This window comes from Bos taurus, chromosome 3, assembly GCF_002263795.3.
Source record: "Bos taurus isolate L1 Dominette 01449 registration number 42190680 breed Hereford chromosome 3, ARS-UCD2.0, whole genome shotgun sequence".
Taxonomy (NCBI): domain Eukaryota; kingdom Metazoa; phylum Chordata; class Mammalia; order Artiodactyla; family Bovidae; genus Bos; species Bos taurus.
In genome coordinates, this window is record NC_037330.1 from 53,659,242 (window position 1) to 53,803,420 (window position 144,179).

Genomic DNA, 144,179 nt, shown 5'->3' on the forward strand with positions numbered 1-144,179 from the left:
CATCTCTCTACTCTCTTCCAAATTCCATCAGTCTTTAAATGTCCTATTCAAATTCTCTCTCCATAGAGTTTTTTTTTAAAACACTCTTTTTTATAAATGCTTATAGTAATGAATCTTTCGCTGTGTGAAATTGGATAAGTTGCTTAACTTCTGAGCTTCAGTTTCTCCGTAGTTTAATGGGGATAAATTATAGTATTAATATCTACTTTACAGTGTGATTGTGATGATTAGCACAGTACCTGACACATTGTAAACATGCAGTAAATGTTAATTTTTAATAATATTCAACAGCTAATTACATCTTCTTTTTTTGACACTTTAGATTTTTTTCTGTTTCCCACCTAGTTGAGGTTCAAAAACTACTTGTTCACTTAATTATTTTAATATAATGTCAAAGAAGTCTTTTCTCCAGATTTTTTTAAGCATACTGACAAACATGAAGAGTTGCCAGTTGCCAATTTTCTTAAAAGTCAACGTCTAATAGCTTATATATAATTTAAAAATTTTAAAGTAAACATTAGGACTGCAAGGAGATCAAACTAGTCAATCTTAAAGGAGATCAACCCTGAATATTCATTGGAAGGACTAATGCTAAAGCTCCAACACTTTGCCAACCTGAAGTGAAGAGCCAACTCACTGGAAAAGACCCTCATGATGGGAAAGACTGAGGGCGAAAGGAGAAGGAGGAGGCAGAGGATGAGATGGTTAGATAGCATCACCGACTCAATGGACATGAATCTGAGCAAAATCAGGGAGATAGTAAAGGACAGGGGAGCCTGGTGTGCTGCAGTCCATGTGGTCTCAAAGAGTTGGACATGACTTAGCAACTGAAAAATAACAACAAAATGAATGCGTATTGCCTGAGCAAACTGTATATAATTTTTATTATTTCATTTCTATTTCTATACATTAAAATAATCATTTCTCTTTGCCCCTAAATTTAAATCTGTTAAATTACTTTATTTGAAAAATTCTTATCTAAAATATCTGTCATATTCCAGAACTTCTACGGATATGAGTAATTCACTATTTTAATAATTAGTGTGAGGAAAACATACAGAATTCTGAAATATCACTTTTATTGTCTACTGACATCTGTGTGCAGGAAGAAATAGCTAGTTTTTAATGTAACAATATTACAGGTTCTCTTTTATACATAATTTATTCAGGGATGCATCATGAATCTTTGATCTAAAGGAGGGAAAGGATCTTGAACTTAGAAGTGAAGAAATTTCAAAAGGCTGTTTGAAAGATGAAAACTGACAATATTCATTTTAAAACATAAATAAGTCTTTCATTTGAAGACAAGGGGAGTCCCTATTTTTTGTTCAGAAGAATGAATGGGAATATGGCATTAATGATGAGGACAGGGTTCCTGAAATTTATTCAAGAGGTAAAGCATTAAGATCTCTAATGTTAGTTGAATTTTTCAATGTTTAGAATACAAAGTTCTGTTAATCACAGAGGAGCCACTTTGTCAATATTACTTGGATATCTTTAGAAGGTAGTTTAACTCTTCAAGTAGTTCTAATTTCTCAGTCCATTGTGTAGTCTCTTGTAATGGAAAACACATTTTAAATGGTCAGTTGAAAGCTTCCTTCAAAATCTCTCTCAGTGTCTCCCTTTGCATTTCCACTTCTGCTCCCCTAGTTTAGCTCTCACCACCTTGTGGCTACACGGCAGCCACTGCCTCTCTCAGTCTTCCCCATTTTAGCTTCAGCCAGACCACCCTCCACGTAGTTGCCCAATTTATTGTCCAAATACTACTCTCAGCACATATTGTTAATGACTGGCCATAGTCGTTTCTCAATACATGATGACTTCAACTTATTTCAAATATCTCTCCACCGCCCCAAGGAGAAACCTTAAACTCAAAACCCCGATGGTTTGTAAATATTAAGAGACTGTGATATAATGAAGAATATATCTGATGTTTGTCCATTCCTGGGACAGAGGTCCTAAAACCTTTGGAATCTCCTGAATGATGAAGTGTCTTTGTTAAGTTAAAGAATTGACTCACCTGGGCCTCTTGATAGTTTCAGGATGAGGGATGGACATCAGCAGGAACAACCATGTGATTAGTGTTGGACCCTTAGGCCAGCCTGACCTCTGGGATTGGGGTAGTTGGAGATTGAGTTCAATCGTGAGGCCAATTAGTTAATCAACTGTGCCTATGTAGTGAAACCCCAGTGAAAACCATGGACACTGGGGCTCAGTGGAGCTTCCTGGTTAATGAACTCATAGATGTGCCTGGAGAGTAACATGCCCTGACTCCATGGGGGGAGGGCACTGAAGCTCTGGCCTCTCTCCTCTCTCTCATTTCATGCATCTCATTTGGCTGCTCTTGGTTGTATCCAATAAAGTTGTAACTCTAGTACTTGAGCTCTGTGAGTCATTCTAGAGAATTTTTCAAGTTGTTATATTGTTTATTGTGCTCATGCTCAGTCATGTCTGACTCTTTGCAACCCTGTGGACTGTAGCCCACCAGGCTACTCTGTCCAAGGGATTTTTAGGGCAAGAATACTGGAGTGGGTTGCCATTTCCTCCTCCAGGGATCAAAGTCACATCTCTTGTGTCTCCTGCATTACAGTTGGATTCTTGACCCACTGAGCCATTGGGAAAGTCATGGAACCCCCAAATTTGTAGCTAGTTGGGGAGAAGAGTGGGTGGTCTGGGAACCTCCCAAGACTCATGTCTAGCATCTGAAGTGAATACAGTCATGTGGAGGACTTTGCCTTTAACCTGTGGAGCCTGTGTCAACTCTGGGTAGTCAGTATTAGAACTGGGTTAGGGGTAGAAACAGATCTGGCAGCATTGAGAAGCTATTACAGGAAATCTGTAGAAATAGATCAACTCACCAGAGCATGATATGCATAGCAGAGCTGTGATGGAAAGATTGATTTACTGAAAGCCCCACCAGGACCACAAAATGATAACACTGCATGTGTCCTCTAATCTTGATTACGTGGAACCTGTAAGGATGGCCTCATGGTAAGGAATCACACCTGTGAGTCATTTAAAGACAAGAGGAGTTAATATTTTGACCAGCCTAGGGGAAGGCACTTGGAATGCATTGTGATCTATGGTCTTAATTCCACAAGGACCTACCAGAGGTTTATTTTGGCAGAAGATGACACACTGTCCTTTTCCACTTAGTGTCTCTGAGAAACATTCCACCTAGGCAAGACAACCAAGCCTGGCTGATGTGTTGCCAGTGGGATAATACGTACAAGGATTTGGAATCCTGTGTACTATCTGCATCGCCAGTAGTAATTCTGAGAATAATTGAACTGCTAGTGCTGGTAATAATGGTTATGGGAGTAGTAAGGGAATTGCTTACTTATTGCTCACCAAGCTATCTGTTTCCAGTTTTGGCAATAAGACATAGCAACAGAGGGAAAGAAGAGAGAAGCCACAGGCACTGAGCACCTATTGCCTACCAGGCTCAGTATGAGAGTTTTTACTTAAGTTAGTTTATTTCATTCTGATAACCTCACTGAGGAAGAGGTATTGTCATCACCACTTTAGAGACACTCAATCTATGACTCTGAGTTCCTTGAGGTCTCCCAGATAGTAAGATAGTAAGTCTCCCAAATTTAAACTCTACTCTCAACTTACTGCCGAGTTTCCAGCTTTGGGCCTCACCCTGGCATGCCTGAATTACATTACGGGTTAGGAAAGCAGAAAAAAAGTTATTTTTTTTTTCACCCTCAGCTTGTCTGGTGGTTGAGGGAGAGTGGTGGTGTGGTTTGATCAATCCTGAACTTCAGCTACGGCTTTCCAGGTGGGCTCAGTGGTAAAGAACCCACCTGCCAGTACTTCCTGATCTGTGGGTCGAGAAGATCCTTTGGAGAAAGACATGGCAACACACTGCAGTTTTCTTGCATGGAAAATCCCATGGATAGAGGAACCTGGCAGGCTAAAGTCCACGGGGTCACAAAGAGTTGGATATGATTTATCAACTAAACAGCAACTTAGGCTAAGGTAAGCACCTGAGCCAGTTTTCCCAAAGAAGATAAAATATGGCCACTGGCAAGACAACACTGAAATCTTTTTGCAGCCTTTTCTCTGAACATTCTCTCTTTTAGGCAAATTGGTGCTAATTCTGGGGCAGGCAGGAGCAAGCAATCATCACAGCCTTCTAGAGACATCCTTGGTATAGCTGCCCAGGGCCCCCTTGCTGTTTTGAGGCCACTCCTCCCACTTCCCCAAATTACCACTGCCTACTTGTGAGTAGCCAGCAGTGAGTCTGCAAACAAGAATCCTGGAGGGGGCATCCCCTGGTCCACCAGAAGACCTGCTAGCGGGCTCAACACTCGCCAAAACCATGCTGGAAGGATGAGGCCAGAGGCTCGGCCCTGTTCAGTGTCTATTTGTCATTAGTAAGAGGCCCTTCCTGTGTGGTGGGCCTGGGATCCAGCACTGAAGGGCCTGGAGTAGAGCGTCCGGTCCCCTGGAGGCAGGAGGCTCATAGGAGTTGGATAAGACACACGGGCTTTTCATGGTGGTGTCACTTGGCTGCCAGCAGGGTGGGCCACCTAGGACTACACCCCCACCCCACCCCCCGCCTGTCCAAAATGTTGAACAGACTGGAGGGAAACAGGCAGGAGGCAGAGTGCAGCCACTCCGAGACAGCACCTTGAGCTGAACAGTCTCCCTCCCTCCCAGTTTCCTAAGGTTTTGGAGCAGTTGATTTCCCATGGAAACAAGCAGAAATCTGTTTTAATCATCGGGCATTTTTAGTTTCCTAATTTGTATGGGAACCTGGAGATACTGACATATGGTACATTCATCGTCCTGGAAAGCTACAGCTGAAAGAAAAATAGTTAAAGCCAGTCTTAAAACTGGAACGCTTCTTCATATGCCTTCAAATGACTTTCCTTAATCAGAGTCTGTCAACAGCGCTGCCAAAAGACTTGCTTCTGCTTCAGCTCAGCCCTTCTAGCAGGATTTGCATTTGAACCCTGGTGAGTGCCTCCCGCACAGTATAGCCCAGCCAGCCAGCTCTTATGGTTGGATGGGGAGTCCCCCCTCTCAGCTGCTAAACCAGATTTTTTAAAATATAATTTTATGCATTTAATTTTTGGCTGTGCAGGGTCTTCCTTGCTTCTGGGTTTTTCTCTAGTGGCCAGCAGGGGCAACTCTCCTGTGGTGCATGGGCTTTTCGTGGTGGTGGCTTGTCTTGTTGGCCGAGCATGGGCTCTCGGGCACATGGGCTTCACTAGCTGTGACTCATGGGCTTTGTTGCCCCACGGCATGTGGGATCTTCCTGGATCAGGGATTGAACCTGTGTCTCCTGCATTGGCAGGCAGATTCTTTGCCACTGAGTCACCAGGGAAGCCCCGAACAAGGTTGAGAGAGTGCCATGAGCTCTGACTGAGTTCTAATCCTGAACCTTGCACACACTAGTCCTGTGGTCTTGGGCTAAAACTGAGCTTCTCTCTGCTTCATTATCCTCCTCTGAGGATTTCATTCAATCATTTAACAAATATTTATGGAACATCTACTTTGTGGCAGGCATTGTTCTAAGAACTGGGAAGATAACAGTGAATAAAATAAGGTCTCCACCTTTGTGGAGTTTAGATTCTCTTGAAAGGATATAAACACTAAAGCAAATGAGTAGAAGGTAAAATATGCTGGTGATAAAGGTTATGGAGCAAAATAAAGCAGGGGAAGGGAGTAATTGGGATGGGCAATTACAAATTTAAAATATGTGGGTCATGGAAGAGCTCACTGAAAAGGAGGCAGCTGAGGAAAGGCTTGAGGGAGGTGTGAGAATGAGCCACATGGATATCCAGTATCTGAGGAAGAGCATTTGGGTTGAGGCCTTGAAACAGAAGATTACCTGCTGCTGTTGAGGAATAGCAAGAAGTCCGGTCCCTGCCCCTCCACCTCCCCAAGCCCCCAGTGCTTTGTTAGAGCAGCTCAAATAGGCTACAGTTCTGGTGGGAGGATAAAGCAGTTCTGGTGGCAAAAGGAAGGGATTTTCCTCTCTTGCTTTGTATTTTTGTGAGCCTGGCATGCGACTGCAGAAACATGGTGTCAGTCAGGCTCAGATATTGCTTGTTCTTTTGCTTTATATAGCAAGCAGTTATGCAGTTGCTATTCCCGTACATGTTGAAAATAGGATCTCAAACTGTCTTTATGACTTAACCACTTGGAACAGCAAACTGCCCTGTAAGTCTCCTGCTTCACCTGTTCTCAGCTCCCACAGGTAGAAACACAGCCCAATCAGAACCACCAAGGAAGATCCAAACACAAAGCTTCCACTTGTGTGGGTGGTCATCCTAATAGCTATACCTTAAAATATTATCTTCTCTGATTTTATGTTAAAAATTTCTATGGTGGGGGAGTTCCCTAGTCGTTCAGTGGTTAGGACACCAAACTTCCACTGCAGGGGGCATGGGTTCCAGTCCTGGTTGGGGAACTAAGATCCTGCAAGCCATATGGCAGGACCCAAAAAAAAAAAAAAAAAAAAAAATCTGTAATGAAAAAGCATAAAATGCTGGGGGAGGAGGAGTGGCACAAAAACTTCATGGCAGGAGACCTAGGAAGATCTAGGAAATGGCATAGGAAATAAAAACAAGGAAAACTATCTTGAAAAACATAGGACTCTTAAGTCACAGAATAAATGGGACCTTAACATATTTCAGTTTATAAAAATGACTTCCTGTACTTTTGCTGACTTGCACTTATTTCTAACTTACCAAATTCCTCCCTGACTCCAAATGTTTGTATTTAATGAGAATGAATACTTATAAGAAATTCTGTTCTAAGCAATTAAATATATTAATTAATTTAATCCTTATAATAGTCCAATGCCCCTTGTCACAACCTACAACAGGTTTGACCTATGAAAACAAATAAAAATACCAGAATAAAATGCTGGTTACCAGAGGACTATTGGTAGGGGTATAAGACTGATAGTGTTTAAGGGTACCAACTTGTAATGAGTAATTATAAGTAATTAAGATCTAATGTTCAGTATAATATAGATGATAATACTAAAAGTATGTAATGTGATAAATATCACCTTAAATTTACACAATGTTACCTGTCAAATTTATCCAATAAAAAAGAAACATTGAAAAACCTTTAGTAGGTTTGAATCTCAGCTCTGTCACTTGCTAATTAGGAAACTGGGAGACTCAACTCTCTACTATGTAAAATATGAGTAATAATGACTCAGCTCACAAGAATGTTGTGAAAATGAACTTGATGTAGTGTGTGAAAATATGCACATAACAGTGCCTGACAAAGTGAGCTCTCCATTAACATTACTCCTATTACTGGTGACAAATGGTTTCTTTGTACACCTTGAGGTGAGAGGTTATAGATGTTCTACAGCAAAGAGGCCACAGAATTAAAATCTCTTCTTATAGCCTTTAATAGGCTATTATGAGACAGTAGTTTTTAGCTTAAAAAACCACAATTTCCCCTATCCATATATTAGAAAGTTTTGTAGTGTATGCTAACCTTCAGGGCATTGGAGACTCTTTCTAGAATATCCAAATCAAGAACATATTCCCATATCACTGACATTTTTTAAGTAATTTAAAAATAGTTATTATATGCACATGATGCAAAATTAAAAGAAAATACAAAAAGATATGCAGAGAAAAGGGTCTACAGTGTTACCTTTTTTTGTGTATATATCCACCAGAGACATTGTGAATATCCAAGCCTACACACTCTCTCTTTCAAATATTCAATCAGCATATATATTTAATAAAGTCTATTGTTTTTACTGAGATACAGTATTGATTAATATTTCCCTGAGAATACTTTCTTCCAGGCTTACAATAGCTGCTGACTCTGTTGGTGATCATCTCACCAAAAGCCCTGGAGAGGTGTCAATAATCAGGTAAAAAAAGCAAGCAGGGATAATCCAAGAGCTCCAGGAAGGAGGGTGAAGCTGGTGAGTGACCCTGGCTGAAGGATGTGGCTCTCAAAATTTTAAAAGTACTGTCTTATTGACTTTTCCCAACCAGGTAGTCTCTCCCATTTTGCATATGAGAAAATAGAGGTGTGGAAAGGTTAAGTGAGTTGACCAAGGTAACACAGAAAGTCTGGGAAGCAGGCTTCAAACTTAAGTTTGGCTGGTTTTAAAGCCCTAAGCCCAAGGACTTCCACCCTATGGGCAGGACAGATGGATCAGGTTCCCAGGAAAATAGGAGGAGCTGGATTGCCAGTTGTTTTAAATGTGGTGGGGGTGGGGACGGGGAGGAGGTGAGATATGAAAAACCCAACAATTAAACAGAAAAACAACACACGATAGGCTGAGGCCATAGTCAACAACCCTTTTCTGCCTCAGCATCTCTTCAGACATATGAATATTAAATGCTTACAGAGGTCAGCACTGACTCACACTGAGTGGAAATCAGTTATCATCACTTGAGCACATAATCAAGACTTTTGTAAATGAAAACTTCTGAAAAAAAAACTAGATGGTGGTGGTGTTGTCTTAGTCTGTTTGGACTGCTGTCACAAAATAGCACAGATTGGGTAGCTTAAACAACAGCCATGTCTTTCTCACAGTTTCAGAGGCTGGAAGTCCAAGGTCAACATTCAGTTCTTGGTGAGGGCCCTCTTCCTGGCTTGTAAACAGATGAATTAAGACGTGGAGGGGAGGATACAAAATCAATACACAGAAATCACTTGCATTCCTATATACCAACAATGAAAAATCACAAAGAGGAAATTAAGGAATCAATCCCATTCACTATTGCAACAAAAAAGAATAAAATATCTAGGAATAAATCTACCTAAGGAGACAATATCTAGGAATAAATCTACCTAAGGAGACAAAAGAATTGTATAGAGAAAATTATAAGAATCTGATAAAAGAAATCAAAGATGACATAAACAGATGGAGAGATATTCCATGCTTCTGGGTAGGAAGAATCAATATTGTGAAAACGATTATCCTACCAAATGTAATCTACAGATTCAGTGCAATCCCTATCAAATTACCAATGATACTTTTTACAGAACTAGACCAAAAAATTTCACAATTCATATGGAAACACAAAAGACCTTGAATAGCCAAAGCAGTCTTGAGAAAGAAGAATGGAGCTGGTCCTTCATTCTTCAGGAAGGATATTCTCCTAAAGGACATCCTTCAGGAAGTCAACCTTCCTGACTTCAGATTATACTACAAAGCTACAGTCATCAAGACAGTATGGTACTGGCACAAAAACAGAAATATAGACCAATGGAACAAGATAGAAAGCCCAGAAACCTTATTTTTTACAAAAGAGGCAAGAATATACAATGGAGCAAAGACAGCCTCTTCAATAAATGGTGCTGGGAAAACTGGACAGCTACATCAGTCTTTTGGACTCTGTGGGAGAGGGAGAGGGTGGGATGATTTGGGAGAATGGCATTGAAACATGTATAATAGCATATATGAAATCAGTCTCCAGTCCAGGTTCGATGCACGATACTGGATGCTTGGGGCTGGTGCAATGGGATGACCCAGAGGGATGGTATGGGGAGGGAGGAGGAAGGAGGGTTCAGGAAGGGGAACACATGTAAACCTGTGGAGGATTCATTTTGATATATGGCAAAACCAATACAATATTGTAAAGTTAAAAAATAAAATATAATTTAAAAAAAAAGAATGAAATTAGAACACTTCCTAACACCATACACAAAGGTAAGCTCAAAATTTTCAAGACCTAAATGTAAGACCAGAAACTATAAAATTCTTAGAGAAAAACATAGGCAGAATTCTCGATGACTCAAAGCAAGATCCTCTATGACCCACCACCTAGAGTAATAGAAATAAAAACAAAAGTAAACAAGTGGGACCTGATTAAACTTAAAAGCTTTCGCACAGCAAAGGAAACTATAAGCAAGATGAAAAGACAGCCCCAAATGAAACAACTGACAAATGATAAATTTCAAAATATACAAGCAGCTCATACAACTCAATACCAGAAAAATAACCCTATCAAAAAGTGGGAAAAAGACCTCAACAGACATTTCTTCAAAGAAGACATACAGATGGCTAACAAGCACATGAAAAGATGCTCAACATTGCTCACTCTTCAGTTCAGTTCAGTTCAGTCACTCAGTTGTGTCCGACTCTTTGTGACCCCATGAATCGCAGCATGCCAGGCCTCCATGTCCATCACCAACTCCCGGAGTTCACTCAGACTCACGTCCATCGAGTCAGTGATGCCATCCAGCCATCTCATCCTCTGTCGTCCCCTTCTCCTCCTGCCCTTAATCCCTCCCAGCATCAGAGTCTTTTCCAATGAGTCAGCTCTTCGCATGAGGTGGCCAAAGGACTGGAGTTTCAGTTTTAGCATCGTTCCTTCCAAAGAAATCTCAGGGCTGCTCTCCTTCAGAATGGACTGGTTGGATCTCCTTGCAGTCCAAGGGACTCTCAAGAGTCTTCTCCAACACCACAGTTCAAAAGCATCAATTCTTTGGCGCTCAGCCTTCTTCACAGTCCAACTTTCACATCCATATGTGACCACAGGAAAAACCATAGCCTTGACTAGACGGACCTTTGTTGGCAAAGTAATGTCTCTGCTTTTGAATATGCTATCTAGGTTGATCATAACTTTTCTTCCAAGGAGTAAGGGTCTTTTAATTTCATGGCTGCAATCACCATCTGCAGTGATTTTGGAACCCCCAAAAATAAAGTCTGACACTGTTGCCACTGTTTCCCCATCTATTTCCCATGAAGTGATGGGACCAGATGCCATGATCTTCGTTTTCTGAATTTTGAGCTTTAAGCCAACTTTTTCACTCTCCACTTTCACTTTCATCAAGAGGCTTTTGAGTTCCTCTTCACTTTCTGCCATAAGGGTGGTGTCATCTGCATATCTGAGGTTACTGATATTTCTCCTGGCAATCTTGATTCCAGATTGTGCTTCTTCCAGCCCAGCATTTCTCATGATGTACTTTGCATAGAAGTTAATAAGCAGGGTGACAATATACAGCCTTGACGTACTCCTTTTCCTATTTGGAACCAGTCTGTTGTTCCATGTCCAGTTCTAACTGTTGCTTTCTGACCTACATACAGGTTTCTCAAGAGGGAGGTCAGGTGGTCTGGTAGTCCCATCTCTTTCAGAATTTTCCACAGTTTATTGTGATCCACACAGTCAAAGGCTTTGGCATAGTCAACAAAGCAGAAATAGATGTTTTTCTGGAACTCTCTTGCTTTTTCCATGATCCAGCAAATGTTGGCAATTTGATCTCTGGTTCCTCTGCCTTTTCTAAAACCAGCTTGAACATCTGGAAGTTCACAGTTCACGTATTGCTGAAGCCTGGCTTGGAGAATTTTAAGCATTACTTTACTAGCATGTGAGATGAGTGCAACTGTGTGGTAGTTTGAGCATTCTTTGGCATTGCCTTTCTTTGGGATTGGAATGAAAACTGATCTTTTCCAGTCCTGTGGCCACTGCTGAGTTTTCCAAATTTGCTGGCATATTGAGTGCAGCACTTTCACAGCATCATCTTTCAGGATTTGAAAGAGCTCAACTGGAATTCCATCACCTCCACTAGCTTTGTTCGTAGTGATGCTTTCTAAGACCCACTTGACTTCACATTCCAGGATGTCTGCCGGCTGCAACCAGTGCACTTAGCGCGGCGGAGAGGAGCTACCCCACGTCCGAGGTCAGGGGCAGAAGCCTGGAGGACCCCATGCCTGAGGGGCGGTGGCCAAGAGGAGTTACCCCACGTCCGAGGTCAGGGGCAGCGGCTGAGAGTGCCAGGCTGCGACAGCACAGGAATGGCCGAGAGGAGCAACCCCAGTCCGACATCAGGGGTGGCGGCCAGGAGGAGCTACTCCACGTCCAAGGAGCGGTGGCTGTGCGGGTGCAGGAGGGCCTAGAGGAGCTATTCCACTTTCAAGGTCAGGAGGGGTGGCAGTGAGGAGATACCCCTCGTCCAAGGTAAGGAGCAGCGGCTGCTCACTATTAGAGAAATGCAAATCAAAACTACAATGAGATATCACCTCACACCAGTCAGAATGGCCCTCATCAAAAAGTCTACAAACAATAAATGCTGGAGAGGGTGTGGAGAAAAGGGAATGCTCTTGCACTATTGGTGGGAATGTAAATTAATACAGCCACTATGGAAGATGACATGGAGATTTTTTTTAAAAACTAGGTATAAAACCACCATATGACCCAGCAATCCCACTCCTAGGCATACACCCTTAGGAAAGTAAAATTGAAAGACACACGTACCCCAGTGTTCATTGCAGAAATGTTTACCATAGCTAGAACATGGAAGCAACCTAGATGTCCATTGACAGATGAATGGATAAAGAAGTTGTGGTACATATACACAATGGAATATTACTTAGCCATATAAAGGAACACATTTGTCAGTTCTAATGAGGTGGATAAACATAGAGCCTATTATACAGAGTGAAGTAAGTCAGAAAGAGAAAGATAAATATTGTATACTAATACATATATATGGAATCTAGAAAGATGGTACCAAAGAATTTATTTGCAGGGCAGCAATGGAGAAACCAGAGAAGGCAATGGCAACCCACTCCAGTACTCTTGCCTGGAAAATCCCATGGGTGGAGGAGCCTGGTGGGCTGCAGTCCATGGGATGGCTAAGAGTCGGACACGACTGAGCGACTTCACTTTCATGCATTGGAAAAGGAAATGGCAACCCACTCCAGTGTTCTTGTCTGGAGAATCCCAGGGATGGGGGAGCCTGGTGGGCTGCCGTCTATGGGGTCGCACAGAGTTGGACACGACTGAAGCGACTTAGTAGCAGCAGCAGCAGCAATGGAGAAACAGACTTATGGACATGGGGAGAGGGAAGAAGAGGGTGAGATGTATGGAGAGAGTAACATGGAAACTTACATTACCATATATAAAATAGATAGCCAATGGGAATTTGCTGTATGTCACTGGGAACTCAAACAGGGGCTCTGTATCAACCTAGAGGAGTGGGATGGGAGGGAGATGGGAAGGAGGTTCAAGAGGGAGGGGACATATGTATACCTGTGGCTGATTCATGTTGAGGTTTGACAGGAAACAACAAAATTCTGTAAAGCAATTACACATCAGTTAAAAAATTAATTTAAAAAAAGAGATGGGGAGTGGGAGAGAAGAGAGTGCTCCAGGCTCTCTCTTCTTATAAGGACACTAATCCTATCCTATAGGCTTCACCCTCATGACCTCACCTAAATCTAATTATTACCCAAGGCCACACCTCCTCCTAACAGGATCACATTGGGAGTTAGGGTTTCAACATATGCATTTTTGGGGGACATTTACATTCAGCCCATAATATTAACAGTGACAAAATAATGCTAATGCTAAACGCTTAGAGTTTGACAGTTGGCAAATATATTTCACATAAACCAGCTCATTTGCACCTCACAAGTTAGTTTTGATACCAAACAGGGTGCTTCCGGGGGCTCCTGGACACAAAGCCTTTCTGTGTCCCCCATTTCTTTGATTATAGGAAATAACTTTTATTCAGCCCCCATGACCTTCCTGAGTCCCAGTGGGCAGATTCAAGCCATTATTAATTAGGGAAGGGAGGGTAGTCAAGACTAGGGATAAACAGTCAAGAGAAACAAGGTCCTGTTTCCCCATCAAAGGATACACACAACAATGTCTGAGCTGTTTTGCAGATACCGAAACCCCCTCCAGGTGGAAGAAGTTACAATTAACCGTGGTATGCTGCCCACAAGCATGTAGACCCCAGACCAATTGAAACCTGAAGGTTGATGATACAGACTCCTGCTTACCTCACCACCAACACATCAGAAGAGCATCCACGAGCTGATCACAGGCCCTCTTTGAAGCATTACTATAAAACTTCTCACTGTCCTTTCCATGTGGGGGGACACATAGTTTTCTGAGGCAGGCACCTGCTGTATTCCCCTGTGCCTGGCAAAGTAATAAAACTATCCTTCTCTACTTCACTCTTGTCTCTGAGATTTGAATCGGCACCGGTGTGCAGAGAGGTTGAGCTTTTGGCATCAGTTTTTATATTCCTTTTATGGTGAGGAAGCTGAGCTGAGGATGCAGTAATTTCCCCAAGGCCACACAACTAGTAAGCGGCAGTGGCAGGGTGCAAATTCAGGTCTAATTCCAAATCCTGTGTTCTTTCAGCTGCTGAGAAATCAGCCCAGTCTGCCCCGAGGATTAACAATAGCAACAATGAAGTAGGAACAACAACTGATGTTTATTTAGTGCCCGACTAAGTGTCACTCCGGCTTCTCTGGTGGTTCTGATGGTAGAGTCTGCCTGCAATACAGGAGAACTGGTTTGATCCCTAGGTCGGGAAGATCTCCTGGAGAAGGGAATGGCTACCCACTCCAGTTTTCTTTCCTGGGATATCCCATGGACAGAGGAGCCTGGCGGGCTACAGTCCACAGGGTTGCAAAGAGTCAGACATGACTGAGCAACTAACACACACACACACACACACACACACACACACATGTCATTCTCTTTGACAACCTTATCTCCCAGGGCAGGTACAATTATTCTATTTTACATCCCTGAGAAAATCTAAAATTATAAGGATTGAGTCACTTTCCAGGAGCACACAGCTACTACATGGCAGAAAAAGTATTTGAACCAGGTCTGGTTGAACCTAAAGATTATGTTCTTATTAAATGCTCTGCACTAGTGGCCTTTGAAATGCTCTTTGAAAAACAGTATGTAAGAGGAAAATATTCTGTTAGACATATTTATGGAGATTTTAGTCAAAAATGGATTTCTTGCCCTTTAAAGGCATTAGAGTCCTACAATGTACTCTATTGAAAGTCCTATTTTTTAGGCACTGCAGATGGAGGACAGATGTTTCTTTATGCTCTGAAAGGTCCACTCTATGTCACTGACCATAATGAGATTGTATCTTGTTCTGAATGTTTCAGAAAAATGGCAATGGACAGATCACTCCAAATGAAAGCCAAGTCAAAGGAGGGACTGCATAGATTTGATGAAAACAACAACAGGATGTTAGTCAGTGGTTTGGGTGGAAACTTTTCACTGTGAAGTTCATCCTGAACCACACAGACATTTTCAGAGGCGCTCTACCCTAAGATTCAGCCTGAAGGCAGAGAAATGCGTTTGTGTCTGAAGGAGACTTACGGGAATGGGGTGGGGGGAGGTGCCACGGGTCAGAGCAGTGCAACGCTGAACTTCCCTTCACTATGATACAGAATTACAGGTAGAATAAAGGCCCTAAGGCTGTAGAGAGCAAGTGAAAGCTTTGCTGTGACTTGAGTATGACTATTTAGATAAACAGATGATCTCTGTGAATTCAACAGTCATGCTTTAGTGCCTGAGCATATTTTAACTGCCCATTTGGGAAGAATGACTAGACCTTTAAGATAATACTTAAGATCGTATTTCATAGTCTTTGTTGTGTTTTGGAGTCACGATTGCAACCTGTGAAAGTTTTTCAGGGCCAATACACAAGTACACTTATGTTTTGACCACACTGATCCCCAGATTAGGAAACCATTTGCATTGCAGAGAGAATCAGAGCCTGAAACTGCCTTTATAGTCACATACCTCAATGCTCCTTGTTTTACTGAAGAGGAAACTGAAGTAGGCATAGTCAGGGTTAGTGACATGCTGGAGTCACTTAACAAGCTAGGAGAATGTTCCCTGAAGACCTAAAGGATGTTAGTTCAAGATGGTGTTTGCAGATTTGGTTGAGTTTCTGCATAGTATCTAAGAATACAAACTTTGAAATCAGATCTGGATTCTAAGCCAGATTTGTTTACCAGCAGTATGAGTTTTTACAGAAACATTTAACCTTCTCAAGCTTCAGTTCTCTCATCTGTAGGATGAGCATAAGATTTTCATACCATAACCTCATCATTCCCATTATACCCTCAAAGTCTGCACCCAAAGTTCTACTTCCTTATGTTGTTCACGTGCCCACAAGCCTTCGAAGGCTTATCATATTCACAGTCTGTCCACAAAAAGTACCCACGAGCAGTTTCTGGCACGTGTACTTCTCCTTGGGCTTTCTGGCTGACCCCCTGGTCCTGCAATGAGGTTTGCCAATGCCTAAACTTCTGCTTTTCATTCATTCTGTACCTACAATGTGCTAGGCACTCTACTAGTTGAAAGGGAAAGAAAGATTAACAAGATTTGATTTCTGTTGTCAGTTTAGTGAGGAGGGAATCTATAAATAACTTCACTGCATTTTTATAAAGTTTAAGAATAAAAGCACTGAACTGTAACTTGAGGGAAGGAAGGTGGTCAGAGACAAAATATTTTGTCTTAGTCTTGAAAAATAAATGCCGGTTTGAGAAGTTGATCGCTAGGTAGATAAAGAGGTAGGGAGATAGATCAGTTGGTCAGTTGTGTCCCACTGTTTGCGACCCCATGGACTGTAGCACGCCAGGCTTCCCTGTCCATCACCGACTCCCAGAGCTTGCTCAAACTCATGTCAATCGAGTCGGTGATGCCGTCAAACCATCTCATACTCTGTCATCCCCTTCTCCTGCCTTCAATCTTTCCCAGCATCAGGGTCTTTTCCAATGAGTCAGTTCTTCACATCAGGTGGCCAAAGTACTAGAGTTTCAGCTTCAACATCAGTCCTTCCAATGAATATTCAGGACTGATTTCCTTTAGGATTGACTGGTTTGATCTCCTTGCAGTCCAAGAGACTCTCAAGAGTCTTCAACACCACAGTTCAAAAGCATGAATTCTTTGGTGCTCAGCTTTCTTTAAGGTCCAACTCTCACATCCATACGTGACAACTGGAAAAACCATAGCTTTGACTCTATGGACCTTTCTTGGCAAAGTATTGTCTCTGCTTTTTAATATGCTGTCTATGTTTGTCATAGCTTTACTTCCAAGGAACAAGCGTCTTTTAATTTCATGGCTGCAGTCAATATCTGCAGTGATTTTGGAGCCCAGGAAAATAAAGTCTCTCACTGTTTCCGTTGTTTCCCCATCTATTTGCGATGAAGTGATGGGACCGGATGCCATGATCTTAGTTTTCTGAATGTTGAGCTTTAAGCCAACTTTTTCACTCTCCTCTTTCACTTTCATCAAGAGGCTCTTTTGTTCCTCTTTGCTTTCTGCCATAAGGATTGTGTCATCTGCATATCTGAGGTTGTTGATATTTCTCCCAGCAATCTTGATTCCAGCTTGTGCTTTATCCAGCCTGGCATTTTGCATGGTGTATTCTGCGTATAAGTTAAATAAGCAGGGTGACGATGTACAGCCTTGATGTACTCCTTTCCTGATTTCGAACCAGTACATTGTTCCATGTCCAGTTCTACCTGTTGCTTCTTGACCTGCATACAGATTTCTCAAGGGGCAGGTAAGGTGGTCTGATATTCCCATCTATTTAAATAGTAGATAGATGATAGATAAGCTTCCAAATTTATATTGAAGGCAGGGGCCTCTGAGTGAGAGAACAGGGTGGGCAAAGGCAGGGAGGTTTGGGAAGGCCTGGCCCATGGACTGCCATCCCGTTCCCTGCCATTCCTGTGGTGGGCCTATAGGAATGCATGTGGGAATTCCAGCACTGCCCTGAGGGTTTGGGTGCTGGCCAGAAGCAAATCACTGGGGTCAGGTCACAGTTCTGCTTTGTTAAATCTCACAGTGTACTAGAGGGCAAGAATATGAACACTTCCAGTGAGTCACATGTAAATGTGTCTCTTTCTCAAGGTACTGAGGTGGGAGGTTGGAGGAGGCGGCTCCTGTCATTCTGGGTGACAGAGTGAAAAGTCAACATGGTTATCTTTCTGCTGCTAATGTCATTCCAGACATGTGGAGTCGAATTTCATTTTCTCAACCCTCTTCTCTCTATAGCTACAAGAGACAAGACTTCTTCCTTTAATCACACAATCTGACTGAGGAAGAACAGACAAGTGTGACTGTGGTACATGGTTTCACAGAAGGCTCTGCCTGCCCTGTTCTCAGCAGTGCCCTGCGTGGTGGTGGGTACATGCTTGGTACCAACAGGGAACCCTTCTTGCCTTCCTTTGCATCGTAATATGGTTACCTGATTGATTCCTGATATCAGGTAACCGATACCTTCCTGGTTACCTGATTGCTCCCAGGGAGATGTGGGTGCTGTCCAGGGCACGGCTGGTTTTCTCAACCATCTCTTGGCTGTCTGTCCTCTTCATATGAGCAGAGAGAAAAGAGGGAGGAAAGAAAGGGGCCATGTGCTCCTAATGGATCAGGTTCTCCGTTTTCTGGTCTGACGTACTTTTCTCTTTCAGAGGAGAACATCCCCTCCACGTGCAGGCCAGTCCAATCGGCAGACATTCACAGAGAATCTCAAAGTCCCGTGCTGACGCTTCAGGCAGCCATGGGTGCTGTCCACACCAGATTTACAGTCTAGTCAGGAACACAGACGTTAAATAAGTAGTAGTTACCAAGGGGATGGCTACCTCAAAGTAGAGTGCCAGTCGCCATGGGAACGCACAACAGGGGAGCCTGAAGGTGGACTTGGTCAGGCAGCTGCTATGCTGGGGAAGTGACCACTAAACCCAAGAAATGGAAGAACTCAAGTTAGTTAGACAAATGGAACATGAAGGAGAAAAACATGTGTAAAGATAAAGATGAGAAAGAATACATTTTAAAAGATTTTCTACCATCTGTCTTTGGCAGGAAAACTCATGACCACTAACATGTAGTGAACACTTACTGGGGTTGAACTTGATGCTAAGCATTGTACTTAATCTCCTGGAATCCTCCTGAGACCAAGGGAGGTCTATTTTCATGAGGCTGCTTGTCTTGTCATTGATCCCACTGTATCCTCAATACCTAAGGTAGCCCCTGTGTGGGAGCAGGTGCTAAATATTTGTAGGATAGAGTCTACACTTTACAGATGAGGAAACTGAGGCTTAGAGAGGTAAGGTTACCCAGATCTCACTGATAGAGGTAAGACTCCAACCCAGGGTGCAGCTGGCTGACAGCCCAGCTCTAAGACAAGGGGCTTGCTTTCTCCTCTTCTAAACACAGCAGAGTTCACACCTAGGCCTGGAGCAGTCTTCAGCTGTACCAGGGCACAGACTAGGTGCACAACACACAGCTCCAGGGCGGCCAATCATGGGTCAGAATAGCCAGACGAGTCTGCCCTTGGCGTTGGCAAGGGAGGAGCTGACACCTCTCAGCGCACCCAAGCCTGGAAGCATGTCTCTGCAGCTGGAGCCTGTTAGCTGATGGAACACTTAGGCCCAGAGCCCCATGAAACAGAAACCAAAGAACTGAAAACTTGGAGGCAGCAGTTGGTCTCAGGTTAGACTGTGGGCTGGACATCAGTGGTGATGGATCAGCCTTGGATTTCATGCTTTGGTGTTAAAAGCCCAAGAGGGTCAAGTACCTCCCAGGTCACTTTTTTACCCATGCCACTTACAGGGAACTGTAACCTGAGATGACATAGGACCTCCTGGGAATGCGCCTATCTGCCCTGCCCTCCATGGCTCCTTTTCACCGCACATCTGGTTCTCTTGATGGGAGGCTTGGCAGAACAACCCTTTAAAACCATCCCAGCCTCCCTCACCTGCTGTTATGCAGTAGGTTCTTAAGTGAATAAAAGAGTTGTTCACATGCCATAAAAATGAGTCATTTATAAAGCTAAAAATTAAATGTATGACATGCTCGAGCTCTTAGGAAAATTACTCAATAATAACCCTGATCAACACTTCCCACTTACTGAGCATCTTATGTAGATCAGAATACTGGAATTGGAAGGCACCCTAGGGAACACCTAAGCTCACCCTCTCATTAGGCTCTGTTAGATGGGGACCCTAGCACACAGGCACCCACAGATCACACTGGAAATGGCAGTTGCAAGGGCCAATGCCAAATCCTAAAAGTCACAAGGATCCCACATTCTCTCTCACTACAAGATGGCCCCTGGCATCCTCAGCCTGTCCAAACTCCTGAGCCACAGCTCATGCCAAGAAGGGGATTCCCTATAGCCACTCTGGCCAGGGGCTCAGTTGGGGCCCCTGCCAGTTATCTGAGGCAGCACCTGAGCCATTTGGCTCATTTTCAATCTTGGGAAAAAAAAATCTCCGTGGGTGCTTTTTCTAAGCTGGGGGAATTAGACTCATCATCATAAAGAAAAAGGGAGGCAGGTCAATTTCTTTCATCTTCTAGAAGACTAAAAAAGCAGCTAATGTGATGTTGCAAAGTCACTTGGTAAGCCGTCTTCTGTTCCTGAGCTGAGCTCGGTGGCTGGGGTGCAAGCTCATCTGGGAGCTGCAGTTCCACTGTGTGAAGGGCCTTGGAGGTGGTTGATCGGGCTCACAGTGGGTCTAATGTGCCCTTGTCTTGAAGGGCAGGCGTTCTGAAGAAACCAAGGGGAAATGCCAAGTGAACCAAGGCTTCAAGGAGTGGGTTCTTGGAGCCTGAGGTGAGGCTTTCTCCATGTTTAGGGGTATGTTCAGCAAATATGCAGAGCCAGGGAGGGACACATCACCAGCTTGGGGTGAGGAACACACCTCCTTATCCAGAGCACAGCAGGAATTCAATAAGGACAGCATCACCTACCCCTCCTCCGCACTCTCCAAAAGTCCACATCAGCAGAACGAATTTAGAATCAATTTAGCCTGAACTGTGATTGATAGTCATTTTGCAAGTCTAAAATGTCTGCCAGCATCTCTGTATAATAAACCAAGATTCTCAGGGAGTTAAACTGTAACAGCAATTCTGTATTAAACCCAAACTGACTGGGAGCCCCATGTGCACCTTGAAGCAAGGACCAAAATATTGACAACTCTTTTTCTAACAGGATAAGGTTTTCATCCGTCTTCTCCCACAGGGTCTGAAACTCAGAATGGCACTCTGTTTCTCTGATGAGAGCACATGTGCTCATAATTTAGGTTAGGACATTGAAAGAAAAACTCTGCAGTTTCAAAAATAACCACAAGTTTAAAATTACATTAGTCGTTTGGATGAAATTGTTGTATTTATACTAAAGGGTGTTTGAAGCGATATGTTTGTGTATATGGATATATCTGTGTGCATATCAATCCTTTCCCAGCATGTCTGCACAGTCTAAAGGACAGAATACTGGATCAGATGCCGAAATCCTAGGCTGTTTTCACACCACCATCACTTGCTTGTCACTTGATCCTGGCAGTGTGCACTATACAAAAAGCAGTGCTTTGATGCTAGAGTCTCCAGTTCAAAACCTGGGTCTGCCACATACTAGCTATATAATCTAACATGTCACCTCATGTCATTTAACCATCCTGGATTGACTTCTCTTTTCTATAAATGGAGACCATGCCTATCTTAACACATTTTAAACACATTTATAAAGTCTATGGCCATTGAACTCCAAAGTTCTCAATAATGATTAATTATTGATGGCTGCTTTCAGAGCCTAGCTGATAAGTGAAGTGGGGATAGGAGCCTCAAGTGCTTTGGGCCCAGCACTGCACTTTGCACAGAAAGTGTTATTATCAGGATACAGGACATAGCTAAAATGAACGCAGCTTGTTAGAGAAGGCACAGGGCTTGCAGTTAGGGAGGAAGTTTGGGTGCTAGTCTTGGCTCTTCCACTGGGCTTTGGTTTTAGACTAGCAGAGCTTCCCAAGTGGCACTAGCGGCAAAGAACTTGCCTGCTAATGCAGGAGGTGGGTTTGATCCCTGGGACGGGAAGATCCCCTGGAGGAGGAAATGGCAACCCATTCCAGTATTCTTGCCTGGAGAATCCCATGGATAGAGGAGCCTGGTGGCTACAGTCCTTAGGATTGCAAAGAGTTGGACACGACTGAAGCGACCTAAGCACAGCACACTCCAACCTTTTTGGCACCAGGGACTGGTTTCATGGAAGACGATTTTCCCATGAATCAGAAGGATGCAAGCAATGGGAAGTGAAGCTTCACTCACTTGCCCACCACTCACATCCTGCTGGGTGGCCTGGTTCCTAATGTGCCACAGATGGGTACTGCTTCATGGCCTGGGGGTTGGAGACCCCTATTATAGACTCCTGTGCTCCTGAGAAGAGCACAAACAGGGGGATGTGCAGATTTCGGTGCCACCTCTCTCAGGCAGTGGGCTTGTGAGCTTAGACAAGTCACCTAGGTTTTCCTTGTCTAAAAAGTCTCCATGGTTTCTTCTGCTGGAAAGTTCTGTGATCCTAGGAGAGGATGGGGGAAATAGTATGGACAGGAAGTGACTCATTGGCTCAGGAGAAGACAAACTAAGATAGATATGGAACAGAAGGAAGCAACAGGCTTAAAGCTACCAAGAGGAGACCAGTGAACTCTGAAAAGCAGAGCATGATCTGTGAGTCTTCAAATACTCAGGTGGGTGAGAGGGTGAAGTGCTCATCCTGGGTGCTGTTTACCTAAATCTCTGTAGAAAGAGCTTTGCAGACCTGTAAGTTACATTGGATTCCTCTTCTGAACAGTCACAAGGTATTGGGGAAATTCTCATTTTTAAGTTTGTTTTCTTATCTGTGAATTGGGAATAACACACCAAATAAGGTTGCTCGATGGACTGAGACAGCACACAGGAAGAACCCACTACAGTACTCAGCCGGTTGCAGGAGGTACGTGCTCAGTCACGTCCAACTCTTTGTGACCCATGGACTGTAGCCTGCCAGGCTCCTCCTGTCCATGGAATTTTCCAGGCAATAATACTGGAGCAGGTTGCCATTTCCTTCTCCAGGGGATCTTCCTGACCCAGGGATCGAATCTATGTCTCCTGCATTGGCAGGTGAATTCTTTACCACTGCAGAAGGTAAATGATGTTATTGGTGTATCCCAATACGATGCTTCCCCCAAGGTGGCAGACTCCAAGCTGTAGGAGCAGGGATGAAATGATTAGATTTTTATCTTTCCTCAGTTTGAAGCCATTAATGAGGTCTGTAATATATTGTTCTGCCCAGGAATCACCGGGCCAGCAAATTTCCCTCAGGCCTCAGAATGCAGATTGAATCAATGTTTTTTCACTTGGCTCCTTCTTCTTCTGGATTTCCTTTTTCACAGAGCAGTTACCCAAGACTGGTTCAGTCTATTATGAAAAGGGTGACAGAACCGCTCTTTTCTCAAACCCAAAATGACCTGTGGAGTTTTTTTAGGATGTGGCATAGAAGCACGTTTGGAGAAGGAAATGGCAACCCACTCCAGTGTTCTTGCCTGGAGAATCCCAGGGACGGGGGAGCCTGGTGGGCTGCTGTCTATGGAGTCGCAGACTGAAGTGACTTAGCATAGCATAGAAGCACGTTAAGACACAGGCACATGAGACAAGGAAACCCAGTTTAGGGAAAGACTAGAGGGAAACTCCCTTCAGACAGGTGGCATTTGGTCCCCCCAATGTTCCAACATTTGCCTCGGTACTAACTTACAAAGAACACCAAATATTATTGGAATAATTGATAATAGGTAAGGACCAATTAACTTGAGTTTTCATATGCAATTCATTAGGTTACCAGCCTAAGGACTGCAAATTGGTCCTACTTCCATCCAGCACAGCGAATAAGTCTATCATTTGGAATCTGAAATTGTGACAGGAAACCACTTTGTAGGAAGGGAGAATCCTGATAACTGAAAGACACTTTTTTTCAAATGCATCCTATTTTATTCAGCATGTTATATTCAATGGTCCAAATCTATTACTCCTCTTCTGGTAAACCTACAACCTGAGGAACCTGGGAAACCATCCTGTCCTTTAGTATAATCCCATTTGCCTCCAGTTCCTAGGCTTGCAAGCACGTCGAGCCAGCTGACAGTCATACTTCTCTGGACACTGTGATTTCAAAGACATTTATTTTGACGACTACAAAGTAAAACATCTCCCTTGATATGATGGGTATTTAATACTCTCAAAGTTGGGATTTAGTAAAGGGTGATTTATATAAGCTTGGAATATGTGGTTAGGACAACGCTAAACGGCCCAGAGACAGAGATACTGAAGGGTATAGCACCTGAAATCTGGGAAGGAAAAGAGTTGGGTCAAAAGAGAAGGATGCTCTGGGGAGAAAAAAGAGAGGGGAGACCCGGCAGCTGATGGGCCTGCTCATGAGGCCTGGGAGAGGAGACTGTCTGTTGGGGTGTTTGATAGAAATACTATGAGGACTTATTTACACTATCTCCCCAATCCCCACCTCTCTCTGCTCAGTCATCTTTAAGCTCTACCTCACTTTTCTGTGAGTATTGCTTTTGGAGAAGGAAATAATTAGCCTATTTAAGCTTCATGATTTTTACTAGTAGAAAACCAGCTCCCCCATCTTTACCAAATACCTAATAAATGAACATTCAAAGCACGTTTCAAGGTTGCTGAATTGTTTCCTGCCCAGGCACCCAACATGTCCTGTCTGATCCTGGTGCTGGGCATTGCATAGGGCTTTCTACGTGCATCTCATTTGAGATGGAGTCTCTGAGATTAAGTGAGGGCCACCGAATTCTAAAGATCTTCCCTCGGGAGGCAGGCAAGGAGAAACTGAATAAAAGGGGGAGAAATAGGAACTAGGCAAGCTTCTGTTTGATTTATTCTCTTCTCAGCGGCAGAGGGAGGCAGAGAGTAAAACAATGATGTGCCTGAAGCCCTACACAAACCAACAACAGGCCTGTGTAAAAAGGCACACAAAACATAAGGTATTTGCTATATAAGAAGTAATCTGAAAAGCTCAGTGGCACACAGGCTGTTCTATGGAAGTACTGTATTTAGGAGGCAGGACTTAGAACTCTCATATGGAGCCTAATGAGACAACACAGGGTCAAGAGAAACTTATATTTTCCAAAGAGACTACACATGTTGAAAGATGACTTTTTTCTGATCCTTCCTTGGCATATAGATATTTTTCTGTAAATATGGGGCTGAGTTCAAGCTCTGGCTTTGTGCCTTTGGATAAACTGCTTTTCTCTGGATCTCAGAGATGAGGGGGACACAGAAAACAAGCTAGGAACCTGAATTTCAGAGAATCCAAACAAGGGGCAGAAACCCAACCATGAGCTGCAGCTCCAGAGCATCAGGCTGTGGCCTCAACAGCATGGCCACAACCTCTGCCTGCACAGCCAGGCTCCCTTCACAGCATGTTTGAAAAGTGATTTGCAAAGTGGAAAGGAGTGAAGAACGCGGAGTCACCCTTGTTGCCATGATTGTGGGGGTCGGTGACTGCCTTCTGGGCTTTTAGGACAGGACTCAGCCAAAGCACCTCGCAGTGATGCCTTAGGTCAGGCACTGGTTTCATCTCCTCCACATATTCCCATTCCCAAGGCATTTAGAGGTGAGAGAAAGCCTTGCTTAAAGTACATTTCCAGGGAAAAATAGTGCCATCTAGTTTCCTTCATAACCTGCTTCAGTCTATATCAGGTTCTGCCCTCCAGCAGAGAAAAGTTCTTGGTATCTGCTTCCTAATGTGCTCCTTAAACTCTGTGTGTGATTGAGAGAGGGGAGAGTCTTCTATCCCAAAGTTCAAACTATTATGTACCTGGTTTACCAGATAATTCCATCTCTTCTCCCTACCTAAACTTCAACATCTCCTGTCTTAGTTTTTTACTTTTTATTTCATCTGGTCCACTAGTCAATGTTAGTGCTAAACCAACAGCAAACGGAGAAACAGGAGCCAAGAAGAAAGGGAGAGAGATGGATTGGTTTGTGAATGAGTCCCAAGGGACAAACACTGCTGGACAGATGAATCAGGAGAGTGACAGACTGCATACCCTCCCACAGTGCATTCTAGGATCAGTCCAACAGTTTTCAGAGCCTTGTGGCCATTGTAGCATAGTTTAAAAACTCATATTACTGTTATGATAGTCATACCACCATTCCTTGGTGGCTTGGTGGTAAAGAATCTGCCTGCCAATGCGGAAGCCACAGGAGACGTGGGTTCCATCCCTGGGTTAGAAAGATCCTCTGCAGGAGGAAATGGCAACCGACTCTAGTATTCTTGCCTCGGAAATCCCTTGGACAGAGGAGCTTGGTGGGCTATACAGTCCATGGGGTCGCAAAGAGTCAGACACAACTTAGCAACTGGAAGACAGCTACATAAATCTGAAATTTTTCATTTGGTGAACAACATAACAACACAACTGCACAGGGAACCCTGGGAAGAGGAGGGACTCACTTCTGGAACTTGGGCACTGATAAATGTATACAGGTAAAATTAGTCCAGTCAACTTCTTCCAACACTGAATCTGTTTTTATTTGCTATTTATTATAAAAATTGAATCTGTATGTTACATAAAAGTTATTTTAAAAACAATAAAGTTCACTCAAAAGTACTAAATCTCAGGCAGAGGGATTTCACACCAAAATCCAGATTTACATGGTAAACCTGAGGGCCAAAAGCATTCAGCTCACAACAAAATCTTACATTTTCTAATAATTCATTACCAGAAGCAAAAACCAATTATGTACATGCTTCAAAATATATGACAAAAACAAAATAACAAATGCGAGCATTCCCTGTGAAGCTAACTACACAAAATGTTTCTTCTCAGAATTGGCCCTTTATTTTGTTGAGAGTGAAACATTTGAAGAGCTTGAAAAATATTTAAGCATGAATATTTAGGTTTATACACAATACATATATGTACAAACACACCCATTCTGATTCTATGCCCCTTTGAATTTTTTAAATTGCACCATCTCTGTTAAGAGATAACATGTAACATGCAGGAGGCATTCCTAATTGTTTTTCTCAGCCGTAGTGTATTATACAAGTCAAATGCAAAATTTAAATATGAATTCAGTTCAATCGGAAGCCATCTCAACTCAGTACTTTGGCTCTTATATTCTATGCTAATACTTTAGGTTTTGATGGAATTGTTCATGTATTTAAAAAGGTGAAGAAAATGTAGTTCATTACCAGAAGGTACTTAGTAGATAGGTCTCAGTGGACGTAGAAGTGATGGACCAGAGGCAGGAAGAAACCAGTTAAACTGGTTTCTTTTCACTGCTTCAGCTTTCAGTTACAGCTGAAGAAATTATCATATCCAGGGCATTTTGCAACAGTTATTAGTTTAGGCCATTTCATGTATATAATGTCTTCATAATTCAAACCAGGGTACAAAATAACTCCTCCCCAGACCAGACTTCCTCGTTTCTACAAAGAAATAAACACAGATTCTGATGCAATATACAGTTCCTGAAAACAAAGTGGATTTACAGTTATATTCTCATTCTCTCTGTTATATTGGTATGGATGAAGAATCACTGGATCAGCTCTGAACACTGCAAGGATGGGTTGAGTAGAACAATTCAATTAGGCGTAATTATAGGCTTTGGCTTCCCCCCAAATAAATACATGCTCCAGTAGTATTTCAAGTTCTCTAGCACAAATATATTCTGTTACTATATCAATTTAAGGAGGTGGGTGAGCAGAGAGGGAAAACAAAATAGCTTATGTGGATGGGACGTTATAAGAAAGTGAAGATGGAAAGAGTATTTGATTGAAAATACAAGGAAATAAAACTAAACCCACAGAATAATTGTTTGATTATTTTAATGGTTTTGAACCCATCAATATTATGCAATATTTTAATTCAACATACAAAATTTAAATCATGAGACACCTGAAGAACAGAAACAAATATTTCCACTATTAAACAATAATTTTATACAGATAACAGCTCCCCACAGCACATACACTGGCGCTATGCCACAACGATGAGATCTTGGCATCTCTATTTACCCTGTTTAACACAAACATTTGCTAAGTGACAGTGAAACATGGTGGTATCAGGAGAAAATGAAGACGAAGGATGAAGAATGAAAACACCTCATCTGTGTGCCACAGAGATGGACCTTAATGTACATTAGGGTCAAAACCACTTAGGTTGCTGACCAAGTCTGAGCATTTGGTTTTCTTTTAAAGTATTCTTGGGCTTCCCTGGCGACTCTGCTGGTAAAGAATCTGCCTGCAATTGGGAGATCTGGGTTTGATCCCTGGGTTGGGAAGATCCCTTAGAGAAGGGAATGGCTACCTGCTTCAGTTTTCTGGCCTGGAGAATTCCATGACTGTATAGTCCATGGGGTTGCAAAGAGTCAGATACGACTGAGTGACTTTCATTTTCATTTCTTTTTACTTTAATATTATAGCTAAGAGAATAGAGCACTCCATGATTACAAGTAAGGAATAAAAAAGAATTAATATTTTAGCATTAACCTACAACCACTTGCAACTTTGGAAAAATATTACATATATTCAAAACGAATAAATTTTGTACACATAGGGATGTGCATGCAGGCTCATCATTGTGTATCTGTGTGTGTCTATGTAAATAAATGCATCTAGTCTAGCATAAGCCGTCAACTTTGTTCTGAATAACATCCATATTTATTTTTTGGAAAGTTCAGTACACATTCTTGGAAAGCAAGTGTCAACTGGTCTCAAAATTATAATTGAATAAACTTCATTTGCTTCTTTGAAAACTCTCTTTCAAAATGAAATTCTGCTCCAATATTGCATTAAAGTTGGCAAATACCACAGTTTTACATGTTAAGTGGTGGTCTCAGAGTTCATGGCATCTGTGTTACATCATTCCCAAAGCTACCTAAACACTGGTGTGTAGGACTGAAATAAAAATGTATAATATTATATATGAAACGAGTCGCCAGTCCAGGTTCGATGCATGATACTGGATGTTTGGGGCTGGTGCACTGGGATGACCCACAGGGATGGTACGGGGAGGGAGGAGGGAGGAGGGTTCAGGATGGGGAACACGTGTATACCTGTGGTGGATTCAGGTTGATATATGGCAAAACCAATACAATAAAGTTAAAAAAAAAATGTTAACTTGAAAGGAGTTTGCACTAGTAACCAAATTCTTGTGTTTGGAAAGCAGCTTACAAAACTCATTATGATAGTAACTTGCTTCCAGAAATGTAGACAGGTGATAAGGAAGATTTAGTTAGTGCCTTTTGCAGGTGAACAGAACCTGGTGACTAGCCAGGAGGGGCTGTAGACTGTCAGGGGAATGGTGTGTACGTGCTCAGCCGCTCAGTCATGTCCGACTTTTTGCGACCCTATGGACTGTAGCCTGCTAGGCTCCTCTGTCCATGGGATTCTCCAGGCAAGAATACTGGAGTGGGTTGCCATCTCCTCTAGGGCATCTTCCCAACCCAGGGATCGAACCCACGGCTCCTGCATTGACAGGCGATTCTTTACCACTGTGCCACCTGGGAAACCCCAGGGAAATGGTAGTAAATCTGAAATTTGTTTTGAAAACTTTTCCTTATCAAAAGGGATAGGATTTTTCATGCACATTATGAGTAATTATATGACCCAAAACGAACATATTTCCATGTATCATATTCATGTTCCAAACACTGGAATTGGTACACATGACAATTCTACTGTGCAACACAGATGGGAAACATTAAAATGACAATGATCTCACATTAAAAAGATTGAAAATAACAAAAAACCTAGATAGAGTCAGAATCTGTTTTCTGAAGTCTAGAAGAAAGTTTCATCAGTTATGCTTGGGTCCCTGAGAGCTTGAATGTTCTGACTAAAGGCAAGTTTTGGTAAAAATTGCATTTTTACATTGTTCTTCCTCATTTAGAATAAACAGCAGTGTTTTAGGCAGCTTTTGGTGTTTTATGTTTTTCATAGCTATTACTCAAATTTTATTTGATGTGAACAGTTGTTTTCTCTGAATGTAAGATCAAAGGTGTGTGGCAGGTGAGGGAAGCTACATTTGGCCATAATTTAAAAACTCATTTTCATCCTTCTGGAAGGGACAAAGCAAGGGGAAAAACATACCATACATCACAATTCCATGTTTACAGTACTCTTTACCCATAGTGTTTTCCAGTTTTGTCGAGGTGCAGTTAATAGATTATTTCATAGTTTGAAATGGCATCACAATGCCTAGACACAGAGAAAAACACATCAAAAATGTATATTTCCCCAAAATGAGTCAGTCAGCTTTATTCATTTTACAATATGCATGATAATAAAAAGCCAAACACAAAACTCTTTATTGAAAAAAAAGAGCAAAATGTATTCCAGAGAAGTTAGACAAAGACATGAGATGAATTTCAGTTAATTAGATCTATTTCTTTGTGAGCTTTGAGAACCCATATTAAGCAATGAATAGAGGCAGAGTGTTTCACATTATAATCCTATCTAGAGATCATGCAGATGGAGAAGAAAGTATTTTGTTTAACTTTTACTTAATTTCTACAGAGTGTTTAAAAATCAGTTTTATAGATCCAAATCTGTACCTCTCCCCTCCATCACAGTTTTTGAAGTAATTAAGAATGGTTACCCGTACAATAGCACAGCAACTAGGGAAGAGAGAGGTAGATGATGTGGCCATCCTCTTGGAAGGAAACCCCCAAATATTTTAGGGCATGAAAACACAAGGCTTTTGTTATCCAGAAATAATTAGCTGCAGACTACAAAAACATTTTGGAGCCAAGTGCACACAAAAGTGAGACTCGTAAGCAGCCGAAACCAAGTACATTAATAGTAAGTTCTTAAAGAAAAGGATGTGTCCTCTGTACCTTACAAAAACTATTCTCACAGATTTTGAATCCAAGATTATACAATAGAAAACATTTATATGTTTTACATTTGATATAAAAATTAGTAGCAAATAAAAAAGGCTCTGATGATATACAAGAAGAAATTGCAGAGGATACATTAAAATTTCAGGATGGCCCAAGGATGACTTATCCTAAATACCCTGCTCCTGTTCTGTGCAAAGGCCACAGGCAGGCACTTTCTCAGGGTTCATCACTGTTGCTAAGAGAAAATCAGATGAAGGAAGACGCAAACAAGCTGGGGCAGGAAGTAAAAATTAAGCCAAGGAGGAACTCTGCCAAGCGCAATGCATCCTGCCTAAAAGTATTTAAGAACATAAATCAAAGACAGTGCTGAGTGTACCTCAAGGGAATTTATGTTGATGAGTTTATGCCCTAGGTGATAAATATCAAAACAGGAAGTCAGTTAAAACAAGTATGCAAGTAAGTTATATCTCATCTTCAAAAGATAAAAACTGCAGTGTAGAGATTCAATAACTTCATGGCCCTATTCTACCCTCCAAGTGTACACTTCTTATATCTCCATAAGTTAAAGATCAATTATTCACAAAACTTTGTTTCAGTGTTAATACTTTTTACCTGTTTAATTTAGACACTGAGTTGCCTTATTATAATAAGACATTTGGTTATAGTTAGTGATAATTATCCATTGTTCATCTTTATAACCTAGGGAATTTTAGTTCTCATTTAAAGCCCTGGAATGTACTTTTAAAAATTATTCTCTCTTTAGGTCAACATTTATCCAGGCATGTCTGCAAACGTTCTGTTACAGGGGGAGGAAGAGTATTGAGCAAATTCTCCTCGACAATCAGACAGCTCCGTTTTAGGGACTGACACCCTTCCAGTTCAGGAGGAAGTGTTTCCAGGTAATTACCGATGAGCTCCAGATGAGTAAGGTTCGACAGCTCACCCACGTGAGGCGACAAGCTCATCAGGCTATTTTTCCCCAAGAGTAAACACTGCAGCTTTTTGCACTGAAACAGCCCATCTGGAAGCATCTCAATCTGGAAAGGGAAAAAAAAAGAAGCCCGTAAAACTGGGTTTTGAGGGCCTATTATACTACAAGTATTTATTTATACCCCTTCCTTTCCCCCAAAACATTTTCAGACATTTTACAGAGGTACATATAACAATGATGATACATTTGAAGTAGATGGGAAACTTACAGGAAAAATAAGGATGTTCTGGAGTCAGGATTGAGGCCACTAAGAACTTCGAAACCCCTGCTGTATATGGGTGGGCAACAGACTAGCTCTAACAAAGCAATTCTCAACTCTCAAAGGAAATCTATCAGTTACATACTCATTTACAAACCAGTAACTCAGGAGAAGCAAATCAATCTCAACAGTCCTCAAGAAGAGTTTTACTGTGTGAGGTAATGAGCTATACCCTCAAAAACAGACACAAGGCTATTTCTTAGGGTTTCACAATATAGACTGAAAACTTCCTTCTGGTTTAAAGAAAATGCTGACAGAAGCAGAGGCAAGAAGATGTGATCGTATAAACATGTAGGTTTCATTCTCCTCTACATGCACACTCACGAGTATGAACTCTTTTTCTACCTGCTCCTGAATTTTAAGTCATCTGAAACAGAGAAATCATTTGGAATATGATAAACAGCCTGTGGCTAGGTCAACGCCTAGAAATGTTCAACTGAATTGCTCCTCTATCTGGTGGGAAGGTTGCATGTGAGTTTCTAAGGGAACCACAGTGTGCATATGAAATGGGCTTATTGGGGAAAGACACCCAGAGAAAGGGTTAGCATACTCAACGTGCTCAGCTCTCATCCTGCCACTGAACTAAAAGTTTGCTCCAGGCCAAGCTGGACTGCACATACTCCACCCTCTTAATGGTTAACAAATTTATACAAGCCTGGACCAGGCAACTCTGCAACTATAAAACAATGCAGGCTCCCTAGTTCAAGTCATTGCTTTGTTAGAAAGAGGGATGAAAGGGGCGCTCCAGAGTTCAACTTGCTCCTCTGATGACCTAGTACAACCCCACTGAGCCAGTTCTCCACAGGAACTTCCAGAAATATCTCTTTAAAAAGATAAACTTTCCTTATACAGTGTAAAAGATGGTCAGACTGCATTAAAAAAAAGGCTTATTATGATGGAATCTGCTCCCTCCTCTATCACTCATACAATCATTTGGTACTGGATATCCTTGAAAATAAATCCAATGATCACTGCTTCTAAGACTATCATGCAATATAACTCATTCTACATCAAAATACTAGGTGGTATAAGCAAAGGAAAATATCTACCCTTTTATTTCATTCCTTAAGAATGCAGATACAAAACCACAGATATATCAATTTCGGTATAGATACGGCAGAGAAATGAAAGAAAAAAACGTAACTTCCTTCTGATCAGACATTATCTGCAGCTCAAAAATAGGGTCAGTGACGTACAAGTAGAGGGAATGATCAGTCCTGTGCAATGAATGTGCTCAGGGCTGAGAGTGCCTACTGGCACAAGAGGAATGACTTAGGCAAACAGGCTGAAAGGAGGGCAGACTTATCTCACCTGTATGCAGTGGATGCCTGCTGAGAGCCTTGTTTTGTGCCAGGCTCCCAACCAGGTGCTGGGGATAAAATGCTGAGCAAGACAGATGGGTCTTTAAGACCCATGCAGGGTCTCTCCACCTTGGCACTGTGGACATTTGGGGTGGGATAATTCTTTGTGTGTGGGGTGCCCTGTGCATTCAGCAGCATCCCTGACTTCTACCTGCTAGATGCCAGTGCCACTGCCCTCTCTAGTTGTGACAACTAAACATGTCTCCAAACAAATGTCTTCTGCAGGGTAAAACTGCCCCCCTTTGACAAGCACTGGTGTACTAGGAAAGAGAAGTATTAAACAATTATGGAGATCATTAGTCTACAATGGCTGCTATGAAGAAGCCTGTCTTAACCAGGGCTGCATCAAAGAATCCCAATCTGTCTTCTTCAGTCAAGTTTCCAGACTCCAGCAGGTATCTTGCTTAATTGCACTGATTTTTTTTTTTAATTGGGTGAAGACCCTGAGCCATTGTCCTCTATGGCTACCAGCACTACCATGTCTCACTCATCTCCTTTCAAATCTCTGAATTTGTGATTTTAGCTTCTTCTCAGCCCCCAGTACAGGTGAGGAATTTCACCAGACAACGAGAGTGAGCCTCTGGAGTTGGCCCCTCAGTAGTGTCTGTTGGGAAAGTGAGTGAAAGGCGTGGACAATGCACACTTCCTGAGCGCTAAGTGTCCATCTCAGCCAAATGTACTGAAGCCCTCAGAACATCCAAGGAAGGATGGTTCTCTTCCTATGTTCATGGCTGACACTGACAATTAAATATTTCACTGTTTCCCAGAGGCTGGGACCTCATTTCAGAATTCTTCTCAATGTCAGCTTTCCTATTTCTCTGGCCATTGACACATGCTATTTCAGAACACACCAACCTAAATCCATAAAGTCCAATCATTTCAAGAGACAAAGCTGAATATTTCCATATCTAAGTGATAATGTCAAAACCAACATGGAACATTGCCACATAAATGATCTTTAGAGGGGATTTCTACACTATTCACCTTTGGGCTAAATGTCTGTGAGTTAATAAAATGCATTTAAATGCAGAAAGAGAAATTGGAAGACTGAGGTATAAGTTGGAGTCATTTTTAAGATTTGAGCAAAGCCATTAAATCCTCCTCCTTTCCTGTGCTTCTTGGTTACATCCAACACCATCATAATCCAACTACAATTTGGCACTGGAGAGAGCTGGAGGTTGCCTCTTCCTACCCCATCACCCACACACACCACTGCTTCCCACGGAGCATCATTTGGACTGATGCATCTGAGCTGCAGGAGAAAGAGCACTGGAGGAGGAGCTGAACAGAGGTTCCAACCCAGATCCATCAACTGGGAAACTTTGGACCCCAGGCAAATTGCTCTGAGCCTCAGTTTCAGCATCAATAAAGTGAGGGCAGTGGATTAGAACAGAGGTTGGCAAAGATTTTCTTAAAAGGAGCAAGAGGGACCTCCCTGGGGGTCCAGTGGTTTAGACTTTACCTTTCAATGCAGGGGAGCTAAGACCCCATATGTCTTTGAGAACTAAGATCTCAAAAACCCAAAACAAAAAAATAGAAGGAATATTGTAACAAATTCAATAAAGACTTTAAAATGGTCCACATCAAAAAAAAAAAAAAAGAAAAGAAAGGAGCAGGATAGTAAATATCTTGAAGGTTCTGCAGGCCAAATGGCAAAACTGAAAATACTACGTAGGTAATTATAATAATAAAAGAAAAAAATTTCATATGTTTCTAAGTGATGTAATAAAAAATATAATAACAAGTATAATTTTTTTTGTAATATAGGCCCACTAGGGAGAACAATGGAATTTATTTATGGACACTAAAATTTGGATTTCCTATAATTTTCAAATATGAGGAAGTATTATTATTTGATTTTCTTCCCCCAATCACTTAAAAATTTAAAAACCATTCTTAGGTCAGGCTGTGAGTAGATTTGGCTCCGAGGCTGTACTTTGCTGACCTCAGGACCAATGATCCATAGTATTCCTTTCATACATGAGTCTCTTTTTAATCTATATTCCTACTTCTAAATCATAACTGATTAAACCTTCCCATGGGGTTCTGTTTCTTGACTGTCCTCTTCTAACCTCTGAGTATGCCACAACCAGCGCCTCCTCGCACTGTCAGGCTCAAGCCTCACCTTAGTTACCACCCAATGACTCAAACTAGACTGGCAGAATTCAAGGCAGTCTCCATTCGGACCCCCCGTCTAAAGGCTCTCATCTCTTATTACACCTGGCATGCCAGTGACAATCTTCTGGGTATGACTTCTATCCTTCCACATTTCCCCAATCAGTGTTCTCAGAACACTCCTCTCAAGAGTTATCATAAAAAAGAACGCCTTGCTCAAATAAGTGTGCCAAATGTTGCACACCCTATCATCCTCTTGGAGAAGCACAATGCATGTTCATATGATAAAGGCTCTGAGGAATCCTGCCACAAAAACATGCTAAAAACTTTTCCATGTTTTTTGTGAGAAGACCTATCACTATCCCATGGAGTAAAGTCTGGAGTGTCCTCTCAGTGACTGTCTTTCATTTGGGGGCTGCCCAACATCTTCAAAGTCTAGAGAATTCTCTACCTTATCTTCATGGGGCTCTTGGTGGGAAGCAGCATCCACTTCCTACTAGAGGACTGACAACACCAGATTCTTCTGTTCCAGATCTCCTGTAGCTTGAGTGTGAGCATTCACGAGCATGGGCGTGTGCGTTTGCTCGGTTGTGTCTGACTCTGTCCTACCCCATGGACCGTAGCCTGCCAGTCTCCTTTGTCCATGGGATTCTTCAGATAAGAATACTGGAGTGGGTTACCATTTCCTTCTCTAGGGGATCTTCCTGACTCAGGAATAAAACCAGTGTCTCTGGCATCTTCTGCATTGGCAGGCGGATGCTTCACCACTGAGCCACATGGGAAGCCTGTGAGCATTCACAAGCTCTATCAGTTGCTTAGATGCGGGGCTCAAGGCATGGTTTCAAGCAGAAACCATGAGGAACCGATTCTGTGGCAGAGCAAGGGCCACAGTGACAGCAGCATCGTTTTCAGGGCAGCACCGGTGCTCAGTGCTGGGATGGTCAGTGTCGGGGTACCTCTTAATTTTACTTTTGTACTATGATTCTGGCTGCTTTTCTCTTGCTATCTAACTTTGTCCGTTTCCCCAGCCTGATTTTGTAGCCTTTTCATTACTGAGACACATGACGTCTTTTCAATAAGTGTCTTTTCTGCTTAACCCCAGGGTTAGCATTTGTTGCCTCCATCTTATGAACCTGACACACTGCCCAAGTCTTTAAAAGAGTGTCCTTTCTGCGATCTTTACCAACCTCCACTCCAGAGAGGAATCAACTCACATTTCTGAGTATAAGCATATCTAAATATTTACGCAGCAGGTTTGATGCTTTATTTTCTAAGTTTTATAAATATTTTGGTCTACCTTATACAGTCATGAGAACCTTAAGGTTTCAAGAAGAAACCTTCAAGTTAGTTAAATTCCTACATAAAACATGAATCCTCAGTTCCCTTTACCAATATTCCCACCAAGCGGCTGATGATATCTGGACAGTTTAATTAAGAAAATCACTTCTCCCTTCTCAGATGTTCATTCAGTCTCTGGACAGCTTTCTTGGGAAAGATGAGAACTCTTCTCTTGCTTGTCTGAGCTCTAACACTAACAACAACTCCCAACAGGCTTTCCTTCCTAAGTAGGGCTTCCGAATATTTGAAGACCAATAGTGTGGACTACTCTCTTTCCCTTCCCTTTCCAGTGCTTCCCATCACTAGGCTACACTGTCCCACCAGAGAGGAATCTTTCATCTCTCTGGCTGCTGTCTTCCAATTTCACCACATCCTTAGCAGGTAAGTCTCTTCACAGTTCTGAGAAGAGTGTTTCTCACCCAGTCCAAGATTTGCAGTCATTACAATGGTTCTGAGGATGCTCACAACTGCTGGTTATGACTTCTGAGACAACACAACCCAAGACAGCATTGTTCTTGGTCCATAAATTATCTTAAGCATAAGAATTTTCATATGCTACCAAGTACCCTTTCCTTATTCAAGACAAAATATGTCTGATACTAACATCTAGTCTCCCTTTCAGCCACAAAAGAAGTCAATAAACTTAGTGTCAACAGTACCAACAATCTCACAGTTTCATGACATTAAACTAGAGAAAATAATCAACTTGCTTATACACTTAGATAATTATGGTTAGATGACAATTTAATCAGCTGTGGCTTTCAAAACTCCATGGAGTGATTTAATTGGACAACTTAGTAAAACCAATACCTTTCAAAATAATTATTTATATTTTTTAGTACAGGTTTAACAATGGAAAAACTGTGACCAAAATGCTAATATTAAGCAACTTTATAATTAGGCAACACTAATGCTAAATCTCTAGATCTGTAGTTTTCAAAGTGTGGTCATTAGACCAGCAGCACCAGCTTCACCTGAGATTTTCAGTGCTATAAACTCCTGGATCCTACACCAGACCTGCTTACTGAATGAAAAACCCTGGGAGTGGAGCCAAGAAATCTGTGTTTCAACAAGCCTTCCAGGTAATTCTAAGGTACATTGCTAACTTTTAAAGGAGTTTTAAAACCTCATAATCTTATAATGGGTTCTACCCTTCTACATATAGTGAAGCCACAGAGTTCTAAAAGTCAGCATAAATTCTGTTCTTTCCCCAACTCTGGTATTTTTCCAACAATCTATGGTTTCTAAAAACACTGTCTGGTGATCAATATGTTTATTGGCCAACTCCATGCTCACAGATATATTTAGCATGAAATATAAACTACTAAAAAGTCTAGGAGTACATCTATGGCTAATTCATGTTGATATATGGCAGAAATCAAATTAATATTGTAAAGCAATTATCTTTCAATTAAAAATAAACAAATAAAAAAGTCTAGGAGATAATACCTTTTTGGGTGGGGTAGAAGAAAGTAGTTCCCATTTTAACTAAAGGGGAATCACTTTCATCTTTTGGCAGACCTGATTTCTGCAGGTTTTTTCTTCTTCCCATATGGATATTACCATCACTCTCTTGCCCTTTCAGCCAACATGATTTTTGTCTTTTTCTTCCTTCTTCACATTTTAACCTAGGAAACTACTCATTTATTCTGTTTTTTCTTGTTTCAGCTAAGTTAAGTTCTCCTTAATTTGGCTTTACTGTTGCAAATTATGGTTCATTTTTAAAGCATGGATGCTGGAAAAAGCTTCTAAGAAGCCCTAGTGCTGCATTATAGAACCAGGCCTTTCATTTTGAATTGTCTTTCTAGACGTGCATGGAGATTTCAAGTCTTTCTTACCGAATTACAGAAAGAACTTATGAATAATTCACAATCCCAGAATTTTTTACAAGAAGTTGTCCTATGTCAGACTTGGAAAGCTGAAAAATTTTATGAAACTTTATAAATATTGTACTTAAGCCTTTTCTGAAACGAAAGCAAGCTCTGCCATAACTTTTGTGATGTTTATGTTAAAAAACAGGGAAAGAGGATAAAGAGAATATTTGAATACCTACTACATGCCAGAAACTGTGCCAAATGCTTATATATACTTTTTTCATAAAATCTCCATGACAACTTGTAAATTACATTAAAAACTGACTCTCAGTGTTTTGATAATTCGTCCACGGTCACATGTCTAATAAGTGGTAGTCAGGCCAAGCTCAAGATGCTATGACTTAAAGTCCACTATCTTTAGTGACATCACACACTGCAACAGCAGATGCTCAAATGACTGGCCAAAAAAGGGGAAGAATGGATTTACTTACGTTGTTATTGGTCACAGCAAAGTACTGCAAATTACTCAGATACTGGATTTCTTCTGGAATGAAGGTCAGGTGGTTATAGCTTAGATCCAAATAATGTAGTTTGGTGCATAGGAAAAGCTGCAGGGGCAGGTTCTCAATGTTATTATGGTCCAAAGAGAGCTGCTCTAGATTAGACAATGCCCCGATCTGGGCTGGAATATAAGCAATGTTATTGTGCCACAACTTTAAGCAGGAAAGATTCTGGAGGTGCTGAAAGCTAATGATCTCTTCCACAGTTTTAAGGTTATTTTCTCTGAGGTCTAACTCATGCAAATTGTTCAGACTGAAAATGGAGTGTGGAATACGTTCCAGGTCGCAGCTGATCAGCTCCAGGCTTTTCAGATTGACCATCTTTTTCAGGTTGTTCAATACAACCAGCTTGCTCCCCTCGTTATCGAGGGACAACTTCTGCAGTGAAGGCAGGAGATCCGTGATAACTTGTGGGATCCGGGAGAGGCTGCTCTTCAAGTAGAGGGTCCTCAGGTTTTTCAGGTCCTGAAAGCCCTCCAGCTGCATGGTGCTTACCTGTTCAGGCAGCACACAGCCTGACAGGTAAAGCTCCTTGAGATTCTTCAGGTGAAACACCCAGCGTGGGATTTTCCCCATTTCAGTAAATTTCAGGCGGAGGATTTTTAAATTCTCCTCTAGAAAGGCCAGGGCAGGGTGGTCGACCACCAGGGATGAGTGGTACACATGGAGCTCCTTAAGGCTGACCAGCTGTGAGATCGCAGAGGGGAGCTTGACCTCAGGGATCAGCTCCAGGCTTAGCACTTCGATTTCCGTCAGCTCGAAGACATTGTCAGGAAGACCATTTAGCATGAAAAGGTGCAGTTCTACCTTGTCCTGGGCATTTTTCACAAGCTTGCTTTTTAGTTTCTCGACCGTCCATTCATTGTTGAGGTTGATCTGTTTCAGTTTGTTCTCACTGACCTCTGACAGGAATATGGAGAAGCGTTTGGAGTAAAGCGGGTCATATTGATCAGCCAGATGGAGGATAAAGGCGAAGTCGTTCTTGACATCTGGAATGTCGCTATAGTTGCTTTTTTCTCTCAGTGCCTCAAAGGAATATTGCTTCAGAGAGCTCCGCAGCATCCACCACAAGCTGTAAGACGAGGTGAGACCATAAAGTATAACCAAGATGACGTAAAACGAAGCCAGGACCTTGAATATTTCTGCCAAGGAGTACACACACTGGTAGCGCTTGTATCCAGTAAAAGCCTGCACATCCACTGAACAGTCAATTTCCAGAGTGATGTAGGTTAAAAAATACGGAACATAAGTTATGATGAGGACAAACAAAATGACTTTGACTATGATCTGTTTCAGGTACACTCTGTAGATGATGTCCTTCTGCTCCACGTGCAGGCGGAACCTTTTCACTTTTTCAAAGATGGCTTTGGCCTGTTCGCCCTCCTTTTTGTCCAGGACACTAGAGGTCGGGCTTTCTATGCCAGCTGACTCTAAGCCAGGCTGTGGGTAGGGCAATGACTGCTTGTTGGAATCCACGTCGCCGGCTGAGCACCCTGAGGATGAGAGCAGAACCTTGGATTTGGAGAGGGTCAGGGGCCTCACTGACTGCTCAGCCACCGTCTCTGACAGGGCGCGGGTGGTCCACGGAGAATCGAAGCACTTGTGCAGGATGGCCACAAAATGCTCGAGCCTGGAACTGGTGCTGGGGTAGTGAAGCCAGAAGTTGCTGCAGGCTGCAAAGATGAGTGTATGCAAGAGCACCAAGTAGGGGAAGAACTTGGCAAACCAGTGGAGCTGCTTCTCGTAACAGACGGCGTCAATGTAGGAGTACTGCTGTCGGTGGAGGTCGTTCTGGATTCTGAGGGGCAGCGGAAGTGGCATCCCGGCATCGGAGGATGCGTTCACGCTGGCTTTCAGGATGTCCCAAGGCACGGCGCAGTGATTGTCAAATTCCACCTTACAGGGAAGACAGCACAGAACCCTGCTCTGTGTCAGCTGGAGGGCTCCAGCCAGCACGGCCACCAGCAGCATGATCAGGGTGATGTAATACCAAAAGACGTCCCACCACGGCTTCAGGATGTGATAACATGACTGGGCGTCTGCTAGACATTTTAGCTCTGTTAGTGTAATCATGGCTTTCCCTTGTAGGAGGACAGAAACTGGAAGAGGAAGATAAAAGAAAAACCACTGAAGCAAGTACCCCAAGTAAGCTTAAACTCTAATGTCTGTACATATCCAAGTAGGATTTAGCTCAGGGGCAAAACCTGGCAGGCAGGGGTGATGATCAAAAAGTATCAAAGTCTCCTGGCTTCATGTGAAACCTTAGGCTATGCCAACTGAGAACTATAAAGTCCCTTAGATGAGAGACTATTTGGTGACCGCCAGACTGGATCTCTGCAAAGGTATTTGGGGTAGGACGTGAAGCAACTATCTAGCTGCCTCCTGCATCTCCACTTCATGCTAATCTATTAAAAACCAGAAACTGAATTTTCTTCAATCAACACTAGGAAAATCTGTTCCTATGCTACTGATTTCTAACAACCACATGTTGTACCTTCTAAATGGTCTGAATAAGCTTTATTTCATATCCAATGGAGCATCGGTTACAGCCTAGGAGCTGTGTTTCAACCACTACAGGAACTTCCTTTGAGCGAACACTATTTTATAAAATTTTCCCTTAGGATTAGCAGGATCTACCAATCCTATCTATGTTCAGAAAAATTATGATTTAATATATTATCTCCTTTTCCCCTAAGCTCTAACTTTGTAACTTAAATTCACATCCAACTTAGAATACTTAAAAGCTGACACACAATGGTAATGGCTTAAAAAAATGGATGGGGAAGAAAGCCCTAGTTACAACACCCTACTATGGGGACTCTCTTGTATTTAGTGTTTTGACAGCAAAGTACTAACAGTACAAATGACTAAGGGCATATGCTATTATTATTTTTGCCTTCAGAAACAACAAGGTGGGTTTTTCATTTTCATATTGAAAAGTATTCAGAGAATGCTCCTTACAGAAATGACTTACATGGTGTTCAGCCTTACATAGACCAATTGTTTAAAAATTGCTAACTGGTAAAATCCAGACCACATATATGATGGCACAGAGTAAAGACAGATAAAAGGAAATATGTGGATCTAATAACAACTCTGGTTAAAAACAATCACAGTAGTATGGTCATCCTTGCTAGGGGTCCAGCTACAACCTTCACCCAAGGACTTCTCTTGCACTTTTTTGAGTCTAAAGTCTTACCGTCTTCCCTGGGTCTGAGTTTCTCTCTCTAGATACCCTAGTCCTGGTAGCATCACCAATAAAAACTTTTTTGCTCTCATTAGTCTTCCTCTGAGGGACTGGTATCCTGCCTTGAACCCTAAAATCCCATTACAGAGGCTCTAGTACCTGTGAATAAGCGTCTTTTCTTTTGCTGGTCAGCCTTAACATATAATGGGCCATCTGACTCTGAACCCTATGCCTTCATGCTCTCCCCCCTTGCTAGGGCGTCCCAGGGTCTGATTTTAACTACTGGCCTGCAGCACGAGTTTCCACCTGCATCCTTTCTAGGCAACATCATACTATATGGGTTCAACTTCCTCTTAGGACTCACGACTTGATTAAATAACTCTCCAGGGCTTCCCTCCTTTACTCTGGTTTAGTGGGTCTCTTTCTAACTCTCAACTTCTCCCTTTCTGCCTCACTCAACTGCAGTTAATTATAATTGTGTCAAGACATGACAAAAACCCAAAACAAGAGGAATATAGGCAACAGAGAGAAAGTCTGGACTCGGACCCCAAAATACCATAAATATGATGGGAGGGAAGGATGGCAGAAGACACTGCTGGGTGAACATGGGAAAAATACTTAAGGATTTTAGTTGACATGAATGCATGCTTTAAGCTAACTGTGTCATAGCTATTATGCTCCATATAGCTATAACATGACGGTAATCTGTGGCCATATTAATTCATGAACTCAGATAAAGGGGCAACAGTCCTTCTGTGCCTGCCTGGTGAGATCACACCTGGAACCCAACATTGAGTCACAGGTTAAAGACTAACTGGACAGTGAAATAATCAGGAGCTACTTGTCTACGAACCATTTCTCTTGGAGGAAGACAGGAAATTGATGCTATTCAGCTGAGATAAAAGATGACTAGGGGAATCTAAGAATTCATCCTTACCTTTTTGAAGGATTACCTCTTGGATTAAAGAATAAGTGGATTTCTTCCCGAGGCAGAACTAAGAGGGTGCACATTTTAGAAAGTGGTATTTTGATTTAATTTGTATCGGGACGCCCACAGAAATAGTTCTGTGAAATAGTTTAGGCCCTTCTCCCTACCAGGACTGAGCTAAATAAGATGACCATCTGTCAAGGATGTTGTGAAGGAATTTCTTGTAATGGATAAAGAAAGTGAAAGAGATCATCTCTAAGGGCTCTGCCAGCTCAAAGTCTATAGCTTTATTTGTCCTTTCAAAGATCCTCAGAGTTAAATTCATTAAAGCTACACAATAAACTACAGAATAATAGAAACAGCTTTAACAATAAGGGTATTTGACAGAGAGCAAATATTTATTCAACAAAGAATACAAGTCAACATTGGCCAAAACAATGTACTTTAAATGTTTATACTTACTATAATGAAAAAAAAGGAATCCAGTAAGTTGACTGTACTTCAATCAGGAGGCCTACACCTTTTGAAATTTCTTAGATACACCATCTCTGTGATTGTCTTCATTCTAAGAGAAAGTATAGGTATCTTGAAATAGCTGTGATCATTCAAACAAACAAAATTGGAGATACTGTCTTTAGAGACCCTCTCCATCATAAGACATGGCAAGTGGATTTTCATAGTTCAGTTTACTTTTCACACTGGAGGACATTCTGGCAAAGCTACTTATAAAAGACCCCATCCACAGACCAGATCACATATGGCCTCTGACCTTAATTTATAGAGATGTTTCTACAGAAATTTACATGTTATTAATAACATATTTTAAAGTGCCATAGCTATAACACTTGGGTGAACACTCAGCTTTTTCCAGGCAATCTACATACTCTAATTTTGCTCATTCAGTTGGTCTTATTTGCATTCATCAGATGGCCTGTCAAATCATATAATTTCTGCACTTTATCACACATCTATCCAAATGAGACTCAGTGCTCTTAAAATTCAGCCTACTGATTCATTAAATATAGTTACAAGTTAATAACTTACACAGCTCAGAAAAAAGACTGAAATTCTCTGAAATTATATTATTAAATGTAGCTATCCTTTACATTAATAGGTTTTTGTTTTGTACACAGTAAGTTAATAAAAGCCATTCTTAGCATCTATTTCAATCATTTTTAATAATTTAAATTATACATATACTGATTCATTTGAAATGTAACATTTTAAAACATACAAAATTTTTTTTAGTTGGGTGTGAAAACTGTATTTTTTAGTGCCGATGTATCCTCTGAAAAGTTGCTGAGAAGGCTTATATATTTGCCTGGAATATACAATCCTTTTTCTGGTTTATTAAATACTCGAAATCCAGCTCAGAGTACTGACCCCAAATTATACTTAAGTACTTTTAGCAATACTCTTGTAACCTTGTCATTTTCAAAGATCAAAAAGTTAGCGTGTCTGAAATTTACTTTGGATTTACCAATCCATGTGTAAAAGCTTCTTTATAACTACTACCCAGGACCAAATTATTTTTCAGGCCAGAAAGTACAGTTAGTGTGTGACAACCCAACTGTGTATTAACTCATACTTAGCACCACTGGAGTATGAGTTTCTTATTCACAATTCATTTTTAAAAGTCTGACAACATATAACAGACAACTGCATTTATGTGTAGTAAGCACGATAAAGACATTTGATGTGTTAAACATTTTACATATTGTTCCACTGCATTGCAGCTGTAATGTGCCAGGAGAGAATTTATTGCGTAATTCTAAAATGCTGCCCAGACATCACGATACTCACTATACAACACAATTTCCCTAAAGACTGCAAAAACATTTTCTACTTTCGATATAAGAAGAAAAAAACAGAATCACAAACTTCCAACTACAGTAATGGTTTTAAAATAATCAGAATGAGAGATTACTATAACTAACTTGTTAGAGGACCACAATTCACTACAAATTTGTGACATTTATTCTAAATTATTTGTAAATCATTTTTCCTGTTCATCTTTTTAAGAATTATAAACTTTTCCTCTAATCATCTAATGTAGCCTTCCTTGGATAAGTTCCTCATCAATAAGAGAACAAATAAATATCTGTTATTAATAATCTAATATCAGTTTTCTTACTGTCAAAGCACTTTCACTTACATTAGTTTTACACCTACAATAAACCATTATAATAAGTATGATTCGTTACATTTTACAAACATGGAAAATAAGGCAGGCTCACAATGGTGTGATCACTGACCTAGAGCCAGACATCCTGGAATGTGAAGTCCAGTGGGCCTTAGAAAGCATCACTACGAACGAAGCTAGTGGAGGTGATGGAATTCCAGTTGAGCTCTTTCAAATCCTGAAAGATGATGCTGTGAAAGTGCTGCACTCAATATGCCAGCAAATTTGGAAAACTCAGCAGTGGCCACAGGAATGGAAAAGGTCAGTTTTCATTTCAATCTCAAAGAAAGGCAATGCCAAAGAATGCTCAAACTACCACACTACTGCACTCATCTCACATGCTAGTAAAGTAATGCTCAAAATTCTCCAAGCCAGGCTTCAGCAATACATGAACCCTGAACTTCCTGATGTTCAAGCTGGTTTTAGAAAAGGAAGAGGAACCAGAGATCAAATTGCCAACATCGGCTGGAAAAAGCAAGAGAGTTCCAGAAAAACATCTATTTCTGCTTTATTGACTATGCCAAAGCCTTTGACTGTGTGGATCACAATAAACTGTGGAAAATTCTGAAAGAGATGGGAATACCAGACCACCTGATCTGCCTCTTGAGAAATCTGTATGTAGGTCAGGAAGCAACAGTTAGAACTGGACATGGAACAACAGACTGGTTCCAAATAGGAAAAGGAGTATGTCAAGGCTGTATATTGTCACCCTGCTTACTTAACTTCTATGCAGAGTACATCATGAGAAACGCTGGACTGGAAGAAACACAAGCTGGAATCAAGATTGCTGGGAGAAATATCAATAACCTCAGATATGCAGATGACACCACCCTTATGGCAGAAAGCGAGGAGGAACTAAAAAGCCTCTTGATGAAAGTCAAAGTGGAGAATGTAAAAGTTGGCTTAAAGCTCAACATTCAGAAAATGAAGATCATGGCATCCAGTCCCACCACTTCATGGGAAATAGATGGGGAAACAGTGGAAACAGTGTCAGACTTTATTTTTTTGGGCTCCAAAATCGCTGCAGATGGTGATTGCAGCCATGAAATTAAAAGACGCTTACTCCTTGGAAGGAAAGTTATGACCAACCTAGATAGCGTATTCAAAAGCAGAGACATTACTTTGCCAACAAAGGTCCGTCTAGTCAAGGCTATGGTTTTTCCTGTGGCCATGTATGGATGTGAGAGTTGGACTGTGAAGAAGGCTGAGTGCCGAAGAATTGATGCTTTTGAACTGTGGTGTTGGAGAAGACTCTTGAGAGTCCCTTGGACTGCAAGGAGATCCAACCAGTCCATTCTGAAGGAGATCAGCCCTGGGATTTCTTTGGAGGGAATGATGCTGAAGCTGAAACTCCAGTACTTTGGCTACCTCATATGAAGAGCTGACTCATTGGAAAAGACTCTGATGCTGGGAGGGATTGGGGTCAGGAGGAGAAGGGGATGCCAGAAGATGAGATGGCTGGATGGCATCACTGACTCGATGGATGTGAGTCTGAGTGAACTCCGGAGTTGGTGATGGACAGGGAGGCCTGGCGTGCTGCGATTCATGGGGTCGCAAAGAGTCGGACATGACTGAGCGACTGAACTGAACTGAAAGGTGTTATCCAAGGTGTTATCCAATGGACTGTCCAAGGTGACAACAGCAAGAAATAGTTACAACTAGAACCTAGGTTCTCAGGATAAAATCTCAAGGCTCATCCACACCAGACCACATTGTCTAGGCCACTCAATCCACTTAACTATGCCAATCTCAGTTCTTTCAAAAGCTAAGAAAAAGTTGAATATTTAACTCTTTCCATTTAACTACAATGGACTGAATATTGTGTCCCTGAAAAATATGTATTTTGAAATCCTAATGCTCCAACATGATAGGATTAGGAGGTGGGACCTTGGCGGGTAGGTCACAAGGATGCTGCTGTAATGAATGGGATTGGTGCCCTTATAGAGGGTCCCCAGAGAGCTCTCTTGCCCCCTCCACTTTGTGAGGAAACAGAAAGAATGTGGCTATCTACCGACTAGGAAGTGAGCTCTCATCAGACACTGAGTCTGCTGATCTTACACTTCCCAGCCTCCAGAAACTTTGAGAAATAAATGTTTGTTGCGGTAGTTTGCTGTATAGCAGCCTGAAGGGACTAAGACATCAACTTCAACCAACATTTGCACTGTAAGTGGGCTCCATTTTAATCTTTGGAAAGACCAGGCTATAAATGTATAGCTTTCTGCAATGTCTCCAGTTACATACTATATAATCTGCTTTCTCAGCTAAACTTTTTCTACTAAACACGTTCCACTGAACTATTTAAGAGTTTATATAAATATATAGCATCTGCATTTAATGCTGTATGAAGTCTCAAGCATTCCTATATATTAAATGATGTTAATTTTTCTAATTGAAGTGCTTAAGTGGAGAGTTAGAACATAGCTGTCCTTTGTCATTACAAAGTTGAATACTGTTTGTGTGTCCAGGAAATTTTTTCCAGACCATATTTTTGCAAACAATGAGGATTCAATCCAAATCAGATCTCTATTTCTAATATACAAATGCACTAAATCAATTCAAAGAAACAATGTTAAAAGTAAAGGATTTTATGGTCTTAATCCCATTCCTTTAGCTTTTAAACCTCATTAAAAAATCATAAAAGCTTTTCAAAGCACATGAATTCATTTGACAATCTCACCCCGAAGTCTCTAAGACTGGAACAACAACATTCAAGTTAGACAGTCTTTACTTCCCACTAGTCCTAATTTTACTTTGAAAGCATTTCCAAAATAACCAGTGAAAAAATAAACAAATGATGATCAGATGGTATTTAGAGTCATTCTATGCTGAGAACTGGACGCTACTTCAAAGATCTCTGTCTCTGGCTCCAGGCAGGGACATAGCCAAACAAATCAAAATGGGGTTTCTGTACACTACTCTCACTGATTATTAACTTAAAAAATCACTTTATAGTCTTTCAAAATACTTAGTCCTACTCTTCTCATCAAGATGTTTCTTGGGTCTAACGTATCTTCAGCTGAAATGTAAATTCACCCTGGGAAACAATGCATTAGTGTCCAGGACTCACTTGCTCCTTTGCTTTATACTAAATAATCCTCTGAACCACTCTTCAGAGGTCTGATGACAATTATTTAGCATTTCTCAAGCACTTGAAGAATCACTAGCCAGACACTAGTTTTGTGATCTAGAAGGGAACTACAGGATTCATCTAGTAAAGTGTTTCTCTAATACTAATGCTCATAAATCACTGGAGAGCTTGTTAAATCACATGATAAACCCCACTCTCGGAGTTTCTGATTCATTAGGTCTGCAGTAGGCCCCAGGAATGTGTATTTTTAACAAATTCCTAAGTAATGTTGATGCTACTGGTATAAGACTACTTTTTGAGAATCACCAATCTAAGACAGTGGTTCTCAACTTTGGTTTCACATTAGAACCACCTGGAGCACTTTTATAAGAAACTTAAACCCAGATGCCACTCTTAAAGTTGGTGGAAGTGAGGTCAGAGGAGAGAGCTCACAAGATAGACTGGCAACAAAATAACTGGGGACATTCCCTATCTTTTAAGTCTTCCTGGAAGTTTCAGATGTCTAGAGTGCTCCCTCTCCCCAAAGACTACAAAGTAACAGCTACCATCAACCACAGGAACCTTCAGGTGAGAGGGGGGAACAATGAGTCACTGAGCTACAGAGATCTGCAGTATGGATTTAAGGTCGAGGGGTTAGAAACAGGGGGGCAGCTGAACAATTATTTCAATCATGTGGGCCAGAAATAATACTGAAAACCTTTGCAATATATTTGAAAAGAAGCAGTGAATAAAATAGTCACTGTATATGAAAATTCAACACCGCTTAGCAACATCAAATATCCTAAAAGAGGACCATGGACAAGCAGGGTCAAAAGAATTCTGATTCTGATCCTACGGCATTATAGGATCTTCCACAGTTTCTAGCACATGGTGTACAGTAAGTATTTGTACAATAAATAACTGAATGTACAAAAATGCATAGGGCAGAAGAGTATAATGTTCACATGTTAGGCAGGATGTATCTAAGGGATTAAGCCTCTCCTTGGAGAAGCAAGATCTTGGAAGCATATAGATGGGAAGGAATTTGGCTAGTTAGTCTGTACATTCCAAACCTTAGTGGCTTAAAAATAAGTTTATTTCTTGTGATTCTGTGGGTGGTTCTTTCACTTCCTGGAGTTGGCTGGCACAGAGATGGCTGGAAGGTTCAAAATGTCCTTATTCATCAGGCTGGTACTTGGTGCTGACTGGAACTTCATGTGAGACTTCCTGTGGTTGTTCGAGTGTCCTCACTCAGCATGGTGCCTGGGTTCTATGATGGTGCTTTCCAAACAGAGAGGTGAAAACTGCAGTTCTTTTATGGCATAGCTCTCAAATCACGGTGTCATGCCCAGCATACACTATTGGCCAAAGGAGTCAAGTACCAGCCCAGATTTATTCGGGAATAAATGCCTCCTCTCAGTGGAAGAACGGCAAAGAATGTGCAGCCATCAGTCTACTCTCTACCCACAAATGATTTACATTCCTCTCACATGAAAGCCTCACCCTCTCCCTAGTCCTGCCCTCCGCCCAAAGTTTTATTCCACTATGGCATCAAGTTCAGGCTTAAAGTCCAGGATCTTGTCATCTAAATTATGTTCGGAATACTATGGGACAACACCCTTAAGATTCTTAGAAGCCTTGCTACCTAGCTGAGAAGAGGTACTGCCTTAAATCTTTCTAAAGTCTTAGTACAGGGCCCTATCCCTGTGCCCTGGCCTTAAGATTCCTACCTTAAGACCAAGTTTTACTGCACTAGCACTGCTCTGGATCTCATCTTTGAGTACCTTTTGCTTGGAAGAGAAGCTATGAATTAAGAAACAGTTTTATTCATGACCCCAGAAAATTCTGAATTGGAAATATGTCCTCTAAAAGTCTACTTAAAATCTGAACTGTTTCTTCTATAATTAATCTCTCTCTTACTTTAGTCATAAACGTTTTTAAGAAGTCAATTAGTACTTCCAACATTCTGAAGGAAAATCTAAGCTAGATATACAAATCGATTAGGTTCATTTTCTATATTCCATATTACTGTGTCAGTCTCGTCAAGTTTTCTGCCAATACATAACAAGGGTACTGTTTTATACCCTCCAGTAGAAATTTCCTTTCTGCCCTTCCAGCCACCATTAATAATCTTCTTACTTCCCCTTCAGGTTCACTGCTACCTGGTCTCAAAGCCAATGCCAGATGTTTTGTTGTGGCAACACCTCGCTTCTAGGTACCAATTTTTATTTTGGTTCTTTATTGCTATGTAACAAACCAGCCCAAAACTTAGCAGCTGAAATAACCATTCATCATTTCAGATGATTCTTTAGGATGAAGAGGCAGTTCTGTTTTGCATGGTGTTGGCTCGAACATTGGGATGGCTGGAAGGTCCAAGCTGCCTCAGTCACAGGGCTGGTGTTCTGGCTGGCTGCTTGGCCTGGACCTCAGCTTCAGCTACTGACCAGGGGCCTTGCCACTCCTTCACATGGCTGTTTAGACTTTCTCACAGCAAGGTGGCTGAGTTCTAACTAAGAAAATTATAAGCACACAAAAGCAGAAGTCACAAAGCCCTTTAAGGCCCAGCCTTACCCCATATGATTTCTGCCACATGTGACAGGTCAGAAAAAATAACAGGGCCAGCCCAGATTTAAAAGGACAGGAAATAGACTCCATCTCTTGATGGGAAAAAAAATCACAAAGTATTTGCAGCCATCTTTAACCCACCACGGGAAGTCCTGAGCATTTAAGTAGCAGATAGTGCCAAAGAAATGAATTCATTGGAAGAATTTGGTGAAATAAGACTAGAATCTCTCTCTCCTTTGTAACATATCAGATGAGGAAGGGCCAAGAGTAAAGGTGGATAGAGAAGCAGGTGAAAGAGCAGCATAGTGTTTCTGGAGCACAGAAATCAAAGGATCTGACGTCATAGTCAAAACAGAGAAACCAAAGGAGAATAGTAACGGGTAACTGTCATTCTGCAGCTCCTTATCCAAAGCTGTAGAGTGGTAAGGGATCTGTGAAACAATCAAATCATATGCTAAATACTAGAAAAATTACCCTAATCATCTGAAGCCCCAAGAGAAAGTTACTGAATATGACAATTGACAGCATGTGACCATCTCTGGAAATCCTAATTAAATCAGAGTTGTGGAAATTTAAGGAACATTGCTTCACTTCTTGTTTCTCATGGTTATGAAATACATCATGTATTTAATTTACATCGTAATTGTGCTTTCAGAAAAAGACCTCTCAATTCTTTGATGCTTTACGTAAGCTACCAAATCATCTAGAATAAAATGAAGAGAAGCTGCAGCCCTATTACTATCTCATTAACAGTAGAGCATAAGCCGCCAGTGGCTACACAATTCCTAGAATGTGTAAATAGACAGCAACCTCAAACCCTTCTCTACCATCTTCATTGTTTATAAAACTGTTTTCCTGACCCCCTCTCATCATCCCAGGGTCAGCAAACCACAAAGCTGAGCCAAACTCAGTCCCTGTGCAGTCCCTCGGGAATCACACATGCTCTCCTTTTAAATGACAACAGCAGGCATCAGTCCATTTCCTTCTAATTCTTGCACAGGTGACCTACCTTTCACAGGAGCAGAATCATACGGACTATTTAACCCAAGAAGAAACCATAGAGATCAGAGTCTAACTCTTTACAAATAAAGAAACTAAATTTCAGAGGTGTTTAAGTAGCTTCTCTAGGGTCACAGAGTAGTACAACATGGGTTTATTGCCTAACGTGAAAAGAACTGAAGTTGAGAGCATTGCTTCTAGTCACCTAGCCTAAGTAATAATAGGCTTTCTTAAACAGTTTTAGAACATGAAGCTGAAAAAATAGTCCAGAATATTTCTATGTTATAAATATTTTAAACCATAAATCAAAATGAGTTCCCCCCCCCCCCACTCTAGGACACACAAACCAGAATTATGTTTTGGTCTTAACCCTTTCTCTAAAGTTAACATTTACATGCATTCAATCATGGAGTTTAGGACTTTACAAAGGTATACCAAGGAAACACGAGGCCTTGTTTCTGCTCTCATGGGATTTAAAATCCTATTGTGGAGAGATGACATGCATAGTTGAAAGTTAGCAACACCATCTTATACTGTCATTTCAGTGCCAAAATGAGTAGGATGGTGGCCAAAAATAAGCAGTGCATTTGGTTCTACACAAACAAAATACCCAAAGAGAATGGGTGAAACATTACAGAGAATAGTAAAGCAGTGCTTGTCAAAGAGAGGTCAGGATTTTAGTCTGTTATGCAACAAATATTTAGAACATCTACTACGCGCCAGACAGAGTTCTAAGTGTTAGGGAAATACAGAAATGTGCAAGATGGACAAGATCCTGGCTCCCAGGGACCTTACTGTGTAGTAAGGAGAGACAGATTAGATACATGTACATGATAAAATCAGAAAAGCTACGAAGAAGACATAGCTACTTTAGACCAGGGAGTCAGGGCAGGCCTCTCTCTTTAGAGGGACTACCACTAAAATGTAGATGAGAATGGAGCCAACCATGTGATGATATTGGGGGAGATCATCTAAGTAGAAGGCGCAAGAAGCTTAGGATGTGTGCAGATCAGAAGGGAGGACACTTGGCCTCAGTGTCAGAAGCCTGGGGAAAGTTAAGAGTAACAGAGACCTGCAGGCAAGATAAACAGTTCAGATAACAAGTAGTATAGGAGTGGTAGAAAAGCCACTGAAGAGTCACAAGAAGAGAAGTGGCTGATCTGTTATTAGCTTTTCAGAATTCATACTGACCTCGATAATTCAACAGCAAAATGTGGATATACTCAAGAAGTCCAAGTGTCTACCTTCATCTGAAAAAGAAGGATGATCAGAAAACAGTAGGAGACAGGTCCACTGTCCTCAAGCACTGCTTTACTGGGACTATGTTCAGAGCTGGGTGACACAGCTTTAAGACATATGCCATATTCAGAACACTGGAGAGCCACGCAATTTAACACATAAAAATTAATCATTCATTATGTCCAAGTCAAAAGCTCTGCCACAGAGCTAATTCAAGATTAAACTTCCACAATTACAAAAGATAAATGATGCTTGCAGGAAGCAACAGGAGATGGGACTTGTTTACTTCTGACTTGCCTACTCGAGGAAGGCAAGGCCATCTTTTTATTATGGAAACATACCAAACAAACCAATTCTATGCATTAGAAATGCTACCTTAAACAAAAATCAGGAAAATAGAGACAGGGAGTCATGGAGTCTAAGCTTCTCATAAACATTCATTATATTCTTTAGATCTTTAACGTTAAAAAATTACAAATATCTAACACATACATACACACATATCCTTTCCTACATACAAAATAAACAAAGGATAGGAAGATGATATTTTACCAAAATGCATACAGATTTAATTTTCTGTTTAATTGGTTTTAAAACATCAAAAGGATTTTACTCAAAACATCTGTAAGAATAGTAATCTTTTTTACATACTAAGTATTCAGTACTTATTTGCCCCAAGCTACCAATGTAAAAGTAATTATCTTTACCATGTGTTCACAATTCAGAATATTAATCTTACCCTATGAATGCTGGTCAACTGGAAATGCTGCAATTAGTTTCTATTTGAAAAATTCCTAAAGAGAAATCATAAACATACTGTTACATTTTATCCATCACAAATTGCAAGACAATTTTATCCATTTTTGTGGTTCTAAAGTTTCAAACATCTATAACAACTTTCTGAAACATACAAAAGATAACAGTTTAATAAAGCAACTGCTGTTAAAGAGGTCACTTTTAACCTCTCACAAAAGTTGTCAACTAAAACCCAGGGAGGTAAATAAATCATTGGCTGGCACTAGTGGTAAAGAACCTGCCTCCAGTGCAGGAAACTGAGAGACATAGGTTCAGTCCCTGGCTTGGGAAGATCCTTTGGAGAAGGGCATGGCAACCCACTCCAGTATTTTGCCTGGAGAATCCCATGTTCAGAGGGGTCTGGTGGTCTATAGGGTTGCAAAGAGTCAGACACAATTGAAATGACAGCATGCATGCATGTCATAAGTTAAGCATTTAATCCCATCACCATGGCAATTTACAAGGCATAAAATATGAACTTTAAATTTTTAATGAAGAATGAGATAAGCATTATATCTAAGGCACCACTACAAGAAAATTGTTTTCTCTTAACTAAAAGAAAAATTCATTGAAAATATCTATGCTTCTTACAGAAAATAAGGAAACCTGGGGAGAAAACAACTTAATGTTTAGGATCATTTTCTCCTTCCAGTTTTATTTTTGTTTTGGTTCTTGCTGCCTGCTAGTTGTATATAATTATACTATTATAAAATTCAATGATAAGATATTGAGATCTTTTTGACTCATCATTTCTCATAGGCTTTTTTGATGTTGTAGTTTCTCTAAGCATCATTTTTAAATCATAACAGTTCACACATGGATATGTCACAGTTTACAAAATCATTTCCCTACTGAATCATAGATTTTTCTCTTTTTATTACTAATAATGCATATTATTACTAATACGTAACTCTGTTCATGTGATTTCCTTTGCAGAGACCTCTGGAAATAGTAAGAGTACTGAGCTAAAGAGCATAAACATTTTAAGGCTTCTGCTGCTGCTGCTAAGTCGCTTCAGTCGTGTCCGACTCTGTGCGACCCCATAGATGGCAGCCCACCAGGTTCCCCCGTCCCTGGGATTCTCCAGGCAAGAATACTGGATCGGGTTGCCATTTCCTTCTCCAATGCATGAAAGTGAAAAGTGAAAGTGAAGTCGCTCAGTTGTGTGCGACTCTTAGTGACCCCATGGACTGAAGCCTACCAGGCTCCTCTGTCCGTGGGATTTTCCAGGCAAGAGTACTGGAGTGGGGTGCCATTGCCTTCTCCATAAGGCTTCTGATATATCAAATTATTTCCCAAGGAGATTACACTAATTTTCTTTCCTGTAAACAGTATGAGTAATACCCTCATGAGGTGGGAATCATCTTTAAAAATAAAAGTCTTTGCTAATTCCATGTATGAAAAGAATCTCACTGTTGCTTTACTGTACATTTCTTTGAATTGGCTTGAATGCTTCCCAACATGTTTCAACAATGAGTTTCATTACCCTTTTACATTTCACATTTACCTAAACTGGAGTATTTTGCTGAGAGGATACAAATGTAGAACTTAATGCAAACTCTCTCACAATGACAGCTTGTCATCTCAGAGTGAAGCCACTGTTGTCAAGTGGAAAAAAAAAAAAAACCCCAACAAAATGTAGCTCAGTGTCTTTATCCAGCCTAAAATCAAATCACTCAAATTCATTTTAGAAACAACAGCAAAAGTTAACACCTCGCTTCCTCCCCAACACCAAACAACAGTACAAGCTGGAATAATTAAATGTGAAAGTACTAAATCACAATGCTTCTAAGATTAGAAATAAATATTCCATATTAGGCAAGATCAAAATAGGACTTGGACTGTCACAGTCATTGTGACAAACACAGCTGCTGAAGCAGCATCAGTGAGTTCCCCAGCTTGCTGTGCTGGAGTGTTACAAAACTGGCCTTATCTGCCTCTGAAAAACATTTACTGTCCCCAGAGGCAAGACACAAGATGTTTATTTTCCCTGGAAAAAATCAATCCCAAGATAACCTTAAAAATGTATTCTGGAAGATTTGGAGATGACAAACACTGAGAACTCCCTTTCTCAAATAAGAGGTTTTTTCAGAAGGCTCCCAGGCAGGGACACAAAACAGAACACTCCCAAGGGACTGTGGATTAAGGAACAATAGGGGACAACCAGCTTTCTGGTAGAAACACAAAAGGTCCCAAGGCTTTTACTTTGAAAACTGAGACGTCCAGGGGCTCTTATTTCCTTCTAGTCAGTGGAGATAGCAGAGTCTGAGGAAACAAACTTCTCTGTAGTAATGCAAAGGCCTACTGTAAAATTTTTATCTGAGAAAGGCCTTCCATTTGGGAGAATTTGTCTCTCAGTGATAGATTCCTTTTAAGATGTAGCAAGGAGTCAAGAATCTTTCTTTACTATCTAAGCCACCAGGTCAGTATGGCAAGACTCACTGCAATGTCACACTTACTCAACCTGCCTTGTGCAATTCCATAAGTTTAAGGCTTTAGGTTGCATAAAATGAAAGTATCCTATTTTCATCCATTTGAAAGATTCAAACTCTGAACACCAGATTTACTTAAAATTAAGAAAGGGTATTTCACTTCACCAATGGTCCCGCCCTAGGATCACTGTCATGAATCATTGCCTTGAGCCACACTGACCTCCACAGGCTACATTCACTGTTCTTCCCTCTGCTTTCCCAGAAGACTAATAGATCATGGCATCTGGTCCCATCACTTCATGGCAAATAGATGGGGAAACAATGGAAACTGAAAAACTATTTTCTTGGGCTCCAAAATCACTGCAGATGGTGACTGCAGCCATGAAATTAAGATGTTTGTTCCTTGGAAGAAAAGCTATGACAAACCTAGACAGCATATTAAGAAGAAAGACATTACTTTGCCAACAAAGATCTGTATAGTTAAAGTTATGGTTTCTAGTAGTCATGTATGGATATGAGAGTTGGACCATAAAGAAGGCTGAGCACTAAAGAATTGATGCTTGTGAACTGTGGTGTTGGAGAAGACTCTCGAAAGTCCCTTGGACTGCAGGGAGATCAAACCAGTTAATCTTAAAGGAAATCAATCCTGAATATTCATTGGAAGGACTGATGCTGAAGTTGAAACTCCAATACTTTGGCCACCTGATGGGAAGAGCTGACTCTGTAGAAAAGACCCTGATCCTGGGAAGATTGAAGGCAGGAGGAGAAGGGGACAACAGAGGATGAGATGGTTGAATGACATCACTTACTCAATGGACATAAGTTTGAGCAAGCTCTGGGAGATGATGAAGGACAGGGAAGCCTGGTGTGCTGCAGTCCATGGGGTTGCAAAGAGCTGGACATGACTGACCAACTGAACAATAGTTCTCTCCTACTATTTTATGACATGTAATAAGTTACTATTTCAAGTTCCTTGAAGACTGGGGCAGAATCTTATTTACCTATATTCTCAGGATCTAGCCCAGTGTCTCTTTCTAAGGCTAGACTTAGGGCCTGGATATTATAGCAGCTTCCCTGTACCAATTCATCAATGGGGTGTTCAAACATCTTTGGAAAGTTAGTGAAATTAAACTTAAATATTATGCCTTTTCTCAGGGATGGTACAGAATATGGCTTGAAGAAAAGGCAAGGAGTCTGCTACTTTTCTTCTGGTCAGTTGAGATCCTGAGAACTGGCAAAAAGGGGAACTAGAGGCGCTCTTTGGCTACCCTGTTATCTCTCATACAGCTCCTGGCTTCTCTTAACAATGTTGTGAACAAATATTTAAAGAATAGCAGGGAGGCGGTCCTAAGAAGGTGGAGGAATAGGACGGGGAGACCACTTTCTCCCCGACAAATTCATCAAAAGAACATTCGAACGCTGAGTAAATTCCACAAAACAACTTCTGAATGCTGGCAGAGGATATCAGGCACTTAGAAAAGCAGCCCATTGTCTTTGAAAAGAGGTAGGAAAAAATATAAAAGACAAAAAGACAGACAAAAGAGGTAGGGATGGAAATCCGTCCCGGGAAGGGAGTCTTAAAAATGAGAGAAGTTTCCAAACACCAGGGAACACTATCACTGGCAAGTCTGTGGTGAGCCTTGGAACCTCAGAAGGCAACATAATCAGGAGGAAAAATAAATAAATAATTAAAACCCACAGATTATGCGCCCAATGGTAACTCCCAGCGGAGAAGCAGCACAGACTCCCGCATCCGCCACTAGCAAACAGAGGCTGGGCAGGGAGGCCCGGGCTGCACTGCTTAGATTAAGGACCAGGCCTGAATGCCCCAAGGGCAATCTGAGGGAACTAACTTGAGATAGCAAACCAGACTGTGGGATAGCTATCCAGGGAAAAGCCCTAACCTAAGACACCGCCAGACCCGCCAGACCCGCTCACAGAACAAAGGACTGAACAGAGCTAGCTGGCTGCGGGCCGGCCCACCCCTGCCGGAGACAGGCAGGCGAGGGCAGCCAGAGCTGGAAGGGGGCAATTGTGGCCTCAGAGAGGCATCAACTACCAAACTGCAAGCAGATTTTGTTGCTAACCAAGACTTCTTGGTATTCTGGACGGTCGACATCTGCCTGAGAAGGTGTGCTGGTTGTACACCCAGAAAACCAAACAGCAAGGATGCGGGAGGTGATAAGTCACAGCGACCACGCTCACCAAGCACCTGGTCACCTGAGCTGCTCGCACCTGGGAAGGGCACAAAACGCAGGCCCAACCGAGTCTGCGCCTCTGAGGACTACCCAAGTACCTGAACCTGAGCGGCTTAGACCTGGGAAGTGCATACAACCCAGGGCCGGCCTCAGACAGTTCCTGGTAGAGCAACCTAGAGCCTAAGCAGTGTAGACAGGGAAAGCACACACGCCATGAGTGGGGGCAAACCCAGTGTGGCCGAGACACTGCGAGCAAATGCCAGTGTTATTTGTTTGCAATGTTCTTCCCTCCCCATGGTACCACTGAACCACTGAGCCTAAAAAAGTGTCCACCACCGCCCCCTTGTGTCAGGGCGGAAATTAGACACTGAAGAGACCAGCAAATAGAAGAAGCTAAAACAGAGGGAACAGTCTTGGAAGTGACAGGTACAATAGATTAAAACCCTGTAGTTAGCACCGAAAAATGGCAACCCACTCCAGTATTCTTGCCTGGGAAATTCCATGGATGGAGGAGCCTAGTAGGCTACAGTCCATGGGGTCGCAAAGAGTTGGACACGACTGAGCGATTTTACTCACTCACATAGGAAGGGGCCTATAGATCTTGAGAAGTATAAGCTGGATCAAGGAACTATCTGAAAATGAACTGACTCCACACTGTCCACAGCAACACCAGAGAAAGTCCTAGATATATTTTTACTATTATCATTCTTTAAATTAAAAGGAATTTTTTAAAGTCCTCTATTACTCCTTTAATTTTCATTTTTATAACCTACTATTACTTTGCAAAAAAAAGACCCTATTTTTTCAAGCAAACTTCATATATATAATTTTTGTGACTTTGTTTTTTTCTTTAACACTGTATTTTTGGGAATCCAACCTCTACTCTAGATTTTTAATCTTTGCTTTTTGGTATTTGTACCAAAAATTTTGTACCTTTAAGAACCCAATCTTCAGTACCCATTTTTACTTGGGAGCAAGATTACTGGCTTGACTGCTCACTCCCCCTTTGGACTCTCTTTTTTCTCCACTGGGTCGCTTCTATCTCCTCCCTCCCCCTTCTCTTCTCTACCCAACTCTGTGAATCTCTTTGTGTATTCTGGACTGTGGAGAACACTTAGGGACCTGATTACTGGCTGGATCTGTCTCTCTCCTTTTGATTCCCCCCCTTTATCATCCCGGCCACCTCTGTATCCTTCCTCCCTCTTCTCTTCTCTGTATAACTCCATGAACATCTCTGAGGCATCCAGACTGTGAAGAGCACATATGGAAGTGATTACTGGCTAGCTTGCTCTCGCCTCTTTTGATTTCCCCTCTTCTCTTCCTGGTCACCTCTATCTCCCTCCTCCCTCTTCTCCATGTAACTCTGTGAACCTCTCTGGGTGTCCTTCACTGTGGAGAAGCTTTTTATCTTTAACCTAGATGAGATGTTTTATCATCGGCGCTGTATAGATAGAGAAGTCTTGAGGCTATATATAGAAAACTATGAAACACTGAAGAAAGAAATCAAAGAGGACAGTAATAGATGGAGAAATACACCGTGTTCATGGATTGGAGGAATCAATATAGTGAAAATGAGTATACTACCCAAAGCAATCTATAAATTCAATGCAATCCCTATCAAGCTACCAACGGTATTTTTCACAGAGCTAGAACAAATAATTTCACAATTTGTATGGAAATATAAAAAACCTTGAATAGCCAAAGCAATCTTGAGAAAGAAGAATGGAACTGGAGCAATCAACATGCCTGATTTCAGGCTCTACTACAAAGCCATAGTCATCAAGACAGTATGGTACTGGCACAAAGACAGAAATATAGATCAATGGAACAAAACAGAAAGCTCAGAGATAAATCCATGCACCTATGGACACCTTTTCTTTGACAAAGGAGGCAAGAATAAACCATGGAGAAAAGACAATCTTTTTAACAACTGGTGCTGGAAAAACTGGTCAACCACTTGTAAAAGAATGAAACTAGAACACTTTCTAACACCATATACAAAAATAAACTCAAAATGGATTAAAGATCTAAATGTAAGACCAGAAACTATAAAACTCCTAGAGGAGAACATAGGCAAAACACTCTCCGACAGAAATCACAACAGGATCCTCTATGACCCACCTCCCAGAATATTGGAAATAAAAGTAAAAATAAACAAATGGGACCTAATTAAAATTAAAAGCTTTTGCACAACAAAGGAAAATATAAGCAAGGTGAAAAGACAGCTTTCAGAATGGGAGAAAATAATAGCAAATGAAGCAACTGACAAAGAATTAATCTCAAAAATATACAAACAGCTACTGCAGCTCAATTCCAGAAAAATAAACGACCCAATAAAAAAATGGGCCAAAGAACTGAACAGACATTCCTCCAAAGAAGACATACAGATGGCTAACAAACACATGAAAAGATGCTCAACATCACTCATTATCAGAGAAACGCACATCAAAACCACAATGAGGTACCACCTCACGCCAGTCAGAATGGCTGCTATCTTAAAGTCCACAAGCAATAAATGCTGGAAAGGGTGTGGAGAAAAGCGAACCCTCTTACACCGTTGGTGGGAATACAAACTAGTACAGCCATTATGGAGAACAGCGTGGAGATTCCTTAAGAAACTGGAAATAGAACTGCCATAGAACCCAGCAATCCCACTGCTGGGCATACATACCGAGGAAACCAGAGTTGAAAAAGCCACATGTACCCCAATGTTCATCGCAGCACTGTTTATAATAGCCAGGACATAGAAGCAACCTAGATGTCCGTCAGCAGACGAATGTATAAGAAAGCTGTGGTACATACTCACAATGGAATATTACTCAGCCATTAAAAAGAATACATTTGAATCAGTTCTAATGAGGTGGATGAAACTGGAGCCTATTATACAGAATAAATAAGTCAGAAAGAAAAACACCAATATAGTATAATAACACATATATATGAAATTTAGAAAGATGGTAACGATAACCCTGCATGCGAGACAGCAAATGAGATACAGTTATATAGAACAGTCTTTTGGACTCTTTAGGAGAGGGTGAGGGTGGGATGATTTGGGAGAATGGCATTGAAACATGTACATTATCATATGCGAAACGAATCGCCAGTCCAGGTTTGATGCATGATACAGGATGCTTGGGGCTGGTGCACTGGGATGACCCAGAGGGATGGGATGGGGAGGGAGGTGGGACGGGGGTTCAGGATGGGGAATACATGTACACCTGTGGCGGATTCATGTCAATGTATGATAAAACCAATACAATAATGTAAAGTAATTAGCCGCCGATTAAAATAAATATATATTTAAAAAAAATAAAGAATAGCAGGCTGAAGTGGCATCAAATCATTAGCCTGCCCAGAGTGACAAGTTAATAGCCCACCTAGGGTGCTCCCATGTCTCAGTCCTGCCTTTGCCCTCATCATAAATACTAAGTAATTATCGAGTGAACCAATAATACCAGATCAGGTTTCCCCACCCAGTTAAGCACCAAGGGTATGGAGGAGCAGGCCTGGCTCTATGAAAGATATGTGCACACAGCTCGAGTACAGACAGTGGGCCTGGAAGGGTGATAAGCAAAGCAGTGGAGACAGGGCCTCGGGCATTTTCATCAGCTCTTGACAGGTGCAGAGATTCAGAAGCAGAGGCTAAGCCTTTACCCTTCAGAAAGAAAGGAGAAAAATTCATATTTGCCAACTTACTCACCAAACATGACATCTCACAAATCTGAATAGAGAAGTGCTGTCAAATTCAGCCTGACTGGCTGCATTATAATGACAGTGAGTCAATTTGAATCAGTGATGGATCGCTGGATAAATGCCGCAGCATTCTTAAATGACCTTAATATCTTATCAAATTATGACTTCACAATTCTTCTTTTTTTTACAAATTAACAGTATAAGCCAACGAGAAAACGTGTGGGCCAGAGGAAGTATCAAGTTACCACCTAACAAGGATAATGTGTACCAAGTCATTCTGTGTCCACTTGATGCCCAGTTCACCTTCCCCCAAGACCACAGACTCTGGGAAGGTAAGGACATTGCCCAGGGCCTGCCACATATTAGGTGCTCTCTAATTATTGTAGTTCCAGAATCCTGCATGCTATGATCAAGCTGACAATATTCATGTCCTGGGATGGTTTCAGTCTCATAAAACCAGTAACTTCTGACCATGATCACTGTAAAAATGCTATATCTGCACTACCATACTGTCAACCCAATGACAAAAATAAATTGCCATGCACTGCAAATCAGACTCATGTTAAGATCAAGCTAATTTCTGACCACAAAATACAAAAGTGTAATGTTCACCAAGTACTGAATGACCACTAAACATTAAACACAGAAGATGTTTAAAGTGAACACTGCTACTCACTCACCCCCCAAAACAAGTAGTGGTTCCATTCCTGGTGCTTCTTCAGCATTGAGGGAGTGCTCAGTGTTGTACTGCTTCTGTTAAACTGCATCACCAAGAGCTGGTCAGATGCCTTCCTGCCTCTCACTATGAGCTCTTAGAAGAGTTCACATGCAAGACAGGGGCTAACACACAAGATTCTCAGTAATTGTCTGCCGAATGGAGAAAGGTGGTGGGAGGTGGAAAGGAGAAGGCTCCCATATAATGTGCTTTTAGTGAGGTAGGTATTATGGTCTCCACTCTAATGGTGGGAAAGGTGAGAATGAGAAGAACGAAGAAGCTTGCTCAGGCTCAAGCTCACAAAGCAAAGCCAGAATTCACACCAGCTCTGACTAAGAGCCATCTGCTATACCGCCTCCCCAGTGAGCTATGTTAAAAGGAGTTTTATATAGAATGTGATAATGCTTAAAGAAAAAAAAACAAAAAAAACCTACAATCTATCTTAGAGAAACTGAAAGACACAATCTAAAAATCATATCTGTAAAGTTTTCCTGTTCATTACTCAGTATTCCATCCAGTGAAACAGAATCACCAACTGCTCCCTCCATCCTGCTTGCCTCTATTAAGTAATTAAGATCAGCATGACAGCCAGCCAGAGCAGGCACGTACATCCTGCTGCCACAGCCTCTTATAGAGAAACATGCACTCATCCCTGTAATGACAAGAGGAGTAACCCAAGTTTCATCTGTATTTAAATGATGTTTTACATGGCTTTTCTTCCTGGTCTTCCTATTAAAATGAGGTAGCTCAGTAGTAAATAATCTGCCTGCCAATGCAGGAGACATAAGAGACGTGGGTTCAATCCCTGGGTGGGGAAGATCTCCTGGAAAAGGCAATGGCAACCCACTCTAGTATTCTTGCCTGGAAAATCCCAAGGATAGAGGAGTCCAGAGGGCTACAGGCCGTGGGGTCACAAAGAGTTGGACACGACTTAGCAACTAAAACAACAAAATAAATTTATGCCATAACATCTAAATATGACCTTTCTGAATGACTTAATAAAGAAGTACTTCATGTCTTAATCTGTTAGTTGCTTTGTTAGGCCTAGTGCTTACCTGACACCCTTACGAGGAAGGGAGTGTAGCAGAATGGTTAAGATCAAGTTCTGTGTCATTTGCCACCTGCTTGATCTAAATAAACTAAGTATCAGTTTTCTCATCTGCAAAATAATGATGACAATAAGAATTAAATGTTTTAAGAATTAAATGAGGTAACTATAAAAATCAAATGCTTAGCATAGCAGGAGGTTCGAAGTAAATGCTCAAAAATGGTAATTTACTAACTAATAGGTATATCTAAAATGAATTCTTTAAAGGTTGCCTTTAAAGCATTACCATCGGGTAAAGAGAAACCAGACTGGATGTTAGGGATTTTGGTTCTCCACCCAAGTTAGTGATTTCCATGCCAGATTTTGCAATGTATCACATGACTTCAGTTACTACAAAGTGTTGTGAAATATAAATATAAATGTAACTTACCTGAATTATTTAATATATGACACATAGGGAAGACCAGGTATTGTGAAGCCAAAACAACACAGGGTGATGCAACATTTTAAAAAAGTTAACCTGTCCAAGTAACCTCCACTTTTATGCCTATCTTTCCAATGAAGGTTCATGCTGCAGACAAGTCAGATACAGCTAATGTCACCCAAGGCCATGTTTTAAAGTCTATAAACACAGATGCACACCAATGTGAATATATTTTATGCCACAAAACTATACACTTTAAAATGGTTAAAACTGTACATTTTATGTTATACATATTTTACCACAAAAAAATCTCTCATGTAAAGAAAGTGAAGTCGCTCAGTCGTGTCTGACTCTTTGCGATCCCATGGACTGGACCCCGTGGGACTGTAGCCTACCAGGCTCCTCCCTCCATGGGATTCTCCAGGCAAGAATACTGGAGTGGGTTGCTATTTCCTTCTCCAGGGAATCTTCCTGACCCAGGGAATGAACCTGGGTCTCCTGCATTGCAGGCTGACGCTTTAATCTCTGAGCCACCAGGGAAGCCCCTCTCATGTGAAACAGGAAAACTATTCTGCTTCATTTTTTTTTTTCTTCTTGGCCATGCCTCACAGCTTGCTGGATCTTAGTTCCCAGAACAGGGATTGAACCTACACCTCTGGCTATGGAAGCATGGGGTCCTAACTACTAGACCACCAGGGAATTCCCCTACTGCTTTAAAATGAGCATAAATGGATTACACAAATCAAATACATAGCAGGCCCCCATGTACTAGAAAACATAACACATAAAAATATACTGTGTCAACTTTGCTTTGTCCATAATTCACAAATTATTATAACACTATTTAATTATGAATTTTTTGGTTACTTCTAATTGGAAGGATTTGAGTGGGGGAGATATGATCTCACTAATTTGTCCAGAAAAGGCATGGGTTTCTTTTATACTAGGTAAACAGCCATATAAGAAGCTAAGACATTCAAAAATCTTCTAGTGACTAGTTAGGTAAACACACACATATGAGATCTTTTTTTTTTTCTCCTAAAAGAAATGAAGAACCCACATGTTTATAAAATCATTAATAACTTACAATGAATTTGGAAAGTATTTGATCCTCCTGTTAATCTTCTTTTATTAATAGGTCAGTTCAGCAAAAAGCATCTAGGATAGCCTTATAGGGTGTGAGGCAGGGTGGAGGGAGAGGCTGGTGCTAAGGTGGAGAGACTGCATGTGTGTGTGTTTGTGTGTGGAAGTGGTGAGAGAAGATTCACCATAATCCTTTGCCTAGTGATACCAGACATACTTATTGGGCTCTTAAGAGTGGTCAATCAATCAATCCTTGAGGCTTTCATAGTAACCCACAATTTTGTAGGACTGCCTTGTTACTTCCTTGGTCTCTGCATTATGTGTGGCAGAAATGTCCATTCCAGGCCTGAGAGAATAAAGGTAATGGTCAATATCAAATGAGAGCCAATTTAAAATAAGAAATAGCTGCTCTGCCTCTCTACAGGGCTATATTGAAGAAGGATGAGGGGAATGTAGTAATGAGATTGGGTGTTTAAATGAAGGAACGTCACCATCACCATGGCATAAGGGAAGAATCAAGACTCTGAGGCATCATGCCCTAACAGAAAGACTCCCTGACTAGGTATGGGAAAACCCAATTTCTACTCTTTACTTTATATCTAACTGATCATATGTTAGACAAGTCATCTCACCTCATCTGACCTGACTGCCCTCACTTGTCATGTTACAGAGAGCCAAACGACAGACCCTCCACTCCCAGCATTCCATCATCCTGTGAGCTGACTAACCGAAGCTGGAGCTAAGTGAGACCTAATCTGAAAAGACCACTTTGGAGTGATGAGAGTCGAGCAGCGCTTTAAGAGAAGAAAGCGATATGGCCAGGAAAAGCATTAACCTGAAGGTAAATGCTGTGTTTTCTTAGAAAGAGAGTACACTGAATGGTATGCAATTAGAAACTAATAAATTGGTCTTGCCAAAATGAGAGGAAAAGTGGGTCATCGCAAGAAAGGAAGGTCATCAGGTCAAGCATATGATGAAAGCATTGATTTTAATTGAGCTAGAAAGGTAAGTGGGAAGCATGGAAGGGTCCTAACACCACCATCCCTTAGGCAGCAGAGTTTGCCAGGATTCAGTCCCTGGCCAGTAGCTTCTCTGTGCATGTATATGCTCTCCTGGGGGGGACATCCTCTATTAAGAATCATCCACATCTCCCCGCAGATGAATCCCAAACACTACACGACAAGTCCAGCTCCCTAATCCTAAGCCACAGAATCACCTCCCCATTATCTTCCTGGCTACACACTGAGATGTGTGGAAAATCCAAACTTAGCATGTCCCAAACTGAACCTGTCACTTCTTCTCAACACCCACATCAAACCTGCTCTTCCTGAGTGCCTGGATATTGGAAGCAACATTAACACTGATAGCTGAAGGTTGATGGCAACATCAAGAACGCTCATACCTAACCCCAAAGTTTCTTTTCCTCTATTCTCTGAAATCAATTGGTTCTTTTCTTAAACTATTCCCTTCTGCATCCCTGCTACCACTGCCTTGGATGAAGCCTGCCTTATCTTTGGGGAAGACAGCTGGAAAGGCCTCCTTTCTTGACTTCCTTAGTTCCAATTCCATACTGTAGCTAGAGACCTCTTTTTAAAACGTATCATCTCCTGATTTGGTTATTTGTTATTATAATGTCTCAGGGTGGTGGGACGGAAGCTGGCAATGGAACAACATGGAAAGGAGAGCTATCCAGTCCCTTTTGTGGCTTTATTAGCTCTTGCTATTTCCTTCCCCAAAGGCTGGGCAGACTGGACCTTATTCTGTGATCACCAGTCACTTGAAAACAGGTGTTGCTCTGTGAATGTTCTGGAGCTGCTTTAGGTGACTGCAAACTGCCCACGTTTTATTTATTCATATCTTTTGTTCCACTAACCCTCCACTCCACCCACAAGTGAGAGTAGGAGGTTGGGGCTGGTTTTCTCTGCTCACAGTGGAAAATGTACACTGGAACAATTCCTAGGCCTGCCTCCACCGCCATCTGCAGGGGGGCTAAAGCAAACCACTCACTTAGTCCAGGCCACCATGTCCTAGGCTTTGAAATAGGGCCAATCTAAGTTGGCTTAAAGCTCAACATTCAGAAAACGAAGATCATGGCATCCGGTCCCACCACTTCATGGGAAATAGATGGGGAAACAGTGTAAACAGTGTCAGACTTTATTTTTCTGGGCTCCAAAATCACTACAGATGGTGACTGCAGCCATGAAATTAAAAGACGCTTGCTCCTTGGAAGGAAAGTTATGACCAACCTAGACAGCATATTCAAAAGCAGAGACATTACTTTGCCAACAAAGGTTCGTCTAGTCAAGGCTATGGTTTTTCCTGTGGTCATGTATGGATGTGAGAGTTGGACTGTGAAGAAGGCTGAGCGCCGAAGAATTGATGCTTTTGAACTGTGATGTTGGAGAAGACTCTTGAGAGTCCCTTGGACTGCAAGGAGATCCAACCAGTCCATTCTGAAGGAGATCAGCCCTGGGATTTCTTTGGAAGGAATGATGCTAAAGCTGAAACTCCAGTCCTTTGGCCACCTCATGCGAAGAGTTGACTCATTGGAAAAGACTCTGATGCTGGGAGGGATTGGGGGCAGGAGGAGAAGGGGACGCCAGAGGATGAGATGGCTGGATGGCATCACTGACTCGATGGATGTGAGTCTGAGTGAACTCCGGAGTTGGTGATGGACAGGGAGGCCTGGCGTGCTGCGATTCATGGGGTTGCAAAGAGTCGGAGATGACTGAGCGACTGATCTGATCTGATCTGATACTGCCCCTATGACTTGATAGTGATAAAGAAATACTGCAGAGGAGCACGTTGCAATCATTAAAGGTGTACATAAATGTAAAGGGGAACCCGTTAGAGAAAGCCAATTTTTTTGCTGGTAAAGTAATTTTAGAGGAGGATGCTTCTGGCCTTGGAGCACTATCCTAAATTGAAACAAAACAGCTCATGAAGTGAGCCTTATTTATACCACCTTGGTTCCAAGGAAACAAAACAGCAAGTGTTACAAAGTCACTGACGCCCCCTCACATCGAAGTCCCATTACAAACTCAAAAAGAATTTTTTAAAAAGGCACAGGGGTCTGGGTAGAAATATGTAACCAAAACACAAAACTGCAATAGTCCCTTCACTGTGAGAAAACAATAACCCAAGTACATGGGTCTTCTCCAAATTCACCTTGCAATAATGGACTGAAAACAGGCCATTCATACTGTCAACTAGGGATCAAAGAGCGAGAGAGGAAGGAAGGAAATAAAGAAGGAAGAAAGAAAGAAAAAGAAAAAAATAACACCCACAATCTCTGGTTCACAATGCCAAAGAAGTGCAGCCATGCCTGTCTGCCCAACCCAAAGGCCTTTTAAAACATTCTATCAGCCAAGACTGCTTATCTCTTCTGGCTCCTGTTTTCCCTGGCAAGTGTGGGAAGTAAAGGATTGAGCAAGAGCATAAAGAGAGAAGTAGGTCAGTTTTGAAAAGCAAGCTGTTATATCATCTACTTTTCAGAGGTTAAAAAGTCCACCTTCACCTTGGTGTTAAATCAGTGCTTCCTATTTGCAACCCTGGTTAATGGCTGCTGGTGGTCAAAAACACTGGTTTCCATTTGCTCTTCTGCTAGAGTAGAGAAATGTCTGGTTTCCATTCAGGGTAAACATAGTGAGTTGTCTTTTTCTGACATTACCTTTTCTGACACCAACCGGGTAGCCTTCCATGCAATCCTCTTTCAACACTTAGGTTAGTGCAAGATTCCACAGGTTTATGTGTAGAGTCCCACAAGACCGCCCCTACTTTAGATGCCAGTCTCAAGTCCCAGGGACTCGGATGATCCACACTTCTGTCCAACGTGACTACAAATTCAGAGGTTCCCGCAACCCCCTCCTCAAGCTTGATAATTCACTAGAACGATTCATAGAATGCAGGGAAACACTTTATGCTTACAAGTTTATTGTAAAGGATACAACTCTGCAACAACCAAATGGAAGAGATGCACAGGGTGAGTATTTGGTGGTGTGTGTGGGGAGGGCGGCAGAGGGTGTGAAGCTTTATGCACTAAGTATGACACCCTCCCAGAGCCTCCACATGTTCACTAATCTGGAAGCTCCCAGATTCTGTAGTCTAGGCATGTTTCTGGAAGTTTCACTGCATAGGCATGATTGATTAAATCACTGGCCACTGGCAATTAGAAATCTCTTGACACCCCCTCCTCCCTCCTCAGAGGTCAGTGGCTAGACTGAAAGTTCCAACCCGCTAATCACTTGGTTGGTTTCTATGGCAATCAGCCTCCATCTAGAAGCCACCCCAGAGTCACTCTATTTGCATAAACTAGGGTAGGGTTGAAAGGGGCTCATCCTGTGTAACAAAAGATGCTTCTATCAGGAAATTCCAAGGATTTTAGGAGCTCTGTGCTATAAACTGAAGGCAAAGACCAAATATACATGTATTTCTTATTATACCACTCATGACATTACATTGCATGAGAACAGTCTTACAGAAGGGCTAATTCTTATTCAAAATAGTTGCAGTCTGAAACAGTGCCAAGTGGTCCACTTAGAAAGTCCGGTTCACCTTCAAGGCCCAAACAGAGCAGGCAATCACTTAAGCCATGGATGTCCTGAGTTAGTGACTTAGAGAAGTTACTTCTTAAGGGACACCTCTGACCAGGACCTTCACATCCGGCCTTTTCAGTTTTCTATTCCTTGCTTTCACAGCATTTATTACACACCTTTATGTAACCATTCAATTGAGGTTTATTTCTCTTCAACTAAAATGATAAGTTCTAGGAGGTCTGGTCTACATGTCTCTTGCTCATCATTGTATGCCTAGGGCTTAGCAGGCAGAACTGCTATTAAATATTAAATGAACATTAAAATAATTAAAATTAGAACCTCCCTTCCCCCTTGCTTGAAGCAAAACCCAGAACCATTTCCTACAAACACTGCATCATCTAATCTTCAAGTCACCAGAATCCTTTAGGAAATTAAGTCTCTATTCTAGCCCTGTCAGCAGAGAAAAGAGGTTTAGTTTAGGCATGGCCGTAAGACTAATGTGAGGCAGCTCTGGCGTTACTGAGGTGATAAGAGGAAGGTCAGACTTCTAAAAGAACCCATAAAGAACTGTAATGACAGGAATCAGGTAGGTCGTCCCCATTCCAAAGAAGGGGAGTGGTAGGGTTTCCACACACTGGGTTGGCTTTGGGCTTCAGAACTCAGAGGACTCTGTGGCTTCATGTGGTATTAGCAAAGGAGAGAAACCATACTCTCTCTGAAAGTTTAGAGTTGTGATGGCTTCCAGGAAATAAAAGCCACTCTCTCTGAAAGTTTAATACATGACTTCTAAATCAGGGTGGGGCTTTGCCTGGCTCAGTGACAAATTCAGCAGCACAACAGGTATCATCTTTGGTCAGTGACCTGGGTTTCTCTTCTGTGCACAGCACATGAATCTACGATTATTTCTCAGCAACAAACTTGAAGGTAGAAAGATTGTACCAAGAAAGCTAATGGTGTCTTTTTTTCCTATCTCTATTTTTTTCCCCTTAATCCATACACAATAAATAACATTTTTCTATTTCTACCCGACAACATCGCGTGTTTCTATTGTGGAAAGTCTTTACTCATTGAAGGAAGACAACAACAAAGTCACTGTCAGTTGAACAGAGACAGAAATGAAGAGGGTCCTATGTGCCACCAACTTGGTCCCAGCCAGAGATGGGGTTTAGAGAGTGTAGGAGGACTTTCTTTCAGCCACATCTTTCATTCATTAGGTATCCTTAACAATCATGACCTAGCCTCTACTGGGTGCAATGCATCATCCCAGGTGCTGAAGGGGACAGAAAAGTGTCAGACTCAAGACATGAACTTCAAAAGGAGCTTATTTGGTAAATAAAGCATGAATACAAGATCAAACACATGGATTACAGAGTTGTGTTTTAAGGTAATATATGCTAAGGAAATAACAGTCATTGCACAAGATTTATGAGTTGGACCAAGAAAAATGCACAGGATTTATATAAATGGGAGGTAATGGGATGAGGGATAGAAGGCAAGATTAATAAGGGGCACATAATATTTTATGTGAAGGGATGGGGAACAAATAAAAAGGCAAACAGATATTTCAGAAATTAGTGAAGAGACTGGAGTGGAATTTAGTTAGTGCAGATGGAGTGGAATTTCTGAGACAACAATAATGGAGATGAGTGTAAAGTGGATTAGGGTTAAATATTAAAGTCTAGATTGTCAGGCTAAGAATTTTTCAAGATGAATCTCAGCCCTTGGTATGTAACAGACACCTGAGAAATAACTGCTTTGGGATACAAATATCACTTTTAGAATTAATAGTCAAGTATTTTTATGAGAGCAGAAAGGAATTTAGATTAGAACACACAAGCAATAGGAAACCACTGATGGCATGTGAGCAGAGGACTGATGGAAAAAAAATTTAAGGGCATATTAGTATATATTAGGGAAATTAATTTGAAAGCATAAGGAAGCATTCATTGGAAAGGATTTGAGGATGAGAGCAGTGAGCCTAATTCTGTATTAGGGTATACACATCACATCACCTTGTAAAATAAAGATATTGGGACTTTGAAATACCAAGTAGAAGATCAGTTATGCTGAAAAATATTAAGCTTTCAGATTAGCCAGTAAAACGATGCAACTGGACAAAACAATTAGATTTTGAGGGGACAGAGTTTTCCCAAAAGTCATAAATGATGTTTTCAAAAGAGAAAAGTATTTGATTAGTTTCTGTTGTTGTTATTAGTGTTTTGTTGCATCAAGCGGCACGTAGGGATCTTGGGCCCTGGACCAGGGATTGAATCCACACCCCCTGCAGTAGAAGCATGGAGTCTTAACCATAGGACTGCCAGGAAAATTCCTGATTAGTTTCTCTACACTAGGTGGTACTTGAATACTTTGGTAGAAATTAGATGCTTTGAGATAAAAATAATACTTTTAGAATTAGTAGCCAAATATTTCATGCAATGTTATATCAGAGAAGAACAGGCATTTAAAATACACACACACACACATACACAATGGTGCCACAGATCTACAAGTGCCCATGTTAGACATGCCCGAGGCAAGCCGTCCACCCAAGAGCACACTGGGCTTTTCTTCTGTTGAGATCGTTAGGCTTTACGTCACTCACCATGCAACCAAATCTCTGTTTGAAATCAAGTTACAATTACTCTAATTATGGGCCAACATTTCATTTGTTTCACAACCGGGGCCTAATCAAACAGTTCTGTAGACTTTACCACAAGGTAACTTAATTGGAACTCCAGTACTTTGGCCACCTCATGCAAAGAGTTGACTCATTGGAAAAGACTCTGATGCTGGGAGGGATTGGGGGCAGGAGGAGAAGGGGACGACAGAGGATGAGATGGCTGGATGGCATCATGGACTCGATGGACGTGAGTCTGAGTGAACTCTGGGAGTTGGTGATGGACAGGGAGGCCTGGCGTGCTGCGATTCATGGGGTTGCAAAGAGTCGGACACGACTGAGCGACTGAACTGAACTGAACTGAACTTAAATTCAGTGCCAAAAGAGATTTTTTACAGTTTTCTTTACGTAACTGATTTACCAGTTTAGGGATCAGAAATCTTATTTCTATAAAAATTACTACAGGAACTAAATCTAAATTAAATCAAAACACATCCATTAAAAACTATATTCTTCTTTCATAAACACTTTGTTTAAATATCCCCCAGCAACAGGCCTGTGTGGACAAACCAGGAAGTGAGAACAAATATGATCACGTTGTGAAAGCAGAGTAAGATGAAAGAATACATTTGGAATCTGCTGAAGCACTCTTCAGATTTCATGTAAAAATTCATTCCTATGGAAACATCAATTTATATAAAGTTGTCATAGGAGGAATTGCAAAAGCAGACGTCTTCATTTTGTTGTTTGGCAATTCCCCTCAACCTCCTATGCAAATGCCTTTTCCTGCAGCTGGGCTGGCTCATCTGAAATGAGGGCACTCATCCACCTGTCTGGTGAATGGAGGACAGGGTTAAGCTATCATTTTCATGATACAAAGTCAGTCCTGAAAAAACAAAACAAAACAAAACAATCGCAGCCTTTAATGACTTACTTTGGAGAAATGTGCCTTTAGCTTATAAGGTAACAAGCAAATCCCATTCGTCCTAATGGTTTTGCTGAGATTCCTGTCACTCCTTGTGATTTACTTTAAATTATAAACTCCTTAAAAATAGGAACCATATTTTACTGTTTGACCAGTTTGTTTTTTCACTGAGTATGAAGACTCAGTGACCCAGACATAACAAGAGTTATACATATCTAATGATTATTTTTATTGTTCAAGAAAAGTGTTATCAAACAAGACTTGTCACAGATCACATTCCCCTACCAAGTAGAATCATAAGCACCTGCACTCAGCACCTTTTCCTTCATTCCTAGAGGTCTGCCTTGTGGAAGAGGCAGCTGGAAGATACCTGTGCAAAAACAGAAGGAATTCCCACTACTGACAGTTACTTTTATTCTTATTTTTAATTTTAAGCAGGATTTGACTACGTTTACTATAAAAATTTGCAAAAAAGCAAAATGGCTGTGTGAGGAAGAGAAGCGAAAAGCAAAAGAGAAAGGGAAAGATATAAGCATCTGAATGCAGAGTTCCAAAGTACAGCAAGGAGAGATAAAGCCTTCCTCAGAGATCAATGCAAAGAAATAGAAGAAAACAACAGAATGGAAAAGACTAGAGATCTCTTCAAGAAAATTAGAGATACCAAGGGAACATTTCATGCAAAGTGGGCTCGATAAAGGACAGAAATGGTATGGACCTAACAGAAGCAGAAGATATTAAGAAGAAGTGGCAAGAATACATAGGAGAACTATACAAAAAAGATCTTTACGACCAAGATAATCATGATGGTGTGATCACTCACCTAGAGCCAGACATCCTGGAATGTGAAGTCAAGTGGGCCTTAGAAAGCATCACTACCAACAAAGCTAGTGGAGGTGATGGAATTCCAGTTGAGCTATTTCAAATCCTGAAAGATGATGCTGTGAAAGTGCTGCACTCAATATGCCAGCAAATTGGGAAAACTCAGCAGTGGCCACAGGACTGGAAAAGGGCAGTTTTCATTCCAATCCCAAAGAAAGGCAATGCCAAAGAATCCTCAAACTACCTCACAAGTGCACTCATGTCACACGCTAGTAAAGTAATGCTCAAAATTCTCCAAGCCAGGCTTCAGCAATACGTGAACTGTGAACTTCCAGATGTTCATGCTGGTTTTAGAAAAGGCAGAGGAACCAGAGATCAAATTGCCAACATCTGCTGGATCATCGAAAAAGCAAGAGTTCCAGAAAAACATCTGTCTGCTTTACTGACTGTGCCAAAGCCTTTGACTGTGTGGATCACAATAAACTGTGGAAAATTCTGAAAGAGATGGGAATACCAGACCACTTGACCTGCCACTTGAGAAATCTATATGCAGGTCAGGAAGCAACAATTAGAACTGGACATGGAACAACAGACTGGTTCCAAATAGGAAAAGGAGTACATCAAGGCTGTATATTGTTACCCTGCTTATTTAACTTATATGCAGAGTACATCTTGAGAAATGCTGGGCTGGAAGAAGCACAAGGTGGAATTAAGATTTCTGGGAGAAATATCAATAACCTCAGATAGGCAGATGACACCACCCTTATGGCAGAAAGTGAAGAGGAACTAAAAAGCCTCTTGATGAAAGTGAAAGAGGAAAGTGAAAAAGTTGGCTTAAATGTTGGCTCAACATTCAGAAAACTATCATGGCATCTGGTCCCATCACTTCATGGGAAATAGATGGGGCAACAGTGGAAACAGTGTCAGACTTTATTTTTTTGGGCTCCAAAATCACTGCAGATGGTGACTGCAGCCTTGAAATTAAAAGACGCTTACTCCTTGGAAGGAAAGTTATGACCAACCTAGAAAGCATATTCAAAAGCAGACATTACTTTGCCAACAAAGGTCCGTCTAGTCAAGGCTATGGTTTTTCCACTAGTCATGAATGGTGTGAGAGTTGGACTGTGAAGGAAGCTGAGAGCCGAAGAATTGATGCTTTTGAACTGTGGTGTTGGAGAAGACTCTTGAGAGTCCCTTGGACTGCAAGGAGATCCAACCAGTCCATCCTAAAGGAGACCAGTCCTGGGTGTTCATTGGAACTACTGATACTAAGGCTGAAACTCTAATACTTTGGCCAGCTCATGCGAAGAGTTGACTCATTGGAAAAGACTCTGATGCTGGGAGGGATTGGGGTCAGGAGGAGAAGGGGACGACAGAGGATGAGATGGCTGGATGGCATCACTGACTCGATGGACATGAGTCTGAGTGAACTCCGGGAGTTGGTGATGGACAGGGAGGCCTGGCGTGCTGTGATTCATGGGGTCGCAAAGAGCTGGACACGACTGAGCGACTGAACTGAACTATAAAAATAATGCAATACTTCTATAGACATTTCTTAGTCAGGTAAACAAGCTAGGCTTCAACAAGGAATCAGGTACTACTGTCAGACAATGCACAAACAAAATGCAAAGGCGAACAGGCCAGTGCTCCTCTGTAGACAAAGCAGACACTGCTGCTACACATGAGAATGAAATTTAAAGGAAAAAAAAAAACTGTGAATGTCAGTGACATCCACGGGCACTATACATGCCTGTATAAACCGTGTGCATATAATAGTATGCATAATTAATTATGTGGATAGTGAATTCAATAAACATTTGAGAGCTATTCTATGCAAGAATGGTATTATTCCTAAGAAAATGAGGCAATTCTATTGTCATGTCTAAAGATACTGTCTAATGAGCCCACCTGTAAACTGATAAAAGTCAGTCAGTACTGAGGCAGGCCAGTGGCCTTGACAGTCTCCTTCTCTCTGGTCATTTTGTTGTCTGCCAGTTACTCTCTCTCCTTGTACTTTCCACTCTAGTGCCTTTTAGTTTACATTTGTATTCACTGGATTCTCTTGACAGGGGAGAATTTATTGAACATTTGCTATGTTGTAGGCTAAACGGGACAAGAAGGAATGACAGTCACTAAATGAGAATTCATTTTACTTTTGTATTTCACCTCATATCTACCCTTCAAACACTCAAAAGTTAGGGCGATGGGAAATATACACAAAATGAATAGGGAACAGAAATATATATAATCAAGGACTGAACAGGATAGTTGAAACAACAGTGAGATACACCTGCATAATGCTTTAAAGTTTATGGAGTAATTTTTCCCGTAAGTCATTTAAATCACTCACTTGACTTTACTAAGGATACCAGCTCAGAGAGAAAAAATAGCTGCCTAAGTCAGATGTATGGTGAACAAGAGCTTGATCCCATTGCTGACACCAAATATGGTGTTGTTCTCACAATTAATGCTGCCTCTCACAAAGGCCAACAGGAAGACTTCAGGGAATGGAGAAAGCAGCACAGGTGATGTATATCTGAGAGTCTGGGAATATGATGGAGCTGGATCAAGAATTCCAGCTGGGGAAGGGCAAGAGCAGGGAGGTCCTGAGTGAGGAAAAGTAATGAGTCAGCAGGTCCCACTGCGGACTGATGGTAGTCTTCTAGCCAAACGGAAATGTAAGGTGTAAAAATACACCTTCACAAAGATGTATAAAGACACTTTTAAGACTTAAGATTCCAGAATGAAGAATATAGTTTGTCTTGACTCACAAAAGAGAAACACTATATATTCTAAAATAGAATGCAAGGAATGCTTTAGGAAAATGAACCTAGCGGGGCCTGGGAGATCCCCTGGGGCAGGAGAGGGGAGGGGAGGGGAGACAGAATGAAGGCAAGGGAAGCGGGTAGGATCCTACTGCAGTAATTCAATAACTGAGGAGTGGGGGCCCAAACAGGGCAGTGTCGGTGAAAGTAACAGGAGTGAATTTAAGCAGCAGTAACAGTCCATTCTGAAGGAGATCAGCCCTGGGATTTCTTTGAAAGGAATGATGCTAAAGTTGAAACTCCAGTACTTTGGCCACCTCTTGCGAAGAGTTGACTCATTGGAAAAGACTCCGATGCTGGGAGAGATTGGGGGCAGGAGGAGAAGGGGAAGACAGAGGATGAGATGGCTGGATGGCATCACTGACTCAATGGACGTGAGTCTGAGTGAACTCCGGGAGTTGGTGATGGACAGGGAAGCCTGGCGTGCTGCGATTCATGGGGTCGCAAAGAGTCGGACACGACTGAGCGACTGATCTGATCTGATCTGAACAGAAAAAAACTTGACCAGTGTTGGCTGATGGGAGATATGAGGAAAGGAAATAGGAATGAAGTTGGGTGAAAGGCTTTATCATGAAGTGTGAGTTAATATTCAATTATTCATTGGAAGGCCAATGAGCAATCTGGTGAATTTTGCTTTCACTTTGATTAAGGATAATTTGCTAACATAATAGAGTTTTTATTTCTTTATTAGGGGTTTGGCTAGGCTAAGTTTTGACTGAGTATTGCTCTTGGGAATGAACCCTGTGGGAAAGTTGAAGAAGGTGGGGTGAAAAGGCCACTTAGGTTCAGATCATAAAGAGACTTGGGTACCATGCTATGGAACCATGAAGGTTTTTATACAAGGAAGTGAAATGATCTGGTCAGTGTTAAATTTCAAATTTAGAAATGTAGTATTTGAGGCTTTGGTAGCATGGGGGATTCATTAGAAGGGGGAAATGTATGAGACCAGATCAATAGTCCAAGGGATAAAAACAAAAGAGAAGGTTTGAAGTAAGATGTGACTGAGTGTGAGAAAAAGGGGAATAAAAGCAAATACTTTAAAGTACCATTACTCTTTCAAGCAGGTACTTTGCTAAATAGTTTATGGGCATGGATCCTAGGGCGGCTGCTGCTGCTGCTGCTAAGTTGCTTCAGTCATGTCCAACTCTGTGCGACCCCATAGACGGCAGCCCACCAGGCTCCCCCATCCCTGGGATTCTGGAGTGGGTTGCCATTTCCTTCTCCAATGCATGAAAGTGAAAAGTGAAAGTTAAGTCGCTCAGTCGTGTCTGACTCTTAGCGACCCCATGGACTGCAGCCTACCAGGCTCCTCCATCCATGAGATTTTCCAGGCAAGAGTAATGGAGTGGGGTGCCATTGCCTTCTCCGATCCTAGGGCTACTCAGTACTAATCAGGACTAGTGGCAAACCTGATGTTAAGGAGAGCCAAGGACTCAAGGACAAGTGCCCACCCTTGTTTTGGACCCAGGGTCAATGGTGAATATTGGTCAGTGGAGAACAGTTTTTTAAAAATACTGAGTCTGCAGTACCTTTTAGGTGGTGAGGTTTAGTAGGCAGTAGGAAATAAACTGGAGCCCTGTGGAGAAGAGAACATATGAATGAGTTGTTAGACTGTTTTTGCCACTGACTCTGGCCAATGTTGGATTCAAAGGCTTGCGCTTGGTAATTTGGAAAAAAATAAGTTATTTAAGACAAAGGCTCACACTTGGTAATTTGGTAAAAATAAGTTATTTAAAATAAAAAACTAAATGTAGACTGAGTCTATCGCCTATAAAAAGTAGTTCACTTAATACTTTCCTTTGTGAATATTTCTATTTAAAGATGAGGCAATTTAATTTTTTATGAAGGCAATCAAGTTGACTAAAATATAAAGTTTGTATATTATAAAAAACACACACACATACACGTCTCTTAAGGTGGCTTTTACTTGTCTGCCCAAATGGAGGTAAACGGGATTGAAAGACTTTAAATATGAACTTCCAGTCTCCCATTGCAGGTGCTCACTGCCTTCTTGATCATGAATGGACAACTCTCTAACAAAATGTGTAAGGGCAGATTTTTCATTGTATGCTGCTGCTGTTAAGTCACTTCAGTCGTGTCCGACTCTGTGCGACCCCATAGACGGCAGCCCACTAGGCTCCCCTGTCCCTGGGATTCTCCAGGCAAGAGTACTGGATGAGATCAGATCAGATCAGTCGCTCAGTTGTGTCCGACTCTTTGCAACCCCATGAATCGCAGCACGCCAGGCCTCCCTGTCCATCACCAACTCCCGGAGTTCACTCAGACTCACATCCATTGAGTCAGTGATGCCATCCAGCCATCTCATCCTCTGTCGTCCCCTTCTCCTCTTGCCCCCAATCCCTCCCAGCATCAGAGTCTTTTCCAATGAGTCAACTCTTCACATGAGCTGGCCAAAGTACTGGAGTTTCAGCTTTAGCATCATTCCTTCCAAAGAAATCCCAAGGCTGATCTCCTTCAGAATGGACTGGTTGGATCTCCTTGCAGTCCAAGGGACTCGAGTCTTCTCCAACACCACAGTTCAAAGGCATCAATTCTTCGGCGCTCAGCCTTCTTCACAGTCCAACTCTCACATCCAAACATGACCACAGGATAAACCATAACCTTGACTAGACGGACCTTTGTTGGCAAAGTAATGTCTCTGCTTTTGAATATGCTATCTAGGTTGGTCATAACTTTCCTTCCAAGGAGTAGTGTCTTAATTTCATGGCTGCAGTCACCACCTGCAGTGATTTTGGAGCCCAGAAAAATAAAGTCTGACACTGTTTCCACTGTTTCCCCATCTATTTCCCATGAAGTGATGGGACTGGATGCCATGATCTTCATTTTCTGAATGTTGAGCTTTAAGCCAACTTTTTCACTCTCCACTTTCACTTTCATCAAGAGGCTTTTGAGTTCCTCTTCACTTTCTGCCATAAGGGTGGTGTCATCTGCATATCTGAGGTTATTGATATTTCTCCCAGCAATCTTGATTCCAGCTTGTGTTTCTTCCAGTCCAGCATTTCTCATGATGTACTTTGCATAGAAGTTAAATAAACAGGGTGACAGTATACAGCCTTGATGTACTCCTTTTCCTATTTGGAACCAGTCTGTTGTTCCATGTTCAGTTCTAACTGTTGCTTCCTGACCTGCATACAAATTTCTCAAGAGGCAGATCAGGTGGTCTGGTATTCCCATCTCTTTCAGAATTTTCCACAGTTTATTGTGATCCACACAGTCAAAGGCTTTGGCATAGTCAATAAAGCAGAAATAGATTTTTTCTGGAACTCTCCTGCTTTTTCCATGATCCAGCAGATGTTGGCAATTTGATCTCTTGTTCCTCTTCCTTTTCTAAAACCAGCTTGAACATCAGGAAGTTCACGGTTCACATATTGCTGAAGCCTGACTTGGAGAATTTTGAGCATTACTAGCGTGTGAGATGAGTGCAGTGAGTTTGAGCATTCTTTGGCATTGCCTTTCTTTGGGATTGGAATGAAAACTGCCCTTTTCCAGTCCTGTGGCCACTGCTGAGTTTTCCAAATTTGCTGGCATATTGAGCACAGCACTTTCACAGCATCATCTTTCAGAATTTGGAATAGCCCAACTGGAATTCTATCACCTCCACTAGCTTTGTTTGTAGTGATGCTTTCTAAGGCCCACTTGACTTCACATTCCAGGATGTCTGGCTCTAGGTCAGTGATCACACCATCGTGATTATGTATGAAAGTGAAAAGTGAAAGTGAAGTTGCTCAGTCGTGTCCGACTCTTAGTTACCCCATTGACTGCAGCCTAGCAGGCTCCTCCATCCATGGGATTTTCCAGGCAAGAGTACTGGAGTGGAGTGCCATTGCCTTCTCCATTTCATTGTATGCTGCTGCGTTTCATTGTATACTTCGGTGTAAAAAAGCTGCTCTCTCTCGCACTACTTAAACTTCATTTTGTGCTGTAAATTTACTGGTTGGTTGCAGAAATAGTGAATATATTTAGCTTATCAACAGAATTAATAGAAACAGGAAGGAATTTCAGATGTGGTATGTTTTGTATATTTATAAATATCAATCTTCCCTTTGCTAGCTTTCATAGAATTGGGATATGTACCCTTGGGGAATCCAATTCTGAAGAATACTTCCTGTTTTGTTCTTCTCTGTGTAATTTATCTCTGTTTAATGTACTACATAATTATTTTGTCTACTTTCTATGTCTATCCACCAGGCACAGTAGGCTTCAAGAGCACAGAGCTTTTATCTGTAAAGTTCAATGACATATCTTTCTGTCGCTTTTAACCCAGATAATAGGAGCTCAGTAAATAACTGCTGAGTGAATATATCACAGTCCTGTGATTACTGTACTTCACAAACTTGACATGTGTTTTTCCTTAGCAATCATGACTCAATTTCCATATTCTAACTTCATCTTGAACCATGATTTCTATTTATATACTCCAAAGAAATTCTTTTAGGACCTATATCATCATGAGATTCTGTAGGGCATTGAAGGTTACTGGTACAAAAAAATGAACGTGGGAGAAATGGTAGCCAAGTGTTACACCTTCACCGATTCTCCAGGTGATTCCTCTGCCAAGCTCTGTCTTACAAGGAGTTATGATTCTTCTACCCTCCTACTCTGACTTCTTGTTTCCTGACCTCAGTTCCTGTTTTCAGCATCTGCTTCAACCTAGACCTCCTTTTGGTAATCTGACCCCAGGGTACCTGAGTTTAACATCTGTTATTTTTCACTGCTTGACATTTTAATTTTTTTTTTGGTGTGTGTGGTTAAATCTAGAGGATGGTCTAAGCCTGTATTTCTTACACAGCCTAGAAACTCACATAATTTAATGTTACAAGATAAATATTATAGACTACTTTCCCCTAAAGGTTCTTATTGCCCTTCCCTGTCCCCCACACATAAAACCTAATAATTTCCTCACCACTCTGCTTGATGGGATAATCACAGTGATCACTTGCATTCCTTATTGTACATAAATTTTTTTCTCTGGTCAACTGCATTTGGTAAGTAGGAATTATTATACAATCAAAGAAAAGAAGAAAACTACCACCAGTCTCCAGATGCATACAGTGAATGAAATTAAAAAGGACTTCAAACTTAGAAAAAAGAGAGATGTATTCTAAGCTACAAATTATCCAGTTGCTGTCTAGATATACGTTAGAAAAAATATTGTGCTTGTGCACTCTTTGTGAGATACAGTCAGCACATAACCTAGGCTATGTGTTTTAAGTCATTGGATTTGGCCTAATTTAATTCATAGGCCAGCAATTCTAAACACATCAATTTTATCAGCAAGGCAATGTTTAGAAAGGCTCATCAACTGCAGAGAAGACAATGCGCTTGACAGCACTGCTTTCTCGAGCAATGACTCAAATCAGTTAGACTGAAAATAAATCCAGAGGGTACACAGCTGTCATATAGCCCAAAGTAGTCCTCTGAGCGATAATGTGATTCATTTTCCCCTATCTGTTCAACTGCTTCTGCAAACAGGATTGAAATCCAACAAGTACATTTTCATCCCACTGTGAAGGGAGAGCTCTTCAGTGTCATAGAGAGGTCTCTGTTGGGTTCCTTTATACTTACAGGTATGGTAAACTGTGCATAGTGATTTCTTGATGTTATTTAATAAGAAACAGACATTTATTTCAATGATCTACATCAACCAGTTACAAGAAAGGGCTCTAAAATTAGAGAATCATATTTTTTCAATGTTTGATGCACCAAAGTTTGAGGAATAGACAGGTACCAGACCATCTACTAGGTATAGGCCACTTATTTATATTGTAATATTCCTAAATTGGGCTTCCCAGGTGGAGCTAGTGGTAAAGAACTCGCATACCAATGCAGGAGACAAGAGATGTGAGTTTGATCCCTGAGTCAGGAAGATCCCTTGGAAGAGCATGGCAACCCACTCCAGTATTCTTGCCTGGGGAATCCCATGGACAGAGAAGCCTGGTGAGCTACAGTCCATAGGGTGCAAAAAGTTGGACACAACTGAAGCGACTTAGCATATTCCTTAATTATTAACATTTTATTATGGAAAATTTGAAACATACACAAAGGTAGAGAGCAGTAGTAAAATAAAGCCTGTGTGTCCATTACTCTGACACAACAAACATGATACCCACTCCAATGGGATTATTTGAAACAAATTCTAGATTTAATCCTTTATTGGACTTATTTCAGTCATCTCCAACAGGTAAAGAATTTTTTAAAAACATAACCACAACATCATAATCATACCCAAGAGTGTATTTAACAACCAGTTCTCTAGCCAGGGGAGGACGGTAGTCCTTGCCAATTTCAATGGGGTTGAAAAGAAATGTACAGCATATATATGGTACTTACACTATGCAGATACATTATATATGCTGTTGTTCAGTTGCTCAGTTGGGTCCGACTCTTTGCGACCCCATGAACTGCAGGATTCCAGGCTTCCCTATCCTTCACCATCTCCCGGAGTTTGCTCAAACTCATGTCCATTGAGTTGATGATGCCATCCAACCATTATGTCCTCTGTCGTCCCCTTCTCCTCCTGTCTTCAATCTTTCCCAGCATCAGGGTCTTTATGAGTCAGATCTTTCCATCAGGTGGCCAAAGTATTGGAGCTTCAGCTTCAGCCTCAGTCCATCCAATGAACATTCAGGGTTGATTTCCTTTAGGGTAAACTTATTTGATCTTCTTGCAGTCCAAGGGACTCTCAAGAGTCTTCTCTAACACCACAGTTCAAAAGCATCAATTCTTCGGTGCTCAGCTTTCTTCACAGTCCAACTCTCACAATCCATACATGACTACTGGAAAAACCACAGCTTTGACTAGATGGACCTCTGTTGGCAAAGTAATGTCTCTCTTTTTAATATGCTGTCTAGGTTGGTCATAGCTTTTCTTCCAAATAGTAAGCATCTTTTAATTTCATGGCTGCAGTCACTGTCCACAGTGATTTTGGAGACCAAGAAAATAAAGTTTGTCACTGTTTCCACTGTTTCCCCATCTATATGTCATGAAGTGATGGGATCTGATGCCATGATCTTAGTTTTTTGAATCTGAGTTTTAAGCCAGCTTTTTCACTCTCCTCTTTCACCTTCATCAAGAGGCTCTTTAGTTCTTCTTCACTTTCTGCCATAAGGGTGGTGTCATCTCTATATCTGAGGTTATTAATATTTCTCCCAGCAATCCTGATTCCAGCTTGTCCTGCATCCAGCCCAGCATTGTACATTATGTACTCTGCATGTAAGTTAATAAACAGGGAGACATTATACAGCCTTGACACACTCCTTTCCGAATTTTGAACCAGTCTATTGTTACATGTTCAGTTCTATCTGTTGCTTCTTGACCTGTACATGGGTTTCTCAGGAGACAGGTAAGGTGATCTGATATTCCCATCTCTTAAAAGAATTTTCAACAGTTTGTTGTGATCCACACAAGTCAAAGGCTTTAGCATAGTTAATGGAGCAGAAGTAAATGTTTTTCTAGAATTCTCTTGCTTTTTCTGTGATCCAGTGGATGTTGGCAATTTGATTTCTGGTTCCCCTGCCTTTTGTAAATCCAGCTTATACATCTGGAAGTTCTCGGTTCAGGTACTATTGAAGCCTAGCTTAGAGGATTTTGAGCAGACCTTGCTGATATGAGTACAACTGTATGGTAGTTTGAACTTTACATATACATTACATGTAAATAACCTTAAGTAGTTTATACACTTATAAATAACCTTGAGAGCACAGATAATAGCAAATTATAGAAAAATAAATAGGAAGTGATAAGTTTTGAGTGTTACTTTAACACTTTAAGTTTGTGTAATTTTTTGAAGGCTGTGTTTAACAACTGGCTTGCAGAATTCCTGAAAATACAATAATTAACTCTTGTCAACTCCATCGTACCACCGAATCACAACCAAATAATTAATAATTCCTTCATAGTACCAACTATCAAATTTCTCTCTCACCTCTTTTCCCTTAGCAACAGAGAAACACATTAAGTAGGAAGGAAGAGGGAACTCTGCTTTAGAAAGCTACACCAAGGTGTCTGGCTTTCTATAGGCTTCAGTGCTGCTGTATGTAACTCAGTCTGCTGTTAAAGGCTGCTTCCAGGAAGTGAAATTATGGGCTGTCAGGCACATGTGCCACAAAAGAGTTGGACACAACTGAGTGACTAAACAACAAGAGCAGTGTTTTTATTTCGCTTTTACTGCCCATTCTCAGGCACATAGGGCAGAGAGTTTTAAAAAGAGCAGAGGAGGAACTTGGCAGGTGGAAAAATAAGTCCTTTTCAGGTAGACAACCATAAATTGATGAAATGTTCTACAAGAAAGATTCCTAAGACGTGACACCTTCTGTCACACAACCATCGACTGTTTGTAAAAGCCCTTTTAAAATGTGTGTTCCCGAGTGGAATATGGCATGTCAGATGTGATGGGGCCAAATAAACCCCCAAGTGGGGCTGCTGTCATCCTTGATGAAGAGGCAGGCTGTACTACAACTCTACCTTTACGTTCACAGTCAAGTGAAACTCAAGTCCAGAAAATGAAGCGGTGTCTACCAGTATCACCCAGACTCCAGAGAGTCTGGACTTCGGCAGAGACTTGATTAGAACATGATGAGTCCTGGCCTTCATCAGGACTCCAGAGAGTCTGGACTTCAGAAGGACCCAGACTTCATCAACTCCTCCCAGCACCAACTCTGTTCCCACACTGTCTTTCCAACATCATCTCCCACTGCGCCTCTGAACATGCCCTTAATTCCAAATAGGCAGCCGACTCATTGTCCAAAATGTACCATTGTTATATTTTAAGCTTTTTATTATGAAAAATCCCTAATACATACAAAAGTACAAGTAAGAGTACAAGGAAGTCCCATGTACCCTTCCACTTAGTTTCAACAATTAACAAACTCTTATCACACCCATGCTCAGGATTAATTTTGAAGCAAATCCTGGACATTATTTCACCCACAAATATTCCAGTACTGTATACTGAAATATACAGTATTTCAGTTCTGTCCTGTACATCTCCAGTCAGATATTTCCCTTCTACTCCCTTCCCCTTTCCAAATTCTATCTCATCTGACGAGGCTCGCTTGGGTCTCTCTTCCTACACTGTTTCTCCACTGAACCTGTCACCTAGTTATATGTCTCCTTGGGCGCCTCTCTTATTATCGTCCTGTTGTTCCTGACCTCCTAAGCTGTACACTCACGATGTCATTAGCTTGCAAAGCAGGAAACTGCTCTGCACTGACAGGGAAATGATGATGCTCAGTAGGAAGCAAACTAAGTAACAACCTGGTTTTAGAAAGTTTATAAAAATTTAGTACACCAATCTCACACAGCATATTGACTCAATTACTTGTATGGCAAACATCTCAAGGCATAGAACAGGGTGTGCCCACAAAGTATGATAAGCCAGAAAGAACACTAGACACCGAGCTAAAAGAACTAGTTCTTGTTCTGGTCCTACTGTTTGTATGTTATTCTGGGGCATATTGAGCGACTTCTTGAGGTTTTCCCATAAAATAGGAATTAACTATAGCCATTTTCTCTCTCTTTTCCTCACTAGACTGTCAGACATGCATACGTACATGCTCAGTCATGTCTGACTCTGCAACCCCAAGGACTGTAGCCCGCCAGGCTCCTCTGTCCATGGGATTTCTCAGGCAAGAATACTGGAGTGGGTTCCTATTTCCTTCTCCAGGGGATCTTCCCGATCCAGGGATCAAACCCGCATCTCCTGTGTTTCCTGCATTGGCAGGCGGATTCTTTACCTCTGAGCCACCTGGAACTCTCAGAATCAAATGCAATTATATATGCAAAGATGGCTTTGTAATTACAAAGCATGTTGTTGATACACATCATTACCTGGCCATCTGACTTGATAACAAGGACAACTATTGCTTTAGATCTCGAATATATGAGAAGAGTTTGCTCTCAACAGGGGAAATGGGAATGTGAAAAATAGAAGTCAGATGAGATTCAGAACTAACAAAGTTAACCCCTGGGGGAATTTAAAAGCGTACCTAGAGTCTAGTTGCAAAAACCACTGCCTTGGGACCTGCCAGTACAGTGGTTAAGACTCCATCCTTCCATTGCAGGGGGCATGGGTTTAATCCCTGGTCGAGGAGCTAGGATCCCCCATGCTGAGCAGCACAGCCATAAAAGAAACAAAAAACAAGACAAAAACAACCAACCAAACAAAAAAACCCAACCCCCTGCCACTGCTTTATAATTAAAACAGACACACTGAAGGATCTCTAAAAACAAGGGAACTTTTAAACTGCAAGGGAAGCAAGATGGCAGCTATTTAGGAAAAATTCTTGTTACTTTAATTAAATGAAAAGTCAAAATTCAACATTTGATGCCCTCTTTCAAATAAAATTGCATAATTGTCCAATAAAATGGCTATAATTCTGAGTTTATTGTCTCCTAGGACATTTTCAAAGCCTTTGACTTCTCAAATTTTCCTTTTGCTTTGCCAGAGAATAATCATTACTATCAAACTGCAAACACTTATCATATTACACTAAACACTACTTAAATTACAATAGAATCAAGGTCTCTCCCTCCTCCAGTAAAAAAGAGGATAGATAGCTTTATTCAAAAAATGCTGTTCCATTAGAATATTAATATTATAAGCTTTCTTGCAACTAAATGAAAAGTACAAGGAATGAGGAAAAGGCTTAAATTTTATAAAACTCTGGATAATTTAGGCCAATGTAGAAAACAAGGTTTTTCAACTTTGAACATTAACACAATTTAGCAATAGTTGGTAAAAACAACAGCTGCTAAGCGTGGTAAACCCAAATGAGATTATTAGGTCAAAAATCACACAAATACACAGAGAACATTTCAAAATTCCCAGCACAATAACAACAAAGCACCAAAATAAATCTCGTTAAGAAACAAAATGTTTTCAGAAAGAATTTTTTTTTTGTAAGACTGCACCATGTGTAACATCTCCAAGGACTTCACTTGAAAGGAAAAACACAGAATCAAAAGGGAGAACTACAGAATGGTTTCCTTCCTCTATTCCCTTTCCCCTCTCATCATCCTCTACTGCACATACCAGGTAACTCTCTGCATTCTTACAACTCATTCTCTGTTCACACACACATTGATAGAGACTGAAGAAAACAAACAAACAAAAAATCATTTTTCAAAAATGAGATATTGTTAGAATAAACTTTCTCTTATCTAGACGCTTTAAGGAAACTACCAGTCACTGATTCAGTCACCTTCATGCACAAGACAAGAAACAAAGGAGTTCCAAGGCTTCTAACAAATAGCAATGGGGATTTTATACCATCTAGACTTACGTGGCTTTCATCAGTATGTTACCCATGCTGATCAATTAGCATGAAAGACTTTTCAAAGTTAAGGTTTACATATCACAAAAAATATGCATTAAAAATGTGAAGCAGCATAATTTTTTTACCTGTTCATTTGCTGAATAATTCAAGGTTGAATTTCAGAGAATGTGAAGATTGAACAAATCTCAGGCTAAAACAAAGACTTCAGGCTTTTCCAATCTCCTCCTGGGACAGCTATAATTTCTTCTAACACTGTAGTGTTTTTTGTACAGACAAATTCTTTGTAGTGTTCCTATACAATCAATAACTATCCAAAAGCCTAATCTTCAAGGCTTAAGTAATTTGAAACTAAAAATAACCAGAAAAAAGTTCATCTAAAGCCTAGTTAGGTGAAACAACTTACTATAAATCATCAAAAGACAAATGAAATGGGACTGGCCCTAATAGTTCCTCCTAGGTAGATAAGACAAAACAAGCCCAGTGTTCTGTGAAGCCCTTATATAAGTAGCTGATGTGAGGCTGAAGTAGTCAAATTCACTACACATACTGTAACACTCAGTCATGGAAGCTGATGCTCATCGAAGATAATCATATGTTACATATTCTACTAAGCCTTTCATATCAATGAACTTATTCATGCTCCCAACAACGCCATGAGGCTATCTCCACTTTACACATGGGGCAACTGAGACAGTTATGGAATTTATCTATGTCAGCACAACAGGCAAACTCAGAAGACTAGCCAGAATGTGCATAATCTTCAAAGAGACATTTGAGGGGAATAAAAAGTAGCTCAGCATTAACCTAGACAGCATCTTAAAAAGCAGAGACATTACTTTGCTGACAAAGGTCTGTCTAGTTAAAGCTATGGCTTTTCCAGTAGTCATGTATGGATGTGAAAGTTGGATTATAAAGAAAGCTGAGTGCCGAAGATTTGATGCTTTTGAACTGTGGTATTGGAGAAGGCTCTTGAGAGTCCCTTGGACAGCAAGTAGATCCAACCAGTCCATCCTAAAGGAAATCAGTCCGAATATTCATTGGAAGGACTGATGCTGAAGCTGAAACTCTAATACTTTGGCGACCTGATGGGAAGAACTGATTTATTGGAAAAGACCCTGATTCTGGGAAAGATTGAAGGCAGGAGGAGAAGGGGGTGACAAAGAATGAGATGGTTGGATGGCATCACTGACTCGATGGACATGAGTTTAAGCAAGCTCCGGGAGTTGGTGATGGACAGGGAGGCCTGGCGTGCTGCACTCCATGGGGTCGCAAAGAGTCGGACATGACTAAGCGACTGAACTGACTGACTGACAACTCAATAAAATGACCAGCAGTAAACATGCATTCATTCATTCACCTCTTCCTTCAGTCATGAGTGGAGCAGTAGAGGCCAGCAAAATGACTAAGGAGAGTGAACTCTTATCCTGCCTAACATCTTCCTTAACTGGGAGCCAAGTGACACAGTGTCTCAGAATGCCAGCTTGATTGTAAAAATAGAAATAGTTTAGCTGGCCTACTTTCTACCTTCTCACTGATGATAATATCAAATGCAATGGATACTCCCTCCTCCCAGGAGGCATCAGAGAACAACTGCCCATGAAGGGAGAAACTCCTGGAAAATCCAACAAGCCCACAGTTTTCAAGCCTTCTGGGAAACAAGGCGCTATCCTGCGTGGAGGGATTACCTGGTTTCCACAGACCTCTCCTCTGCAAAGAGAGTCATTATTCTTCCCACAGAACCCACACTACTTCTCCCAAGTCTTCTCTCATTTCTAGTCAGAAGACACTCAGGTTTTGAAGCTGTCTTAATCCATCTGGGCTGCTATCCCAAAGATTGGGAGGCTTAATCAATAAACATTTATTTCTCACAGTTCTAGAAGCTAAGGAGTCCAATATCAAGTGCCAGAAGAGTCAGTGTCTAGAGAGAGCTCAGTTGCTGGTTCACAGAAGGACTGCTTCTGTGTCCACACATGGTGGGAGGGGCAATGAAATTCTCCTGAGTCTCTTTCATAAAGGCACAACCCCCATTCTTGAAGGTTCTACTCCTGGGACTTAATTACCTCTCACCCGTCTCCCCAGCACCATCACCTTAAGGGTCAGGCTTTAACATATAACTTTGCTATAGCAGAAGCTATGATTTTCAAAGTTCCAGCTCCCACTCTAGTCTCTGGTGCTCTCAGTCTTCTGCTCACGACACAAAGGGGAAGAGCTGACTTTGGCAGGGAGGGCTACACTGGGCCTATACTTAAAACACAAAGTGTGAGGTTGATTGCGAGCTTATTTTCACATCAGTATAAGAGCCATTATAGCAGATAAAATTGGCAAAATACTATTTCATCAGGCAAAAAGAAAGGAGCCATGTGACCAAAGAAGCAAGAATTTACAGTCAAAAAGAACTTCTGGCCTTCATGCTACAATGCAACAGAAAAACAGAATGTTCATCTTTGTTAGCTCTAAATTTGATTCATGTCCTATGACTTTATATACTAAAGGACTGTGCTAAATTATTTCCCTTGTACATAAAACAGAGACATAAAATATGAGCAATGTAAAACTTAAAACATAATTTTAAAAAATTTAGAAATAACTGTCCAGAAGATGGAACTGATTAACTGGAATATTTTATTTAATCTTTGGGTATTTCATTATGGGTGTCCAAGAATCTGATACATGAAGATGTATTAAAGAATGATCATGTATGCAGAAGGTTTAAAGGGAAGCCCAAGAGGGAGGGGATACATGTATACTTACAGCTGATTCACACTGTTGTATGGAAGAAACCAACACACACTGGAAAGCAATCATCCTCCAATTAAAAATAAAAGTAAATACCTGTGGGCACCTTCTCCCAGATTTTATGGAAAATACTAGTTTCCACAATGCAGGGAAAATATTTAATTGTAATTCTAAAACAAGCAAAATAAGTACACATTAGTTTAACCTCATTTTAAAAAATTCAAACAGATGGGACCAAATACTGCAAGCTATCAGTAATTAAGATAAATCTGTATTCCTTTTTTAAAAAATGTCTAATACAGGCTAAGCATCTTGAAGGCAGGAAAACCTAGGCTGGCAAATCTCTAATGTGAGGTAAAGCTGAACACTGCTAACTCAGGTAATAGGACTGATGACTGGTAAACCTTAAAACCAGTTCATGAGTCCCTCCCATATGTAATATGTGTCAGTAGATTTGCCTTTTGCAGTGCGGTGACTCTATGGCATTAATTTCTGTACCACATCCCCCCTACAAGCCCCCATTACTCTTTGCTCACCTTAATGACTCTGGGTAAAGAAAGGTCTGGGGAAGAGGAGAACAATGGGAAAAGCAGGGCCTGAATCAGCTCATAACCCCAGTGCCCCCTCCCAGTTGGGTTGGTCCAGTTCTACCACCAATAAAGAACAAGCCTGAAAAAAACCTAGATCCCTTTTTAGCACTGTGAACCATGTAGGAGATGCTTATTACATCCGCTTTGTTCTCCATTTCTATGGTGCCCATCACCATAGTAACAAGGCACACAGATGGAAAAGTAGGCTACAAACACCCAGAAATGGAGGTGGGGATGGGGAATATGGAAGAAAGGGCTTTTCACTGGTTAAGAGAGAAGAGGATAGAATTCTTCTATCAACATAACATTAAGGGGAACTTCTAATGGAAAAAAGTAGGTTTTCTTTGTCTTTAAGACAGCAACAATAGAAAGCAGCCTAAAATTCCAGTAACTATCAGTGTTTTGTAGGAGGTGGAGTTGGTAAGTTTTGAAGGTTTTAAAAGCCAGATGTATTTTATTAGAAAATCTTGCATGCAAATCAAAACCTTTACACAGCATCCAATTTTCAAAATTACACACTCATTCCGATTACTACTTAAAATTTTTGGTTATTTCATAGTACTAAAAGTTGAGACATCTGTGACGGAAGTGTGGCTGGGAAGATAAGTTGACACAATGAATATTTTCCTGAAACTGACAAGTTTATCTTCGAAGTTTTTGTATAAAATGTCCAAAGGGGAAATCACTGGGTGGGTTGGTGAGGGTGCCTGTTGAAACTGGGACAAGGCCTTTCCCACCACCAATCCCTCTGGTGTCTGTCCACAGACCTTCAAAGGCACTGCCAGTCCCTATCAGGTCTGTAAGAAAATCTTTCCACTCCAAGATCTCCATTTTTGTTTTGTTTTTTCCTTTTCTGCTACCAGCCTGAGTTCTCCTCATTGAAAAATTTCTAAGACATTTGGAATACTTGGGATATTATTTATGTTGTTATGGGTCAGGAAATGGGAAAAGGAGCTACGTTAAGCCATATAAGCTACTTGGGGAGGTTTTCTACATAAATAAAAGCAGTACACACACACACACACACACACACACACACACACACACACAGACATAAAGCAGGAGACACCTCATGGACTAAATTGAAAGAGTTTAACAATCTAGCAACTTTGTTGTTGTTCAGTCACTTAGTTGTGTCTGACTCTTTGTGACCCCAAGGATTGTAGCTTGCTAGGCTCCTCTGTCATGGGATTTCCCAGGCAAAAATCCTGGAGTGGGTTGCCATTTCCTCCTCCAGGGGATCTTCTTCAGGGATCAAACTCAAGTCTCTTGCATCTCCTGCACTGCAGGCAGATTCTTTAATGCTAAGCCACCAGGGAAGCCAACTAGTTGTGACACTGGATGATTTTCACTTTGCTTTTTTCAACCTTACTGTCTTATCAGTAAAAAGAAAAACTGAGAACAGAAATAATGAACTTGAAGTGTTGTAAGGATGATTTCAAGGCACGTTAAAACGTTATGCATATGTGTTGTATTATTCTGGGAAAGACCCTCAAGGATACCTACAATATAAAAAAGTTAAAAAGAGATACTCGTTAAGATCAATACTGTATGTCAGATTTGCGTATTTTCTATCTTCCCTCCTCTAGGATGTATACTCCATGCAAAGAAACATTTTTTATGTTTTCTTCATTGCTGGATTTATCCCCAGGGCTGAGGTGATTCCTGGCAAATATTAAGTGCCCCCAAAAATACTGAATAATTTTTTTTAATCCATAAAATGAAGAAAAGCAGATTCAAAATTCAAATACATCTTTTTTCTTCATTGCTAAGAACAATGTATTCTACTAAGCATTTGTGAGCATATTTATCTTAATTTTTATATGACCACTTTACAGCAAGTTTTCCAATCTTTAGAGCCTTCTATAAAATGATTCTGGGAAAAGGAAGCAGCCAATATACATTAAAAAAGTTGCTTTATCAGGTACCAGATCTGCAGCTAACATGTGGAGTGTGCGGAGACAAGCCACATATCCCCTTATAAACCCAGTATGCATATTTGCATCATGGGAATAATACTTGACCTGTCTTCCACAAGTCATCAGGAGAATAAATGTGAGCATAAATGCTTTAGTATTTTAGAAGAAACATCAAAAAATATAGTAATGCAGTGGGGGCTCTGTAAGTGTTTTGGGAGAGATTTGCTACAAACTGGTGGGAGAAGGCAAGGGCACAGTGGACCTCTGAACAGTGTCTTTACATACATGGTGTCGAGAGCATCTAGGATCAAGAGGACCCCAGGAAAGACTTCTTAATCAATGGGATGATGGCCAGGCTCAACTCCTCTCCCTTCAGAATGCATTAATCTGCAAAGAAAAAAAATTTCCTAAACCTAGCTTGGGACCAAACCTTTTGGCATGTAATTCATAACCTCCTCATTGGGAAAAAAAAAAAACAAAACCCTAGTATTCCTGATAAAACGCTGCAAAAAAAATTTTTTTTCAATGGGACTAATTGGAAATCAGTCACCTACTGACCTATGTGACTGTCAGTCAAGCATCTGTTGATCTTTACCAACATTCTATCTGTATCTAGTCTAACAATGGGTATAAACAAGTATTTCTAAATATTCTAGGAGAGTTTGAGTATGCTTACTAAAATGGATAATTTTAATTCCATTACTATGGTATCAAATTAGCTTCCATCAAGTCTTTTTAAAACAGTGATTCACTCTATGTTCTTTCCCTATTGAATATTCCTGTCCACCAAGAAGAAAATTTTATATTGGCTTATTAGGGGCATTTTCCCTTAAAGTTGGTAGCTAACTTGACAGGGAAAAGTTTTCTTCAGCACCCAATCAATTGATCTACAAAGTGAGGTATGGGATTTGGAGGGCCTTTTGTTTTCAGAAGAAGGGGTAATCTGGTAGAATCTACTTTCAGATCACCAATTAACTGCTGTCTAAAAGTATCTGCTTCTGGGACTTCCCTGACTGCCCAGTGGTGAAGACTCTGTGCTTCCACTGCAGGAGGCACAGGTTCAATCTCTGTTCGGGGAACAAAGAGCCTGAGCATGCCTCGCAGCATAGCCAAAAAATAAAGTATCAGAGAAGGAAATGGCAACCCACTCCAGTGTTCTTGCCTGGAGAATCCCAGGGACGGGGGAGCCTGGTGGGTTGCCGTCTCTAGGGTCGCACAGAGTCGGACATGACTGAAGCAACTTACCAGCAGCAACAACAGCAGGCCCACTGAGAGTTTTGAAGATCTCCCAGGACCATTGAGAGTCAGTTTCAACACCCCCTAAACCCAGAGGGTGCCATCTCAGGTCAAGACAGTTCTGCTGAAGAAGTCCTTTCCTGGCCCCCACCTTCCCTAAAAAAAAAACTCCCGTGTGGGAACTGGGGGCGGATTTGCCTTTCTAATTGCAGGCCCAATTAGAGGCCCAATGGGAGAAAAGACAGTTTAACTTCAAGTTTAGAGTTCTCATTATTACACAAGAATGGATTTTTTAATCCCTGTAGTAAAACTGGTTTTTGTGTATGTATGCATATGTGTGTGACCAAGGGTAACTGGAAGACTCTGATTATCTATGAACAAGTGGAAAAAACTCTAGGTCTACCAGAGATTGTGTCTAAGGGAGAGAAGGAATTAGCCCACCAAGTGAGTCTGATCAGGCAAATAAAATTGCTTTATGATTACGCTCTATCAAAAAAAAAAATAATAAAGTGTCTATTTCAGAACACCTGATGTCCAATTGGTTACTTCTGGTCATCTCCCTCTTTCCCTTTTCATAGTCATCCTCTCCCCACACTCCATAAGAAAGGCAAACCTTTCATTTCTCAGGAGTCTGCTTATGGTACACTGCACCTTGGGGAGTAAAAATCTCCAGGCCCCAAGTTGAGGGTCATTTGAGATAACTGTAGGGTTATAGATGTTAAGAAAGTAAATGACTTTGAAGACTGAAACATCCTTTTGGGAGTTAAGGAAAAGTATCCATTTCTCTGCTTCAAACAACACTGGAGGGAGATATAACTAAGTCAGACAGCAGAACATGGAAAATCATTTTTGTGATCAATTACTAAGCAATTTTGGCATACACCTCAGAAGTTTAAAAAATAGAGTGGAATTATACTGCCTTCATTTTCATATACATATGGGAAAGTGTCTTAAGCATTTACATTTAAAAAGAAAACTTGATTATGAAGCCTATCTTATCTTAGCAATATGAAATACTTACTTATGCATGAATATTTTTTAAGTCCCAGGCATCTCATCAAGAAGTTATTTCCCATAATATTTTACCTATGCTTAATAATTATTTATCAAAATTCTAATATACTTGTTCTGGTCAACTGTGTATTAGTCAAAATCATAAAAACTCAATCCAAATGAAATTTTATGTAACATTTAGAGCCTTATAGTCACAAGAACTTCAAAAAATATGTTGTATGTATATGTGTGTTACAAGAGTATGATAAGGAATTCAATGAAAGATTTTCAAACATAAGTGTTACATGGGGAGTAACTATGTAAAATTTCCAGCTTTTCTAAACAAGCTTGTTTTTGTGTTTTTTAAATGGATGGCATGGTAGATAAAAAATCATTCTAGTATTTAACTTACACTGGGTACATTAGAAAAAATGTCTTTCTAAATCAATATTTATATATCACAGGTACCATCTATTACAACTATTAAAAAATTTAGAATAAACTTTTAAAACACATGAAGAGGGAGATAGTGTTTCAAAATCCTTTCAGGGGGTATTAGATGAAAAACATTCAGATACTTTGTTCTAAACTGCCTGTAAACCGGGAACTTGTGCTGACCATCTAAAATTCTGACTTCTGATAGAATGGTAAAGCCAGAGTTAATTTAGAAAAGTTCCAAGAGCTGACTCAAGCCTGTCCTGCAAATGGCCAAATCCAGAACTCTGAACACAATAAATGTTCAGTAAACACTAGCTCACTGACAAAATATTTCGGTCATTCAATTGATACCTACTAACAGCATATACATGATAATTCTTCTTCCTACTTCTAACCTTCAAGGAGATCTTTCAAATTTTCAAATACCAGTCAGAAGAATGTTATTGTAACAAAGCCCTGGACTAGATAATAAGTATACTGAGTTTTATTGCCTAATTCTTTCCCAGATATCAATTTACATGCCATGTATAATGCCTGGCTCAGGAAGCTCAATCAGAGGATGAACAAAATAATCTTTATAGGAAGTGTACAAGGCTCGGAGGTAGCACAGAGAAGGGAATGAGGATCTCTTGGAAGTGGTAGGCAGAGGGAAGGGTCTGGAATGGTCTTCCAGAAAAAGTATGCTTGAACTGACTCCTGAAACATGAGCAAGTGACAAGGGGATATGACCACCACAGATAGAGAAAAGGTGAAAAAAAGGGGGTGGGGCATGGAGTGGAGCCGTCTGGCTACCTCCTACCTTCCTCCTTGCACTGCAAACAGTTTAGGATGCCCGGTGCATGGGCTGTGACTGCATGCTGTACCCACAGTGCACGCGTTCGTGATTTAGAAATGATGAGGGGTCAAAGGTGAAACTGGAGACCTGAAGAAGCAGGCAGAGGAAGACTATACTATATGGCTCTCCAAGGCACTTGGACTTGATGCTTTGACAAAGTAAGTCATTAAAGGATTATTAAACCAGGCAATGGTGGTATGAAATTTACCTTTCATAATCATTATTTTCCTCTTGTGTGGACAACGAATTGAGGGGGGAGGTGGGTAGAAGACTGGAAAGACTACAAACTGAACTACTGGTTGCAGGCAATAAGCAGCGGGCCTGGAAAAGACTCAAGGCAGTCAAGAAGCTGTGAAGGAAGGGTGCTGACGGGAGGGACCTGAAGGATGCGGCCTCTGGACAAACTGGTTACCAGAATTTATAGAGCAGTTTAACAGGGAACAAAGCAAAGAGAAGCCCAGAATGAGTTCTAAGTATTTAGGGCTATATAATTGGGTAAATGGTATTGCTGTTTGCAAAAATATGAAATCTAAAGATGAACAGCAAGTTTGGAGTGGGGAGAGTATCTTTGGTATATATTAACTCCAGCTCCTCATTGTTCTGTGAGGCAGGTAGCACAGATGCTATTATCCCCATTTTACGTTCAAAGGGCTAATTTTTTTGCCCCAAACCACATGTAGCAGTCTGGGGAGTTTTACTACATACCAGGCTTAAGAGCAGGTATACTAGGGAGACAAGATCCTTGCTTTCACAGAACTTATATTCTGGTAGGGACAAGCCAGCAAACAATAAACCAAAGCCTGAAAGACTACAGTGAGGGCAGGCAGATGTATTTTATCCGAGGTGATCAGGGAAAGGATCCCTGAGATCACTGAAGCCAACTATTCATTGAAAAGGAAGCAGTTACACAGACTCATAAGGGAAGGGGGTCCAGGCAATGGAGAAGTCCCTGGTGTAGTAAAAAGGCTGGCATGTCCTGAGGGAGGAATTCCAACTACCAGGCTAGTGGTTAGCCAGAGGAAGTCCCAGCTCCAAAGGCATTCCTGGGAGGGTGAAGTTAAAAGGCTTGCGGCCCCTTAGGGCAGTGCTAGCAGAGCATAAATTCTCTGGGAACCTGCCCACCAAGCACAGCACTGCACATCTAGAAACTGCATCATGACTCACACACACTTTTCAAAGACAAGTCACTGGCTCAGTTGCCTATCTGGGCATTGAATCAGGGGCCAAGAACAAACTCAGTTTTGCCTAGAGAGATGAACTTTAAAGTTTTTAGATGGACGAAATTCATCATAAATGTTATCTGCTCAGAGCAAGACACAACCTGAAGTCCAATGGCAGGCAGCTCTGCCACGCAGGCTCAGTCATGCCTTAACACGTTACGTGAGAGCAGAGCCTCCCAGACACTCTCCAAGGCCCTCAAAGGGATGAGAGATGCAACACTTCTCCCAAAGGATGCCCCCATGAGCTCAGCTGGAAAGGACAAGGAAAAATGGTATACCATTGTCAAGGTGCTAAGCTGGGTCCTACCTATGCAAGCCCGAAAGCCTTGGAGAGATGGGATGCTGCGCGGCCTGTGGGCCCTGAGATGGGCCATCCCAAGCTCACTAATGCAGCCCACTCTCCAGAAAACACTGCCTTTGCCTCCCCACCTGTGGTCATCATCCACTGCTGCTTTGTGGGTTACCTATTCGTCTGTCAACCTGTCCAGCCAAAGGTCTTCAAGTTCCACTCACTAAGGGTGATGCAGATCAATCCTCTGACCCTCTCAAAAGACCCTATTTTACTGGCTATTTTCTCAGATGTATCTGCTTGGTGTATCAAAAATTAAAAAGGTATCTGAATTTAAAGCTTGTCACTAAAGCATAAATAAATTATAAAAGAATTAAATTATTCCTGAATTATGTAGTCCCTTCCAGAGACTCACATGGAGAAGTTATATATTATGTACATGTATTTTAATGATGGCTCCAAATGATATGCCTTCTTTGGTATGGTGCTGGAAACCTGTGGGACACTGATCTGTGCTCGGACCATGCTCATCTCATGACAGAGCTCATTTCAAACCACACTCCCACAACACCTCTTTGCTTCCAAGCACTGGCCGACTTTTTCCTAAAGATACCATTCAACTTCTGACCATAAGATAATTGCACATACTTTCACAGCACCTGTACATCTCCTTCCTGATCATGTTAAGTGGCAATTTTTTTCATTTATTTGCAGGGATTGATTCTCCTGTCTCCCCTAGTACCTTGCAACCCCCATGGTGGCAGGGACCATGTACATTTTTGCTTACTGCTGTGTCCCTAGAACCTGGCATAGTTATATCTGGTACACAGTAGGTGCTTAACAAACATGCTGAAAAAAAAATACTATGACATATACTCACTGGTGGGAATGATTCTGCTTCTGAGAGTGGATCTGCCAAAATCATTTAAATCAAGGCTGAAGACGGTTAAGGCTGAGCTATTCTGGTTTTCGTTTTTTTAAAAAAGTAAAGACTTTGTAGCTATTCAAGGTTTAAACCGATTTTGGGGACAATTCTCAAAAAGTCTGACTAAAAATTTAACAACACTCATTTAGATATGTATGCTGCTGCTACTGCTAAGTCGCTTCAGTCGTGTCCGACTCTGTGTGACCCCATAGACAGCAGCCCACCAGGCTCCCCCATCCCTGGGATTCTCCAGGCAAGAACACTGGAGTGGGTTTAGATATGTATGGAGATGACCAATTTTAAAACTTCTTTTTAATGGAATAAAAGGTCATTTTCTGAAAGGTTCACCTAGATTGGGCCAAATTTTAAAAGAAAAGCTAGCACTTAATCACACAATTTCTTAGGCACTCTAAATACAATTTTTCCATACTTCTCATATCTGAATCTTACCGCAGGTTTCCAGATGAGGAAACTGAAGGTGCAAGAGGCTGAGGTTACATACTGAGTAAGTGACAGAGCCAGGATTTATATCTAGCTATATTTGATTCCAAGAGCTATATCTTAAATCTTGGCCACCCTTTAAGCTAAGAAGTAGATGCTGACATTGAGTCATAATGTGTTACTTTCTCCCATGATAAGGAACCTGACTATAGTCTAGTACTATCAATTGGGGCCAGTATTTAAAATGGGATTTGGATACCAATGATGTGGTAGCAGAGAAATGCGATAATTTATGAAAAAGGAGTAAGGAGGAATATGAACTAACATTTACTGAAAGCTTGTTTTACACCAGATACTGTATTATATGCTTTCACATTAATATTTCTTTTAATCTTAAGACTCCTGTGAGATGGGTAACAAGTCAAGAAAAAAAGAGGTGTAGAATAACAGTGGTGTTTGACTACTCCAATATTTCTTTCCCTCTATCTTACTAAGGATGCAAAACTCCCATGTTTTAGCTGGGCTTAAGATTGTCTCAAGTAAGGACAATATTCCCTAGTCTCTATCCTAGCTGCTGCTGCTAAGTCGCTCCAGTTGTGTCCGACTCTGTGCGACCCCATAGACGGCAGCCCACCAGGCTCTGCTGTCCCTGGGATTCTCCAGGCAAGAACACTGGAGTGGGTTGCCATTTCCTTCTCCAATGCATGAAAGTGAAAAGCTAGATGAGGTCATATTACTCAAAGTCTGGTCAATGAGATATAATAAAAAGTGTATGACAGCCTCCAGGAAATTTCCTTAAGAGACTCTGGTCTCTTGCTTTCCCCCCCTGTCTTCTTTCCTTCCTTCCGTCTTCCTTTCTAAACTTGGAACCTAAATGTGATGGCCTAAGCTCCCCTTTGGATCACAAGATTGAGGGTCTGATTTGATGTCTGAGGTTCTAAAAGGAACCAGCATAGGTCTGAAAAGATTTGCAAAATCATAATACCAGCTCTAGACTGTCTCTGCAAACTTTTCTTTAACGTGAAAGAGAAACAAACATTGCTTTGTTTAATTAAGCCATTGTTCTTTGTGGTCTCTGTAACTGGCAGCTAATCTTAACTAATCCAATAACGCATCCAAAGTGATACAGTGTAGGGTTCAAATCCAGGCCCATCAATCTGCATAGCTTAAGTTCTTAGGTGGAAGCCTGAAGAATTCTTGATTATAATCTGCAATAGATCTGAGGGGTAAGTGTAAAAATGCTGAAAAAAATATGACAGAAGAAAAAAAGGATGGTTTGAATATGCTCTCAAATCTTCCTACCTGAGAGATCATCAAAGGGAATATGCTACTTGACAGTAAAGAATTTAGTCTCCATCAGAGATGGGCAGAGGAAGATCTGAGTCACCTGTGTGGAGCTGGAAAGACAAGTGAAATACAAGCTTTGCAGCTGATGATGTCTCTGACAGATACTGTTGACCAAGAAGTAGACATTGTAGAAATACCTGAAAATGGCCACAGGATGAAACAAACACAACACAGAATTAAAGGAACCCTGAAACTGAAGAAGCAGGAGATGAAGTTCAAAGATACAGAGTCTGGAAAGAACCAAGGAGAATCACGTGACCCATATCAAGGCTTAAGGGCCAAAAGGCAAAAGGAAAGGTCAAGGTTGAAGCTCTGACAACTCATTTTTATTCATTTCCTTTACACGCGTTCACAACAGCATTGAAGAAGTGAATTTAAATTCTGTTGCAATTGAGCAGAATCCTAAATAAGAGGAAGTCATAGAACAGGGAGCTTATTATTTCCCTTTGTTCAATTTCTAAATGAACAGCACTGATAAGAACTTAGCAGACAGATTCAGTGACTGTAGACAGGACCAATTTTATTTAAGATCAATGTTAATAATCCAGAAAAGGAAAAAATACGTTGTTATGTCTGCCAAAGACATAAGTTTAAACACCTTGTAAAAACCTGTCATAATAAAGGTACATAGGAAGTTTAGAAAATATAGATGAGAAATAGAATGCAAGTGGGCAAAAGCAATAAAAGAAAAGGCAGCAATATGAAAACAGAGATGACAGAAATTAGAATACACTTGACAATTCATTAAAGAAACCCTACACTATAATTGGGCCTCCCAAATTCCTCATGAGTGGTCATGGGTTTGTAACGTTTGCAGAACAAGCAGTACGCCCTGAGTCAAGAAAGCAGAGGCGACACGCTATATAGAAGGCACTGGAAACCATGCCATTGAGTCTGGGGTAACAGGACAGAGACAGCATACATTTGCTTCTGATAATACCAGAGTATGCTAGAAGGATGCTTTAAAGAGAAAAAAAAAAAAGAGAAAAAAAGAGACTTTTATTTTTTTTTTAAGTCTAAAAGAGAAAAAAAAATTGGAAATTCAACTTGGGAGACACTACATGAACATCAGAGATTAGATTAAATAGGCTATTTTTATGGGCAGTTAAAAAAATCAAAAAGAAAATAAAAATATTCAGATACCATCAAAATAGATTCATAAATTACAAAAACTTGTTTATAAATAAAAATTTCGGCTCAAACAAGAATCTTTCACATATTAAATATTTCCAACCTTCCGCACCAGAAAATAAAACAAAAAATCACAAACTTCAAGCCACTTACAGGAAAATACCCACACAGTCTAAAAAAAATCTAGAGCCATAAAGTAATATTATTCAGTGCTTAAAAAAAAAAAAGTTAATCAAGCCATGAAAAGACAAGGAGGAAACCTAAATGCATAATATTAATTGCAAGAAGCCAATCTGCAAAGGCTTCAGACTGATTCCAGCTATTTGACATTCTGGAAGAAAAATGTGGACACAGTGAAAATATCAGTGGTTGCCAAGGGTTAGGCAGGCAGTAGGAATGACTAGGAAGATCACAGAGGATTTTTAGGCTAGTGATCATACGATATAGGATCATACGTGATGGTATTATAATGGCAGATACACGTTGTTACACATATTGGCTAAATCCACAGAACGTATGACACCAACAGTGAGCTCTAAACTATGGTCTTTGGATGATACGTCTCAATGTAGCTTCATCTATGTATCAAGCGTCTCACTCTAGTGGGAGATGTTGATAATGGGGGAGGCTATGCATGAATGGGGGCAGGGGGTATATTGGGAACTCTCTGCAGTTACTCTCAGTTCTGCTGTGAACCTAAAACTGCTTTAAAAAACAAATTCTCTTAAAAAAAAAAAAAAAAACAGCTTAGAAGACCTGATATCCTATTTCAGTGATATTCAATAGAACCCTTTTCATTCCCAGGCTTCAGAAGAATGAAGCAGCAGTGGGGAGGACAATGGTTATTATAAAGCAAATCTTAACAACTAGTCAAATGAAATCATTCTCAACATGCGAATCTTCACGCTAAGCTGAACGTGCTGGGACACTTTTCCAAATTAAGAAAAAAAGAACAAGTTTCACATAATACAAAATTTAATTCTAACATGTAGTAAATGGATAGTAGGTATCATGACTCAACGAACACTCAGAGACAACTCTGTCCCCCTCATTACCTGAACTAAGAGTAACATCAGACATGCTAGGACGAATATTGTTAAATCACAGAGGCCCAGTCACTTGCGGGATTGGCTGTCATTTCACATTCCTTCAAGGGTGAAGCTGTTGACTAGGAAACCAGGAGTAAAAGGAAGTCACCTTGACACTCACAAATCAAAGAGCACTTGGGGTTCTCTCAGGAGGTTCAACCTCAGCACCTGGAAGTTATTGTAATTAAATAATTACACTGCAGTTTGGTTGCTTCTGTGTACTACAACCTAACTAGGAGGTTTAGGAGACCTAAAGGTTAGGAAACCTAATAGTCTGATAAAGACACATACCATTTCCTCTTTAAAAAAAAAGTGAATACTGTCTATTTTAAGTTGGTAACCTATTTGCAAATTAAATTTTCATACTGGTATCTTTTTATGGATTTTTAAAAGTTTTTGGCAAGGCGAATTTATTCAAGAAAGTTTAAAGGTAGGTTTTTGTTTTTAAGTTCAGGTTTGACCTTTTTGGGGGGAGGTGTGAAGGGGGCTGCCGGCAGGGTCTTCCTGACCACAAAAAAAGTCTTCCACACACGTCATCTGACTAAAGGCAACCTATGGACTTTGGGAAGTCAGCTGAGGACATAGTGATGAGCCAACACTGAGCCTCCTCCCTTCTGACCTCTCGGCACCTGCTTAGCTGCAGCCTAGTAAGGGGAAACTCAGATTCTCTCTCGAAAACGGTAGAAGTTGCTCCCTTCTCCCTCAAACAAATGAGAGCCAACACCACCATCAAACAGTAGGTGAACAACTGTATAATAGGTTTCCCAAGAGCAGAAAAATGTGTGTCAACGAACAGCACCAGGGCAGGGGGCAAAGGAAAGCGACCCAAGCGCGGACGCCCTCCGGACAGGTCTGCTCACCTAGGGAGGGCGAGACTCCAGCCCCAGGAAACCAGAACCCGGTTCCCGCCCCGCCCCGAGAGCTCACACTTAGGTGTAGCGCCGCGATTATGGGGGAGACAGCGTCCATTCCTCCTGCCCCGAATGACCCCAGCACCCCGGAGGAGTCACGGGCATCACTCCCACTCTCCCGGAGACAAGGGAGTGGCAAAACCGCTTCTCATCTCTCCCGCCCAGCCACTTGCCCGCAGGCCCGGCTCTCAGGTGAGGCGAGAACAGGTAACCGCACCTGCTCGGCCAACCCCACCTGCTGCGTCCCCTCGCCCTGTTCTCTGCCTCCATCACCTGGATCGGCTCCGCTCCTCCTCCGTGACCCGGGGCGTCCGGCCCCGACCTACCTGTGCGCCTCCGGCCCCGGGCGCCGGCGCTCCTCACGGCGTGCGCCCCGCGCCGCTTCGGGCGCGCCGGCGGCGGCCCCGCGCCCGCACTTCCTCGGCGCCGGCTGCTGCGGGCTCAGCGGGAAGCCCCAGCGCTGCCCGGCTCACCGCCTCCAACCGGCTCCATTGTGACGCGGCGAGTTCTGCTGGCCAATCGGGGCGCGGCGGCGCGAACCGCTGACTAAGTTCGCGGGGGAAGGAGGAGGGGACTGGGTGGAGGCAGCAGGCGGAGGTGGCCGCGGCCGAGCGGCAGTGGCGGTGGAGGAGGAGTAGGAAGAGGAGAAATGGGATGCGGCTGCTTCGGTAGTTGCTCCTGCTGTTAAATTTGCAGCAGCCTTGGCCCGAGTGGTTTGCCCAGCTTAGGAACTGCGGGAACCTGTGACTCACCCCTTGCTGATGGAAACAAAGCGCAGCTGCCATCACCCAGGAGCGCGCCATGTGGCCGCCCGGCCCGCTCCGCACAGCCTCCGGTGCGCAGGCTGCAGTGCCCTGCGCCCATCGACCTGGGGCTAGGAACGCGGAGGGCTGGTTTCAAGAGACCAGAGAGGGGCTTAGGACTGTCCAGGTGCACGTGCAAGGGGCTTTGGAAGTACAGTATTTATCTGTCGGACCAGCGCCTTCTCACGTGCACACCCAGAGAAACTTATTTACATAATGTGTTTTGAATCTTCGGGGAAGCCGGGGGTAGAGCTTGTGGGAAATCCCTTTACCTTTCCTTACGCTGCGTCCTTAGGCTGCTGGGCCGAGCCCTGTGTGGCAGTTTACGGTTGTACCAAACTAAGCGGCTTAAGTTAAGATGTTGGGCCTCCAATTGCATCCGTCTTTCTCATATATGTCCTTATCCTCCACATGGGGAGAGAACAACGCTGTAGAGTGGTCTTGCTTTACTCATCACCAGCCTTTTACTGCTGGTAAACTGCAGGCTCACCCCATCTACTGCCCCACTGCTTTCCCTCCACAATTAGGTGGGAAAAGTTAAACAAAAAGTAAATCCAAAGCCAGGAATTCGGGGGACAAAATTTTTTATCATCGTCATTCACTCCCGATTCTCATCCCTACCCCAGATTTAACTCAGTCTTTTTGCAGACTATCATCCTTAACACTGTGATTCACTTAGGCAACATTTATATCTGAGTTGCTATGGCAGTCACATTTCCATTAAAAAAATGTTTGTACAGGGACCTCCCAAAGGAATTAAATAGAGGCTATAAAAGACTCACAGTTGGAATATATCTGATCGGCTTGTATAAATGGGAGTAAAGAAAATGGAACAACTGAGTTATGTGAGACTGGGTTGTGTCAGACAGAGACTTGAGACTAGGACTACTATTTGAATTACCCCAGAAGGGAATAAGAGGGTTGGTTGTCTTTGTGATGACACTACTCTTTTCTCTCTTGGTCCATTCCATTCTGGGTTGGCAGCTGTCTTGGAGGAGAAGCCAAAAGAGCATTCCTTCCTTTGGTCATTGATAGAGTTTTAATATAGCTTATGAGTGTGAGACACTGTGTATGTAGAGATGTGTTAAGCTAATTTAGGTTTGAGTTTGGTCATCAAACTGCTTAAAACCTGGAGAAGATGAAATGTATTCAGAATTACATATGAAACAGGAAAAAAGCAAGTGCTATAAGAAATACTGATCGATTGTAAAGTCATGACATTAAAAATTTTTAATGTCTAGCTTTCCATATGTATCTTTGAGTGTTTGGAAAGGAATATTCTCTCCCCTTCCAAAAACCATGAATATCACTACTTGTGTGACTTGGAGTAGTTATACTTAACCTTTTTGGAAGTCAACCTCTTCATCTATAAAATAGATTATAAACTGAATGATCATAATTGAAAATTATGTTTTCAATTCCTATGAGAGTATGAATAAAAAAGTGACTCCCATGCTTGATAACCCAAGTCACCATCAGCAGGAAGTTGAAGTGCTCAAGTTCGTTAAAACTGTATTAGCTTTGGGTTCATCTTGGATATGTGGCTTATGAATGTATTTATTCCAGTTCTCATGAACAAAATCACCCTCCACGGTGACACATATAGTGCTGACACTGGAGAAAGTAGGCTTCTGAATTTGTGATATTGCTTCTGAGAATACTTCTCTGAAACTGTACCATCAAACAGATGCTTTTTCTTCTTTCTCCTGTTTCACTTCATATAAGCTCCTGCTTACATCACAGGAGAAAAATAAATGACCTCAAATGCTATTCTCGAAGAACTTTAATACTGTGCACATGATTCAAGCCCATACAGAGGAATATTTAGTAACTAGAAATTATTGGCATCCCAGGCTAGACTTTATAATGAGAAATACAAATACTGTTTGAATTTTATGCCTGTGCCCAGTTTTTCTACTACATTGTAATCTCTTCGAAAACAGGATTAGTGGAATCGTGAAATATGCTCAGTCCTTAAAGAAGTATCTAAAATCCTCTAAGGGACTCTGATCAATTTATTTTGATGAAAGAAAACCAATTATTCTGATCAAAGAAAATTCTAAAAGATTCAGTCACTATTTCCAGAGCCAAATTTGTCCAAATCTATTGCCAGTGGTAAAGAACTCACTTGCCAATGCAGGAGACAAGAGATGCAGGTTCGATCCCTGGATTGGGAAGATTCCCCAGGAGAAGGGAATGGCAAACCACTCTAGTATTCTTGCCTGGAAAATCCCAGGGACAGAGGAGCCTGGCGGTCTACAGTCCATAGGGTCACAAAGAGTTGGACACGACTGAAGTGACTTAGCATGCACACATGTATATTAAAGCACTTATTATGTGCACATAAGTATGCTAGACATGGTGGGCAATACCAAAAAAGCATGAGACTTGGTCCCTGACCTCAGCAGCCCATAGCTTAGATGAACACATTGAAAACAAGTACTACTTAGGCTCCACTAAATCTCGAGATGGATCAGTGCAGATGGTAATAGACAAAGCCTCATGAAGAAAGGGGAACTTTATTGAAAGGGAAGCAAAATTTAGAAAAACTGAATCCTATATCTTTGTCTTATCTAGCCCATATATTGTCTTAATAACCAATCCATTTTCAGGGATCAGTCGATCTCTTTCTGGTAAGTTCAGACTTTCTAGAAGAAGCAGAAGTTGAAATTCTGTTTTCTACAACATCCCATTGAGTAAGAGACTAAGCTAGTGAGTGCTAGGTTTGTCATATTCATATGACAAAGGGGATGACTGTAGATAGCAAATTTGGCTGGTTCCTCTGCCCAGTGACATGAATAATAGAAATGAAAGGAACACTATGATTTGGTATCTGGTTTTTGACCTACATGACCAACAAGAAGTAATTAAGTAACTTATGGGTTTTGCAGGCCCCTTTTGAGCTGACACCCTGGGGGGAAAAATGAGTGACATCAGCATTAAACTATGCTCCATGTGGCTGCCTTGATAAGAGTTTTCTCTGTATCTTGAGAATTTTCATGATTAATGTAAGACAGAATATTATCCAGTATTAACAGTTCTTTTCTAATTCTAAAATTATTTCTGATAGTGAAAAATCCTTTATTTCTTTAAATTAATTAAACATTGAATGCCTACAGTGTATAAAAGAAAGCACTGGAGATCTGACAGAGGTTAGGGAGAATACCGAGATAAATATAATAATTCCTTTTCTTAAAAGATGTGTACTCTAAAAAAAAAAAAAAAAAAAGATGTGTACTCTAATGGAGGTTTATCCAGATAGCATATAGCATTTTAAAGGTGAGGTGAGATTGGTGAGCCATACAGGGTTGGAGGAGAATCAAATGAACATGGGTCTGGGGAAGTTTGGCTAGCTTTAATTTCTAAATTAGAATATTACTTTTAAATACTGTGTCACCATTATGGTTCAAGTTTGTTAGTTTTACTAAGACATCAAGTCAGAAGAAAAGAAAAGCTAGAAGGCATTCATGGTTTTGCATTCTCAGAAACTTTGCCAGAACCCCCCTGGTTCAGCTGTGTATAGTTGGGCTCATTGTCACTGACAAAGATTTTTAATCTATTTTTAACCAAACACTTCACCATGTTTTCCTGATCTTTTCAATTTCATGGTTGCAGAGGGGTTTGTTGTTGTTGTTGTTTTTAAGTTATTTGGCTGCACTGTGTGTGGGATCTTAATTCCTCAACCAGGGTATCCAACCCATGGCCTCTACCGTAACCACTGACCCACCAAGGAAGTCTCTACATGAGCTTTCCTTGGGCCTGGGGAAAATTCTAAGAATGACCCCTGAGAATGAGCTCAGTGGTAAAAATTCCAAAGGTAGAATGAGTGGGACATTCATTGCACATGTTTTTGGAATAAGGGAGCTTGACTAGAAACTAATTGTGCAGGGCCAGCTGTACACTTCTGTGTGAGTTGATCCTTTATCATGGTCCCAGGATGGAATACTCATGACTAATTACACTGTGTTCTCACATCCCATTGTATTGATTGCCCACTCTGTCTTAAATATGCATTTTCATTTCCTTATGAGACAGGGGCTAGAAAGGTGAGCTTCCAGCCTCTTCTCCAAAGGAAAAACATGAATTCCTGCAGCAGGATGCCCAGCATCCCCAGTTGATCTGTCTTCTGGGAAGATGTCCAAATGTTTCTTTGAAAGTTTCCCATGCATCCCATTTAAAAAATATATACCATCATCTAGATCACGTATTGGAGTCTGCCACACAGCAGCCATTCAATTATTGACTCTTGTCCCTTTCCTATCCATAAAAAGACTTCTAAGAAAATATTTACAAGTGAAGCCAGACTTAAATCTTAGAAATAAAGCAGAATTTATGCTCCTGCAAAGTAGTCTAAAAAAAGCCCTTAGAAGTTCTGCTAGTCACTGAGTGCTTACTGGGATCCCTGTGAGGATTGAGTTTATGTTCCCTGAACCATGTTGAAATCTAGGCAAAAAGTCTCCTGCTACTGGAAAAAGCAACTGGTTTGACTGGTTTCTGAGGTTCTTCATAGTAGACCCTTCCATTTCTTTGGTTTAAAGTAGTTCAGATCTACCACCAGCCAGCCCTTGATTCTCCCCACCACCTCCCACCGTTTTTTTTTTTCCTCAACAGCTGTGGGTGTGTGTACTTGTGTGTGTGGCTTCTTGGCCTAATATAAGGCCATCTGTTAATCATAATACACTTCAAAAACTAGACTTCAATTTTCATATAAAATGATTCTCTTAAGAGTAGGAGCTAATATGTATATTAAATATGCAGTTTATTAAGAATTTTAGAAATCAAATTAAATTTATAAATAAAAGAATAAGATTCAGAACATTTCAGAGATGCAGGAGAAAAATATATGCCAGAAAGAGCACAGGACTTGGTGTTTCTTCTGGCCATGAGACCCAGGGCAAGCCACTAACAGTCTAGGCTAGAGTTTCTAATTTCCAGTTTGTTAATAGGAGAAGGAAATGGCAACCTACTCCAGTGTTCTTGCCTGGAGAATCCCAGGGACAGAGGAGCCTAGTGGGCTGCCGTCTATGGGGTCACACAGAGTCGGACACTACTGAAGCGACTTAGCAGCAGCAGCAGTGTGTTAATATATGTATCCTGGACTATATAAAAAAAGAAGATAGGTATAGTTCATCCTTCAGATATCTCAGATTTCATTTTATTTTACTCAAACATTTGCTATTGTTATTGTTCAGTCACTATGTCATGTCCGACTTCTTGCAACCCCATGGACTGTAGCACACCAGGCTCCATTGTCCTCTACTATCTCCTGGAGTTTGCTCAAATTCATGTCCAATAAGCTGGTGATACGATCTAAACATCTTATCCTCTGCCACCTGATTCACCTTTTGCCTTCAATCTTTCCAAGCATCAGTGTCTTTTCCAATGAGTAGGCTCTTCATATCAGGTCACCAAAGTACTGGAGCTTCAACATCAGTCCTTCCAATGAATATTCAGGACTGATTTCCCTTAGGATTGACTGGTTTGAGCTTCTTGCAGTCCAAAGGGTTCTCAAGAGTCTTCTTCAGAACCACAATTCAAAAGCATCAGTTCTTTGGTGCTCAGCCTTCTTTATGATCCAATTCTCACATCTATACATGACTACTGGAAAAACCATAGCTTTGACTCTACAGACCTTTGTTGGCAAAGTGATGTCTCTACTTTTTAATATGCTGTCTAGGTTTGTAATAGCTTTCCTTCCAAGGAGAAAGCATCTTTAAATTTCATGGCTGCAGTCACTGTCCACAATGATTTTGGAGCCAAGAAAATAAAAGCTGTCACTGCCTCAATTTTCAGTTCAGTTCAGTCATTCAGTCCTGTCTGACTCTTTACGACCCCATGAATCGTAGCACGCCAGGCCTCCCTGTCCATCACCAACTCCCAGAGTTGACTCAGACTCACGTCCATCGAGTCGGTGATGCCATCCAACCATCTCATCCTCTGTCATCCCCTTCTCCTCCTGACCCTAATCCCTCCCAGCATCAGAGTCTTTTCCAATGAGTCAACTCTTCGCATGAGGTGGCCGAAGTACTGGAGTTTCAGCTTTAGCATCCTTCCTTCCAAAGAAATCCCAGGGCTGATCTCCTTCAGAATGGACTGGTTGGATCTCCTTGCAGTCCAAGGGACTCGAGTCTTCTCCAACACCACAGTTCAAAAGCATCAATTCTTCGGTGCTCAGATTTCTTCACAGTCCAACTCTCACATCCATACATGACCACTGGAAAAACCATAGCCTTGACTAGATGGACCTTTGTTGGCAAAGTAATGTCTCTGCTTTTTAATGTGCTGTCTAGGTTGGTCATAACTTTCCTTCCAAGGAGTAAGGGTCTTTTAATTTCATGGCTGCAGTCACCATCTGCAGTGATTTTGGAGCCCAAAAAAATAAAGTCTGACACTGTTTCCACTGTTTCCCCATCTATTTGCCATGAAGTGATGGGACCAGATGCCATGATCTTCATTTTCTGAACGTTGAGCTTTAAGCCAACTTTTTCACTCTCCACTTTCACTTTCATCAAGAGGCTTTTGAGTTCCTCTTCACTTTCTGCCATAAGGGTGGTGTCATCTGCATGTCTGAGGTTATTGATATTTCTCCCTGCAATCTTGTTTCCAGCTTGTGCTTCTTCCAGCCCAGCGTTTCTCATGATGTACTCTGCATACCAGACCACCTGACCTGCCTCTTGAGAAACCTATATGCAGGTCATAAAGCAACAGTTAGAACTGGACATGGAACAACAGACTTGTTCCAAATAGAAAAGGAGTACGTCAAGGCTGTATATTGTCACCCTGCTTATTTAACTTATATGCCTCAATTTTACCCCCTTCTATTTGCTATGAAGTGATGGGACCAGGTGCCATGATCTTAGTTTTCTGAATGTTGAGTTTTAAGCCAGCTTTTTCACTCTCCTCTTTTACTCTCATTAAGAGGCTCTTTAGTTCCTCTTCACTTTCTGCCATTAGAGTTGTATCATTTCCATATCTGAGGTTGTTGATATTTCTTCCAGGAGTCTTGATTCCAGCTTGAGCTTCATCCACCCTGGCATTTCGCATGATATACTCTGCATAGAAGTTAAATAAGCAGGGTGACAATATACAGCCTTGATGTACTCCTTTCCCAATTTGGAGCCAGTCCATTGTACCATGTCCGATTTTGTTACTTCTTGATTGGATACAGGTTTCTCTGGAGACAGGTAAGGTGGTCTGGTACTCTCATCTCTTTAAGAATTTTCTGCAGTTTGTTGTGATCCACATAGTCAAAGATTTTAGTGTAGTCAATGAAGCAGAAGTAGATGTTTCTTTGGAATTCACTTGCTTTCTCCAGTATCCAATGAATATTAGTAATTTGATCTCTGGTTCCTATGCCCCTTTGAAACCCAGCTTGAACATCTGGAAGTTCTTGGTTCAGGTACTGCTGAAGCCTAGCTTGAAGGATTTTGAGCATAACCTTGCTAGCATTTGAAATGGGTGCAGTTGTACAGTAGTTGAAACATTCTTTGGCATTACCCTTATTTGGAATTGAAATGAAAATTGACCTTTGGCCAGTCCTGTGGCCACTGATGAGTTTTCCAAATTTGCTGACATATTGAGTGTAGCACTTTAACAGCATCATCTTTTTAGGATTTTAAGTAGCTTAACTGGAATTCCATCACCATCATTAGCTTTGTTCATAGTGATGCTTCCTAAGACCCACTTGACTTCACACTCCAGGATGTCCAGTTCTAGGTGAATGACCACACCATCGTTGTTGTCCGAGTCATTAACACCTTTTTTGTATAATTCTTCTGTGTATTTTTGCCACCTCTTTTTAATCTCTTCTGCCTTGTTATGTGCTTACCATTTCTGTCTTTTATCATGCCACCCTTGAATGAAATGTTCCCTTGATATCTCCAATTTTCTTGAAGAGATCTTCAGTCTTTCCCATTCTACTCTTTTCCTCTATTTCTTTGGATTTTTCATTTAAGAAGGCCTTCTTATCTCTCCTTACTATCCTCAGGAGCTCTGAATTCAGTTGGGTATATCTTTCCCTTTCCCCCTTGCTTTAACTTTTGTTCTTTCCTCAACTATTTGTAAAGCCTCCTCAGACAACTACTTTGCCTTCTTGCATTCTTTTTTCCATGATTTTAGTCACTGCTTCCTGTACAATGTTATGAACCTCTGTCCATAGTTTTTCAGGCACTCTGTCTACCAGATATAATCCTTTGAATCTATTCATCACCTCCACTGTATAATCATAAGGAATTTGATTTAGGTCATAGCTGAATGGCCTATTGTCTTTCTTTACTTTCTTTAATATAAGTCTGAATTTTGCAATAAGAAGCTCTTGATCTGAGCCACAGTGAGCTTCAGGTATTGTTTTTACTGACTGAATAGATCTTCTTCATTTTTGGCTACAAAAAAACATAATCTGATTTTGTTATTGACCATCTGGTGATGTTCGTGTATAGAGTCACCTCTCTTGTTGTTAGAAAAGGGTGTTTCCTATGACCACTGTGTTCTCTTGACAAAACTCTGTTAACCTTTGCCCTATTTCATTTCATATTCCAAGGCCAAACTTGCTGTTATTCTGGATATTTCTTGACTTCCTACTTTTGCATTTCAATCCTCTATGATGAAAAGGGTATCTTTTTTGGTGTTAGTTCTACAAGGTCTTGGGCTTCCCTGGTGGCTCAGTTGGTAAAGAGTCTGCCTGCAATGCAGGAGACCTGGATTTGATCCCTGGTTTGGGAAGATCCCCTGGTGCTGCCGGACACTGCATGAGAGCATACATTTGTTCACAACACCCTGGAGAAGGAAATGGCTACCCACTCCAGTGGTTTCTTGCCTGGAGAATTCCATGAACAGAGGAGCCTGGTAGGCTAAAGTCCATGGGTCACAAAGAGTCGGACACAACTGAGTGACTTTCACTTACTTCACTACAAGGTCTTGTAAGTCTTCATAGAACTGTTCAACTTCAGCTTCTTTGTCATTAGTGGTTGGTGCATAGACTTGGATTACTGTGATGAATGATTTGCCCTAGAAATGAACCAAGATCATTCTGTTGTTTTTGATATTGCACCCAAATAGTGCATTTAAGACTCATTTTTTTTTATTGTGAGGGCAACTCCATTTCTTCTAAGGGATTCTTGCCCACAGCAGTAGATATAATGGTCATCTGAATTAAAATTACCCATTCCTGTCCATTTTTGTTCACTGATTCCTAAAATGTCAATGTTCACTCTTGCCTTCTCCTGCTTGATCACATACAATTTATCTTGATTCATGACCCAAAAAGTCCAGGTTCCTATTCAAAATTTTTCTTTATGGCATCGGAGTTTATTTTCACCAGCAGACACATCCACAACTGGGCATCTTTTCCACTCTGGCCCAGCCTCTTCATTCCTTCTGGAGCTATTTCTCCACTCTTTCCTGAGAGAATATTGGACATCTTCCTACCTGGGGGGCTCCATCTTCCAGTGTTACATCTTCTTCCCTTTTCATGCTGCCTATGGGGTTTTCCAGGCAAAAATACTGGAGTGGGTTGCCATTTCCTCCTTCAGTGGACTGTATTTTGTCAGAACTCGTCACTATAACCCATCTTTCTTAGGTGACCCTGCACGGTATGACTCATAGCTTCATTGAGTTACACAAACCCCTTTGCCTTGACAAGGTTGTGATCCATGAAGGAGACTCATCATTTATCATCCAACAAATATTTATTGATTTATTTATTCTGTGCCTACTATGTGCAAAACACTGTACTAGATTTGGGGGAAACACTGGGTCATGTGATAGATGTGACCTTTGCCCTCCTGAGGTCTACAGTCTCCCAGCATTCCTCCAAGGAATGTTAGGCTGGCTGTGATATTAATAAATCAGTGAGGACTAACTAACCAAACTCCAGTGCTTCTCCACACCACCATCCTCTCTGGCTTTGTCTCCTGAATTCTGTGTACCCAAATGCAGACACACATTTAAATTATCTGCTTATTCTTCTACTAACATATCTCTGCAGATGTCTTTACATCCAATTCACTATCTTTGCCAAATTGTTGTTTGGGGAGCATGTAAGAGCAAAAAGACATGTACCTTTGAGAAGCTTAAAGTTTTAAATCTTAAAGAAATAGAGGCAAATATATAGCTGGTTATATGAGCAACTGTGAGGCTAAGTAACATCTCATAACGCAGGATATTGATATGCTTCAGAACCTACAACTCAAATACACTTTATAATAGCCATTATATAACCAGGTTACCTTATGAAAAGAACAGTAATAAACCAGGTGTCCTTTATCTCATTTCAAAATTGAGGGGCAAAGATAGTTAGGTCTTACACTAGTAGAAGAAAGAGTGGGTTAAAGTAGGAAAGACTTCTCAGAGAAATTCAGACCTAATGGGTAAATGACTCAGGGCTTAAATGAAGCCTATTGTTTTGGTGAGTGGAACAGATTTTGGTGGCTGACAAAGGTCTCTGTGTAGGTGGAGGAGTTACAGACAGCTTGGTTACAAGATGAGGCAAAAGCATACTGAAGGATGAAAACAGATATATGAGTGGGTGGAAATTTATAGTTTATCTTCTTTCAATGAAGTCGATTGTCCGGTAAAATTCCTAGATTTACTTAATTTACTTACCAATTCAATAAGGTCCTTGAAGACAAAAAGGATGTTGCATTCTGACAAAATGTAATCATAATGCAAATAATTTCTATCTATGGACTGTTTTATAATTCACACAAATAACTCAGATAATGTATTACAAGCATTTCTAAACAATATACTCTTCCTGTAAAATCTGTATATCTAAGAGTGGTGTCATCTATTAGCAGTCCTTAGACTTGCTGAGTCACTCTATTAATCCTCTTGCAGCTCAGCCATCATTCAGAGCCCCAGTAGGTTGAAAGTTGGCAACTGCTTAACTCTACATCCCTAACATCCTCTACAGGAATGTTGCAAGACTGTGAGCCTCAGGAGGGCAAAGGTCATATCCATCACAAAGATTCGTGCATCCTCAGAAACAGGTGCAGTGTTTTACACATAGTAGGCACAAAACAAGTATTTGTTGGATGATAAATGAAAGAGTAAAATGAAATGAAGTTTGAGACTTCTGAAATGCACATCTTTTCTATATTGTGTATTCTAGGGTCATCTCAGGATTTAATTCCTAGATTTGTTCACTTTAGTTCTCATAGTTTAACTTGATCTTACTTGATTGAAGAATTAGCAAATTTAAAAGACTGGGATTTGGGACTTCCCTGGTGGTACAGTGGATAAGAATCCACCTGCCATTGAAAGGGACACAACATTCAATCCCTGGTCCATGCCACAGAGCATCTAAGCCCTTGCACCACAACTGCTGAGCCTGTGCTCTGGAGCCCAAGATCCACAACTACTGAGCCCATATACCGCAACTACTGAAGCCCATGCACCTAGAGCTTGTGCTCTGCAGCAAAGGAAGCCCACACACTGCAACAAAGAGTAGCCCCAGCTCACTGCAACTAGAGAAAGCCAGTGCAGAGCAACAAAGACCCAGCACAGCCAAAAAGCAAAGACTGGGATTTGGAAGTGGGGAGGAGTACATGGGGGTGAGTCAAGAAGAAAAAGCAATGATATACAAGTGCCAACATTTGTCAAAGTTAGTTAAAAAAATTGCCTATTACAAGATTACTTATTATATTTCTCATAGATTTGATCCCAGGGTCAGGAAGATCCCCTGGAGGAGGGCATACTTAGCAACCCACTCCAGTAGTCTTGCCTGGAGAATCCCATGAACAGAGGAGCCTGGTGGGTTATAGTCCATAGGGTCGCAAAGAGTTAGACACTTACTGAAGCAACTTAGCACCCACACACATGTACGCTTCCATCTCTTCCCCTTGGTAATGTATACATCCACAGTGGTTTGGGCTGTTTTTCCCAACTTGAGTGTCTTGTGCCTTTGAAGTGCCATAGTATCTTGAGATTTCTTTCATAATTTTTGACCAAAAATTTTGCTTTAGAGATGCTGGAAAGTAACAAGACAGTGTAAAGACATGAGTCAGAAAATCATGATTACATGTAGAAATAGCTACTTGAATATAGCATAGTTTAAAAACATGGATTCTGAAACAAGACTGCTTGGATTCAAATCATGGCTTTGCCCTTATGAGCTGTTTGATTTTTGTCATTACTTAATTTCTCCGTGCCTTAGTTTTCTATTTGGAAAATGGGTTGTGAGGATTAAATAAATAGTATGGTTAGAGTAGCTCCAAGCACATAGTAAGTCCCGTGTTAATCTTAGCTTTTATCCTGATCTTGGGTAAGTCATCTACCAGGTTTAGAGTTTCTATGTATAAAATGAGAGGCTTTGACTAGACTCTAAGCCTCTCCAGGACCTGCTTTTTTCAAGCAATGACAGTTCATGCATTTTTCTACCATATGTGTGTGTGGCTAGGGATGGAGAAATGCATGATTAGTTAGTAAATACTTTCCTTGATTGATGGCAGAGGAAACTATTGGGAAATTGAGATAAGCTTCTTCACTAGACACTAAATTCCTTGAGAGTAAGAAGCGTTATCTTTTCCTCTTTAGGATCCCAAGGCCTAACATGGTACCTGGAAATAGTGAGTATTCTATGAACTGTTCCTGCTACCCAGGAAGCTCTATAAACTGTTAATAAATGTGGAATAAATGCCTGTGACTTATGTTCCCAGGTATGTGGGAATGGAAAATGGTCATAACTGCTTCCTAAGCCTTTTCTAGCTTAACACGACTTACACAAAATGTTCAAGAAACATTAGTGCTCTCTACTGGAGATATTCATAGTGCAGGAATTCATGATTGATTTTTTTTTTTTTTTTTTTTTTGATGACAGACACTGATTTGAGTTCACATGTCCTGGATTTTAGGAATAGGATATTCCAGATAAACACATTTTACTGTGCTGCAAGTACAGATTTGGTGTTACGGCCTTGAGAATGGCATGATTTGTGATAAAATCCCAAGTCTCACTTCCTTGCCTTGTATTTCTGCCTTTCCTCCAGAGCATTTGTAGCTATACACTTTTACAAATATTGTATTCTTTCTCATTCATTTTAAATAAAAAGAGAAGGGTGGCATTAAATAAAACATTAATGTTAAGAAAGTGAAAAGACAACCCACAGAATGTTAAAAAAGTCCACAAATCATATATTTGATAAGATACTTGTATTCAGAGTATATAGAAACAAAACTTAACAAAAAGAAGAAAAATAACCCAATTTTAAAATAGCAATGGGTTTGAATCAACATTCCCTCTCACCAAAAAAAGTACTGATGGACAATAAGCACATGAAAAGATACTGAATATCATTAGTCATTAGGAAAATGCAAATCAAATTCACAGGAGATACTACTTCAAACTTACTAGAAAATGACAAATCTCGGTAATGATGTGGAGATATTGGAACCCTTATGACATACCTGGTGGAATTGTAAATTGGTGTATCCACTTTGAAAAATAACCTGGCAGTTTCTCAAAGTGTCGAACAAGAAATTACTATTAAAGTCAAAGAGTTAGTTGCTCAGTTGTGTCCAACTCTTTGCAACTCCATGGACTGTGCCCCGCCAGGCTCCTCCATCCATGGGATTTTCCAGGCAAGAATACTGGAGTGGGTTGCCATTTCCTTCTCCAGGGGATCTTCCCAACCCAGGGATCAAACCCAGGTCTCTCACAATGCAGGCAGACTCTTTACCATCTGAGCCACCAGGAAAGCCCATATGACCCAGCAATTCTGTTCCTAGGAATATATTCCAGCGAATTGAAAATACATGACCACACAAAAAACTGTACTGTACATGAATGTTCATAATAGCATTAGTTATAATAGCCAAAATGAAACAGTCCAAATGTCCACCAATTGATGAATGAATGAACAAATTGTATACCCATACAATGGAATATTTTGTAGCCACAAAAATAAAGATTTGCTATATGCTACAACATAAATGACCTGGAGAAGGGTATGGCAACCTGCTTCAGTATTCTTGCCTGGAGAATCCTATGGACAGAGGAGCCTGGTGGGCTATAGGCCACTGGGTGGCAAAGAGTTGGACATGACTGAAGTGACTTAGCACGCATACACAACATAAATGAACTTCGGAAACATGCCAAGTGAAAGAAACCAGTCATGAAATTACATAATATGTGATCTGTTTATTTGAAATGTCCGGTATAGGTAAGTCTACACACACACACACACACACACACACACACACACACATTACTAATTGACAGAGGCTGGTGGAGAGGGAACAGAAAGTGACTGCTAATGGGTACAGTGTTTTTTGGGGGGTTGATGAAATGTTCTGATATTAGACAGTTATGATTATTGCATAACTCTGTGACTATACTAAAAAACAGTGAATTGTACACTTTAAAAAGGTGAGTCCTATGAACTGCATCTGCTTTTAAGCAAAAATCAATGTCCTCTGAATATATCCAAATCTAATAACCATAGGACAAAATTTCAGGCTTTGGTGGAGTTTTTGAATCTGGACATTGCCATATAAAGATTTCCTGTAGAGCCATGCCTATCAAGTGATTTCAGTTTTGTTTGTTTGCTTTTTGTTTTAAAGCTAAAGAAACAATCCAAAATTATGTCTTTTTAATGCCAAAAGAACTGATTAAGAAGTGATAAAAGTAATGTAATAGGTTATTTTGGTTTTATTAAATTTAAACTTTTTTGCCTTTTATTAGGCAAACTATTAGGTATATTAATTTTTAAAACTAAAAACTGTAAAGGAATGAATATTCTATCAAGTGTTCTCCAAACTGTGCATTTGGAGCCTCATAAGAAATGCTGACCAGGGCTTAAGGATGCTATGATAGGGGGAACTTTATGTAAACATAGTCACCTCTCTGTATCCACAGGTTCTGCATCTGTGGATTGAATTTCAATTGGCTGTTGATTGAATTCACAAATGCAAAACTTGCAGATATGGAGGACCAACTGTACTATACCATTTTATATAAAGGACTTGAGCATTCATAGATTTTGGTGTCCATGGGTACTCCTAGACCCAATAATACACTGTGGAAACTAAAGGATGAGTATACAGTTCTCTTCATTTCTGTCAGTTTTAGTTTCATATCTTTTGTGCTCTGTGGTTAGGTGAAAATATATTTATAGTTGCTATATCTTCCTGACAGACTGATGGTTTTAGTATCATATTATGTCCCTCCAGCTTTATGGTTGTTGTTTGCGGGGTGCATCTTTTTCCATTATTTTACTTTTAAACTATTTGTAATTTAATCAATAACCTGTGTCTCCCATAGAAAGCATATGTTTGTTTTTTAAAAAACTTTTTATTTTATACTGGAGTATGCTAAATTGCTTCAGTTGTGTCCAACTCTGTGCAATGCTATAGACTATAGCCCACCAAGCTCCTCTGTCCATTCTTCAGGCAAGAATACTGGAGTGGGTTGCCATGTCCTTCTCCAGGGGATCTTCCTGACTCAGGGATCAAACCCAGATCTCCTGTGTTGCAGGCAGATTCTTTACCATTTGAGCTACCAGGGAAGCCCAATAGCTGATTAGCAATGTCGTTAGACAGCACATATTTGGATCTTTTTTTTTCTTTTGAACCCAGTCTGACAGTCTCTTCCTTTTGATTGGATTGTCTGAGCCACAACTCTGGCCCTAGAGTAAGAATAGCTCAAGGGACTTCCGTGGTGGTACAGTGGTTAAGACTCAGTGCTCCCAATGCAGGAGGCCCGGTTTCCATTCCTGGTGAGGAAACTAGATCCCATATACCTCAACTAAGAGTTCACATGCTACAGTGAAGGTCAAAGATCCTGTGTGTTTCTACTAAGACTTGGCACAGTCAAATAAAATAATATTAAAAAAAAAAAAGAAACAGCTCAATTCTAAGTGACACCCTAGCTTGAGGAATTAAGTGCTCAGTGGATGTGGGGCACAGCCCCAGGTGGCCTTGGCTTGTCTCCCTTGGCATAAATCCTCTGTCCTATGAGCTGAGGCAAGATTAATTGGGATCTCAGTGTCCTACGTAGGTAGAATCTTTGTGTCATGAATGGGAAGATGGAGCCCTTGCCTCTTGGCTACACTTATCTAGAACAGTTCCTCAGGAACAAGTAGCTGGGTGCAGCATGAAAAATGCTGATGTCTTTCCTATCCCTCCCAGAAAGATAGCCCACCAGCTGGGACCTGGGGAGGAGTCAGAACCTTGTGTTCTAGGCTGCACCAGTCTGGGTGGAGTTCCCATCTCCTTGAGCTGGTAATAGGGAGGGACAGTGTGCGTCTTGGTTCAGATACCACATACTCTTGTAGTTTTATGGAATTTTAGTAAATATTCTTGAGTAAATATTTCCTGATATGCTGTTCAGTTCAGTTCAGTCCAGTCGCTCAGTTGTATCCGACTCTTTGTGACCCCATGAATTGCAGCATGCCAGGCCTCCCTGTCCATCACCAACTCCCGGAGTTCACTCAGACTCATGTCCATCAAGTTGGTGATGCCATCCAGCCATCTCATCCTCTGTCGTCCCCTTTTCCTCCTGACCCCAATCCCTCCCAGCATCAGAGTCTTTTCCAATGAGTCAACTCTTCGCATGAGGTGGCCAAAGTACTGGAGTTTCAGCTTTAGCATCATTCCTTCCAAAGAACACCCAGGACTGATCTCCTTCAGAATGGACTGGTTGGATCTCCTTGCAGTCCAAGGGACCCTCAAGAGTCTTCTCCAACACCACAGTTCAAAAGCATCAATTCTTCAGTGCTCAGCTTTCTTCACAGTCCAACTCTCACATCCATATATGACCACTGGAAAAACCATAGCCTTGACTAGACGGACTTTTGTTGGCAAAGTAATGTCTCTACTTTTGAATATGCTATCTAAGTTGGTCATAACTTTCCTTCCAAGGAGTAAGCATCTTTTAATTTCATGTAGGGCCATTTATATTTTTATATGCCTATATGACCAACTATTTTTATTTTTTTAATAATTAAAAATATGTTTTTTGTTTGTTTGTTTGGCTATGTTGGGTCTTAGTTACAGCATGAGGGCTCTTCGTTGCAGAGCTCAAGCTTCTCTAGTTGTGACGTCTGTGCTTCTCTGTAGTTCTGGCTCATGGGTTTAGTTGCCCTGCTGCATCATGTGGGATCTTAGTTCCACAACCAGGGATTGAATCTGCATCCCCTGCATTTGAAGGTGGATTCTTAACCACAGACTACCAAGGAAGTCCCCAGCCAACTATTTTTATATAGTTGTTTAAAAAATACTTCTCATCAGTTTTGCTGAGGAGTGAGTCTGGGTTGCACATTGTAGTGCCAGAAGTGGAAGTAGGAAGGAGAAACTGATTAAGTATAGATTACCATTGTCTTTAGTTGAATGCTTGGAGTATTTTTAGTTGCTAGAGAAGCCTCGTGGGCTGCAGTCCAAGGGGTCGCTAAGAGTCAGATACGACCGTCTTCACTTTCACTTTTCACTTTCATGCATTGGAGAAGGAAATGGCAACCCACTCCAGTGTTCTTGCCTGGAGAATCCCAGGGACGGGGGAGCCTCATGGGCTGCCATCTATGGGGTTGCACAGAGTCGGACACGACTGAAGCGACTTAGCAGCAGCAGCAGCAGCAGCAGTGGGAGGCATAAGATATATTTGTACTACTACTGCTGCTACTGCTACTAATGGGCTTCCCAGGTGGTGCTAGTGATAAAGAATCCACCTGCCAACACAAGAGGCCCGGGTTTGATCCTTGGGTCAGGAAGATCCCCTGGAGTGGGAAATACCCACCCCCTTCAGTATTCTTGCCTGAAAAGTCTCATGGACAGAGGAGCCTGGGAGGCTACAGTCCAAAGGGTCACAAAGAGTCAGACGTGACTGAGTCACAACACTACTACTACTACTACTAACAATAATTTTCTTAGGTTAGTATCCCAGAGGCAAGGTCTAAGGTCATAGTTCTTATAGATGATTGGTTAATTAAGTCCTCTTAGAAGAAATCTTTAGAGAAGTGGTGACATGACAGCATGCAAGTTCCCAGGCATCTCAAGGGAGATGGTGTGAGCCTGTCTAGCAGCCAACTCATAGCATCTAGGGATGGATATTCTGTAGTAAAGAAACTCAGAGTAGAGTTCAATAGTACCTGGTATAAGAATCTAAATCAACCTCATAAAAATAACTGTAGTAATGTTAATAAAAGTAGTATAATAGCTACTTTTATTGGCTACCTTCTATCTTTTAAATAAGTTTACACTTACTATCTCTAATTCTTATAACACAGTAAATTTAATATTATTCTTTCATTTCTGCAGATGAAGAGATTAGGTCTGATCTATCCTAGGTCACTCAGCCTGTCCTCTGTCCGTTACCTACACAAAATTGTCCAGGAAGGAGTAAAGAAATGAGAAATGAAAAAAAAAGGGGGGGGGGCGGAAACAAAGAAAATAAAATAGTAAGCAGAAATGCAGCAGCAAAATGGGAGTACACACCAGCACTTGCCCCAGTAGGTATTCATTAGCACAAATACTCTTGGTTTTGATCAAGTCTTCTAGGGTCAGCCTTGTTAGGGCTCAACAATGCTGAAATCTGTTGATTAAGATCCTCCAAGGAGTGAAAATTTTGGGTAATATGCTTCTGGGCCCATTTCCCACTCAACATGCTTAAATTACTTGGTTTAGCAAGGAGCAGAGCTTTTTCTCTAAAGCGAGAACCCCACATGGCAATATTTTCCTTCAAATTAATTGGCACTGGAGAGACTTCAAGTGGTGCTACATATCCCCTAAGCCCCATTGTGGTTCAAGTGCTAAAGGTTTAGGTGCTCCATGAATATCAATTTAAATAGCATCCTGCAGTGATTTATTCCAAAGGAGCCAGATTTTTTTTTAAGCAGAGGATACAAGCACCTGGTCTCTCTTCAATAAGTGACAGTGTGATATTTCTTAGTAAGAATAATGTAAAGGAGGATTTATAGGTTGAGCCATACTCATTGTTAGAAAGAAAGAAAGAAAAGAAAGTGAAGTTGCTCAGTCGTGTCCGACTCTTTGTGATCCCATGGACTGTAGTCTACCAGGCTTCTCTGTCCATGGGATTTTCCAGGCAAGAGTACTGGAGTGGGTTGCCATTTTCTTCTCCAGGAGATCTTCCTGACCCAGGGATCGAACCCAGGTCTTCTGCATTGCAGGCAGACACTTTACCCTCTGAGCCACCAGGGAAGCCCATACTCATTGTTAGGTACAATAAATGCTTTCTTTTTACACTGAAGATGTTTTGTGAAGTAGATGGTAGAGATCATTTCAAAACCATTGCTTTTTTAGATTAGATTGAAAGAAAAAGCAAGAGAGTTCCAGAAAAACATCTGCTTCTGTTTCATTGACTATGCTAAAGCCTTTGACTGTATGGATCACAACAAGCTGTGAAAATTCTTAAAGAGATGGGAATACCAGACCACCTTACCTGCCTCCTGAGAAATCTGTATGCAGGTTAATAAGCAACAGTTAGAACCAGACATAGAACAATGGACTGGTTCCAAATAGGAAAAGGAGTACGTCAAGGCTGTTATATTGTCACCCTGCTTATTTAACTTATATGCAGAGTACATCATGAGAAATGCTGGGCTGGATGAAGCACAAGCTGGAATCAAGATTGCAGGGAGAAATATCAATAACCTCAGATATGCAAATGACACCACCCTTATGGCAGAAAGTGAAGAGGAACAAAAGAGCCTCTAGATGAAAGTGAAAGAGGAGAGTGAAAAAGCTGGCTTAAAGCTCAAAATTCAGAAAACTAAGATCATGGCATCTGGTCCCATCACTTCATGGCAAATAGATGGGGGAAACAGTAGGAACAGTGGCTGACTTTATTTTTGGGGGCTCCAAAATCACTGCAGATGGTAAGTGCAGCCATAAAATTAAAAGACGCTTGCTCCTTGAAAGAAAAGCTATGACAAACTTAGACAGCATATTAAAAAGCAGAGACATTACTTTACCAACAAAGGTCCATCTAGTCAAAGCTATGATTTTTACAGTTGTCATGTATGGATGTGAGAGTTGGAGTTAAAGAAAGCTGAGTGCCGAAGAATTGATGCTTTTGAACTGTGGTGTGGGAGAAGACTCTTGAGAGTCCCTTGGACTGCAAGGAGATCAAACCAATCAACCCTTGAGGAAGTGAGTCCTGAATATTCACTGAAAGACTGATGCTGAAGCTGAAACTCCAATATTTTGGTCACCTGATGGGAAGAACTGACTCACTGGAAAATACCCTGATGCTGGGAAAGATTGAAGGCAGGAGGAGAATGGGAAGACAGAGGATGAGATGGTTGGATGGCATCACTGACTCGATGGACATGAGTTTGAGCAAGTTCTGGGAGTTGGTGATGGTCAGGGAAGCCTGGTACGGTCCATGGGGTCGAAAAGTGTTGGACATGACTGAGCGACTGAACTGAACTGAATTGAAAGAGAAATTGCTATTCATCAGGACTACAATTCTACTTAAATGATAAATTAGGCACCTAACTAAACAGTGAATGTTTAGTTGAAGTTCAAAATCACTTTTTCACTGTGTCTTCCTAATTCAGAATATATTAACATATAAGTTACTCTCTCAGTAACACCAGCAATTCCAAATGGTGTGCCATGTGAATATCACAGAAATATTTGAAAGTGGTGATTTTCTTCACAAAACTCTCCTAATCTCCTAAAATAGAAGTTATGCTTTCAGACCTAGAAATATCAATGCAATCTGACAAGTTAATAACCCCCAAAACCAAATTTTACAGAGATTTCATTGTCATATGAACAGTGCGGAAGTTATAACAAAGACATTTGAGAAAAATTTAGATCTATTACATTCTAACAAAATGCTTTAAAGTTTAGTCTAATATCTGCTTTTTCAATGCCAGCCAAGATAGGTAACATGATTGAACCATATTTCTAATCTCTTGGGTTTCACATTGCTTTAATTTGTCATGCAAGAAAATTTTTTAGCATAGGACATTTCAATTTTTTTTAAGGTCTGATAGAAGTTTCTGGGAGAACTTAAAAAATTTTCCTTAAAAAGTGATTCCTTATCCATATCAGCAGAAGTAGGTTCAGAAATCACAGCTGGATTAGATAGAATACTTGACACAATGATACTAATGATTGATTAGATGACCACTTCTGATATTTGATTTCTGACAAAATCAGACCCACCTATTATTCACTATTATTTTGTATTATTATTTTGATTTTATGATGCAACTAGAACAATGGACATGTACTTTAAGATGTAATGCAAAGTAACATGTACTCTGCATATGCAAATTTTTAATATTTCTATGGGTTTTCTCTCAGATGTATTCCATTTGCAGTGAGTTTTTATCTTCAGTGACCCTATATTTCCCTTCAGTGTCCCACAGCTCCAAACTCTCAGCGGAGGGGAGAAGACCTTTTGCATCCTTTCAGTCTTATCGCTCCTCTTGTTAACCCTTTAAACTCTGCCCCGGTTAAATCGATTAAAGAAGTGTTAGTGGCTGATGATGGTTTGTGTGCTAAGTTGCTTCAGTCTTTGCACCCTTTGCAACCCAAAGGACTGTAACCTGCCAGGCTGCTCTGTCCATTGGATTCTCCAGGCAAGAATACTGGAATGGGTTGCCATGCCCTGCTTCAGGGAATCTTCTCAACCCAGGGATCAAACCCATGTCTCCTATGTCTCCTGCATTAGCAGGTTAGTTTTCCACTGGGCTTCCCTTGTGGATCAGCTGGTAAAGAATCTATCTGCAATACTGTAGACCTGGGTTCAATCCCTGGGTTGGAAAGATCCGCTGGAGAAGGGAAATGCTACCCACTCCAGTATTCTGGCCTGGAGAATTCCATAGACTGTATAGTCCATGGGGTCTCAAAGAGTCGGACATGACTGAAAGACTTTCACTTTTTTTTACTACTAGCACCACTATTTGCTAAAACCAACAGTCACTAGTGATCTACTATGTACTAGGTAGAGTATATGCTTATATTCCATGTTATAACACACGTGAACATGCACACACACAAACTCACACATCAGGCAGGCTCTTTCCATGGAAGACTGAAATATAACAATGGCCCTATTATTCCAAAAAATTGGAATATTACTCTTGAAAAGAGTATGTTTTTAAATATAAAATATAATAAACATTATGCAATATTCCTTTTCAAAATCTATTGGATTTGATGAGTAAATATTTAATTATAGGCTTACAAAGAACATGTCTCTAGGAAGAGACATATCCCATTTTAGACAAGGTCATCATGTAGGACCAGAAACTCAGAATTATAAAGTAGATTAGTTAGGGGTGATTATTTTTTCCAAGCAAAGTTTACTACCTCACATGATTCTTTCTGAAGTGTGAACTCTGATTTAAAAATCATTGGTTTTTTATTTTGTTTGTTTTTACTATTCAAATAAACCTTTTTTCTGTTCTATGAATTTTTCTTTAAAAAAAATCATTGTTAATAATTTGATCTAAAAAATTCAATTTGTGCACTAGCTTTACCTGTAATCATTATGACTGCATAGATTCCTCTCTGAACTACTTCCTGAAAAATACATCTATCTGGGCAGAGAGCTAAATTTAGGTCAAATTACTTTTTAAAATTTAAAAACATTGCATTTGTGTCAGAACACTGAGGGTAGAGAAGAAAGAAGCAGAGGTAGTTAATATTTATTTAATATTTAATTTCTCCAGACTCTTTGTGAAATGCTCCATGTCCCATTTAGCATCAACAGTTTTGAAAAGAGCCTTCCTATTCTTACTTTGACAATCAAAAACAGAGGCCCACAAATAACCACAGTAATACAGCTAGTAAGGACTGGAAAGTAGTTTATAATCCATATCCATAGGACTCCATAGTCCTTGCCTTAAAAACAAAAACAGAACCAAAAAAACCCAGTTCATCAACCAAAAAGAAAAAACTTTTAAAAAACCCTTGATTTTGGAAGGAAATAGTAAATATATATTTTTTGAGTACAAAGGGCCATATATAGTTATATTCCAAAAACATGTAAAATAACTTTTCTAGTTAGCTTGCTTTAAGTTAAAACAATTTGGGCCCTTGCAAATTGTAAATTTAGACTCTTGAAAAATACTGAAAATTTACCATGCATGAAGAAAACAATTCATAGAACCAATTATAGCCCACTGGCATATTACATGCTCAGTTTTTACGAGCAAACCATGCCAAACATAGAGTAATTTTAGCCGTTGAAATCTGTCCTTATGTAAATAGATGTCTGCTCTCATTGGTGCCATCTCAGCAATACAGATGGGCTATTTGTTGCCTGGTGCCAGGCTGTAGAAAGATATTAGAGTGCCACAGATTGATCTGCTGTTTGAGTTGGAACTGAACCAACTGCTGTATGATAGCTCCAGTCATCTATTTTGCTAGCCGGTTCTCTTCATTAGTATTCATTTTTGCTCTGGGGATTCAGCTCTCACACGAAGAATGGGTCCCTAAAAGCATCTGGTTTCTCCCTTCCATATCACTGGCTTTGGATATACTATTAATTACAGTGGAACTTTGCATCATTTACTAGTTTCAGATACTCTTCAAATGCCATCAATATAAATAATCTGTTGTTCCCTTCTTTGTGACAAAAAAAATCACAGGGTTCAAAGTCTCTGGTCCATTATGATGCTGTATTTTATTTCATTCTTGATATGGAGTGAGTGTAGTCAATCTCTTAGAATGTGGTGAAAGATTTTTGCTACATGACTACATTTTTCTTGTATGATTTCATTCCATACTGACTTTCCTTTAATCCACCCTGCCTACTCTTGGAACTCCTTCTATTGCTTCTTCCAACTTTCAATTCTTTTTCAAAGTGATAGATGTCACATCTATGTACTTCAGAACTTTCAAGGATCTATATTCAAGTGATGCTCTTCACCACATTTATACTACTATCTGAAGGTGGTGTCTGTGTGTGTGTGTGTGTGTGTGTGTGTTCAGTTGTGTCCTACTCATTGCGACCCCATGGGCTGTAGCCCACCAGGCTCCTCTGTCTATGGGATTTTCCAGGTGAAAATATTGGAGCAGGTTGCCATTTCCTGCTCCAGGGGATCTTCCTGACTCAGGGATTGAGCCTGTGCCTCCTGGCTCTCCTGCATTGGCAGGTGAATTCTTTACCACTATGCCACCTGGGAAGCCCAGGTGAAGGTGGACCAAGAGGTTACTCAGGCAACTGAAGGATCTAGGCTATGAAATGTTGTTGTCGTTCGATCACTCAGTTGTGTCCAACTCTTTGTGACCCCATGGGCTTCAGCACGCCAGGCTTCCCTGTCCTTTCACCATCTCCCAGAGCTTGCTCAAACTCATGTCCATCGAGTTGGTGATGCTATCCAACCAACTCATGCTCTGTCATCCCCTTCTCCTCCTGCCTTCAGTCTTTCCCAGCATCAGGGTCTTTTCAAATGAGTCAGCTCTTCACATCAGGTGGCCAAAGAATTGGAGCTTCAGCTTCAGCATCAGTCCTCCCAACGAATATTCAGGATTGATTTCCTTTGGGATTGATTGGTTTGATCTCCTTGGGATTCTCAAGAGTCTTCTTCAACATCACAGTTCAAAAGCATCAATTCTTCAGCTCTCAGCCTTCTTTATGATTAAACTCTCACATTCATACATGACCATTAGAAAAACCATAGCTTTGACTAGATGGACATTTATTGGCAAAGTAATGTCTCTGCTTTTTAACATGCTGTCTAGGTTTGTCATTGCTTTTCTTCCAAGGAGCAAGTGTCATTTAATTTCATGGTATCTTTTAATTTCTTGACCCACCTACCTCCAAAGTAAAAGTAAAGCCTGGAAAAATACTCAAATTAGACTCATAAAAATTCTGAAGTGATTTAGATGTGGCATCTATTACTATGAATGAATCCTATATATTAAAAACATCAGAATATCCTACAGCACACCAGTGTGCCAGCATACTGGACCCTGCCTCAAAGCCTGCAATACCCAGAAGCCCTTGAGATACAGTGAATGACAGAACTTTGGATGGCACGTCAGATGTTAGCACATATACTGCCCTATCTGATGCAAACAACTATATTCTGGGCCTTGAGATGGAAACACTAAGATTCATTTATTCCTTGCTTTACTCTTTTATTTATACAAATGTTTATTGACTGCCTACTGTGTGCCAGGAACTCTGTTAGGAATACAGCTCAGAATCCTTTTCTTTGTATCCTGTTGGTCTTTCCCCTTCTCTCCCCACAAATCACACTGGTACCATTGTTAAATATTTGCTGAGCCTCTGGGTTGTGCTAGGCACTGTGATGGTTATTTACACAATATCTCACAACATTGTCATAATCCTGCAGGGGAGATCATGATGTTCCCATTTTATAACTGAGGGAATAGAGTCAGAAAGATTAGTTATCTTCTCAGCGTAAGTGGTGGGACATGGAATCCAAGAAGCCTAGTTTGGTTGGACTCTAAACAGTTGTACTACAGCTCTTTTTCCCAATAGGTGGTAGAAAATTCTCCTGGACTGAGAGTTAAAGTGCTCAGTGTGCCAGACTCGACACCTCCTGCAGCACTTTGGAGCAGGTCCATCTCTTGTCAAACTGGGACAAAATTCGGGCTTCCTTCTCCCTCCAGGGTTTTGGCAACCAAACGTTCTCCTGAAACCAGTTTTTTCTCTTGTGTCTCTTGCCAATGGTTGTCCAGTTGCCCAGTTAGCAAATTCAACTTTTATTTTCCCCTTTATAGATCAACTTACCTGTGTATCAATAAATTTAAAGTCATTCATTTTCACTTGTCTTTACTTTTTCTAAAATGCACTTAGTTTTCTCTTACATGTGGTTAAAGTTTTCCTGTGTCATTTCTACTTAGTGCTTTATTTCCTGGTGAATGTGTATGTATCCAATTATCAATTCTTCCCGCTCCTATCCTATGCTGCTTCCTTGCAATCTTACTTAAGTGGTCAAATCTGGTCTCTGCTGCTTCTGAGCAAGTAATATTAGGCAAACATTCTCATCCGTAAGTGCCTCGGTTTCTTCATTTGCATAAGGCGATAGTATTTACTATATGCAGGTCAGGAAGCAACAGTTAGAACTGGACATGGAACAAGAGACTGGTTCCAAATAGGAAAAGGAATACGTCAAGGCTGTATATTGTTACCCTGCTTAGTTAACTTATATGCAGAGTACATCATGAGAAATGCTGGGCTGGAAGAAGCACAAGCTGGAATCAAGATTGCTGGGAGAAATATCAATAACTTCAGATATGCAGATGACACCACCGATATGGCAGAAAGTGAAGAGAAACTAAAAAGCCTCTTGATGAAAGCGGAGAGTGAAAAAGTTGGCTTAAAGCTCAACATTCACAAAACTAAGATCATGGCATCTGGTCCCATCACTTCATGGGAAACAGTGGAAACAGTGTCAACAGTGTCAGAGTTTACTTTTTTGGGCTGGAAAATCACTGCAGATGGTGATTGCAGCCATGAAATTAAAAGATGCTTACTCCTTGGAAGGAAAGTTATGACCAACCTAGATAGCACATTAAAAAGCAGAGACATTACTTTGCCAACAAAGGTCCATCTACTTAAGGCTATGGTATTTCCAGTGGTAGTGTACGGATGTGAGAGTTGGACTGTGAAGAAAGCTAAGCACCGAAGAATTGATGCTTTTGAACTGTGGTGTTGGAGAAGACTCTTGAGAGTTCCTTGGCCTGCAAGGAGATCCAACCAGTCCATTCTGAAGGAGATCAGTCCTGGGTGTTCATTGGAAGGACTGATGCTACAGATGAAACTCCAATACTTTGGCTACCTCATGCGAAGTGTTGACTCATTGGAAAAGACTCTGATGCTGGGAGGGATTGGGGTCAGGAGGAGAAGGGGACGATAGAGGATGAGATGGCTGGATGGCATCACCGACTCGATGGATATGAGTTTGAGTGAACACCGGGAATTGGTGATGGACAGGGAGGCCTGGCGTGCTGCAATTCATGGGGTCGTGAAGAGTCGCACATGACTGAGCAACTGAACGGACCTGAACTGAACTGATATTATTTACTGCATAGAGTTGTAAGAAATAACTTCACAGTGACTAGAACTTAGTAAGATATGCATAATGTTTATTATTATTGAGTTTTAGTATAGCACATCAATTTTTTCCAGCAGAATACACTCATAGGAGGGCCTATGACCGGACAATAAACACTCCTACAGGGGAGCTGGCATCTGATGCATGTGCTGGGCTGGAGGTTTAAGCTGTTGGGTAACCATGCTTTTTGACTTTCTGAGGGCTAAGTCAGATTCAGTCAGGAAAAAAGTTGGTAACAGAACTGATGATAATGTAGCAGGGAATTCTGGCATTTGAGCAAGACACAGCAATGAAGACTTAAAGATTTGTCAAGGATTACAAAGGCTTGGTTCTCTAGGCTGATTTCCAGGACAGGGCCCCAGTCCTTTGGAAAGGACCTTTGGAAGATATCCTGGTAAAGAACTGGAGTATAGGTGAGTAATCAAGAACTTGGAGATGGGTAGAAGCCAACTGTAAGTCACAGAGGTAGATGCCAAAATTTGGGAATGCAGATGTCACAAGTAGGGACTCAGGTTAGTTTAGAATAGAATAGGTTAGGTAGGATAAAATAGAATGGAATAGAATAGAATAGAATTGAGCAACATGGGACTCTGGGATGTGGGGCTGGAGCAGTCCTAGGCCAGGACTAGGGACCCAGCCAGCTGATATGGACTTGGATCCAGACCTGATGATTCTGAGTGGGAAAAGATACAGAGATGAGAAACCAGGCTAAGCTGGTTTCCTTTATATATGCAATATTTTATTACATTTATAAACCTCCAAGTCTATATTAGATTTATAAAACCCTAAGTGTATGTAGGTATCTTGATGTGGTGTTAATATCTTATTCTGCTACCACTTCAAATAATTTAGAGATAATGAAAAATAGATGCAATGGTGATTTTTAAGTTTTTTCTTAAAAAGTTTTTTAAATGTAAGGCATTGTGGCTGTTTTTCCTAATAATAACTTTTCATGATAGCAATGCAATTTTCTATTTAAATTCTTGTTGTTCTTCATAATCTAGCAATACAACTGGTATATTGAATAAGCATGGTTTAAGGGATATAATAAGAAAAGCAATTTTATTTTTGCCTCCCACTGACATTTTAAAGTGTATTCAGTAAGATAAATGTTTCTCCTGCTGCTAGATAAAAGCTCAAGGGGACTTAATGACAGAAAGTCCCATGGTTGCTTTAATTTGCAAAATAGAGCTTGATTCAAAAATTAGAATGTCTAGACTAAATTTTAGTTTTCATTTATACATAAGAGTTCCTTCCCCTCTCCTTTCCCCTCCCATCCCTAGCTGTCTCCTTGCAGCCTTGTCAGAGAGGTACTATGGGTGGCTTGTCCCACCTAAATTAGCCTCAAGGATGAACAAGGAGAAAAGGAACAGAAGGTTTTTACTTAACTGGTACTTTCATTCTGTCTCTTTACTCTCTGTGCCTGGTTGATGTTTAAAGCTGACTTTCTCCTTCTGGAGTCATTCTGGGTTATCTGACAGCTCACCTGCTGGGCCCTCTGACTTCAGCTCCCACAGTGTGGGCTGTGCCCTCATTCAATGACTACTGGCTCCCACTTAGCTTCTAGACTTGAGACAGTCCACCCAAGCCCAGATTCTGTTGGGATCTCTTGCCATCAGGCCAAAGTTCTATTTGAATAGCAATTTCAAAATGATTCTAGGACAAAAGTCAATCAGTGATCAGTCTCTGTTGATGAGCCAGCAGCAGCCAATCTCTTGGATGTCTGTGTCCTGACACCTCTGCCAGTAGCTCTAGAATCCAGCCATAGTCCTCAGACTGGTCACATCCCAGTCCAGCCTGCTCCTACAACTACAGGGAACCCAGAGTCTCCCTCAGGATTTCCTCACCTCATTTGAAGAAGGATAAAGCTCTTTTCAGTAGGTTAAACTTTATAATTCTACTCTCTCAGTCTGCTCTCAACCTTTTATATCATCAAAGTGGGTCAGGGGTTTTAAAGGAAGCAAAACTAATTCTTATAATTTTTGTTTGAAAATTTACATATGGCCTGGCATCTCACTTTGAAATTAAATATCTACTGTATTGTGATGTATGAGCGACTAACATGACTGAGCGACTAACACTTTCACTTTCATACAAACAAAAATGCATCTGTCAGAAAAGCTTCTCAACTATTTATGTTTAAGATACAGGGAATTTAGAGTTCATTGGGCTATAGAATCAGTGGGAAAATTAAGACTCCTTAGAGTTCCAAGTCCAAGTACCTCCTGATCATAAGAGAACAGGGAAAGTACCCTTCCCTTTTGCTGTCAGTGTACTTGGTATATCACTATTATCATTGCTCTCACCATTGCACGTTTACATTTACTAGATTTTAATATTCTGGAGAATAAGTGTATGTACCAACTTTTTCTTGTATCTTTGGTGTCTAGTTTAGTATTTGGAACATTCATCATAAAATAATAAATGTTTATTAAACTAACTTAAAGAGATACAGATTTCTACTTGGGCTCCTATGATAACTGGGTGAGTGGCATAGGAATGCAGTATTACTATTTACCAGATTCCTTATGAATGTAGTATTACTATTTACCAGGCTCCTTATAAGTAAAATCAGTTCAGTTCAGTTCAGTCACTCAGTACTGTCCAACTCTTTGCGACCCCATGGACTGCGGCACACCAGGCTTCCCTGTCCATCACCAACTCCTGAAAGTTCCTCAAACTCATGTCCATTGAGTCAGTGATGCCATCCAACCATCTCATCCCCTGTCTTCCCCTTCTCCTCCTGCCTTCAATCTTTCCCAGCATCAGGGTATTTTCTAATGAGTCAGTTCTTTCCATCAAGTGGACAAAGTATCAGAGTTTCACCATCAACATCAGTCCTTCCAATGAATACTCAGGACTGATTTCCTTTAGGATGGACTGGTTGGATCTCCTTGCAGTCCAAGGGAATCTCAAGAGTCTTCTCCAACACCACAGTTCAAAAGCATCAATTCTTCAGCACTCAGCTTTTTAAAAAATAGTCCAACTCTCACATCCATACATCAGTTCAGTTCAGTTCAGTTGCTCAGCCGTGTCCAGCTCTTTGCGACCCCATGAATCACAGCACACCAGGCCTCCCTGTCCATCACCAACTCCTGGAGTTTACTCAAACTCATGTCCATAGAGTCGGTGATGCCATCCAGCCATCTCATCCTCTGTCGTCCCCTTCTCCTCCTGTCCCGAATCCCTCCCAGCATCAGGGTCTTTTCCAATGAGTCAACTCTTCGCATGAGGTGGCCAAAGAATTGGAGTTTCAGTTTAGGCATCAGTCCTTCCAATGAACACCCAAGACTGGTCTCCTTTAGAATGGACTGGTTGGATTTCCTTGCAGGCCAAGGGACTCTCAAGAGTCTTATCCAACACCACAGTTCAAAAGCATCAATTCTTCAGTGCTCAGCTTTCTTCACAGTCCAACTCTCACATCCATACATGACCACAGGAAAAACCATAGCCTTGACTAGATGGACCTTTGTTGGCAAAGTAATGTCTCTGCTTTTGAATATGCTATCTAGGTTGGTCATAACTTTCCTTCCCAGGAGTAAGCGTCTTTTAATTTCATGGCTGCAATCACCATCTGCAGTGATTTTGGAGCCCCCAAAAATAAAGTCTGACACTGTTTCCACTGTTTCCCCATCTATTTGCCATGAAGTGGTGGGACCAGATGCCATGATCTTAGTTTTGTGAATGCTGAGCTTTAAGCCAACTTTTTCACTCTCCTCTTTCACTTTCATCAAGAGGCTTTTTAGTTCCTCTTCACTTTCTGCCTTAAGGGTGGTGTCATCTGCATATCTGAGGTTATTGATATTTCTCCCTGCAATCTTGATTCCAGCTTGTGCTTCCTCCAGTCCAGCATTTCTCATGATGTACTCTGCATATAAGTTAACTAAGCAGGGTAACAATATACAGCCTTGACGTATTCCTTTTCCTATTTGGAACCAGTCTCTTGTTCCATGTCCAGTTCTAACTGTTGCTTCCTGACCTGCATAAAGGTTTCTCAAGAGACAGGTCAGGTGGTCTGGTAGTCCCATCTCTTCCAGAATTTTCCACAGTTTATTGTAATCCACACAGTCAAAGGCTTTGGCGTAGTTAATAAAGCAGAAATAGATGTTTCTCTGGAACTCTCTTGCTTTTTCCATGATCCAGCAGATGTTGGCAATTTGATCTCTGGTTCCTCTGCCTTTTCTAAAACCAGCTTGAACATCTGGAAGTTCACGGTTCACATATTGCTGAAGCCTGGCTTGAAGAATTTTGAGCATTCCTTTACTAGCATGTGAGATGAGTGTAATTGTGTGGTAGTTTGAGCATTCTTTGGCATTGCCTTTCTTTGGGATTGGAATGAAAACTGACCGTTTCCAGTCCTGTGGCCACTGCTGAGTTTTCCAAATTTGCTGGCATATTGAGTGCAGGACTTTCACAGCATCATCTTTCAGGATTTGAAAGAGCTCAACTGGAATTCCATCACCTCCACTAGCTTTGTTCGTAGTGATGCTTTCTAAGGCCCACTTGACTTCACATTCCAGGATGTCTGGCTCTAGGTGAGTGATCACACCATCATGATTATCTGGGTCGTGAAGCTCTTTTCTGTACAGTTCTTCTGCATATTCTTGCCACCTCTTCTTAATATCTTCTGCTTCTGTTAGGTCCATACCATTTCTGTCCTTTATTATGCCCATCTTTGCATTAAATGTTCCCTTGGTATCTCTAATTTTCTTGAAGAGATCTCTAGTCTTTCCCATTCTGTTGTTTTCCTCTATTTCTTTGCATTGATCACTGAGGAAGGCTTTCTTTTCTTGCTATTCTTTGGAACTCTGCATTCAGATGCTTATCTCTTTCCTTTTCTCCTTTGCTTTTCACTTCTCTTCTTTTCACAGCTATTTGTAAGGCCTTCTCAGACAGGCATTTTGCTTTTTTGCATTTCTTATTTTGGGGGATGGTCTTGATCCCTGTCTCCTGTACAATGTCACGAACCTCCATCCATAGTTCATCAGGCACTGTCTATCAGATCTAGTCTCTTAAATCTATTTCTCACTTCCACTGTATAATTGTAAGGGATTTGATTTAGGTCATACCTGTATGGTCTAGTGGTTTTCCATACTTTCTTCAATTTAAGTCTAAATCTGGCAATAAGGAGTTCATGATCTGAGCCACAGTCAACTCCTGGTCTTGTTTTTGCTGACGTATAGAGCTTCTCCATCTTTCACTGCAAAGAATATAATCAATCTGATTTCAGTGTTGACCATCTGGTGATGTCCATTTGTAGAGTTGTCTCTTGTTTGTTGGAAGAGGGTTTTTGCTATGACCAGTGCGATCTCTTGACAGAACTCTTTGAGCCTTTGCCCTGCTTCATTCTGTACTCCAGCTGTTTCTTGACCTCCTACTTTTGCATTCTAGTCCCCTATAATGAAAAGGACATCTTTTTTGGGTGTTAGTTCTAAAAGGTCTTGTAGGTCTTCATAGACCCATTCAACTTCAGCTTCTTCAGCATTATTGGTTGGGGCATAGGCTTGGATTACTGTGATATTGAATGGTTTGCCTTGGAAACGAACAGAGATCATTCTGTCGTTTTTGAGATTGCATCCAAGTACTGCATTTTGGACTCTTTTGACCATGAGGGCTACTCCATTTCTTCTAAGGGGCTCCTGCCCACAGTAGTAGATATAATGGTCATCTGAGTTAAATTCACCCATTCCAGTCCATTTTAGTTCAGTAATTCCTAGAATGTCGACATTCACTTTTGCTGTCTCATGTCTGACCACTTCCAATTTGCCTTGATTCATGGACCTAACATTCCAGGTTCCTATGCAATATTGCTCTTTACAGCATCAGACCTTGCTTCTATCATCAGTCACCTCCACAACTGGGTATTGTTTTTGCTTTGGCTCCATCCCTTCATTCTTTCTGGAGTTATTTCTCCACTGATCTCCAGTAGCATATTGTGCATGTACCGACCTGGGGAGTTCCTCTTTCAGTATCCTATCATTTTACCTTTTCATACTGTTCATGGGGTTCTCAAGGCAAGAATACTGAAGTGGTTTGCCATTCCCTTCTCCAGTGGACCACATTCTTTCAGACTTCTCCACCATGACCCGTCCATCTTGGTGGCCCCACAGGGCATGGCTTAGTTTCATTGAGTTAGACAAGGCTATGGTCTGTGTAATCAGATTGGCTAGTTTTCTGTGATTATGGTTTCAGTGTGTCTGCCCTCTGATGCCCTCTCGCAACACCTACTGTTTTACTTGGGTTTCTCTTACCTTGGTCGTGGAGTATCTCTTCACGGCTGCTCCAGCAAAGTGCAGCCGCTGCTCCTTACCTTGGACGTGGGGTATCTCCTCACGGCTGCCCCCCTAACCTTGAATGTGGGGTGGCTCCTCTTGGCCCTCCTGCACCCACGCAGTCACTGCTCCTTGGATACATCCATACATGACTACTGGAAAAACCATAGCTTTGACTAGATGGACCTTTGTTGGCAAAGTAATGTCTCTGGTTTTTAATCTGCTGTTTAGGTTGGTCATAACTTTTCTTCCAAGGAGTGTCTTTTAATTTCATGGCTGCAGTTACCATCTGCGGTGATTTTGGAGCCCCCCAAAATAAAGTCTGTCATTGTTTCCACTGTTTCCCCATCTATTTGCCATGAAGTGATGGGACTGGATGCCATGATCTTAGTTTTCTGAATGTTGAGCTTTAAGCCAACTTTTTCACTCTCCTTGTTCACTTTCATCACGAGGCTCTTTAGTTCTTCTTCACTTTCTGCCCTAAGAGTGGTGTCATCTGCATATCTGAGGTTATTGATATTTCTCCTGGCAATCCTGATTCCAGCTTGTGCTTCATCCAGTCCAGCATTTCTCATGAAGTACTCTGCATAGAAGTTAAGTAAGCAGGGTGACAATATACAGCCTTGACGTACTCCTTCCCAATCTGTAACCAGTCTGTTGTTCTATGTCCAGTTCTATCTGTTGCTTCTTGACCTGCATACAGATTTCTCAGGAGGCAATTTAGGTGGTCTGGTATTCCCATCACTTTCAGAATTTTCCACAGTTTGTTGTGATCCACACAGTCAAAGGCTTTGGCATAGTCAATGAAGCAGAAATAGATATTTTTCTGGAACTCACTTGCTTTTTCGATGATCCAACAGATGTTGGCAATTTGATCTCTGGTTCCTCTGCCTTTTCTAAATGCAGCTTGAATGTCTGGGAGAAAATGGAAAAGTGCTATTATACTAGTTGAAAAAACATGAAAACTATTAAAAATGACTCAAGAACTATTCTTACAGCAAAATGATTTATAAATATTCATAATCACTTCTATTAAGCCTCGTCTCTTGCTGCACCATTTCAACAGATGTACTGTCAAAATGTCCTGTTAATAGAATCACAGATTTTGCCCAGTCTGTTCTGTTGGTCAGGGAGATGAACTCCATGTTCTTTTTTTTTTTTTTAGGCCATACCACAGTAGGCATGTGGGATCTTAGTTCCCGAACCAGGGATTGAACCTGTGGCCCCTGAAGCGGATGTGCAGAGTCTAATCTATAACTACTGGATTGCCAAGGAAGTCCCAATATAGGATTTCTTCATTAAACAGTCCTTGATAATTATTTATAATGGATAAAGTGAAAATAGCTAAGGGAACTTTTGAACTGAATTTTACTTTTTGTTTTGTTAACTATAAGAGGTCATAGAGTGGTATCAGAAGTAGTAGGAAAAGCACATAATCAATTTGCAAAGCATCTTTTTTAGAAAAAAAAAACAAAAAACAAAACACAACCACCCAGCCTGTTGTTCTTTTATGCTCCTATGAAATATGCACATCCGATTCAGCATATGTCAATGTATTTCTCATCTAGTGTTGTATAAAAAACTACCTTAAACCTTACCAGCTTAAAAAAACAAACATATTTATTGTTTCACAATTTCTGTGGGTCAGAAATCTGTGAAAGGCTTAAGTGGGTGGTGTTGTTCAAAGTTTCTCATGTGGCTTCAATCAAGGTGTCTGCCAGGGCTGGAGTCATCTGAATCTTAACTGGATCTGGAGAATCTGCTTGGCTGACAGTCACAGCTGTTGGCAAGAGCTTTCAGTTACTCTCCATATGGGTCCTCCATAGGATTGTTCATGACATGGTTTCCACCAGAGTGAGTGGTCTAAGAGACAGAAAAAGAGGCAGGGAGAGGGAGTGAAGGGCATGAAGGCAGAGGAGAGGAAACAGTTCCTAAAACAGAAGCTGTAATTCCTAATAATCTAAATTTGGAAGTAACATGCTGTCACACATACCAACCCTGGTACAGAATGGGAGGGGACTCCACAAAGGTCTGACACCAGGAGATGGGGGATCACTGGGAATTCTAGTAATCCTGGTTATGACAGTGTGTCCTCTGGCCCCCACTGATCCACCTCCTCTCCTACTCTTACCTCCTCCCTTGGCCCTCATTGCAGTATCCGGAATCTCATCATTTAAGTCAGGTACAGGTGTGGATGAGGTGCCTTGGGTGTATTTTCTTAGGTATAATTACCTAGATCTGTACATTTGTGAACTAAACTGATAAGATCTATCCCTCTCAGTGTTAGTCATAAAAAGGAATGAAATAATGCCGTTTACAATGACATGAATGGACCTAGAGATTGTCATACTGAGTGAAATAAGTCAGACAGAGGACAACTATTGTATGTGAGCATGCATGCTAAGCCACTTCAGTCGTGTCCAACTCTGTGATGCTATGGACTGTAGCCTGCCAGGCTCTTCTGTCCATGGAATTCTCCCGGCCAGAACACTGAAGTGGGTTGCCATGCCCTCCTCCAGGGGATCTTCCTGACCCAGGGGTTGAACCCACGTCTCTTATGACTCTGGCTTTGGCAGGCAGATTCTTTACCACTAGCGCCACCTGGGAAGCCCCCAACTATTGTATGATATTGCTTATATGTGGAATCTAAAAAAATATAGTACAAATGAATTTATTTACAAAACAAATGGAATTACAATTGTAGAAAACAATCTTATGGTTACAGGAGGGAGTATGGTAGGGAGAAATAAATTGGGAGATTGGAATTGACATATACAGACTACTATATATAAAATAGATAACTAATAAGGACCTATTGTATAGCACGGGATATTCTACTCAATACTCTGTAATGACCTATATGGGAAAATAATCTAAAAAAGAGTGGATTTATGTACATGTATGACTGATTCACTTTGCTGTACAGCAGAAAGTAACACAACATTTTAAATCAACTATACTCCAATAAGCTTCCCTGGTAGCTCAGATGGTAAAGAATCTGCCTGCAATGTGGGAGACCTGGGTTCAATCCCTGAGTCAGGAAGATCCCCTGGAGAAGGCACTGGCAACCCACTCCGGTATTCTTGCCTGGAGAATCCCCTGGACAGAGGAGCCTGGCAGACCATGGGGTCGCACAGAGTCAGACATGACTAACTACTTGATGATGATGATGTTACTCCAATAAAAATTAGAAAAAAAAAATCATCCCTCACACACAATGATCACTCATGTGAAAGGCACAAGATACCTACTATAGACATTCTAGTATACGAAAAAGGGGAGTGGGGAGTCACTGATCAGAGCAGTTATAAAATCCAGTCAGACATATCGCAAGTGTCTTGATTAGGTTGCCAGGCCTACAAATACTTCATTGTGGCTCTCCATGCCTTTCTCTGGGCTCCTGGCATTGCCCTCTGAGAAATCCTTCATTTTTCACAACAGATAGGGTATGTTTGCAGCTGAGCAATTTTCTTAGCCTGCTTCCTTCCAGTGAAATTTTGTAGTCCAAAGTCTACTTTTCATATTGTACTATTCTGTCCCTCTCAAGCCAACCTGATAATGTTTCTGAGTGTGTAATTCTTTTAAAGATTGTGGATTTTCTGTGAACCTTATTAAGTTGAACTGTTAGACAAGAGCTATACCTATATATCCTTTCAGTGTAGCCCAATCTCTTCCTTGGGCTTTTTCTGAGAAGGCTGAGGAACAACAATACACTTAAGCTTTCCAGAGGCCCCATTTTTTTTTTTTTAATTTTTATTTATGGTTGTGCTGAGTCTTTGTTGTTGCATGTGGGCTTTCTCAAGCTGTGGTGAGTGGGGACCACTCTCCAGTTGTGGAGTGCAGGTTTCCTTTTGTGGTGGCTTCTCACTGTGGGGCATGGGATCTAGGGTGCTTGAGCAGGCTCTAGAATGTGGACTCAGTAGGTGTGGTGCATGGGCTTAGTTGCCGCTTGGCATTTAGGATCTTTCTGGACCAGGGATCGAACTAGTGTCCCCTGCATTATACGGTGGATACTTAACCTCTGGACCACCAGGGAAGTCCCAAGAGGCCCTATTGTTTGATTGAGAGCATCTGTGATACACGCTTTAAAGCTCCTCAGTCTTTTTCTGACCCATTTATTTTTCCTTTAGCAGTGCCTTGGATTTGTTCTTTGCTGGAAGACATTTCTTAATTTTAGGATCATTTGTCATCCTGAAAAGCTGAGAAGTTTCAGAAACATTGATTTCTGGCTCTGGCTCCTTTGTGTTTAATAATTCTTCCTTAGTTTATTTCTCTCCTCTTGCATTCTACTGTAAGCAGCAAAAGAAGGCAGGTGGCACTTTTTAACACTGTTGTTGGAAACCTCTTATGTCACCCTGTTCATTACACTTTATACTTTTCATATAACTACATACAACAGTGTTGCTGAGGTTTCTGCTATTAAAATACAAAGTTCTTCTTGATTCTGGGTTCCAGTAACTGTTACTTCACTTCCTTGTAAGCCTTCACTCACTGCCTTATCAAACACTACCAGGCATCTATTAATAGCTACTTTGATGCACTTTAGGTGTTCATTAATGCCATCTTCAGTGCCCATTGCCCAGTTTCTAAGCCACTCCCACATTTTAGATTTTTGTTATAGTAGCATCCCATTTCCAGATACCAAAACTGTACTAGCCATCAATTGTGTAATAAATTACTCTTAAATATAACAACTTTAAATAACAAATATTTCTTATTTCACAGTTTTCAAAGGCAGCTTGGAGCAGCTTAGCTGGATGGTTCTGACTCAGGATTTCTCATGTGGTTTTAGTTGAGCTATTGGCTGAGCTGCATTCTATGGAGGCTTGGGTGGGGTTGGGGTTCCATTTCTAACTCATTCCAATGGCTTTTGGCAAGAGACTTCTGTTCCTCCTTACATGTGCCTTTCCACAGGGCTCCTCATGACATGGAAGGAAGCCATGACATGGCTTCCCCAGAGTAAATGATCCAGGAAAGAAAAAGCACATTCCCAAGGAGGAAGCTACAGATTTTTTTATACTCTAGTCTCAGAAGTGGGTACCATTACATTTACTATATCCACATCATTAGAAATTAGTCATTAAAGCTAACCTACACTCAAAGGGAAGGAGATTAAGTTTTACCTCCCGAAGGGAGAAGGTTCAAAGAATTTTGAGGCATACTTTCAAAATCACCACAGGCAACATGCTGACTAGGAAAGACAGTTTTAGATGGTTTTAATTTCTTTGATTCCCAGTAGCCTGATTTTAAGATATAAAGTATCTTAAAGTAACTCAATCCCCTAAGAAAGAAGACTTAAGTAATATTAACTATATGAAGGTATTAAAGCAATTGGTCATTAAATTTCACAATCTATTAATAGTTGTGGAAAAAAGAAAAGGAAAAAGAAATCTTACATGTGTAGCTAATTTATAAAGCATTGACATAAATGAATTGAGCATGTTCTTGTATGAGTAAAAATTGGGCAACTCCTACTGATGGCTTTATCTTGTGGTTCAGATGTGTGGTTAAATAATATGTGTTAAGAAGGTTTTAATCATTTATCTTGCCATTATATATACTTCCTCTTTGTTGACTTCTAGTTA

The 144,179-nt window shown here is 41.0% G+C and overlaps 1 protein-coding gene across 9 annotated transcripts; it reads right to left on the reverse strand.

The window, feature by feature from the left end:
• Positions 1 to 27,373: 27,373 nt before the first annotated feature.
• Positions 27,374 to 104,960, reverse strand: LRRC8B (leucine rich repeat containing 8 VRAC subunit B). Of its 9 annotated transcripts, XM_059885093.1 has the most exons (8): positions 104,844 to 104,960; positions 78,651 to 78,697; positions 63,901 to 64,004; positions 53,752 to 53,806; positions 52,965 to 53,023; positions 43,423 to 43,525; positions 38,777 to 40,944; positions 27,374 to 31,444 (listed from the first exon to the last, which is right to left on the reverse strand). In XM_059885093.1, exons 7-8 carry the CDS (start codon positions 40,916 to 40,918, stop codon positions 31,172 to 31,174), a joined length of 2,415 nt encoding a protein of 804 aa, XP_059741076.1. In that variant the 5' UTR covers positions 40,919 to 40,944; positions 43,423 to 43,525; positions 52,965 to 53,023; positions 53,752 to 53,806; positions 63,901 to 64,004; positions 78,651 to 78,697; positions 104,844 to 104,960; the 3' UTR covers positions 27,374 to 31,171. The 9 variants fall into 9 exon arrangements, with proteins under 9 accessions (XP_059741076.1, XP_010801648.1, XP_059741077.1 ...); XM_010803346.4 differs by lacking the exon at positions 78,651 to 78,697; XM_059885094.1 differs by lacking the exon at positions 63,901 to 64,004.
• Positions 104,961 to 144,179: the final 39,219 nt, after the last annotated feature.

Bases quoted from the DNA above. Each gene is read 5' to 3' on its own strand.
- LRRC8B (XM_002686261.7), bottom strand. From the start codon at position 40,918: ATGATTACACTAACAGAGCTAAAATGTCTAGCAGACGCCCAGTCATGT. The intron at 31,445-38,776 runs GTAAGTAAATCC...TTCCCTTTCCAG, and splicing joins TTGCTGTGACCAATAACAAC to ATTGAGATGCTTCCAGATGG.